This window comes from Rana temporaria, chromosome 3 (genome assembly GCF_905171775.1).
Source record: "Rana temporaria chromosome 3, aRanTem1.1, whole genome shotgun sequence".
In the NCBI taxonomy this organism is placed as follows: domain Eukaryota; kingdom Metazoa; phylum Chordata; class Amphibia; order Anura; family Ranidae; genus Rana; species Rana temporaria.
The window spans coordinates 495,268,265-495,412,443 of NC_053491.1; the positions used below are offsets into that span (position 1 = coordinate 495,268,265).

Below are 144,179 nucleotides of genomic sequence, written 5' to 3' on the forward strand. Positions count from 1 at the left end.
TCATGGACCACTGGTAGGCAATGGGCACAGTGGCAACAATTAAAGGGCACAGTGACATGCACAGTGGCATCAATGGGCACAGTGGTGACAATGGGCACAGTGGCAACAATTAAAGGGCACAGTGACATGCACAGTGGCAACAATGGGCACAGTGGCGACATCTAAAGGGCACAGTGGTGACAATTGGCACAGTGGCGACAATTGAGGGACACAGTGGCTGCGTTTGATGGCATGGCACAGTGGTGACAATTGATGGCACAGTGGCTGTGTTTGATGGCATGGCACAGTGACTGTGTTTGATGGCATGGCACAGTGGTGCGTATTGATGGCATAGTGACTGCATTTGATGGCATGGCACAGTGGTGCGTATTGATGGCACAGTGACTGCATTTGATGGCATGGCACAGTGGTGATAATTGATGGCACAGTGGCTGCATTTGATGTCATGGCACAGTGGTGCGTATTGATGGCATAGTGACTGCATTTGATGGCATGGCACAGTTGTGATCATTGATGGCACAGTGGCTGCATTTGATGGCATGGCACAGTGGTGATAATTGATGGCACAGTGGCTGCATTTGATGGCATGGCACAGTGGTGCGTATTGATGGCATAGTGACTGCATTTGATGGCATGGCACAGTGGTGACAATTGATGGCACAGTGGCTGCGTTTGATGGCATGGCACAGTGGTGATAATTGATGGCACAGTGGCTGCATTTGATGGCATGGCACAGTGGTGCGTATTGATGGCATAGTGACTGCATTTGATGGCATGGCACAGTGGTGACAATTGATGGCACAGTGGCTGCGTTTGATGGCATGGCACATTGGTGACAATTGATGGCACAGTGGCTGCGTTTGATGGCATGGCACAGTGGTGACAATTGATGGCACAGTAGCTGCATTTGATGTCATGGCACAGTGGTGCGTATTGATGGCATAGTGACTGCATTTGATGGCATGGCACAGTTGTGATCATTGATGGCACAGTGGCTGCATTTGATGGCATGGCACAGTGGTGATAATTGATGGCACAGTGGCTGCATTTGATGGCATGGCACAGTGGTGCGTATTGATGGCATAGTGACTGCATTTGATGGCATGGCACAGTGGTGACAATTGATGGCACAGTGGCTGCGTTTGATGGCATGGCACATTGGTGACAATTGATGGCACAGTGGCTGCGTTTGATGGCATGGCACAGTGGTGACAATTGATGGCACAGTAGCTGCATTTGATGGGCACAGTGAGGCTGCAATTTTTTTTCCGTTTGCGCCCCCCCCCAAAAATGTTGAGCACCAGCCACTCTCTAGTTAGGTAGGAGCTAGAGTGAGGATTTTTCTGGCACAGTAGGAACATTTAGGCAGGCCTAGCTGGTGGCAGGGCCTGTTTGTTTTCATTCTGGGCTGGGAGTGGCTCAAGGTAGCAGCTGGTGACTCACAGGTAGCATTACTGTCTTCTCCCTCTTCTTTCTAGAAGGTGCTGGAAGGAAAGGAGGAGAGGAGAGGTGGAGTTGCCTGGAGTATCTTGAAGAGCCTTGACCAATCCCCAACTTGGATTGGCAGGGGGCAGGCCTCCTTGAAATACCTGGGGTCAGCCCAGCTGGGGAGGAGTTGTTGGGTGGAAAGCAGAAGTGAGAGAGTGTGGAGGCTGTCAGGGCCCATGGGGAGCTACCCAGTCACGGGTAGCATCACTGTCTCCTCCCTCTTCTTTCTAGAAGGTGCTGAAAGGAAAGGAGGAAAGGAGAAGTGGAGTTTCGTGGGGTATCTTGAGCCTTGACCAATCCCCAACTTGGATTGGCAGGTGGAAAGCTAGAGTGAGAGAGGTGTAGAGCCTGTTGGGGCCCACGGGGAGCCCCCCAGTCTGAGGGGGTGAGCCTGAGCTGGGGTTCGGGTACATCCAGGAGGAGTGAAAAGATCCTGGAGGGAGAGGCACATGAGAGAGCGGAGAGAGGACAGCGGGAGAGAACACTTCTAAGAGTCTCCAGGGAGGACAACTGGTCACAGCCAGGAAGGCTGGTGAGTGGAGCACAGTCAGGAGGATTGGGGAGGCTCTTCTTTCTAGAAGGTGCTGGAAGAAAAGACGGAGAGGAGAGGTGGAGTTGCCTGGAGTATCTTGAGGTGCCTTGACCAATCCCCAACTTGGATTGGCACGGGGCAAGCCTTCTTGAAATACCTGGGGTCAGCCCAGCTGGGGAGGAGTTGTCGGGTGGAAAGCTGGAGTGAGGTGTGGAGGCTGTTGGGGCTCACGGGGAGCTCCCCAGTCTGCAGGGGGGTGACCGTGGGTGGGCTGGGGCTCGGGTGCATCCAGGAGGAGTGAAAAGATCTTGGAGGGAGACGCACATGAGAGAGCGGAGAGAGGACATCGGGAGAGAACACTTCTGAGAGTCTCCAGGGAGGACAACTGGTCGCAGTCAGGAGGGCTGGTGAGTGAGCACAGTCGGGAGGACTGGGGGGCACGCCTGAGAGAATTGGGAGATTGCAGTTGGAGATGGGTACAGAACCAGAAGAGAGGGCAGTGGAAATAGGTCATTGCAGCCAGGCTGGTTGGCAGGACCTGAAGAGAGCTATCTGGTATTTGTAGCTGAATATAGGATAGCACCTGCACTATTCTACACCACAGGGGCCCGAGGTCCCTGCCTGCAAAAGGCAGTTCACTGAGGCCGGGCTGGAGAGAAGACTGGAGAGTATATAGAAGTTCCAAGCAAGTTGCACTGAATTTCCTGGGCATCCCATAATTTCCCATCCAAGTTTAATCCCCTCAATAAAATGTGTCCGATAGATGGATGTCTGGCTGGGCAGGGTGACAGGTGAACCACAACATTCAGCAACCCCTACGGGTTGGGGGGGGGGTGGGCATGGCTACAGGACTTAATGTGTAGTAACTTAAATAAGGGGGACACTGTGATCCGGGACATCAGCACCACCGGGACTGAAATCCAAGATGGCCGACTGTCCCGGCAAATCTGTGGCTGTAAGCTGTAAATTGTTGTGCAGTGATTGAAGCCTCAGACTCCTTGTGTGAATGCCAGAGGTTATTATTATTAATAAAGGTCACATTTTATTGTTGGGTGTGATTATTCTTGAAGTGTGACAAGAATATAAGCCGATTACATGTGAGATTCATGGGCTGAAACTTTTGTTGCCAAAATAGAAGAAAACAAACTGACATACCGGTTCAAATCCCGGACAAAGCACAAGACTCTTCTACACCATGGATACCCAACATGGTGATATACAGTATCTCACAAAAGTTAGCACACCCCTCACATTTGTGTAAATATTTTCTATCTTTTCATGTGACAACACTGAAGAAAATACACTTTGCTACAATGTAAAGTAGGGAGTGTACAGCTTGTATAATTGGTAGATCGGTGCTTTAAAATGCCCCCACCGCCACATCGGTCACTCCCGACTTTCCCCGTGTCCTCCTCCAATCCTCCCTCTCTCCAGGATCCTTCTCCCTCTCTCCAGTGTCCACCTCCCTCTCTCCGGCTCCCCAGGTCCTCCTCCCTCTCAGCGGTGTTCTCCTCCCTCTCTCCAGCTCCTCAGGTCCTCTTCCCTCTTAGCGATGTCCTCCTCCCTCTCTCCAGTGTCCTCCTCCCTCTCTCCGGCTCCCCAGGTTCTCCTCCCTCTCTCCAGTGTCCTCCTCCCTCTCTCCGGCTCCCCAGGTCCTCCTCCCTCTTAGCGATGTCCTCCTCCCTCTCTCCGGTGTCCTCCTCCCTCTCTCCGGCTCCTCAGGTCCTCTTCCCTCTTAGCGATGTCCTCCTCCCTCTCTCCGGTGTCCTCCTCCCTCTCTCCGGCTCCCCAGGTCCTCCTCCCTCTTAGCGATGTCCTCCTCCCTCTCTCCGGTGTCCTCCTCCCTCTCTCCGGCTCCCCAGGTCCTCCTCCCTCTTAGCGATGTCCTCCTCTCTCTCTCCGGTGTCCTCCTCCCTCTCTCCGGCTCCCCAGGTCCTCCTCCCTCTTAGCGATGTCCTCCTCTCTCTCTCCGGAGTCCTCCTCCCTCTCTGCGGCTCCCTAGGTCCTCTTCCCTCTCTCCAGTGTCCTCCTCCCTCTCAGCGATGTCCTCCTCCCTCTCTCCGGCTCCCTAGGTCCTCTTCCCTCTCTCCAGTGTCCTCCTCCCTCTCAGCGATGTCCTCCTCCCTCTCTCCGGCTCCCTAGGTCCTCTTCCCTCTCTCCAGTGTCCTCCTCCCTCTCAGCGATGTCCTCCTCCCTCTCTCCGGCTCCCTAGGTCCTCTTCCCTCACTCCATTGTCCTCCTCCCTCTCAGCGGTGTTCTCCTCCCTCTCTCCGGCTCCCCAGTGTCCTGCTCCCTCTTAGCGGTGTCCTCCTCCCTCTCTCCAGTGTCCTCCTCCCTTTCAGCGGTGTTCTCCTCCCTCTCTCCGGCTCTCCAGTGTCCTCCTCCCTCTCAGCGGTGTTCTCCTCCCTCTCTCCGGCTCTCCAGTGTCCTCCTCCCTCTCAGCGGTGTTCTCCTCCTTCTCTCCGGCTCCCCAGGTCCTCCTCCCTCTTAGCGGTGTCCTCCTCCCTCTCTCTGGCTCCCTAGGTCCTCTTCCCTCTCTCCAGTGTCCTCCTCCCTCTCAGCGGTGTTCTCCTCCCTCTCTCCGGCTCCCCAGGTCCTCCTCCCTCTTAGCGATGTCCTCCTCCCTCTCTCCAGTGTCCTCCTCCCTCTCAGCGGTGTTCTCCTCCCTCTCTCCGGCTCTCCAGTGTCCTCCTCCCTCTCAGCGGTGTTCTCCTCCCTCTCTCCGGCTCTCCAGTGTCCTCCTCCCTCTCAGCGGTGTTCTCCTCCTTCTCTCCGGCTCCCCAGGTCCTCCTCCCTCTTAGCGGTGTCCTCCTCCCTCTCTCCGGCTCCCTAGGTCCTCTTCCCTCTCTCCAGTGTCCTCCTCCCTCTCAGCGATGTCCTCCTGCCTCTCTCTGGCTCCCTAGGTCCTCTTCCCTCTCTCCAGTGTACTCCTCCCTCTTAGCGCTGTCCTCCTCCCTCTTTCCAGTGTCCTCCTCCCTCTCAGCGGTGTTCTCCTCCCTCTCTCTTGCTCCCTAGGTCCTCTTCCCTCTCTCCAGTGTCCTCCTCCCTCTCAGCGGTGTTCTCCTCCCTCTCTCTGGCTCCCTAGGTCCTCTTCCCTCTCTCCAGTGTCCTCCTCCCTCTCAGCGATGTCCTCCTCCCTCTCTCCGGCTCCCTAGGTCCTCCTCCCTCTCTCCAGTGTACTCCTCCCTCTTAGCGGTGTCCTCCTCCCTCTCTCCAGTGTCCTCCTCCCTCTCAGTGGTGTTCTCCTCCCTCTCTCCGGCTCCCCAGGTCCTCCTCCCTCTCTCCAGTGAGAGCTCTGTTTGTGGGAAAAAAAGGACGCAAATTTTGTTTGGGTACAAAGTCGCACGACCGCACAATTGTCAGTAAAAGCGACGCAGTGCCGAATCCCAAAAAGTGGCCTTGTCATTTGGCAGCCAAATGGTCCGGGGGCTGAAGTGGTTAATATCTATGGTGGTTCCAAGAAAGTCTGCATTGCCGCAACTAAATTTTTTACTATTAGAGAAAATAGGATAATTTTTCTATGTGACTGTGCAGATGTTTGTCCCATGGAATGGTCTATACATAGACCCCTAGAATGACCCCCCATAGACCCCTAGGATGACCCCCATAGACCCCTAGGATGACCCCCCATAGACCCCTACGATGACTCCCATAGAACCCTACGATGAGCCCCCATAGACCCCTACGATGACCCCCCATAGTACCCTAAGATGACCCCCCATCAGGGCCGGACCTACCATCGGGTTTGACTGGGCTCAAGCCCATGGGCCCTGCCCAATAGGGGGCCCCGGGCTTAATCGCGGCAACCCCCCATTCACAGCAATCGAGGCAACCCCCTCCCGCAATTTTCTGTCAATCACGGCAACCCCCTCCTCAAATTTTGCGGCAATTTCTGCACCGCCCCCGCTCAACAACTTCGGCGGATGGATGTAATGTAGTTCCCAGCAGCTGCCCCCCGTTCAACAACTTCGATAGGTCGGCAGTGGTGGATCCAGCAACCCCCCTCAACAAGTATGATCGGTCAGCGCACTGCCCCCCCCACTCAACAACTTTGATAGGTCAGCTGCGGATCCAGCCCCCCCTCAACAACTATGATCGGTTGGCGGTAACAACCCCCCCCCCCGCTTCTCTGCTCCAGGGGGCCCCTTCGATTATTAAGCCCACCACCCTAAGTCCTGCCCTGCCCCCCATAGATCCCTAGGATGACCCCCCATAGACCCCGAAGATGACCCCCCCATAGACCCCAAAGATGACCCCCATAGACCCCGAAGATGACCCCCCATAGACCCCGAAGCTGACCCCCCCATAGACCCCGAAGATGACCCCCCATAGACCCCGAAGATGACCCCCCATAGACCCCGAAGATGACCCCCCCATAGACCCCGAAGATGACCCCCCATAGACCCCGAAGATGACCCCCCATAGACCCCGAAGATGACCCCCCCATAGACCCCGAAGATGACCCCCCATAGACCCCGAAGATGACCCCCCAATAGACCCCGAAGATGACCCCCCATAGACCCCGAAGATGACCCCCCCATAGACCCCGAAGATGACCCCCCCATAGATCCCGAAGATGACCCCCCCATAGACCCCGAAGATGACCCCCCCATAGACCCCGAAGATGACCCCCCCATAGACCCCGAAGATGACCCCCCCATAGACCCCGAAGATGACCCCCCATAGATCCCGAAGATGACCCCCCATAGACCCCAAAGATGACCCCCCCATAGACCCCGAAGATGACCCCCCCATAGACCCCGAAGATGACCCCCCATAGATCCCGAAGATGACCCCCCATAGACCCCAAAGATGACCCCCCATAGACCCCGAAGATGACTTTGGAAGATCACTCGTATATATTATGTAGCTGGAAGAGAAGTTCCTTTTTTACAGAAACGAAACTTGGAACTTTCTGCTTCCTGGAATGCAGGTCACGTGATGACATCATCAATAATCCGCCGAACAGCAGAAAGAGAAGGTGAGAGCTCAGAAGGGAGTGTCAGCCCTCCGGCCAGCAGGGAAAGGTCTTCTAAAAATATATACGTCCGTCATGCTGGGTGTGCGGCATACCGATCACCGCCAAAACCTTCACTCCTCCCGATTATAAAATTTAAGTGTGTGCCCGCTGGATAAATAAACTGAATACGTGTCAGACAACAAGGTGTGAAGAGACAAAGGGAAACAACGACTTCATTATTGTACTTACAGCGCCTTGAAAAAGTATTCATACCCCTTGAAATTTTCCACTTTTTCCAATCCCAATCCCAATAAAATACATTTACGTTTTTTGGTTGTAACGTGAGCAAATGTTGGAAATTTCAAGGGGTATGAATACTTTTTCCAGGCACTGTAATTCTCTTCTATATGGACAGAGAAGGGGGCTGTGAGTCTGTCCCCCTCCTGCAGGGTGACATGGAAAATAGGGGGGCTTTGAGTCTCTTTGATAAGCGTTTGTAGCCCAGCAGACAGAAGCCAGTAAGGTGATATGAGAGAAGATCGCCCCCCTCTGGGTGAACTGAGAGTTTCCTGGGGGAACAGGACAGGTTTTCAGGATTGGCCCCACAGTAAAGGCATCATCCCTGGCTGAGATGACCAGTGAGCTCTTCTGGTGTGAGGTGTATATGATCCCCCCATGTAACTTTCTTGGTGCTTTAAAGCGTCTCCAAAGCCTCCATAGAAGTCTATGACAACCACTCACTAAAAGCACCGGATTCTTTTGAAAGGCTTTTATTCAGAGTTTGCTTTGTTTTGTTTTGGAGGCATTGCGGGTATGAGATATCTCAGGATGCACTGGGAAACCAACTGGGAAACACTGGGAAACCAACTGGCAAACACTGGGAAACCAACTGGGAAACCAACTGGGAAACACTGGGAAACCAACTGGGAAACACTGGGAAACCAACTGGGAAACACTGGGAAAACAACTGGAAAACCAACTGGGAAACACTGGGAAACCAACTGGGAAACACTGGGAAACCAACTGGGCATTGCGGGTATGAGATATTTCAGGATGCACTGGGAAACACTGGGAAACCAACTGTAAAACACTGGGAAACACTGGGAAACCAACTGTAAAACACTGGGAAACCAACTGTAAAACACTGGGAAACCAACTGGGAAACACTGGGAAACACTGGGAAACCAACTAGGAAACCAACTGAGAAACCAACTGGGAAACACTTGGAAACCAACTGGGAAACACTGGGAAACCAACTGTAAAACACTGGGAAACCAACTGGGAAACACTGGGAAACCAACTGTAAAACAATGGGAAACCAACTGTAAAACACTGGGAAACCAACTGTAAAACACTGGGAAACCAACTGTAAAACACTGGGAAACCAACTGGGAAACCAACTGGGAAACACTGGGAAACCAACTGGGAAACCAACTGGGAAACACTGGGAAACACTGGGAAAGCAACTGGGAAACAATGGGAAACCAACTGGGAAACCAACTGGGAACCACTGGGAAACCAACTGGGAACCACTGGGAAACCAACTGGGAAACACTGGGAAACCAACTGGGAAACACTGGGAAACCAACTGGGAAACACTGGGAAACCAACTGGGGAAACACTGGGAAACCAACTGGGAAACACTGGGAAGCCAACTGGAAAACACTGGGAAACCAACTGGGAATCACTGGAAAACCAACTGGGAAACACTGGGAAACCAACTAGGAAACACTGGGAAACCAACTGGGAAACACTAGGAAACCAACTGGGAAACACTGGGAAACCAACTGGGAAACACTGGGAAGCCAACTGGAAAACACTGGGAAACCAACTGGGAATCACTGGAAAACCAACTGGGAAACACTGGGAAACCAACTAGGAAACACTGGGAAACCAACTGGGAAACACTAGGAAACCAACTGGGAAACACTGGGGAAACACTGGGAAACCAACTGGGAAACACTGGGAAGCCAACTGGAAAACACTGGGAAACCAACTGGGAATCACTGGAAAACCAACTGGGAAACACTGGGAAACCAACTGGGAAACCAACTGGGAAACACTGGGAAACCAACTGGTAAACCAACTGGGAAACACTGGGAAACCAACTGGGAAACACTGGGAAACCAACTAGGAAACACTGGGAAACCAACTGGGAAACACTGGGAAACCAACTGGGAAACACTGGGAAACCAACTGGGAAACACTGGGAAACCAACTGGGAAACACTGGGAAACCAACTGGGAAACACTGGGATACACTGGGAAACCAACTGGGAAACACTGGGAAACCAACTGGGAAACCAACTGGGAAACACTGGCAATCCAACTGGGAAACCAACTGGGAAACACTGGGAAACCAACTGGGAAACACTGGGAAACCAACTGGGAAACCAACTGGGAAACACTGGGAAACCAACTGGGAAACACTGGGAAACCAACTGGGAAACCAACTGGGAAACACTGGGAAACAAACTGGGAAACACTGGGAAACCAACTGGGAAACACTGGGAAACCAACTGGGAAACACTGGGAAACCAACTGGGGAAACACTGGGAAACCAACTGGGAAACACTGGGAAGCCAACTGGAAAACACTGGGAAACCAACTGGGAAACACTGGGAAACCAACTGGGAAACCAACTGGGAAACACTGGGAAGCCAACTGGGAAACCAACTGGGAAACACTGGGAAACCAACTGGGAAACACTGGGAAACCAACTGGGAAACACTGGGAAACCAACTGGGAAACCAACTGGGAAACCAACTGGGAAACACTGGGAAACCAACAAGTGAACCAGAAAGACATCATCAGCAGTAACTTCCAGGTTCATGTGTATATATTTTGGGGGTGTCTGGTGCAGACGTCACATCTGGCACGCAGCGCGGAGCAGCAGGAAGGTAAACGGGGTCCAAACCAGAGCGGAGCAACTAGCAGACAGCACACGTGGTGTGCAACATGGGAACACTATAGGGAAAGGTGATTGGGAACTGGAGAGATAAGACTCTGTGTGACAGAGGATCAGCAGAGCTGGGGGACCGGAGCAGGAGAAACTAGCATATGTCACACATGGTGAGCAGTATTGGAACAATACAATGGGAAGATGAGTGGTGACCAGAGAGAGAGGAGGCTCAGAAAAACAGAGGATCAGCAGAGCTGGGGGTTGCTACTGAATGGGGGATTAGCAGAGATGGAGGTTACTACTAAGCGGGTAACGGGCAGAGATGGAGATTGCTACTGATTGGGGGATTAGCAGAGCTTGGGGTTACTACGCAGCAGGGGATCAGCAGAGTTAGGGGGTTACTACTGAGTGGGGGATCAGCAGAGCTAGGGGTTACTACGCAGTAGGGTATCAGCAGAGTTAGGCAGTTACTACTGAGTGGGGGATTAGCAGAGCTGGAGGTTACTACTGAGTGGGTGATCAGCAGGGCTGGGGATTACTACTGCGTGGGGAATGCTGTGCCCACCCTGCCCCCCCCCCCCTGTACTGTCCCCTTCAGATCCCAGTATTGTACCCTCCTGACCCCCCTGTACTGTGTCCTCCTGATCCCAGTATTGTTCCCACCCCACCCAGCCCCCTGTACTGTGCCCTTCTGATCCCTGTATTGTGCCCTCCTGACCCCCCTGTACTATGTCCTCCTGACCCCAGTATTGTTCCCACCCCACACAGCCCCCTGTACTGTGCCCTTCTGATCCCTGTATTGTGCCCTCCTGACCCCCCTGTACTGTGTCCTCCTGATCCCAGTATTGTTCCCACCCCACCCAGCCCCCTGTACTGTGCCCTTCTGATCCCTGTATTGTGCCCTCCTGACCCCCCTGTACTGTGTCCTCCTGATCCCAGTATTGTTCCCACCCCACCCAGCCCCCTGTACTGTGCCCTTCTGATCCCTGTATTGTGCCCTCCTGACCCCCCTGTACTATGTCCTCCTGACCCCAGTATTGTGCCCTCCTGACCCCCCTGTACTATGCCCTCCTGACCCCAGTATTGTGCCCTCCTGACCCCCCTGTACTATGCCCTCCTGACCCCAGTATTTTGCCCTCCCGGCCCCTCCTGTACTGTGCCCTTTTGATCCAAGTAGAGGAGAGCCGATCGGCTGCTCTTCTAACAGGGGGGGTATACGCTAATTGTTTATCAGCGCAGCCCCCCCTCGGATCACTGCACAGGACCACCAGGGATGGGCATCCACACTAGACCACCAGGGAATGACAATCTGTGCCAAGGCAGCTGCCAATCAATGCCCATTCATAATCCCTGCCAGTGCCACCAGGGATACCCATCAGTGCTGAATATCAGTGCAATATGTCAGTGCCCATCAGTGCCATGTATTGATGCCCATCAGTGCTGCCTATCAGTGCCCAGGCAGCTGCCAACCAGTGCCCATTCAAAATCCCTGCCAGTGCCACCAGGGATACCCATCAGTGCTGAATATCAGTGCTGCATGTCAGTGCCTATCAGTGCCATGTATCCATGCCCACCAGTGATGCCTACCAGTGCCCAGCAGTGCCGCCTATCAATGCCACCCATAAGTACCCACCATTGCAGCCTTTCAGTGCCCATCAGTGTCGCCTATCAGTGCCAATTAGTGGCCACCAGTGCCACCCATGAGTGCCCATCAGTGCCGCCTATCAATGCCCATCAGTGCTGCATATCAGTGCCACCCAACAATGCCCATCAGTGCCACACATCAGTACCCATCGTCAGTGCCACCTCATTGGCACCACCTCATCAGTGCCGCCTTATCAGTGCCCGTCAGTGAAGGAGAAAACGTACTTATTTACAACATTTTATAACAAAAAAAAATTAAAACTATTTTTTTTCAAAATTTTCGATCTTTTTTTATTTGTATAGCAAAAAATAAAAACCCCGCAGAGGCGATCGAATACCACCAGAATAAATCTCTATTTGTGGGGGGGAAATGATAAAAATTCTGTTTGGGTACAGCGTCGCACGACCGCGCAATTGTCATTCAAACAGCGACAGCGCAGAAAGCTGAACATTGGCCTGGGCAGGAAGGGGGGTAAGTGCCCCCCGGTATGGAAGGGGTTAAAGAATGAATACTATACAAGTCAGAAAATATGGGGGTAGATTCAGTAAGATATGCGCTTTTTTTTACGTAGGCGCAGCGCACCGTTTTTGCCCTGCGCCCCCGCGAATTTTCTGCGCTGCCCGCGATTCACGGAGCAGTAGCTCCGTAAATTGCGTGTGCGCTCCGACAAAATGCCGGCGTAAGCGCCGCAATTTAAATGATCCCGTCATTTAAATTAGGCGCGTTCCCGCGCCGAACGTAGTGCGCATGCTCCGGCGGGAAACTTTCCCAACGTGCATTGCGGCAAATGACGTCACAAGGACGTCATTTGCTTCAACGTGAACGTAAATGGCGTCCAGCGCCATTCACGGTTCACTTACGCAAACAACGTAATTTTTAAAAATCTCGACGCGGGAACGACGGGTATACTTGGCATTGGCTGCCCCTGCTAATAGCAGGAGCAGCCTTACGCGGAACCCGACGAACGCAAACAACGTAAAATGCGAACGCAGGGCGCGCGTAGGGTTGTGAATCGGTGTTAGTATGCAATTTGCATACTCTACGCTGACCACTACGGGAGCGCCCCCTAGCGACCATCGTAAGAATGCAGCCTAAGATATGACGGCATAAGAGCCTTATGCCACGCATATCTTAGGCTGCAGTCGGCGTAACGAGGTTCCTGAATCAGGAGCATTCGATACGCCGGCGCAACTAAGCAATTGCGCTGCGTAACTATGGATACACAGACACAATTGCTTACTGAATCTACCCCCCTGTGTATTCCGGGACAAATAAACAAAACAAAAGGGAAGTGTGTACAATGTGCCGACTCTAAACTAAAATCACCACCGCCATCTAGTGGCAGAAAAGCAAATCGCACCTTCTAAAAAACGACAGCCAAATATTGCAGCTTACAGTTTAGATACGGCGACTGCATTTGTTTTCTTTTTTCTTTTTCCTTTGTTTTCACCTGGTGACGTTGGCCAGGAAACACACCTCCTCTATTAAAGCACCTCCACTCCGGAGGAAGGAGCACAGGGGGCACCTCAAACATAGGAGAAAGCCTAAAAGAAAAAGAAAAGGAATGCAGCCGTCACATGTAGTGATCAGGAAAGCTGCGATCTGTAAGACGTCTTGGTGATCCCCAGAGGGGCCGCGTGGCTGTACATTGTTCGGATTATTTCATCACTCTGCAACTGTTTTTACCCATTTATTTGGACATTCATACGTTTCTGGGGTTCTGTTGCTGATTGCCCCTCATATTGGGACTACTTAACAATTGATGTGTACGCACTTTCAACGGACTAACAAAGTTTTTCTTAATGCTTAACCACTTAAGCCCCGGACCAATATGCAGCCTAAAGACCCAAGGTGTTTTTACAGTTCGGGACTGCGTCGCTTTAACAGACAATTGCGCGGTCGTGCGACGTGGCTCCCAAACAAAATTGGCGTCCTTTTTTCCCCACAAATAGAGCTTTCTTTTGGTGGTATTTGATCACATCTGCGGTTTTTAGTTTTTGCGCTATAAACAAAAATAGAGCGACAATTTTGAAAAAAATGCAATATTTTTTACTTTTTGCTATAATAAATATCCCCCAAAAACATATATAAAAACATTTTTTTCCCTCAGTTTAGGCCGATACGTATTCTTCTACCTATTTTTGGTAAAAAAAATCGCAATAAGCGTTTATCGATTGGTTTGCGCAAAATTTATAGCGTTTACAAAATAGGGGATAGTTTTATTGCATTTTTATTATTTTTTTTTTTTTTACTACTAATGGCGGCGATCAGCAATTTTTTTCGTGACTGCGACATTATGGCGGACACTTTGGACAATTTTGACACATTTTTGGGACCATTGTCATTTTCACAGCAAAAAATGCATTTAAATTGCATTCTTTATTGTGAAAATGACAGTTGCAGTTTGGGAGTTAACCACAGGGGGCGCTGTAGGAGTTAGGGTGCACCTAGTATGTGTTTACAACTGTTTGGGGGTGTGGCTGTAGGAATGACGTCATCGATCGTGTCTTCCCTATAAAGGGAATGACGCGATCGATGCGCCGACACAGTGAAGCATGGGGAAGCCGTGTTTACATACGGCTCTCCCCGTTCTTCAGCTCCGGGGAGCGATCGCGACGGAGCGGCTATAAACAAATAGCCGCGCCGTGGTCCCGGATCGCTCCCCGAGCGGACCCGACCTCCGCATGTACCGGGTGGGGGGTCCCGATCGGACCCCCCACCCGCTAATAGGCGAGGACGTACATGTACGCCCATGTGCCTGTACGTGCCATATTGTGGACGTATATGTACATGCGGGGGTCGGGAACTGGTTAATGTCCAAAGTAGTGGTTTACTCCGAAAGGTCGTTTCATAATATTTGGGCATCATTTTGTTTTGTTATTTATGTATTTACATATTTTTTTCACTTATTATTATTATTTTCACATTAAGTTGTGATCTCTAGCGCCACTCATCTTTTTTTTCTTTTTATCTTTTGCGTGTATATCACATGTTTAGAGTTGCTGCTGGAATTACTCAATATTCATTCACATATATTTATATATTCAATTAATTTAATTATTCATTTGTTCACTCATTCACTAAAATAATTTTTTTAGCGCGAGGAAAACACCCCCCCCCCCTTTCTTTTTTATCAGCGTGAGGAGAGGATTGATGACAAATCCTGTTTACACTGCGATCAGCTGTGATTGGCTCTTTACCCCGATCTGTGATCAGCAGTGACACAATTAGAATCCCCGTTACATCAGGGTCTCTCCTTACTCCAGGTTCCCATTGGAGTCTCTCCTTACATCAGGGTCCCCATCAGAGTCCCCCCCCACTTACATCAGGGTCCCCATCAGAGTCCCCCCCCACTTACATCAGGGTCCCCATCAGAGTCCCCCCCCACTTACATCAGGGTCCCCATCAGAGTCCCCCCCCACTTACATCAGGGTCCCCATCAGAGTCCCCCCCCACTTACATCAGGGTCCCCATCAGAGTCCCCCCCCACTTACATCAGGGTCCCCATCAAAGTCCCCCCTTACATTAGGGTCCCCATCAGAGTCTCCCTTTATATTAGGGTCCCCATCAGAGTCCCCCTTTATATTAGGGTCCCCATCACAGTCCCCCCTTATATTAGGGTCCCCATCAGAGTCCCCCCTTATATTAGGGTCCCCATCAGAGTCCCCCTTTATATTAGGGTCCCCATCACAGTCCCCCCTTATATTAGGGTCCCCATCACATCCCCCCCTTACATTAGGGTCCCCATCAGAGTCCCCCCTTACATTAGGGTCCCCATCAGAGTCCCCCCTTACATTAGGGTCCCCATCAGAGTCTCCCCTTATATTAGGGTCCCCATCACATCCCCCCCTTACATTAGGGTCCCCATAAGAGTCCCCAGTCACATCAAGGTCCCCATCAGAGTATGCCCCTACCTCTGAGTCCTTACCAGAGTTCCAATCAAAGACCACCCTTACATCAAGGTCTGCATCAGAGTCCCCCCTTACATCAGAGTCCCCATTAGAGTCCCTCCTTATATCAGGGTCCCCTTTAGAGTCCCCTCTTACATTAGGGTCCCCATCACATTCCCCCCTTATATTAGGGTCCCCATCACATTCGCCCCTTATATGAGGGTCCCCATCAGAGCCCCCCTTACATCAGGGTCCACATCAGAGTCCCCTCTTACATTAGGGTCCCCATCACATTTGCCCCTTATATTAGGGTCCCCATCAGAGTCCCCCCTTATATTAGGGTCCCCATCAGAGTTCCCCCTTACATTAGGGTCCCCATCAGAGTATGCCCCTTTACATTTGGGTCCCCATCAGAGTCCCCCCTTACATTAGGGTCCCCATCAGAGTCCCCCCTTACATTAGGGTCCCCATCACAGCCCCCCCTTACATTAGGGTCCCCATCAGAGTCTCCCCTTACATTAGGGTCCCCATCAGAGTCCCCCCTTACATTAGGGTCCCCATCACATTCCCCCCTTATATTAGGGTCCCCATCACATTCCCCCCTTATATTAGGGTCCCCATCAAAGTTCCCCCTTACATTAGGGTCCCCATCAGAGTCCCCCCTTACGTCAGGGTCCCCATCAAAGTTCCCCCTTACATCAGGGTCCCCATCACATTCCCCCCTTATATTAGGGTCCCCATCAGAGTCCCCCCTTACATTAGGGTCCCCATCAGAGCCCCCCTTACATCAGGGTCCCCATCAGAGTCCCCTCTTACATTAGGGTCCCCATCACATTTGCCCCTTATATTAGGGTCCCCATCAGAGTCCCCCCTTATATTAGGGTCCCCATCAGAGTTCCCCCTTATATTAGGGTCCCCATCAGAGTCCCCCCCTTACATTAGGGTCCCCATCAGAGTCTCCCCTTACATTAGGGTCCCCATCAGAGTCCCCCTTTATATTAGGGTCCCCATCACAGTCCCCCCTTATATTAGGGTCCCCATCACATCCCCCCCTTACATTAGGGTCCCCATCAGAGTCCCCCTTTATATTAGGGTCCCCATCAGAGTCCCCCCCCACTTACATCAGGGTCCCCATCAGAGTCCCCCTTTATATTAGGGTCCTCATCAGAGTCCCCAGTCACATCAAGGTCCCCATCAGAGTATGCCCCTACCTCTGAGTCCTTACCAGAGTTCCAATCAAAGACCACCCTTACATCAAGGTCTGCATCAGAGTCCCCCCTTACATCAGAGTCCCCATTAGAGTCCCTCCTTATATCAGGGTCCCCTTTAGAGTCCCCTCTTACATTAGGGTCCCCATCACATTCCCCCCTTATATTAGGGTCCCCATCACATTCGCCCCTTATATGAGGGTCCCCATCAGAGTCCCCCCTTACATTAGGGTCCCCATCAGAGTCTCCCCTTATATTAGGGTCCCCATCACATCCCCCCCTTACATTAGGGTCCCCATCAGAGTCCCCCTTTATATTAGGGTCCCCATCAGAGTCCCCCTTTATATTAGGGTCCCCATCACAGTCCCCCCTTATATTAGGGTCCCCATCAGAGTCTCCCCTTACATTAGGGTCCCCATCAGAGTCCCCCCTTATATTAGGGTCCCCATAAGAGTCCCCAGTCACATCAAGGTCCCCATCAGAGTATGCCCCTACCTCTGAGTCCTTACCAGAGTTCCAATCAAAGACCACCCTTACATCAAGGTCTGCATCAGAGTCCCCCCTTACATCAGAGTCCCCATTAGAGTCCCTCCTTATATCAGGGTCCCCTTTAGAGTCCCCTCTTACATTAGGGTCCCCATCACATTCCCCCCTTATATTAGGGTCCCCATCACATTCGCCCCTTATATGAGGGTCCCCATCAGAGCCCCCCTTACATCAGGGTCCACATCAGAGTCCCCTCTTACATTAGGGTCCCCATCACATTTGCCCCTTATATTAGGGTCCCCATCAGAGTCCCCCCTTATATTAGGGTCCCCATCAGAGTTCCCCCTTACATTAGGGTCCCCATCAGAGTATGCCCCTTTACATTTGGGTCCCCATCAGAGTCCCCCCTTACATTAGGGTCCCCATCACAGTCCCCCCTTACATTAGGGTCCCCATCACAGCCCCCCCTTACATTAGGGTCCCCATCAGAGTCTCCCCTTACATTAGGGTCCCCATCAGAGTCCCCCCTTACATTAGGGTCCCCATCAGAGTCCCCCCTTACATTAGGGTCCCCATCACATTCCCCCCTTACATTAGGGTCCCCATCAAAGTTCCCCCTTACATTAGGGTCCCCATCAGAGTCCCCCCTTACGTCAGGGTCCCCATCAAAGTTCCCCCTTACATCAGGGTCCCCATCACATTCCCCCCTTATATTAGGGTCCCCATCAGAGTCCCCCCTTACATTAGGGTCCCCATCAGAGTCCCCCCTTACATTAGGGTCCCCATCAGAGTCCCCCCTTACATTAGGGTCCCCATCAGAGTCTCCCCTTATATTAGGGTCCCCATCACATCCCCCCCTTACATTAGGGTCCCCATCAGAGTCCCCCTTATATTAGGGTCCCCATCAGAGTCTCCCCTTACATTAGGGTCCCCATCAGAGTCTCCCCTTATATTAGGGTCCCCATCACATCCCCCCCTTACATTAGGGTCCCCATCAGAGTCCCCCTTATATTAGGGTCCCCATCAGAGTCTCCCCTTACATTAGGGTCCCCATAAGAGTCCCCAGTCACATCAAGGTCCCCATCAGAGTATGCCCCTACCTCTGAGTCCTTACCAGAGTTCCAATCAAAGACCACCCTTACATCAAGGTCTGCATCAGAGTCCCCCCTTACATCAGAGTCCCCATTAGAGTCCCTCCTTATATCAGGGTCCCCTTTAGAGTCCCCTCTTACATTAGGGTCCCCATCACATTCCCCCCTTATATTAGGGTCCCCATCACATTCGCCCCTTATATGAGGGTCCCCATCAGAGCCCCCCTTACATCAGGGTCCCCATCAGAGTCCCCTCTTACATTAGGGTCCCCATCACATTTGCCCCTTATATTAAGGTCCCCATCAGAGCCCCCCTTACATCAGGGTCCCCATCAGAGTCCCCTCTTACATTAGGGTCCCCATCACATTTGCCCCTTATATTAGGGTCCCCATCAGAGTCCCCCCTTATATTAGGGTCCCCATCACAGTTCCCCCTTATATTAGGGTCCCCATCAGAGTCCCCCCTTACATTAGGGTCCCCATCAAAGTTCCCCCTTACATTAGGGTCCCCATCACAGTCCCCCCTTACATTAGGGTCCCCATCACAGCCCCCCCTTACATTAGGGTCCCCATCAGAGTCTCCCCTTACATTAGGGTCCCCATCAGAGTCCCCCTTACATTAGGGTCCCCATCACATCCCCCCTTATATTAGGGTCCCCATCACATTCCCCCCTTATATTAGGGTCCCCATCACATCCCCCCCTTATATTAGGGTCCCCATCAGAGTCTCCCCTTACATTAGGGTCCCCATCAAAGTTCCCCCTTACATCAGGGTCCCCATCACATTCCCCCCTTACATTAGGGTCCCCATCAAAGTCCCCCCTTATATTAGGGTCCCCATCAGAGTCCCCCCTTACATTAGGGTCCCCATCAGAGTCCCCCCTTACATTAGGGTCCCCATCAGAGTCTCCCCTTACATTAGGGTCCCCATCACATCCCCCCCTTACATTAGGGTCCCCATCAGAGTCCCCCCTTACATTAGGGTCCCCATCAGAGTCCCCCCTTACATTGGAGTCCCCCTTACATCAGAACCCCTCTCAGAGTCCCCCATCAAAGTCCATTTTTACTTCTGAGGGCCAGATGAAGTCTTGCAGGAGGCCGGCGTTGGCCCACACAGGTTGGAATTTGGGGTCCCCCCGTCCCTGATGATAATATTATATACTGCAATAAGGGCAATTATTAACCCTCCCCCAACATTCAATAGGGTTAGGGTCCCCATCAGAGTCCCCCCTTACATCAGGGTCCCCATCAGAGTCCCCCCTTACATCAGGGTCCACATCAGAGTCCCCCTTTATAGTCCCCCCGATAATTATCAGAGGACTTCCCTTCTCCACCGAATGTATGAAACCAAAATAATTCTTATCTCATGGAAGAACCGGAACACAAAACATCCGTCCCAGCCAATCTGTGCCCCCCCCCCATCCCCCCACATGGGGGGAGGAAACAGGGGGGGGGGGCGATGGAGCAGGTCATGGGAAGACCTCGGGACAGATAGAAAAATAGAAGAGAAGAAGATTCTGATATCATAACCTCCGAGAACCGTCCACCGAGCCCGAGGAGTCCTCCGAGACACAAGAAGGTAAGAAGGAGAGAAGAGATTCAGAGGGGGGAACTGGGAGAGAAAGAGATCCTGTACCAACGCAAAAGAGATTAAAACCCCCACAAATTTACCCTCCTAGAAAAATTCTTATGCCCTGCTGCCCCCCCCCCCCCAAATTCCCGCTCCCAACACAAATCCCCCTCCCCTCCCAATCACCTTGAGGTGCCCTCCCGCCTGTCATTTAGTGGCAGTAAAGTCAGACAGGAATCTGTCATTTAGTGGCAGTAAAGCCAGGCAGGGATCTGTCATTTAGTGGCAGTAAAGTCAGGCAGGGATCTGTTATTTAGTGGCAGTAAAGCCAGGCAGGGATCTGTCATTTAGTGGCAGTAAAGTCAGGCAGGGATCTGTCATTTAGTGGCAGTAAAGTCAGGCAGGGATCTGTCATTTAGTGGCAGTAAAGTTAGACAGGGATCTGTCATTTAGTGGCAGTAATCTCAGGCAGGGATCTGTCATTTAGTGGCAGTAAAGTCAGGCAGGGATCTGTCATTTAGTGGCAGTAAAGTCAGGCAGGGATCTGTCATTTAGTGGCAGTAATCTCAGGCAGGGATCTGTCATTTAGTGTCAGTAAAGTCAGGCAGGGATCTGTCATTTAGTGGCAGTAATCTCAGGCAGGGATCTGTCATTTAGTGTCAGTAAAGTCAGGCAGGGATCTGTCATTTAGTGGCAGTAAAGTCAGGCAGGGATCTGTCATTTAGTGGCAGTAAAGTCAGGCAGGGATCTTTCATTTAGTGGCAGTAAAGTCAGGCAGGGATCTGTCATTTAGTGGCAGTAATCTCAGGCAGGGATCTGTCATTTAGTGGCAGTAAAGTCAGGCAGGGATCTGTCATTTAGTGGCAGTAAAGTCAGGCAGAGATCTGTTATATAGTGGCAGTAAAGTCAGGCAGGGATCTGTCATTTAGTGGCAGTAAATTCAGGCAGGGATCCGTCATTTAGTGGCAGTAAAGTCAGGCAGGGATCTGTCATTTAGTGGCAGTAAAGTCAGGCAGGGATCTGTCATTTAGTGGCAGTAAAGTCAGGCAGGGATCTGTCATTTAGTGGCAGTCAAGTCAGGCAGGAATTTGTCATTTAGTGGCAGTAAAGTCAGGCAGGGATCTGTCATTTAGTGGCAGTAAAGTCAGGCAGGGATCTGTCATTTAGTGGCAGTAAAGTCAGGCAGGGATCTGTCATTTAGTGGCAGTCAAGTCAGGCAGGGGTCTGTCATTTAGTGGCAGTAAAGTCAGGCAGGAATTTGTCATTTAGTGGCAGTAAAGTCAGGCAGGGATCTGTCATTTAGTGGCAGTAAAGTCAGGCAGGGATCTGTCATTTAGTGGCAGTAAAGTCAGGCAGGGATCTGTCATTTAGTGGCAGTAAAGTCAGGCAGGAATTTGTCATTTAGTGGCAGTAAAGCCAAGCAGGGGTCTGTCATTTAGTGACTAGGGATGAGCTTCCAGTTCGACTCGAACATTGCCTGTTCGCCTGTTCGGCGAACAACGAACAATTAGGGGTGTTCGCGGCAAATTCGAAAAGCCGCGGAACACCCTGTTAAAGTCTATGGGAGAAATCTAAAGTGTTGATTTTAAAGGCTAATATGCAAGTTATTGTCCTAAAAAGTGTTTGGGGACCCGGGTCCTGTCCCAGGGAACATGTATCAATGCAAAAAAAAGTTTTAAAAATGGACGTTTTTTCAGGAGCAGTGAATTTAATAATGCTAAAAGTGAAACAATAAAAGTGTAATATTACTTTAAATTTCGTACCTAGGGGGGGGGTGTAAAGTCAGCATGTGAAAAAGCGCGTGTTTCCCGTACATAGAACTGTCTCTGCACAAAGCGTAATTTCTGAAAGAAAAAAAGCCATTTAAAACCGGCTTTGCGGCTCTAATGAATTGTCGGCGCAATTACAGAGATGATTCATTCATAAAAAATAAAAATAAAAAAGCGTGGGGGTCCCCCTAAATTCCATTAACAGGCCCTTCAGGTCTGGTGTGGATTTTAAGGGGAACTCCACCCCAAATTTAAAAATGAAAAAAAAATGGCGTGGAGTTCCCCCAAAAATCCACACCAGACCCTTATCCGAGCACGTTAACCTGGCCGGCCGCAGAAAAGAGGGGGGGACAGAGTGCGGCCCCCCTTCTCCTGAACCGCACCAGGCCACATGCCCTCAACACGGGGAGGATGTCCCCATGTTGATGGGGACAAGGGACTCATCCCCACAACCCTTGCCCGGTGGTTGTGGGTTTCTGCGGGCGGGGGGCTTATCAGAATCTGGAAGACCCCTTTAACAAAGGGGACCCCCAGATCCTGCCCCCCCCTATGTGAATTGGTAATGGGGTACACTGTACCTCTACCATTTCACGAAGGAAGTGTAAATAGTTAAAAAAAAACACACAGACACCGTAGAATAAAATCCTCCAGCGGTGATAATCCACTCGTTCCCGGCTTCCTGCTCCAACGTTGTCCTGATCCAGCGATGAGAAGATCCAGTGACGGGTGATCTCCGCTCCAGCGATGAGAAGTTCCATCCGGAGCGCAGCATCGCCGACCTCCTCTCTCTGCTGGACACAGCCCAGCGAATGACGAGCTGGAGCTGTGACATTTCTTATATAGGGGAGGCGGGGCCACCCGTCACGTGACCTCGCACACCCTCTGACGTACCCTCTGCTACGTCACTGGGGAAGCCCAGGAAGAGGGAAGACTCTGGGCTTCCCCAGTGACGTAGCAGAGGGTACGTCAGAGGGTGTGCGAGGTCACGTGACGGGTGGCCCTGCCTCCCCTATATAAGTAATGTCACAGCTCCAGCGCGTCATTCCGCTGGGCTGTGTCCAGTGGAGAGAGGAGCTCGCCTGCTGCGCTCTGGATCTTCTCATCGCTGGACCGGACCGCTGATCACCCGTCGCTGGAGAAGTCAACGTTGGAGCGGGGGGCCGGGCCGAGAGTGGATTCACATCGCTGGATTTTTTTTTTTTTATTAATAAAGGATTTTTTTCTACGGTGTGTGTGTGTTTTGTTTTTTAACTATTTACACTTCCTTCGTGAAATGGTAGAGGTACAGTGTACCCCATTACCAATTCACATAGGGGGGGCCAGGATCTGGGGGTCCTCTTTGTTAAAGGGGTCTTCCAGATTCTGATAAGCCCCCCGCCCGCAGACCCCCACAACCACCGGGCAAGGGTTGTGGGGATGAGGCCCTTGTCCCCATCAACATGGGGACATCCTCCCCATGTTGAGGGCATGTGGCCTGGTACGGTTCAGGAGAGGGGGGGGCGCACTCTGTCCCCCCCTCTTTTCTGCGGCCGGCCAGGTTAACGTGCTTGGATAAGGGTCTGGTGTGGATTTTTGGGGGGACTCCACGCCATTTTTTTTAAATTTGGGGTGGCGTTCCCCTTAAAATCCACACCAGACCTGAAGGGTCTGGTATGAATATTTGGGGGGAACCCCACGTCATTTTTTTTTTAAATTGACGGCGGTGTTCCCCTTAATATCCATATCAGACCTGAAGGGCCTGTTATTGGAATTTGGGGGGACCCCCAGCTTTTTTATTTTTATTTTTTATGAATGAATCATCTCTGAATTGCCAGAGCCGACAATTCATTAGAGCCGCAAAGCCGTTTTTAAATGCCTTTTTTTCTTTCAGAAATGACACTTTGTGCAGGGACAGTTCTATGTACGGGAAACATGCGACATTTCACATGCTGACTTTACACCCCCCCCCTAGGTATGAAATTTAAAGCAATATTACACTTTTATTGTTTCACTTTTAGCATTAAAACGAAGTATCATAAATAAAGAACCGTTGTTCAAATGATAAAAACAGCGCTATAAGAATGGTTTTAAAGTGATTAGCCCCAGAGCGGAGCTTAAAGGAAGAGACAGGGGTGATGTGTTTGGTGATCAGAAAACAAGGCGTTAGTGCACCCTATACCTTATTCAAGGTTCACCAATAGGAGTGATAGTGCTCCCTTATGGGGTGCTAGCTTACCACTACCAGCAAGAGAAAATTAATATCCCCTTAGGCACATCTTCCACTGTTCTTACTGTCTGCGGCGGTCATTCTCATTGAAGATGCATGTAAGCAAAAAAAAAACACTCAATAGTGAAGTATTGCTAAAACGAAGGTAACTACAATGTATACAGGGGAACAATCCCCATATGTAAATGCCCGTACAGAAAATATGTAAAGAATGAACGAAAAAATAGCAAGCCTGTGATTCCAGTCGTCACCGACGTCCTATGGGCACCAGGGGCCGCACGAGTGCTTGTAACGCTGATGTAGTAATAGGTGGTTATGGAACGAAAGCAGGCTCCTGTGTTGCGCTGTTGTAGCCACGCCCTGACGCGTTTCGTCACTTCCGACTTCGACAGAGGGCGTGGCTACTCAGCGCTGTCACTATCCCTTTGTACCCCATCGGCTACGGCTATTGGATGTGAGCGATCCGCCCTGACGGTCACGATTGGTGCAAACCGGACCGGAAGGAGGGGCGGACGTCAGCTGTGCCGTTTGGGGCTGGCAGGGAAACGTAGACATATGTACTGCTGCACTTTTAATCGAGAATTACATCTCCGAGGAACATAAATAAAAACTGGATGCATAGGCCATCACATAGCGGGGGAAATGTTTGTAAACACTTCCAGCAATCCAGGATATGTTATTAAGTGGCGTGTAAACAAGGGATAAAAACTTAGACATAACTAGGGCATTCGATGTAGCAGCCAATCACGTTGGACCTGGGCGGGTAATATGTAAATTAATCCATGGGCCGTGTGATACACATCTAGAGACTATGCATCCTGCGGCCAATCATTGTAGACTAGGGCGGGAGTTATTCCAAAACGGAGCATAGGCTCGGGCTATAGATATTTATAAAGAAAACACTGACCCGACGCTACAGGTATAGGGATGTGCTATTATTAGTAATAGTAAGAGGGCTAATTCATGAGTGGCTCAAAATATCTAAGGAGGAGGACATTTGTGAGCATGCACTGGAAAAAGGTATATTGGATAAAAGCTTTTTATATATATAGTAAAAAGCATACACATATATAAAGTACATATACATATAAAAAAAATATATATGTATATATACATATATAAGAAAGGGGTCAAAGCCCGGTGACCAACTTCAATGTACACATTATATATGGGGATAAGTCCAGGCATTCAGTGTATACACATATACACATTGTCATGCAAATGGACCATTAACCAAATGGTTACATATTATGAAGCACTTGTCAGCGTATATATATGAGTAATAGCAGACAAGTAGACATGGATTCTTATGTGCTGTGTGTCTGGATGTATTACTCCCCAGACAGCATACCCATGAAAGACAACAGCTTTATATGTGTATATACAGATGATAACGGAGATATCATAAGGGAGTACACATTTGTATTTTTAGTAACCTTGAACACCATTTGTCATCATTATAGAACCCCTATTCTCATGATATTGGGTGGAAAAGAGTATATCAAATCCTATGTCATTATTTATGGAATGGTGTATATGTATATATTGAGTCACCCAATAAGGATCGAGGGTGATATATGGGTTAATGCATGTCTGTCATACAAAGAATCGAAAAACGAGTAAATCTGGTTGAATCAGGTATGATGGATTCAACGTGGTACACAAGAGGAGAGGAGGTAAGGCAGTAAAGGTATGCTGCAATACTGTCTCACAAAGGACCAAAATATATATAAATGTGTACATAAATATATGTGAACTTAAAAAAAGGATACCAATGGTATCAATAATAAATAGGTAATCAATAGTAGGGACGTTAAGTGTCCTCATAGATGAGACCAAAAGAGGGAAGGGATATGGAGGACCCAATAAAAAATGATAAAGTGACCTTAAAATATTAAAATATTAAAATATTAAAATATTAATATATTAAAAGACGTGCCGAGGTAGGAAAACTGGGTAAGGAAGCCATCTAAAAGAAGAGGGATTAAAAGTCACTAATAAAGCAATTTATATCCAGCTCCACATTCAGGCCTTTTGGCAACAGCGTATCGACAGTATAGATCCACTCAGTTTCACGCTTTGAAAGTTCTCTGACCATGTTAGAACCTCTCCATGCTGGTTTGATATGATCAACTCCCCAAAACTTGAGGCCAGCCGGATTCTGATTATGATGCTGTTTAAAGTGGAGTGATACACTGTGGTCTTTATATCCAGACTTGATATTTGCCACATGCTCGGCTATTCTGATTTTCATGGCACGTTTAGTTCTCCCAATGTACATCAATTTGCACGGGCATTCTAACATGTAGACCACATGTGTGGTGTTACAGGTGATGAAATCCTTTACACTGAATGTTAGTCCATTAGATGTGGAAACAAAAGTTTCTACAGGACCTCTCGACCTGTCTGCCTCTCTGCAAGGGAGACATTTTCTACATGGGAAAAAACAGTCCTTATCCCAAAATGAGGGAGGTTTCTTTGGGACATCAAGTACCTTCTTCACGATCTTATCTCCAATACTTGCAGCCTTTCTGTAAATAAAACCAGGTTTAGGAGGAAGTACTGTATTTAGTATACGATCCAAAAACAGAACATGCCAGTGTGTTTTGAAAATTCTTTCCACTTCTTTGTACTGGCTATGGTACCCTGAAATAAAGCTCCATTCGTGTATGTTTCTGGTGTTTGTGAGCTTGGACGTAAGGAGGCAGTCTGCTCTTGGTATCAGAGATAGATCTCTGATAGTTTTTTTCAAGTGAGCATCTTTATATCCCTTTTCCACAAACTTATCTTTTAAAATCAAGGCCTGTGAAATAAAATCAGTATCGTTAGTACAGTTCCGTTTGACCCTCATAAGTTGACCTTTCGGTATATTCCTAAGCCACATCGGATGGTGTCCACTGTGTGTTGGGAGGTAGCTATTTGAATCAGTGGGTTTAAAGTAGACTTTTGTTCCCAATTTATTACCGTTCCTGAAAATATTCAAGTCCAAAAAGTGAATACTCTGTCGATTATATTCACTCGTTAAAACTATGTTGCAGGTATTGGTATTAAGATCACTTAAAAATTTCTCCAACGTTAAAAGCGAGCCCACCCATATAAAAAACAGGTCATCGATATATCTACGGTAAAATAGTAGCTCCTTGGGTCTCGCATTAAAAATAGTCTTGTCCTCCCACTCTGCCATGAATAGGTTGGCTATACTGGGGGCAAACTTAGCCCCCATGGCAACACCATTCTTCTGGGAATAAAAGCATCCATCATACCAGAAATAGTTGTGGCTTAGGCAGAAATCAAGGCAATTCCGTAAAAAAATCTTCAGGGTGTGTGTAATATCGTCTCTTACGCATAGTGCCCAATTAAGTGCTAAAAGAGCGTCATCGTGTTGTATCACCGTGTAAAGTGAAGACACATCCGCTGTAACTAAAAATACGTCATCTTGTCCAGGGATATCTATACCCTCCAATTGGATGAGTAGATCCTTAGTGTCTTTAAGGTATGCTTTTGTGACCGTAACACTCTTTTGTAGGTAGTGATCGAGAAATTGGCCCAAGCGTGATGTTATGGAACCAATCCCATTTACTATGGGCCTTCCAGGAGGATTTTTTATGTCCTTGTGTATCTTGGGTAACGTATAAATAGTTGGTATCCTGCTACTGCTAGGTAGCAGGTATTTCCTTTCTTTATTTGAGATAGCGTGGGAACGAAACCCTGCCTGTACCAAAATCTGAAGGTTATTTTCATATTGTGTTGTGGGGTCACATTTCAATTTTGTATAGGTCTCAATATCTAGCAGCATACCCATCATTTGATTGTGGTAGAACTCTTTAGTTAAAATAACCACACCTCCCCCTTTGTCTGCTGGCTTTATTATAATGTCATTGTTCTTCTCCAGCAGTTCAATACCATCTCTCACATATCTCGGGTTCACGTTCTTTTTTGGTTTTATGGGTTCTAGATCACGTAAAAGTAACCCTTTAAAAACCTCAAGTGGTTGGTTCGAGCTGAGTAGAGGATTAAAAAGTGATTTATTTCTTAGGCCACTATCCGTTGGAGGTGCTGGTGTTCTGCTGTTACTATTTAGATTCCTATTTAGGAAATATTTTTTAATATTAAGTTTCCTGATATATTTGTGGATATCGATGAAGACATTAAATTTGTTTATTGGTCGATTTAGTCCACACTTCAGGCCTAGGTTTAAAACATTGGTCTCTTTATCCGTTAAAATTGTGTCTGTAAGGTTAAAAATGCCCCCTACTCGTAATCCCTGACTCTTCTTCTCTTGTTTCCTCTTGGTCCGTTTTCCTCCTCTACAGCCTCTTGATCTCTTCTCCAATGTCCCGTTTGAGGTGCCCTCTCTTGGTCCTGATAAGGTAGGTCTCTCCATTGAGGGTCCCTGTAAGGTGGACCATGTTGGGGATCTCTGTATTGGATATTCTGTGGAGGGTATACTGGGGTTCTCCCCCTGTTCCCCCCTGTCCCTCTGCCCCTTTTCTGTCCTCCCCGGCCTCTCCCTAAAAAAGGACGGGGTGACTGGTATCTCATTCTGTTTTCTTCTTCTTGTAAAGATTCGTACCTGTTGTGGACTGGAATAGGGTAATATCCACTAGTGGTTGTTGGTCGTTGATTATAGTTGTTTGGTGCCTGGTTTCTGCTCCTTCCCCTTGTTGGGTAAGACTCACTTGTTCTCACCGGGGTGGAAATATTGGGTGGTATATAGGATTGTCCCGGATTTCTACCGTTCACTGGTTGGTGATTAGCACTGGTTGTTGGTTGTGATCCATCAGTGGTGGTGGATTGTTGGGTTTCCATAATATCAACATCACTTGCCCTTATTTCCATGTTATTGGTTTGCTGCCATAGGTAAATGGAATTAGACCTAAAGTCGCCCAAATCCCGGTGGAACTTCTTTATTTTCGTTTTTTGTGTGTCTTTATCAACTTTTTCAAGTCTTTTCTTGATCTTGTTATTAAAGTCAATGACCTGTTGTGAATCTTTGATGGGGTCGAGCAAGACTTGTAATTCTTTGATTTTTGCCTCTAGTTTTGTCATTTTGCGTTTCTTTCTTCTTAGTATAAGGTCTTGGAGTTTCAGGCCTACTCCGTTGAAGAAATCCAACCATTCAGTGGTGGAATCCCTGTCATCAAGACCATCTTGGGGGACTACTTCCCACCTAAGACTTCTGATGATGATGTCTTCCTTCTGATATTGCTCTAAAGTGCAAATATCCCACCAAGTGCGTACTTGTTTCTCAAGTGTGTTGCCCAAGGTGGTGAGGGTAGTGTTATAATTAATTTGTGCAGGCGTGAGTTCGTTCACAGTGAATAAAGTGTTCACATCTAAATTTCTGTCACTCAGGAAGCGTAATGCGTCCATGGCAGCCGTGGAAAAGAAATATACTTATAGGAACAAGGATATACAGAAACAATAAATTTAAGGTGCATAAACCAGACAAACGGAACCTAAAAATGCACTTCCGGCGCCAAAGACTGGATAAAACAACTGATCCCGAGTGAAGAAATAGATGTAAAAGGGATGTGGTGGAAATATCAATAATAATTAAAATTGATAAAAATCCAAGAAGCAGCTATTTTAAAAAAATGGGAAAAGCCCCACTAAAGGACATAAAACGAAGTATCATAAATAAAGAACCGTTGTTCAAATGATAAAAACAGCGCTATAAGAATGGTTTTAAAGTGATTAGCCCCAGAGCGGAGCTTAAAGGAAGAGACAGGGGTGATGTGTTTGGTGATCAGAAAACAAGGCGTTAGTGCACCCTATACCTTATTCAAGGTTCACCAATAGGAGTGATAGTGCTCCCTTATGGGGTGCTAGCTTACCACTACCAGCAAGAGAAAATTAATATCCCCTTAGGCACATCTTCCACTGTTCTTACTGTCTGCGGCGGTCATTCTCATTGAAGATGCATGTAAGCAAAAAAAAAACACTCAATAGTGAAGTATTGCTAAAACGAAGGTAACCAATAAACAAATTTAATGTCTTCATCGATATCCACAAATATATCAGGAAACTTAATATTAAAAAATATTTCCTAAATAGGAATCTAAATAGTAACAGCAGAACACCAGCACCTCCAACGGATAGTGGCCTAAGAAATAAATCACTTTTTAATCCTCTACTCAGCTCGAACCAACCACTTGAGGTTTTTAAAGGGTTACTTTTACGTGATCTAGAACCCATAAAACCAAAAAAGAACGTGAACCCGAGATATGTGAGAGATGGTATTGAACTGCTGGAGAAGAACAATGACATTATAATAAAGCCAGCAGACAAAGGGGGAGGTGTGGTTATTTTAACTAAAGAGTTCTACCACAATCAAATGATGGGTATGCTGCTAGATATTGAGACCTATACAAAATTGAAATGTGACCCCACAACACAATATGAAAATAACCTTCAGATTTTGGTACAGGCAGGGTTTCGTTCCCACGCTATCTCAAATAAAGAAAGGAAATACCTGCTACCTAGCAGTAGCAGGATACCAACTATTTATACGTTACCCAAGATACACAAGGACATAAAAAATCCTCCTGGAAGGCCCATAGTAAATGGGATTGGTTCCATAACATCACGCTTGGGCCAATTTCTCGATCACTACCTACAAAAGAGTGTTACGGTCACAAAAGCATACCTTAAAGACACTAAGGATCTACTCATCCAATTGGAGGGTATAGATATCCCTGGACAAGATGACGTATTTTTAGTTACAGCGGATGTGTCTTCACTTTACACGGTGATACAACACGATGACGCTCTTTTAGCACTTAATTGGGCACTATGCGTAAGAGACGATATTACACACACCCTGAAGATTTTTTTACGGAATTGCCTTGATTTCTGCCTAAGCCACAACTATTTCTGGTATGATGGATGCTTTTATTCCCAGAAGAATGGTGTTGCCATGGGGGCTAAGTTTGCCCCCAGTATAGCCAACCTATTCATGGCAGAGTGGGAGGACAAGACTATTTTTAATGCGAGACCCAAGGAGCTACTATTTTACCGTAGATATATCGATGACCTGTTTTTTATATGGGTGGGCTCGCTTTTAACGTTGGAGAAATTTTTAAGTGATCTTAATACCAATACCTGCAACATAGTTTTAACGAGTGAATATAATCGACAGAGTATTCACTTTTTGGACTTGAATATTTTCAGGAACGGTAATAAATTGGGAACAAAAGTCTACTTTAAACCCACTGATTCAAATAGCTACCTCCCAACACACAGTGGACACCATCCGATGTGGCTTAGGAATATACCGAAAGGTCAACTTATGAGGGTCAAACGGAACTGTACTAACGATACTGATTTTATTTCACAGGCCTTGATTTTAAAAGATAAGTTTGTGGAAAAGGGATATAAAGATGCTCACTTGAAAAAAACTATCAGAGATCTATCTCTGATACCAAGAGCAGACTGCCTCCTTACGTCCAAGCTCACAAACACCAGAAACACACACGAATGGAGCTTTATTTCAGGGTACCATAGCCAGTACAAAGAAGTGGAAAGAATTTTCAAAACACACTGGCATGTTCTGTTTTTGGATCGTATACTAAATACAGTACTTCCTCCTAAACCTGGTTTTATTTACAGAAAGGCTGCAAGTATTGGAGATAAGATCGTGAAGAAGGTACTTGATGTCCCAAAGAAACCTCCCTCATTTTGGGATAAGGACTGTTTTTTCCCATGTAGAAAATGTCTCCCTTGCAGAGAGGCAGACAGGTCGAGAGGTCCTGTAGAAACTTTTGTTTCCACATCTAATGGACTAACATTCAGTGTAAAGGATTTCATCACCTGTAACACCACACATGTGGTCTACATGTTAGAATGCCCGTGCAAATTGATGTACATTGGGAGAACTAAACGTGCCATGAAAATCAGAATAGCCGAGCATGTGGCAAATATCAAGTCTGGATATAAAGACCACAGTGTATCACTCCACTTTAAACAGCATCATAATCAGAATCCGGCTGGCCTCAAGTTTTGGGGAGTTGATCATATCAAACCAGCATGGAGAGGTTCTAACATGGTCAGAGAACTTTCAAAGCGTGAAACTGAGTGGATCTATACTGTCGATACGCTGTTGCCAAAAGGCCTGAATGTGGAGCTGGATATAAATTGCTTTATTAGTGACTTTTAATCCCTCTTCTTTTAGATGGCTTCCTTACCCAGTTTTCCTACCTCGGCACGTCTTTTAATATATTAATATTTTAATATTTTAATATTTTAATATTTTAAGGTCACTTTATCATTTTTTATTGGGTCCTCCATATCCCTTCCCTCTTTTGGTCTCATCTATGAGGACACTTAACGTCCCTACTATTGATTACCTATTTATTATTGATACCATTGGTATCCTTTTTTTAAGTTCACATATATTTATGTACACATTTATATATATTTTGGTCCTTTGTGAGACAGTATTGCAGCATACCTTTACTGCCTTACCTCCTCTCCTCTTGTGTACCACGTTGAATCCATCATACCTGATTCAACCAGATTTACTCGTTTTTCGATTCTTTGTATGACAGACATGCATTAACCCATATATCACCCTCGATCCTTATTGGGTGACTCAATATATACATATACACCATTCCATAAATAATGACATAGGATTTGATATACTCTTTTCCACCCAATATCATGAGAATAGGGGTTCTATAATGATGACAAATGGTGTTCAAGGTTACTAAAAATACAAATGTGTACTCCCTTATGATATCTCCGTTATCATCTGTATATACACATATAAAGCTGTTGTCTTTCATGGGTATGCTGTCTGGGGAGTAATACATCCAGACACACAGCACATAAGAATCCATGTCTACTTGTCTGCTATTACTCATATATATACGCTGACAAGTGCTTCATAATATGTAACCATTTGGTTAATGGTCCATTTGCATGACAATGTGTATATGTGTATACACTGAATGCCTGGACTTATCCCCATATATAATGTGTACATTGAAGTTGGTCACCGGGCTTTGACCCCTTTCTTATATATGTATATATACATATATATTTTTTTTATATGTATATGTACTTTATATATGTGTATGCTTTTTACTATATATATAAAAAGCTTTTATCCAATATACCTTTTTCCAGTGCATGCTCACAAATGTCCTCCTCCTTAGATATTTTGAGCCACTCATGAATTAGCCCTCTTACTATTACTAATAATAGCACATCCCTATACCTGTAGCGTCGGGTCAGTGTTTTCTTTATAAATATCTATAGCCCGAGCCTATGCTCCGTTTTGGAATAACTCCCGCCCTAGTCTACAATGATTGGCCGCAGGATGCATAGTCTCTAGATGTGTATCACACGGCCCATGGATTAATTTACATATTACCCGCCCAGGTCCAACGTGATTGGCTGCTACATCGAATGCCCTAGTTATGTCTAAGTTTTTATCCCTTGTTTACACGCCACTTAATAACATATCCTGGATTGCTGGAAGTGTTTACAAACATTTCCCCCGCTATGTGATGGCCTATGCATCCAGTTTTTATTTATGTTCCTCGGAGATGTAATTCTCGATTAAAAGTGCAGCAGTACATATGTCTACGTTTCCCTGCCAGCCCCAAACGGCACAGCTGACGTCCGCCCCTCCTTCCGGTCCGGTTTGCACCAATCGTGACCGTCAGGGCGGATCGCTCACATCCAATAGCCGTAGCCGATGGGGTACAAAGGGATAGTGACAGCGCTGAGTAGCCACGCCCTCTGTCGAAGTCGGAAGTGACGAAACGCGTCAGGGCGTGGCTACAACAGCGCAACACAGGAGCCTGCTTTCGTTCCATAACCACCTATTACTACATCAGCGTTACAAGCACTCGTGCGGCCCCTGGTGCCCATAGGACGTCGGTGACGACTGGAATCACAGGCTTGCTATTTTTTCGTTCATTCTTTACATATTTTCTGTACGGGCATTTACATATGGGGATTGTTCCCCTGTATACATTGTAGTTACCTTCGTTTTAGCAATACTTCACTATTGAGTGTTTTTTTTTTGCTTACATGCATCTTCAATGAGAATGACCGCCGCAGACAGTAAGAACAGTGGAAGATGTGCCTAAGGGGATATTAATTTTCTCTTGCTGGTAGTGGTAAGCTAGCACCCCATAAGGGAGCACTATCACTCCTATTGGTGAACCTTGAATAAGGTATAGGGTGCACTAACGCCTTGTTTTCTGATCACCAAACACATCACCCCTGTCTCTTCCTTTAAGCTCCGCTCTGGGGCTAATCACTTTAAAACCATTCTTATAGCGCTGTTTTTATCATTTGAACAACGGTTCTTTATTTATGATACTTCGTTTTATGTCCTTTAGTGGGGCTTTTCCCATTTTTTTAAAATAGCTGCTTCTTGGATTTTTATCAATTTTAATTATTATTGATATTTCCACCACATCCCTTTTACATCTATTTCTTCACTCGGGATCAGTTGTTTTATCCAGTCTTTGGCGCCGGAAGTGCATTTTTAGGTTCCGTTTGTCTGGTTTATGCACCTTAAATTTATCACTTTTAGCATTATTAAATTCTCTGCTCCTGAAAAAACTGCCGTTTTTTTAACTTTTTTTGCATTGATACATGTCCCTTGGGGCAGGACCCAAGTCCCCAAACACTTTTTATGACAATAACTTGCATATTAGCCTTTAAAAATGAGCACTTTAGATTTCAAATGTTCGAGTCCCATAGACTTTAACGGGGTTCTAAAGTTCACACGAACATTTGGTGTGTTCGCAAGTTCTGATGCGAACCGAACAGGGGGGTGTTCGGCTCATCCTTATTAGTGACAGTAAAGTCAGGCAGGGATCTGTCATTTAGTGGCAGTAAAGTCAGGCAGGGATCTGTCATTTAGTGGCAGTAAAGTCAGGCAGGGATCTGTTATATAGTGGCAGTAAAGTCAGGCAGGGATCTGTTATATAGTGGCAGTAAAGTCAGGCAGGGATCTGTCATTTAGTGACAGTAAAGTCAGGCAGGGATCTGTCATTTAGTGGCAGTAAAGTCAGGCAGGGGTCTGTCATTTAGTGGCAGTAAAGTCAGGCATGGATCTGTCATTTAGTGGCAGTAAAGTCAGGCAGGGATCTGTTATATAGTGGCAGTAAAGTCAGGCAGGGATCTGTCATTTAGTGGCAGTAAAGTCAGGCAGGGATCTGTCATTTAGTGGCAGTAAAGTCAGGCAGGGATCTGTTATATAGTGGCAGTAAAGTCAGGCAGGGATCTGTCATTTAGTGGCAGTAAAGTCAGGCAGGGATCTGTCATTTAGTGGCAGTAAAGTCAGGAAGGGATCTGTCATTTAGTGGCAGTAAAGTCAGGCAGGGATCTGTCATTTAGTGGCAGTAAAGTCAGGCAGGGATCTGTCATTTAGTGGCAGTAAAGTCAGGCAGGGATCTGTCATTTAGTGGCAGTAAAGTCAGGCAGGGATCTGTCATTTAGTGGCAGTAAAGTCAGGCAGGGATCTGTCATTTAGTGGCAGTAAAGTCAGGCAGGGATCTGTTATATAGTGGCAGTAAAGTCAGGCAGGGATCTGTTATATAGTGGCAATAAAGTCAGGCAGGGATCTGTTATATAGTGGCAGTAAAGTCAGGCAGGGATCTGTTATATAGTGGCAGTAAAGTCAGGCAGGGATCTGTCATTTAGTGACAGTAAAGTCAGGCAGGGATCTGTTATATAGTGACAGTAAAGTCAGGCAGGGATCTGTCATTTAGTGGTAGTAAAGTCAGGCAGGGATCTGTCATTTAGTGGCAGTAAAGTCAGGCAGGGATCTGTTATATAGTGGCAGTAAAGTCAGGCAGGGATCTGTCATTTAGTGGCAGTAAAGTCAGGCAGGGATCTGTCATTTAGTGGCAGTAAAGTCAGGCAGGGATCTGTTATATAGTGGCAGTAAAGTCAGGCAGGGATCTGTCATTTAGTGGCAGTAAAGTCAGGCAGGGATCTGTCATTTAGTGGCAGTAAAGTCAGGAAGGGATCTGTCATTTAGTGGCAGTAAAGTCAGGCATGGATCTGTCATTTAGTGGCAGTAAAGTCAGGAAGGGATCTGTCATTTAGTGGCAGTAAAGTCAGGCAGGGATCTGTCATTTAGTGGCAGTAAAGTCAGGCAGGGATCTGTCATTTAGTGGCAGTAAAGTCAGGCAGGGATCTGTCATTTAGTGGCAGTAAAGTCAGGAAGGGATCTGTCATTTAGTGGCAGTAAAGTCAGGCAGGGATCTGTCATTTAGTGGCAGTAAAGTCAGGCAGGGATCTGTCATTTAGTGGCAGTAAAGTCAGGCAGGGATCTGTCATTTAGTGGCAGTAAAGTCAGGCAGGGATCTGTTATATAGTGGCAGTAAAGTCAGGCAGGGATCTGTTATATAGTGGCAATAAAGTCAGGCAGGGATCTGTTATATAGTGGCAGTAAAGTCAGGCAGGGATCTGTTATATAGTGGCAGTAAAGTCAGGCAGGGATCTGTCATTTAGTGACAGTAAAGTCAGGCAGGGATCTGTTATATAGTGACAGTAAAGTCAGGCAGGGATCTGTCATTTAGTGGCAGTAAAGTCAGGCAGGGATCTGTCATTTAGTGGCAGTAAAGTCAGGCAGGGATCTGTTATATAGTGGCAGTAAAGTCAGGCAGGGATCTGTCATTTAGTGGCAGTAAAGTCAGGCAGGGATCTGTCATTTAGTGGCAGTAAAGTCAGGCAGGGATCTGTTATATAGTGGCAGTAAAGTCAGGCAGGGATCTGTCATTTAGTGGCAGTAAAGTCAGGCAGGGATCTGTCATTTAGTGGCAGTAAAGTCAGGAAGGGATCTGTCATTTAGTGGCAGTAAAGTCAGGCAGGGATCTGTCATTTAGTGGCAGTAAAGTCAGGCAGGGATCTGTCATTTAGTGGCAGTAAAGTCAGGCAGGGATCTGTCATTTAGTGGCAGTAAAGTCAGGCAGGGATCTGTTATATAGTGGCAATAAAGTCAGGCAGGGATCTGTTATATAGTGGCAGTAAAGTCAGGCAGGGATCTGTTATATAGTGGCAGTAAAGTCAGGCAGGGATCTGTCATTTAGTGACAGTAAAGTCAGGCAGGGATCTGTTATATAGTGACAGTAAAGTCAGGCAGGGATCTGTCATTTAGTGGCAGTAAAGTCAGGCAGGGATCTGTCATTTAGTGGCAGTAAAGTCAGGCAGGGATCTGTTATATAGTGGCAGTAAAGTCAGGCAGGGATCTGTCATTTAGTGGCAGTAAAGTCAGGCAGGGATCTGTCATTTAGTGGCAGTAAAGTCAGGCAGGGATCTGTTATATAGTGGCAGTAAAGTCAGGCAGGGATCTGTCATTTAGTGGCAGTAAAGTCAGGCAGGGATCTGTTATATAGTGGCAGTAAAGTCAGGCAGGGATCTGTCATTTAGTGGCAGTAAAGTCAGGCAGGGATCTGTTATATAGTGGCAGTAAAGTCAGGCAGGGATCTGTTATATAGTGGCAGTAAAGTCAGGCAGGGATCTGTTATATAGTGGCAGTAAAGTCAGGCAGGGATCTGTTATATAGTGGCAGTAAAGTCAGGCAGGGATCTGTCATTTAGTGACAGTAAAGTCAGGCAGGGATCTGTCATTTAGTGGCAGTAAAGTCAGGCAGGGGTCTGTCATTTAGTGGCAGTAAAGCCAGGCAGGGGTCTGTCATTTAGTGGCAGTAAAGTCAGGCATGGATCTGTCATTTAGTGGCAGTAAAGTCAGGCAGGGATCTGTCATTTAGTGGCAGTAAAGTCAGGCAGGGATCTGTCATTTAGTGGCAGTAAAGTCAGGAAGGGATCTGTCATTTAGTGGCAGTAAAGCCAGGCAGGGGTCTGTCATTTAGTGGCAGTAAAGTCAGGCAGGGATCTGTCATTTAGTGGCAGTAAAGTCAGGCAGGGATCTGTCATTTAGTGGCAGTAAAGTCAGGCAGGGATCTGTCATTTAGTGGCAGTAAAGTCAGGAAGGGATCTGTCATTTAGTGGCAGTAAAGCCAGGCAGGGGTCTGTCATTTAGTGGCAGTAAAGTCAGGCATGGATCTGTCATTTAGTGGCAGTAAAGTCAGGCAGGGATCTGTCATTTAGTGGCAGTAAAGTCAGGCAGGGATCTGTCATTTAGTGGCAGTAAAGTCAGGAAGGGATCTGTCATTTAGTGGCAGTAAAGTCAGGCAGGGATCTGTCATTTAGTGGCAGTAAAGTCAGGCAGGGATCTGTCATTTAGTGGCAGTAAAGTCAGGCAGGGATCTGTCATTTAGTGGCAGTAAAGTCAGGCAGGGATCTGTTATATAGTGGCAGTAAAGTCAGGCAGGGATCTGTTATATAGTGGCAGTAAAGTCAGGCAGGGATCTGTTATATAGTGGCAGTAAAGTCAGGCAGGGATCTGTTATATAGTGGCAGTAAAGTCAGGCAGGGATCTGTCATTTAGTGATAGTAAAGTCAGGCAGGGATCTGTTATATAGTGACAGTAAAGTCAGGCAGGGATCTGTCATTTAGTGGCAGTAAAGTCAGGCAGGGATCTGTCATTTAGTGGCAGTAAAGTCAGGCAGGGATCTGTTATATAGTGGCAGTAAAGTCAGGCAGGGATCTGTTATATAGTGGCAGTAAAGTCAGGCAGGGATCTGTCATTTAGTGGCAGTAAAGTCAGGCAGGGATCTGTTATATAGTGGCAGTAAAGTCAGGCAGGGATCTGTCATTTAGTGGCAGTAAAGTCAGGCAGGGATCTGTTATATAGTGGCAGTAAAGTCAGGCAGGGATCTGTTATATAGTGGCAGTAAAGTCAGGCAGGGATCTGTCATTTAGTGACAGTAAAGTCAGGCAGGGATCTGTCATTTAGTGGCAGTAAAGTCAGGCAGGGGTCTGTCATTTAGTGGCAGTAAAGCCAGGCAGGGGTCTGTCATTTAGTGGCAGTAAAGTCAGGCAGGGATCTGTCATTTAGTGGCAGTAAAGTCAGGCAGGGATCTGTCATTTAGTGGCAGTAAAGTCAGGCAGGGATCTGTTATATAGTGGCAGTAAAGTCAGGCAGGGATCTGTCATTTAGTGACAGTAAAGTCAGGCAGGGATCTGTCATTTAGTGGCAGTAAAGCCAGGCAGGGGTCTGTCATTTAGTGGCAGTAAAGCCAGGCAGGGGTCTGTCATTTAGTGGCAGTAAAGTCAGGCATGGATCTGTCATTTAGTGGCAGTAAAGTCAGGCAGGGATCTGTCATTTAGTGGCAGTAAAGTCAGGCAGGGATCTGTCATTTAGTGGCAGTAAAGTCAGGCAGGGATCTGTCATTTAGTGGCAGTAAAGTCAGGCAGGGATCTGTCATTTAGTGGCAGTAAAGTCAGGCAGGGATCTGTCATTTAGTGGCAGTAAAGTCAGGCAGGGATCTGTCATTTAGTGGCAGTAAAGTCAGGCAGGGATCTGTTATATAGTGGCAGTAAAGTCAGGCAGGGATCTGTTATATAGTGGCAGTAAAGTCAGGCAGGGATCTGTTATATAGTGGCAGTAAAGTCAGGCAGGGATCTGTTATATAGTGGCAGTAAAGTCAGGCAGGGATCTGTCATTTAGTGACAGTAAAGTCAGGCAGGGATCTGTTATATAGTGACAGTAAAGTCAGGCAGGGATCTGTCATTTAGTGGCAGTAAAGTCAGGCAGGGATCTGTCATTTAGTGGCAGTAAAGTCAGGCAGGGATCTGTTATATAGTGGCAGTAAAGTCAGGCAGGGATCTGTCATTTAGTGGCAGTAAAGTCAGGCAGGGATCTGTTATATAGTGGCAGTAAAGTCAGGCAGGGATCTGTCATTTAGTGGCAGTAAAGTCAGGCAGGGATCTGTTATATAGTGGCAGTAAAGTCAGGCATGGATCTGTCATTTAGTGGCAGTAAAGTCAGGCAGGGATCTGTCATTTAGTGGCAGTAAAGTCAGGCAGGGATCTGTTATATAGTGGCAGTAAAGTCAGGCAGGGATCTGTCATTTAGTGGCAGTAAAGTCAGGCAGGGATCTGTTATATAGTGGCAGTAAAGTCAGGCAGGGATCTGTCATTTAGTGGCAGTAAAGTCAGGCAGGGATCTGTTATATAGTGGCAGTAAAGTCAGGCAGGGATCTGTCATTTAGTGGCAGTAAAGTCAGGCAGGGATCTGTCATTTAGTGGCAGTAAAGTCAGGCAGGGATCTGTTATATAGTGGCAGTAAAGTCAGGCAGGGATCTGTTATATAGTGGCAGTAAAGTCAGGCAGGGATCTGTCATTTAGTGGCAGTAAAGTCAGGCAGTGATCTGTCATTTAGTGGCAGTAAAGTCAAGCAAGGATCTGTCATTTAGTGGCAGTAAAGTCAGGCAGGGATCTGTCATTTAGTGGCAGTAAAGTCAGGCAGGGATCTGTCATTTAGTGGCAGTAAAGTCAGGCAGGGATCTGTTATATAGTGGCAGTAAAGTCAGGCAGGGATCTGTTATATAGTGGCAGTAAAGTCAGGCAGGGGTCTGTCATTTAGTGGCAGTAAAGTCAGGCAGGGATCTGTCATTTAGTGGCAGTAAAGTCAGGCAGGGATCTGTCATTTAGTGGCAGTAAAGTCAGGCAGGGATCTGTCATTTAGTGGCAGTAAAGTCAGGCAGGGATCTGTTATATAGTGGCAGTAAAGTCAGGCAGGGATCTGTCATTTAGTGGCAGTAAAGTCAGGCAGGGATCTGTCATTTAGTGGCAGTAAAGTCAGGCAGGGATCTGTCATTTAGTGGCAGTAAAGTCAGGCAGGGATCTGTCATTTAGTGGCAGTAAAGTCAGGCAGGGATCTGTTATATAGTGGCAGTAAAGTCAGGCAGGGATCTGTTATATAGTGGCAATAAAGTCAGGCAGGAATCTGTCATTTAGTGGCAGTAAAGTCAGGCAGGGATCTGTTATATAGTGGCAGTAAAGTCAGGCAGGGATCTGTTATATAGTGGCAGTAAAGTCAGGCAGGGATCTGTCATTTAGTGACAGTAAAGTCAGGCAGGGATCTGTTATATAGTGACAGTAAAGTCAGGCAGGGATCTGTCATTTAGTGGCAGTAAAGTCAGGCAGGGATCTGTCATTTAGTGGCAGTAAAGTCAGGCAGGGATCTGTTATATAGTGGCAGTAAAGTCAGGCAGGGATCTGTTATATAGTGGCAGTCAGGCAGGGATCTGTCATTTAGTGGCAGTAAAGTCAGGCAGGGATCTGTTATATAGTGGCAGTAAAGTCAGGCAGGGATCTGTCATTTAGTGGCAGTAAAGTCAGGCAGGGATCTGTTATATAGTGGCAGTAAAGTCAGGCAGGGATCTGTTATATAGTGGCAGTAAAGTCAGGCAGGGATCTGTCATTTAGTGGCAGTAAAGTCAGGCAGGGATCTGTTATATAGTGGCAGTAAAGTCAGGCAGGGATCTGTCATTTAGTGGCAGTAAAGTCAGGCAGGGATCTGTTATATAGTGGCAGTAAAGTCAGGCAGGGATCTGTTATATAGTGGCAGTAAAGTCAGGCAGGGATCTGTTATATAGTGGCAGTAAAGTCAGGCAGGGATCTGTTATATAGTGGCAGTAAAGTCAGGCAGGGATCTGTTATATAGTGGCAGTAAAGTCAGGCAGGGATCTGTTATATAGTGGCAGTAAAGTCAGGCAGGGATCTGTCATTTAGTGACAGTAAAGTCAGGCAGGGATCTGTCATTTAGTGGCAGTAAAGCCAGGCAGGGGTCTGTCATTTAGTGGCAGTAAAGTCAGGCATGGATCTGTCATTTAGTGGCAGTAAAGTCAGGCAGGGATCTGTCATTTAGTGGCAGTAAAGTCAGGCAGGGATCTGTCATTTAGTGGCAGTAAAGTCAGGAAGGGATCTGTCATTTAGTGGCAGTAAAGCCAGGCAGGGGTCTGTCATTTAGTGGCAGTAAAGTCAGGCAGGGATCTGTCATTTAGTGGCAGTAAAGTCAGGCAGGGATCTGTCATTTAGTGGCAGTAAAGTCAGGCAGGGATCTGTCATTTAGTGGCAGTAAAGTCAGGAAGGGATCTGTCATTTAGTGGCAGTAAAGCCAGGCAGGGGTCTGTCATTTAGTGGCAGTAAAGTCAGGCATGGATCTGTCATTTAGTGGCAGTAAAGTCAGGCAGGGATCTGTCATTTAGTGGCAGTAAAGTCAGGCAGGGATCTGTCATTTAGTGGCAGTAAAGTCAGGCAGGGATCTGTCATTTAGTGGCAGTAAAGTCAGGCAGGGATCTGTCATTTAGTGGCAGTAAAGTCAGGCAGGGATCTGTCATTTAGTGGCAGTAAAGTCAGGCAGGGATCTGTCATTTAGTGGCAGTAAAGTCAGGAAGGGATCTGTCATTTAGTGGCAGTAAAGTCAGGCAGGGATCTGTCATTTAGTGGCAGTAAAGTCAGGCAGGGATCTGTCATTTAGTGGCAGTAAAGTCAGGCAGGGATCTGTCATTTAGTGGCAGTAAAGTCAGGCAGGGATCTGTTATATAGTGGCAGTAAAGTCAGGCAGGGATCTGTTATATAGTGGCAGTAAAGTCAGGCAGGGATCTGTTATATAGTGGCAGTAAAGTCAGGCAGGGATCTGTTATATAGTGGCAGTAAAGTCAGGCAGGGATCTGTCATTTAGTGACAGTAAAGTCAGGCAGGGATCTGTTATATAGTGACAGTAAAGTCAGGCAGGGATCTGTCATTTAGTGGCAGTAAAGTCAGGCAGGGATCTGTCATTTAGTGGCAGTAAAGTCAGGCAGGGATCTGTTATATAGTGGCAGTAAAGTCAGGCAGGGATCTGTTATATAGTGGCAGTAAAGTCAGGCAGGGATCTGTCATTTAGTGGCAGTAAAGTCAGGCAGGGATCTGTTATATAGTGGCAGTAAAGTCAGGCAGGGATCTGTCATTTAGTGGCAGTAAAGTCAGGCAGGGATCTGTTATATAGTGGCAGTAAAGTCAGGCAGGGATCTGTTATATAGTGGCAGTAAAGTCAGGCAGGGATCTGTCATTTAGTGACAGTAAAGTCAGGCAGGGATCTGTCATTTAGTGGCAGTAAAGTCAGGCAGGGGTCTGTCATTTAGTGGCAGTAAAGCCAGGCAGGGGTCTGTCATTTAGTGGCAGTAAAGTCAGGCAGGGATCTGTCATTTAGTGGCAGTAAAGTCAGGCAGGGATCTGTCATTTAGTGGCAGTAAAGTCAGGCAGGGATCTGTTATATAGTGGCAGTAAAGTCAGGCAGGGATCTGTCATTTAGTGGCAGTAAAGCCAGGCAGGGGTCTGTCATTTAGTGGCAGTAAAGCCAGGCAGGGGTCTGTCATTTAGTGGCAGTAAAGTCAGGCATGGATCTGTCATTTAGTGGCAGTAAAGTCAGGCAGGGATCTGTCATTTAGTGGCAGTAAAGTCAGGCAGGGATCTGTCATTTAGTGGCAGTAAAGTCAGGAAGGGATCTGTCATTTAGTGGCAGTAAAGTCAGGCAGGGATCTGTCATTTAGTGGCAGTAAAGTCAGGCAGGGATCTGTCATTTAGTGGCAGTAAAGTCAGGCAGGGATCTGTCATTTAGTGGCAGTAAAGTCAGGCAGGGATCTGTTATATAGTGGCAGTAAAGTCAGGCAGGGATCTGTTATATAGTGGCAGTAAAGTCAGGCAGGGATCTGTTATATAGTGGCAGTAAAGTCAGGCAGGGATCTGTTATATAGTGGCAGTAAAGTCAGGCAGGGATCTGTCATTTAGTGACAGTAAAGTCAGGCAGGGATCTGTTATATAGTGACAGTAAAGTCAGGCAGGGATCTGTCATTTAGTGGCAGTAAAGTCAGGCAGGGATCTGTCATTTAGTGGCAGTAAAGTCAGGCAGGGATCTGTTATATAGTGGCAGTAAAGTCAGGCAGGGATCTGTCATTTAGTGGCAGTAAAGTCAGGCAGGGATCTGTTATATAGTGGCAGTAAAGTCAGGCAGGGATCTGTCATTTAGTGGCAGTAAAGTCAGGCAGGGATCTGTTATATAGTGGCAGTAAAGTCAGGCATGGATCTGTCATTTAGTGGCAGTAAAGTCAGGCAGGGATCTGTCATTTAGTGGCAGTAAAGTCAGGCAGGGATCTGTTATATAGTGGCAGTAAAGTCAGGCAGGGATCTGTCATTTAGTGGCAGTAAAGTCAGGCAGGGATCTGTTATATAGTGGCAGTAAAGTCAGGCAGGGATCTGTCATTTAGTGGCAGTAAAGTCAGGCAGTGATCTGTCATTTAGTGGCAGTAAAGTCAAGCAAGGATCTGTCATTTAGTGGCAGTAAAGTCAGGCAGGGATCTGTCATTTAGTGGCAGTAAAGTCAGGCAGGGATCTGTCATTTAGTGGCAGTAAAGTCAGGCAGGGATCTGTTATATAGTGGCAGTAAAGTCAGGCAGGGATCTGTCATTTAGTGGCAGTAAAGTCAGGCAGGGATCTGTTATATAGTGGCAGTAAAGTCAGGCAGGGATCTGTCATTTAGTGGCAGTAAAGTCAGGCAGGGATCTGTCATTTAGTGACAGTAAAGTCCTACTACAGAAGGTGTCACTTTGAGAGGAAGTAAGGGAAAATCTCGCCAACGGGGACACAGAGAACAATGCATATTCTATCTCTCTATCGATCATCCATTTTTCTTGCAGATCATGTCAGTAACCCTTAAGGACTACACGAGGCTTCATGATCACATGATACTCATTGACCACCCTACAGAAAACCCTCAGACCACCAAAGGTAGGAATACCGAGAATTACCCCCGACACACAGGAAGTAGAGTCCATACATAGAGAATAAGAAGAGATACCGAGAATTAGAAGAGGAACGATACTCCCCTGTGTCTGCTGTAGTACGGCGGGGTCAGTGGAGGAATCTTCCCGGATTTCCTGCAGATTATTATATGAAGAGTCATTTGTAGTAAACAGGAATTGTGGAGAATCCTCATTGTAATCGTCTCTTTCTCTTATTATCAGTGACATTCGGGGGGAAGAGATGGACCTCCCGCCCCTCCTCCGGCCTGATCTGCTCCCTGTGGGCTCTCTGCATCGCACTTCTCTTCCTCGTCATCGTCGTCCTCATTGTCACTGTCACAGGTGTGTTCACCTTTATTGCCTCTTACCACACTCATTGGATTATTATAATTATTATTACTGGTTTTATCCCTTTCATGACTGAGCCTATTTCTGACATTTGGTGTTTACAAGTTAAAATCCGTATTTATTTATTATTTTTTGCGAGAAAATTACTTAGAATCCCCAAACATTATTGGGGTAGGGAGTCGCAAAGGATTGGAGTGGTTCTGGACAGATTGGGGTAGGGAGTCTCAGAGGCTGGGAGAGGCTCTGGACAGATTGGAGTAGGGAGTCTCAGAGGCTGAGAGAGGCTCTGGGCAGATTGGGGTAGGGGGTCTCGGAGGCTGGGAGAGGCTCTGCACAGATTGGGGTAGGGAGTCTCAGAGGCTGGGAGAGGCTCTGGACAGATTGGGGTAGGGGGTCTCAGAGGCTGGGAGAGGCTCTGGACAGATTGCAGTAAGAAGTCCCAGAGCATGTGAAAGACTCTTGACAGATTGGGGTAGGGAGTCTCAGAGGCTGCAGAGGCTCTGGACAGATTGGAGTAGGGCGTCTCAGAGGCTTGGAGAGGCTCTGGACAGATTGGAGTAGGGAGTCTCAGAGGCTGGGAGAGGCTCTGGACAGAATGGAGTAGGGGGTTCCAGAAGATGGAAGAGGCTCTGGACAGATTGGGGTAGGGAGTCTCAGAGGCTGGGAGAGGCTCTGGTCAGATTGGAGTTGGAAATCTCAAAGGATGGAGGAGGCTCTAGACAGATTGAAGTAGGGAGTCTGAGAGGCTGGGAGAGGCTCTGGTCAGATTGGGGTAGGATGTGCCACAGGATGGGAGAGGCTCTGGACAGATTGCAGTAAGAAGTCCCAGAGGATGTGAAAGACTCTTGACAGATTGGGGTAGGGAGTCTCAGAGGCTGGGAGAGGCTCTGGACAGATTGGAGTAGGGGGTCTCAGAGGCTGGGAGAGACTCTGGAAAGATTGGGGTAGGGAGTCTCAGAGGCTGGGAGAGGCTCTGGACAGATTGGAGTAGGGGGTCACAGAGGCTGGGAGAGGCTCTGGGCAGATTGGGGTAGGGAGTCTCAGAGGCTGAGAGAGGCTCTAGACAGATTGGGGTAGGAAGTATCAGAGGCTGGGAGAGGCTCTGGACAGATTGGGGTAGGGAGTCTCAAAGGATGGTATAGGCTCTGGACAGTTGGGGTAGGGGGTCTCAGAGGCTGGGAGAGGCTCTAGACAGATTGGGGTAGGGAGTCTCAGAGGATGGAAGAGGCTCTGGACAGATTGGGGTAGGGAGTCTCAAAGGATGGAATAGGCTCTGGACAGATTAGGGTAGTGAGTCTCAGAGGCTCTGAAAATATTGGGGTACACTCTAGTAAAGCCAAAAATGTAAGCAGTCTGACCAGGACCTCCTAGTTAGGCTGCTTATGCTTTTGGCTTCACCAGAGTGAGTTGACTCGTGAATTGATTGCTTTTGTCTTTCCGTAGTACATAGTGATTGGGTTGTGCTGTGTGTGGCCCGCTTTAGACGATGACTTAGGAAGTTGATGTGAGGAGGCGGAGCCTCATTGATTTTTGGTCTCCTGTAGGTCAGACGGAGCAGAACATCGAGGGGAGACTCAGCAATCTGAGTTTGGGGATGGACTCCAGGGTGGAACGCTTGTCCCAGGACGGTAAGAGGGCCCTCTGGTGGCTGTGGGGGGAAGTTGGGTGTCGGGAGTCCTGCAGGATCAGCCGCTGAATGTTCTTCCCTCTCCCCAGATCACAGGACGTTGGAGAAACTCACTGCCATTGAAACCTCCATGGGGGACCTTAAAGGTGAGATGAGGGCGGGGCTGCAGGGAAAAATGAAAGCGTGACAGAGAGATGAGCTCATCACCGTGCTGCTTCTCCTTTCACTGTCCAGTCACAAGCTTAAAGCATGCTCATAAGAGGAGAAAGCAGAATAACAGAGAGATGAGCTCACCACCGTGCTGCTTCTTCATTCACTGTCCAGTCACAGGCTTAAGCATGCTCAAAAGAGGATGAGTGACAGAGAGATGAGCTCATCGCTGTGCTGCTTCTTCATTCACTGTCAAGTCACAGGCTTAAAGCATGCTCAAAAGAGGAGACAGCAGAATCACAGAGAGATGAGCTCACCACTGTGCTGCTTCTTCATTCACTGTCCAGTCACAGGTTTAAAGCATGCTCAAAAGAGTTCTCCAGAGAGATGAGCTCACCACTGTGCTGCTTCTACATTTACTATCCAGTCACAGGCTTAAGCATGCTCAAAAGAGGATGAGTGACAGAGAGATGAGCTCACCACCGTGCTGCTTCTTCATTCACTGTCCAGCCACAGGCTTAAAGCATGCTCAAAATAGGAGAAAGCAAAGTGACAGAGATAAGCTCATCACCGTGCTGCTTCTTCTTTCACTGTCCAGTCACAAGCTTAAAGCATGCTCAAAAGAGGAGACAGCAGAATCACAGAGAGATGAGCTCACCACCGTGCTGCTTCTTCATTCACTGTCCAGTCACAGGCTTAAGCATGCTCAAAAGAAGAAACAGCAGAATCACAGAGAGATGAGCTCACCACTGTGCTGCTTCTTCATTCACTGTCCAGTCACAGGCTTAAAGCATGCTCAAAAGAAGAAACAGCAGAATCACAGAGAGATGAGCTCACCACCGTGCTGCTTCTCCTTTCACTGTCCAGTCACAAGCTTAAAGCATGCTCATAAGAGGAGACAGCAGAATCACAGAGAGATGAGCTCACCACTGTGCTGCTTCTTCATTCACTGTCCAGTCACAGGTTTAAAGCATGCTCAAAAGAGTTCTCCAGAGAGATGAGCTCACCACTGTGCTGCTTCTTCATTTACTGTCCAGTCACAGGCTTCAATCATGCTCAAAATTGGAGAAAGCAGAGTGACAGAGAGATGAGCTCATCACTGTGCTGCTTCTTCCTTCACTGTCCAGTCACAGGCTTAAGCATGTTTAAAAGAGGATGAGTGACAGAGAGATGAGCTCATCACTGTGCTGCTTCTTCATTCACTGTCCAGTCACAAGCTTAAGCATGCTCAAAAGAGGAGAAAGCAGAGTGACAGAGAGATGAGCTCATCACTGTGCTGCTTTTTCATTCACTGTCCAGTCACAGGCTTAAGCATGCTCAAAAGAGGATGAGTGACAGAGAGATGAGCTCACCACCATGCTGCTTCTTCATTCACTGTCCAGTCACAGGTTTAAAGCATGCTCAAAAGAGTTCTCCAGAGAGATGAGCTCACCACCGTGCTGCTTCTTCATTTACTGTCCAGTCACAGGCTTGAAACTTGCTCAAAAGAGGATGAGTGACAGAGAGATGAGCTCATCGCCGTGCTGCTTCTTCCTTCACTGTCCAGCTTAAGCATGCTCAAAAGAGGATGAGTGACAGAGAGATGAGCTCATCACTGTGCTGCTTCTTCATTCACTGTCCAGTCACAGGCTTCAATCATGCTCAAAAGAGGAGAAAGCAGAGTGACAGAGATGAGCTCATCACCATGCTGCTTCTTCATTCACTGTCCAGTCACAGGCTTAAGCATGCTCAAAAGAGGATGAGTGACAGAGAGATGAGCTCATCACCGTGCTGCTTCTTCATTCACTGTCCAGTCACAGGTTTAAAGCATGCTCAAAAGAGTTCTCCAGAGAGATGAGCTCACCACCATGCTGCTTCTTCATTCACTGTCCAGTCACAGGTTTAAAGCATGCTCAAAAGAGTTCTCCAGAGAGATGAGCTCACCACTGTGCTGCTTCTTCATTTACTGTCCAGTCACATGCTTCAATCATGCTCAAAATTGGAGAAAGCAGAGTGACAGAGAGATGAGCTCATCACTGTGCTGCTTCTTCCTTCACTGTCCAGTCACAGGCTTAAGCATGTTTAAAAGAGGATGAGTGACAGAGAGATGAGCTCATCACTGTGCTGCTTCTTCATTCACTGTCCAGTCACAAGCTTAAGCATGCTCAAAAGAGGAGAAAGCAGAGTGACAGAGAGATGAGCTCATCACTGTGCTGCTTTTTCATTCACTGTCCAGTCACAGGCTTAAGCATGCTCAAAAGAGGATGAGTGACAGAGAGATGAGCTCACCACCATGCTGCTTCTTCATTCACTGTCCAGTCACAGGTTTAAAGCATGCTCAAAAGAGTTCTCCAGAGAGATGAGCTCACCACCGTGCTGCTTCTTCATTTACTGTCCAGTCACAGGCTTGAAACTTGCTCAAAAGAGGATGAGTGACAGAGAGATGAGCTCATCGCCGTGCTGCTTCTTCCTTCACTGTCCAGCTTAAGCATGCTCAAAAGAGGATGAGTGACAGAGAGATGAGCTCATCACTGTGCTGCTTCTTCATTCACTGTCCAGTCACAGGCTTCAATCATGCTCAAAAGAGGAGAAAGCAGAGTGACAGAGATGAGCTCATCACCATGCTGCTTCTTCATTCACTGTCCAGTCACAGGCTTAAGCATGCTCAAAAGAGGATGAGTGACAGAGAGATGAGCTCATCACCGTGCTGCTTCTTCATTCACTGTCCAGTCTCAGGCTTCAATAATGCTCAAATAGGAGAAAGCAGAGTGACAGAGAGATGAGCTCATCATGGTGCTGCTTCTTAATTCGCTGTCCAGTCACAGGCTTAAGCATGCTCAAAAGAGGATGAGTGACAGAGAGATAAGCTCATCACTGTGCTGCTTCTTCATTTGCTGTCCAGTCGCAGGCTTCAATCATGCTCAAAAGAGGAGAAAGCAGAGTGACAGAGAGATGAGCTCATCACCGTGCTGCTTCTTCATTCACTGTCCAGTCACAGGTTTAAAGCATGCTCAAAAGAGTTCTCCAGAGAGATGAGCTCACCACCGTGCTGCTTCTTCATTCACTGTCCAGTCACAGGTTTAAGCATGCTCAAAAGAGGAGAAAGCAGAGTGACAGAGAGATGAGCTCACCACCGTGCTGCTTCTTAATTCACTGTCCAGTCACATGCTTAAAGCATGCTCAAAAGAGGAGAAAGCAGAGTGACAGAGAGATGAGCTCTTCACCATGCTGCTTCTTCATTCGCTGTCCAGTCACAGGCTTAATCATGCTCAAAAGAGGATGAGTGACAGAGAGATGAGCTCACCACCGTGCTGCTTCTTAATTCACTGTCCAGTCACATGCTTAAAGCATGCTCATAAGAGGAGACAGCAGAATCACAGAGAGATGAGCTCACCACTGTGCTGCTTCTTCATTCACTGTCCAGTCACAGGTTTAAAGCATGCTCAAAAGAGTTCTCCAGAGAGATGAGCTCACCACCGTGCTGCTTCTTCATTCACTGTCCAGTCACAGGCTTAAGCATGCTCAAAAGAGGAGAAAGCAGAGTGACAGAGAGATGAGCTCACCACCGTGCTGCTTCTTAATTCACTGTCCAGTCACATGCTTAAAGCATGCTCAAAAGAGGAGAAAGCAGAGTGACAGAGAGATGAGCTCTTCACCATGCTGCTTCTTCATTCGCTGTCCAGTCACAGGCTTAATCATGCTCAAAAGAGGATGAGTGACAGAGAGATGAGCTCACCACCGTGCTGCTTCTTAATTCACTGTCCAGTCACATGCTTAAAGCATGCTCAAAAGAGGAGAAAGCAGAGTGACAGAGAGATGAGCTCTTCACCATGCTGCTTCTTCATTCACTGTCCAGTCACAGGCTTAAGCATGCTCAAAAGAGGATGAGTGACAGAGAGCTGAGCTCATCACCGTGCTGCTCCTTCATTCACTGTCCAGTCACAGCCTGGGGGTGGGGTGAGCCTAGGATGTCCTGGGTTTAGAGGAAGTGTGTTGATAACGGGCGAGGACATCTAGTGGTAGAAATAAGTACTGCAGGAGAATTTCTTGGGTTGACGGTGAATATTTCAGCAAACGTTGGCCTCATTTTATCTTTTATTGGTCTATTTGTTTTTATCTTGTTGATTTTTATGGCTGCAGTTCTGCTTTTAGGATAAAATGAATTCCTACCCAGTTCATCATGAGCTCTATAATGATTTGGGTGACGCGGTTTTCCTCTCTCTCTGCAGATTCCAAAGGTAAGAGTGAAGAGACGGGACACCGGGGAATGGGGTATTGTCACATGATGAGGTAAGTTTGGATTCAGGGAACAACACAAACTGGGGGGGGGGGGGGGGGGATCAAGCGATCCCGCCGCTTGATCGTACTTATAGGCAGCGGGAGGGGACGTCCCCCCCTCCCGCCGCCATCCGGTGCTTCTCCGGGCTCTCCTGTGCCATCGGGGGCCCGGGGAGCGAATCGGTTGACGCTGGCTGGAAAGCATAGAGATGACTGGTGACCAGATGGTCACCAGTCATCTCTATGACCATCGGAGGCCCGGGCGCGACGTGATGACGTCACGCCCGGGTACCCGGAAGTAAACAAAGACGCAATCGCGGCTGTCGGCATGTGATCGGTGATTTTTAAAAATCACAGATTTCATGCTTGTAAGCCTGAAGGAGAGATGTGAGGTCTTATTGACCCCGCCTCTCTCCATAAAGAGGACCTGTCACAGTGATTCTTATTACAGGGGATGTTTACATTCCTTGTAATAGGAATAAAAGCGATCCAAAAAAAAAAAGTTAAAAAAAAAATAAGTAAAATAATTTTTTTTTTTTTTTCAAAACGCCCCTTTATCTCGCGCGCAGAAGCGAACACGCATGCAGGTCCCGCCCACATATGTAAACGCCGTTCAAACCCCACATGTGAGGTATCGTCGCGTGCGTTAGAGCGAGAGCAACAATTCTAGCACTAGACCTCCTCTGTAACTGGAAAATAGTAACCTGTAAAAAAATGTTAAAGCGTCGCCTATGGAGATTTTTAAGTACCGAAGTTTGGCGCCATTCCACGAGTGTGCGCAATTTTAAAGCGTGACATGTTAGGTATCTATTTACTCGGCGTAACATCATTCACATTATACAAAAAAATTGGGCTAACTTTATTATTTTTTAATTAATGAAACAATTTTTTCCCCCCAAAAAAGGCATTTGAAAAATTATTGCGCAAATACCGTGCGAGAAAAAAAGTTGCAATGACCGCCATTTTATTCCCTAGGGTGTCTGCTAAAAAAATATATATATATAATGTTTGAGGGGTTCTGATTAATTTTCGAGCAAAAAAATTGTGATTTTTACATGAAGGAGAGAAGTGCCAAAATAGGCCCGGTGGTCAAGTGGTTAAGATTGTGCATTTTTTTTTATGTCAAACGTGTAAATATATGTTAAAGGTGTAAGAATATTAATGAACAAAAAGCAAAGCAAAAAAGAAAATTTAATTATTAATAGTGAAAAAATAAAAAAAATCAGCAAGTGAGCAAAAAAAAAAAAACAGCAGGAAAATAATAATTAATAATATTTAAATGAAAAAGGAGAATAATGAGTTACTTAGGGCTAGAATAAATGAAGGGTTAATTAGGGGTTAACAAAGGAAAATGTAAATAAAATAAAAATAAAAAAAAACTTTTTATTTTTTACTCGACGGGTTGCTTTAACCACTTCAGCCCCGGACCATTACGCAGGTAAAGGACCTGGCCACCTTTTTGCGATTCGGCACTGCGTTGCTTTAACTGACAATTGCGCGGTCGTGCGATGTGGCTCCCAAACAAAATTGGCGTCCTTTTTTTCCCACAAATAGAACTTTCTTTTGGTGGTATTTGATCACCTCTGCGGTTTTTATTTTTTGCGCTATAAACAAAAGTAGAGCGACTTTTTTGAAAAAAAAACAATATTTTTTACTTTTTTCTATAATAAATATTCCCCAAAAATATATAAAAACTTTTTGTTCTCCTCAGTTTAGGCCGATACGTATTCTTCTACCTATTTTTGGTAAAAAAAAAATCCCAATAAGCGTTTATCGATCGGTTTGCGCAAAACGTATAGCGTCTACAAAATAGGGGATAGCTTTATGGTATATTTTTCTTTTACTAGTAATGGCGGCGATCAGCGATTTTTTCCGTGACTGCGACATTATGGCGGACACATCGGATGCTTTGGACACATTTTGGGACCATTGTAATTTTTACAGCGATCAGAGCTATAAAAATGCACTGATTACTGTGAAAATGACACTGGCAGTGAATGGGGTTAACCAGGAGGGAGCGCTGTAGGATTTAAGTGTGCCCTAAGGGAGTGATTCCTACTGTAGGGGGGCGTGGCTTGGCGTGTGACGATCAGTGATAGGCTCACTAGGAAGTACGGGGGGGGGGGGGAGTTTGTTTACACTCGCCTCTCCCCGTTCTTCCTCTCTGTGACCGGTCGCGGGACACCGGCGATCAAGCTTTGTAACTGAGCTAGTCTCCTCTGTTTTTTCAGTTACGATATTCGCCTGAAATATCTGATATCTGAAGGTCCAGATTGGGGGAAGCGGAGTACTGACGGATGCACTAAGGCAGAGCGCGACAGGGATTCCTTACAACATTGTTTATAAACATTGATTAGGCAGGAGGTAGAGAGATACAATGCTACTTTGTATCTCTCTCTATCTCCTGTCTGATCAATTTAACATTGTTTATAAACATTGGCCCAGATTCAAGTAGAATTGCGCGATATTTGCGGGGGAGCAGGGCAACGATTTTGCCCTGCGCCCCCGCAAATATTTTGCGCTGCCCTCGATTCACGGAGCAGTAGCTCCGTGAATTGCGAGGGTGCGCTGGCAAATTTGCCCGGCGTAAGCGCGCGCAAGTTAAATGATCCCGCCGGGGGCAGGAATCATTTAAATTAGGCGCGCTCCCGCGCCGAGCGTACAGCGCATGCTCCGTCGGGAAACTTTCCCGATGTGCATTGCGGCAAATGACGTCGCAAGGACGTCATTTGCTTCTAAGTGAACGTGAATGGCGTACAGCGCCATTCACGTTTCACTTACGCAAACGCCGTGAAATTCAAATTTCACGGCGCGGGAAGGCCAACTATACTTTAGCATTGGCTGCCCCTACTATTAGAAAGGGCAGCCTTGCGCTAAAGTTGCCGTTCAGAAACTTCGTACCTGGCTTGCGCGGGGCCCACGCAAGTTTGTGAATCAGTTGGTAGTATGCAATTTGCATACTACACACTGATACACAATGGGAGCGCCCCCTAGCGGCCCACGCAAGAATGCAGCCTAAAATCTGCGAGGCATAAGAGCCTTATGCCGCGCAGATTTTAGCCTGCAGTCGGTGTAACGAGGTTCCTGAATCAGGAGCACTCGTTACACCGGAGCAAGTAAGCAATTGCGCTGCGTAACCTATGGTTGCGCGGGCGCAAGTGCTTCTTGAATCTGGGCCAATGTTTATAAACATTGATCATACAGGAGATAGAAAGTTACAAAGTAACATTGTTTATAAACATTGATCAGACAGGAGATAGAGGGATACAAAGTAACATTGTTTATAAACATTGATCAGACAGGAGATAGAGAGATACAAAGTAACATTGTTTATAAACATTGATCAGACAGGAGATAGAGGGATACAAAGTAACATTGTTTATAAACATTGATCAGACAGGAGATAGAAAGTTACAAAGTAACATTGTTTATAAACATTGATCAGACGGGAGATAGAGAGATACAAAGTAACATTGTTTATAAACATCGATCAGACGGGAGAGAGAGAGATACAAAGTAACATTGTTTATAAACATTGATCAGACAGGAGATGGAGAGATACAAAGTAACATTGTTTATAAACATTGATCAGACGGGAGAGAGAGAGATACAAAGTAACATTGTTTATAAACATTGATCAGACAGGAGATGGAGAGATACAAAGTAACATTGTTTATAAACATTGATCAGACGGGAGATGGAGAGATACAAAGTAACATTGTTTATAAACATTGATCAGACGGGAGATGGAGAGATACAAAGTAACATTGTTTATAAACATTGATCAGACAGGAGATAGAGAGATACAAAGTAACATTGTTCAGCTGTGTGATAATTCCATTTCAGATTCTCAATAACTAACCACACGCTCTCAGATTTCCCACCAGCACCGCCTCCTCCTCCCAAGACTTCTCCTGTGCTGCACCTTTACCCCGGAAAGCCTGACACTTGAGTTTGGGCAGCGAAAGGCCGGCTCCATAGCCGACTGAAATAAACGTATTCTTCTTTTTTTTTTCTATTTTTTAAGATTCACTTTCCAGGGACACCCGGAAGATTCTGGGAGAGATGGACAGACTGGCCGAGGAGATCCGGAAAGGAAGAAGTAAGTCTTTCCTGTTTCTTCAACTGTAAAGAGAACTCTGCCGGGTCTGCAAAGAGTCATTGGAATCAAACTGGAGCTGTGGAGCCCGGTGGAGGCTGGGGGGGGAAATAAACGAAAAAATAAAACATCAATTGCAGCCTCACTGTGCCCATCAATTGCCGCCTCACTGTGCCCATCAATTGCCGCCTCACTGTGCCCATCAAACGCAGCCACTATGTCCATCAATTGTCGCCACTGTGTCCATCAATTGTCACCACTGTGTCCATCAATTGTCGCCACTGTGCCCATCAATTGTCGCCACTGTGCCATCAATTGTCCCCACTGTGCCCATCAATTGTCTCCACTGTGCCCATCAATTGTCGCCACTGTGCCCATCAATTGTCGCCACTGTGCCCATCAATTGTCGCCACTGAGTCCATCAATTGTCCCCACTGTGTCCATCAATTGTCTCCACTGTGCCATGCCATTGTCGCCACTGTGCCCATCAATTGTCCTCACTGTGCCATGCCATTGTCGCCACTGTGCCCATCAATTATCATCACTGTGCCATGCCAAACGCAGCCACTGAGTCCATCAATTGTCCCCACTGTGCCCATCAATTGTCGCCACTGTGTCCATCAATTGTCGCCACTGTGCCATGCCATTGTCGCCACTGTGCCCATCAATTGTCGCCAGTGTGTCCATCAATTGTCACCACTGTGCCATGCAATTGTCCCCACTGTGCCCATCAATTTTCCCCACTGTGCCCATCAATTGTCGCCACTGTGTCCATCAATTGTCGCCACTGTGCCATGCCATTGTCGCCACTGTGCCCATCAATTGTCGCCAGTGTGTCCATCAATTGTCGCCACTGTGCCATGCCATTGTCGCCACTGTGCCCATCAATTGTCATCACTGTGCCATGCCAAACGCAGCCACTGTGTCCATCAATTGTCCCCACTGTGCCCATCAATTGTCCCCACTGTGCCCATCAACTGTCCCCACTGTGCCATGCCATTGTCGCCACTGTGCCCATCAATTTTCGCCACTGTGCCCATCAATTGTCGCCACTGTGCCCATCAATTGCCGCCAGATTGCCCCAAAATTCCACCAGATTGACCCCCCCACCCTTGCCCGGCACTTACCTTTCTCGGCCAGTCATCCTCCTCCACAATCCCTCAAAGCAGTCCCGCCCTCGATGTCGCTTCAGCCAATCAGGTTACTGGTAACCAGATCCGCTGAACCTGATTGGCTGAGATGCGTGTCAGTGTTAACCAGGGTATGCACCCCCCATGCGTCCCCCTGGTTAACTGTTTGGAGGCCAATTACAGCCCTCAGGCCGCTGGCTCTGATAGGCACTTCCACAGCCAACCAGCTGCCGTTATTCAGATAGTTGGCGCTCACCAGGGGGCCGGCCATCTGAATAGTGGGCGGCAGCAGCAGCACCAGCGACAATACATAGATTCATGCAATGCATGAATCTATGTATTGTTTTCAGTGGCGGTGCAGGAGAGAGAGGGGGCGCCACTGGTGGACGCACCGCCACTGGTGGAGCCACCGCTTCATAAAGTGCTATTTTCGGCTGGTTTATGTCCGGTACCCTAAGAGTTGGAACTTGTCATGTTTTGTCACAGTGGGTGACGGCGATGCAGACAACTCGCAATGTAGATGTTTAGTGACTCCATCAGAAGGATCATATGATGGAGGGAGGAGGGCTCAGGAATGTGAGTAGAGCAGCACTTCTAGGATATGAAGAAGGACCTCTAGTGGTAGGAAGGGTGATATGACAACTCATGATGTGAATATTCTTCATCTCCAGATTCTGGGATGACAGAGAAGCTTTCCGCCATTGAAACCTTAATGAAGAACCTCAAAGGTAAGCCGAGGGATGTGATCACATGTGAGGAAGGGATGGAGGAGAACAAAAATTAAGAATAAAAAAAGTCAATAAATTTTCTATAAAATGTAATTGGTGATTGATGTTGGCATTTATTTGGTTGTTGATGGGGACAAGGGCCTCATCCCCACAACCCTTGCCCAGTGGTTGTGGGGGGGTCTGCGGACAGGGGGCTTATCGAAATCTGGAAGCCCCTTTTAACAAGAGGGACCCCCAGATGCCGCCCCCCCCATGTGCATTGGTAACGGGTTACATTTTACCCCTACCATTTCACCGAAAAAGTGTCAGAAATGGTAAAAAACACACAGACACAGTTTATTTAAAAAAGAAAAAAAAATTACAGCGATGTAATCCTTATTCGAGCTGAGATATGGAAAAACACGCCGCACCATTCCAATTCCGCCTCCATGGGAGGCGCCTGCCGAATGACGCTAGACCTGCCGTGACAGCTCTTAACCACTTAACCCCCGGACCATTTTGCTGGTCAAAGACCAGAGTACTTTTTGCGTTTCGGCACTGTGTCGACAATTGCGAGGTCGTGTGACGTGGCTCCCAAACAAAATTGGCGTCCTTTGTTCCCCACAAATAGAGCTTTCTTTTGGTGGTATTTGATCACCTCTGCGGTTTTTAGTTTTTGCGCTATAAACAAAAATAGAGCGACAATTTCGAAAAAAATTAATATTTTTTTACTTTTTGCTGTAATAAATACCCCCCAAAAAGATATAAAAAAACATTTTTTTTCCTCAGGCCGATACGTATTCTTCTACATATTTTTCGTAAAAAAAAAATCGCAATAAGCGTTTATTGATTGCTTTGCACAAAAGTTATAGCGTCTACAAAATAGGGGGTAGTTTTATGGCATTTTCATAATTTTTTTTTTTTTACTAGTAATGGCGGCGATCAGCGTTTTTTTTTTTTTTTTTTTTTTTGGTACTGCGACATTATGGCGGACCCTTCGGACACTTTTGACACATTTTTGGGACTATTGGCATTTTTTATAGCGATCAGTGCTATAAAAATGCATTGATAACTATAAAAATGCCACTGGCAGGGAAGAGGTTAACACTAGGGGGCGGGGAAGGGGTGTGTTCTAACTGTAGGGGAGGTGGACTCACTTGGGGAAATGACTGATCGCTGTTCATACATTGTATGAACAGACGGTCAGGCATTTCCCCCCCTGACAGGACCGGGAGCTGTGTGTTTACACACACAGCACCCGGTTCTCGCTCTGTAACGAGCGATCGCGCGCGCCCCTAGTGGCCGCTTCACGAGGCGATGTAGAGCTATGGGCTCTCGCGCAGGGGAGCCGACCTGCCGCTGTAGAACTGCGGCGGCTGGTCGGCAAGTAGTTAAATAGCTGAGGGCAGGGACACCCGTGACGTTCATGGGTGACCCCTCCCCCTCTGACACAACGGGGGTTTCCAGCGGTTTCCCTGTGGCGTCACGGGTGACCCCGCCCCCTCTGATGCCATGGGAAACCTCTGTTGCATCAGAGGGGGGCAGGTACACCCGTACATGTCACTAGGTAACCCCGTGGCATTTCCCCCTTGCGGCAGAGGTTGGTGGGGTCACCTATGCATGTCACAGGTGCCCCCCCCCCCCCTTAGCTATTTAAGAGCTGTCACACGGGTCTAGTGTCATTCGGCAGGCGCTTCCCATGGAGGTGGAATCAGATCGGGGTGGCGTGTTTTTCCATATCCCGGGTCGAAGAAGGATTACATCGCTTTTTTTTTTCTTTTTTAATAAAGGACTTGTCCCAGGCTGTGTCTTGTGTTTTTAACCATTTTTTTTACACTTTATCTGTGAAATGGTAGGGGTATAATGTACCCCGTTACCAATTCACATGGGGGGGGGGGTCGGGATCTGGGGGGTCCCCTTGGGATTTATGATTTCTCCAATCACAAGCAGGGGGGGCGGGGATTGTGCTCCTCCAGGCAGGGATGGACTGGCCATAGGGACTACAGGGAGTTTCCCGGTGGGCCGATGGCTCAGTGGGCCGTTTTTTAAAACAGAGATGCTGCTTGGAGGACTTTTTCTAACGCCCTGGCAGCATCCCAGTGTGAAAGCACTCAGGCTTTCACACTGGGACTGCAGCGGAAGCGTTTTTCAGTCACTTTACATGCGCTATTTTTAGCCCAAAAGTGCCTAAAAAATGCCTCGGTGTAAAAAGGGGTCCTACACTCACCCCCCTCTCTTTTACACTTACTCTCTTTTTCTTACACTCACCCCCCTCTCTCACCCACCCCCTTTCACCCCCTTTCCCTCAACCCTCCCTCTCTCTCTCATTCCCCTCTCTCTCACCCTCTCATGATATACAATAATGGATGTAGGGGCCTTTCTGGTGGGCGTGATTTTTCGGGGGGGTGGGGGCAGCATTTTATTGAATTAAAGTGGGCCAGTCTGGATGAAGTCCAGGGCCAAATTTTTGTCCCAGTCCAGCCCTGCCTCCAGGCATTCCCAGCCAGGACAAGTACTGTCATTGAGTAAAGCTGTGATGCGGCTGCATTTTTTTGTGGGCATCAGATTGGTCCAGGGGGTGGCTGTGTCAGTTTCATTCCCGGGGACACTGTATTGTCCTGGAATGAAGGTGCCCGAGACAGAAATGGAAAATGCGGGACTGTCCCGGGCAATCCGGGACACGTGGTCACCCTACCCGGGTCCACAAACACTTTTTATGACAATAACTTGCATATCAACCTAAGAACACCCCAATTTGTTCGCTATTCGGCAAACACCCGATGTTCGAGTCCAACTTACGTTCGACTCGAACATCGAGCTCATCCCTAGATCTGGATGTCATTGGGGAGGATTAACCTCCCTTGCTACTTTATGGAAATAAACATAAGTTCTTTGTCTCAGGTCAACATCTGGATGAGATGAAACAGAACCTGGAAGTGAAGTTTAGAAACCTGAGTATGGAGATGAACTCTGTAATGGACCAACTGACCCAGGATGGTAAGAGGGATCTCCGGGGGGGGGGGAGGATGACAATTTTGTGAAAAGGGTTATTTCTACTCACATTTGTGAATTTTCTCCTTCCTCAGATTCCAAGATTATGCAGAAGCTTTCATCTATGAAAAACTCAATGAAGGATCTCAATGGTAAGTGGAGAGAAGGAAAAAAGCTAAGGGCTTGGAAAAAAAGTCAATGTATTAACCAAAAAATTGTGTTTGGGACTAAGGCCTCATGCCCACGGACGTTTTAAAAAACAGGCTGTAAAGCTAGTACAGATGCCAGGAAAAAAATGGCGATTTACAGTATATAGGCAATGGGGCGTGGTCACCGGGTGATGTCACACGGTGACCCCGCCTCTTATGTCATCACAGTCCCATCGTGCGCTGAGTGGTGATGTCATAAGAACAGGTGGTCACCGGGTGACATCACCCAGTGACCACACCCCATGCCTATATAAATCGTTGCGGACCGCGCACCCAGCATTACAGTGGGAGAGCTTGTTGAGTCAACATCGGAAGAAGAGAAGGGGGAAGAGGACGCCGGGGCAGACCGGGCCGCCGCTAGTAAAAGAGTTGGAAGAAGATAGCGGAGCCCGGCAGAAGGCAGAAAGCACCGGAGAGTGAGAGAAGAACCGGAGAGCGCGGAGAAGGCACCGGAGAGCGGGAGAAGACGCCGGAGAGAGCGGAGAAGTTGGAAGAAGACCCCCGAAGTTAGAAGAAGACCCTCTAAGTTGGAAGAAGACCCCAGGAGCTGCCTAATAAATTATTTTAAAAACCTGTGTAGTTTTTTTTTATGGACGCTTTTTTCCCCAAGGTGAATGGGTAGGGGTACGATGTACCCCATACTCATTCACATAGGGTGGGGGGCTGGGATCTGGGGGCCCCCTTATTAAAGGGGGATTCCAGATTCCGATAAGCCAGAAGACCCCAACAACCAACGGCCAGGGTTGTCGGGAAGAGTCCCTTGTCCCCATCAACATGGGGACAAGGTGCTTTGGGGTGGGGGCGCAGTGCCCCCCTGCTCCAAAGCACCAACCCCCACTATGTTGAGGGCATGTGGCCTGGTCTAGGAGGGGGGGCACTCGCTCGCCCCCCTTCCTGACCTGCTGGGCTGCATGCTCGGATAAGAGTCTGGTATGGATCTTTTGGGGAACCCAGCGCCATTTTTTTTCGGTGTGGGGGATTCCCCTTAAGATCCATACCAGCCCGAAGGGTCTGGTATCATCCTGGGGGGAACCTCACGCACAAAAATTTTATTAAATTTCCGCAGGGTTCCCCTTCAAGATTCTCCGACTTCTGGTGCGACCCCTATTGAAATCAATGGGCTCCCATAGGGAACCATTGATTTTGAATAGACAGAAACGCTGCGTTAAGCCTCGTTAAATTGCATTTGCCAGCGTCTGACGTCTTTACAGCTCTAACGCTGGAGCTTCAGAATGCACTGGACCTGGGGTTTTTTTGCAGCTTAAAAACGACTCAGCCATTTACAGCTCAAAAACAACATGGTGGGCATGAGGCCATAGGCCAGTGATGGCGAACCTTGGCACCCCAGATGTTTTGGAACTACATTTCCCATTATGCACTCTCCAGTGTAGTTGAGCATCATGGGAAATGTAGTTCCAAAACATCTGGGGTGTCAAGGTTCGCCATCACTGCCATAGGCTAACATGGTGAGCCGTTTTTAAGCTGCAAACAACTCTCATAAAGGTGGCTGTAAAAATGTCCGTGGGCATGAGGCCTTATTGTTCCGTGGCCATCATTATTACTGAGAAAAGAAAACTGTACATACAAAGTTGTACTTCTCAAGATAAACAATTTCTCTGAGATGACAGCTAATAAAAAAGGAAAGCTGGGTGTCCATTAGGGATCCAACCTGGATGAGGTTTGGGGGATACTGGGCTTCACTACTAATTGCTTGAAATAAACAGTACTTAACTTGTTTGGTAGGACTTAGAATCAGGCTTTATAGGTACCGGAAAAGGGAATATAAAATTAATAGAAAAAAATATAAATTTTAATGTATACAATTGTGACAATGTAACATTTAAAAACAAGATATTAGGCTCTCTATCAAAGAGCCACACATAAGTATGTGCAAGTCCCTGTTAGTGCTTGGACAAAGCTGGTCAACGTTTCGCTTTCACTTCCTCAGGAAATATTTTTCAACATCAAGCAAAGGGATTTTGGGTCAGTAGAACTCTCACATGTGCCATCCCTGGGTGATCGGAGATCGTACAGTGTCCGAAAAGTAAATCAAAGATTAGGTTGAGGTAGTACTACATGTGGAGATAAATAACCCAATAGGCGTGCATGGGAAAATAGATTGGACTACAAGATAGTTAGCTGGCCATTACTCGAGAAAGGGTTGTCAAGGCACAATAGGTGACCATCAGGGATAAACTAAGTATGAGCATGTACACACAAGATGCTTCCACCAAGGTAATGGACAGCTAACTGTCTTGTAGTCCAATCTATTTTCCCATGCACACCTATTGGGTTATTTATCTCCACATGTAGTACTACCTCAACCTAATCTTTGATTTACTGTTCGGACACTGTACGATCTCCGTTATAATCCTGGCACCCGGGGATGGCATGGGGTACGTCACACATGTGAGAGTTCTGCTGACACAAAATCCCTTTGCTTGATGGTGACAAATAGGTCCTGAGGAAGCGAAAGCGAAACGTTGACCAGCTTTGTCCAAGCACTGACAGGGACCTGCACATACTTATGTGTGGCTTTTTCATAGAGAGCCTAATATTTTGTTTTTACAGTAAATGTTACATTGTGAATTTTTTATAATTGTACACATTAAAATTTATATTTATTATATTCATTTTATATTCCTTTTCCGGTACCTATAAAGTCTGCTTCTGAGGCCTCGTACACACGACCGTTTTCCCTCGACAGAATCCATCAAGAAACTCAGTGGCAGAGCTTTATTGCCGAGGAAAACGGTCGTGTGTATGTTTTTCATCGAGAAAACTGTCCTGGAACTCAATGAGAAAAAAAGAGAACAAGTTTTCTTTTTCCTCGTCGGGAGTCTCAATTTCCTCACTGTGTTCCTCGTCGGGCTGGTTTTCGACGAGAAACACGTCCCTGTGTATGCTTAGAAACCTGCACATGCTCAGAAGGGTGGCGCCAGTGGAATGGAACTTCCCCTTTAACCTCCTGGGACCCGCGCTATAGTCGAATGACGGCTACAGCGCGGATCCCAAAATCCAACAGGACGTCAATAGAGAGCGCCAGAGCGCGCAGCGGGGAAACTCTGTGTTGGCCGTGTCCCTTGGACACAGTCAATTACAGATCGCCACGAACGGCCAATCAGAGTGGCCGTTTGCGATGTGATCTGTGCGGCCAATGAGAGATGATCTCATATGAGATCATCTCTCATTGCCGTTTTACACAGAGACAGCGGTGCTGTCTCTGGAGAGGAGACCAATCTGTGTCTCTTGTACATAGAGACACAGATCGGTCACCTCCCCCAGTCACCCCCCTCCACCTACAGTTAGAACACAATGCAGGGATACATTTAACCCCTTCCTCACCCCCTAGTGTTAACCCCTTCAATGCCAGTCACATTTATACTGTAATTAGTGCATATTTATAGCACTGATCGCAGTATAAATGTGAATGGTCCCAAATTTGTGTCAAAAGTGTCCGATGTGTCCGCCATAACGTCGCAGTCCCAATAAAAATCGCAGATCGCCGCCATTTCTAGTAAAAAAAATAAATAAAAAATAATAATTCTGTCCCCTATTTTGTAGGCGCTATAACTTTTGCGCAAACCAGTCGCTTATTTTTTTTTTTACCAAAAATATGTAGAAGAATACGCATCGGCCTAAACTGAGAAAAAAGTGTTTTTTTTTTAAATTGGGATATTTATTATATTGTATTTTTTTCAAAATTGTCGCTCTTTTTTGTTTATAGCGCAAAAAAATAAAAAACGCCCAGGCGATCAAATAACACCAAAAGAAAGCTCTATTTGTGGGGAAAAAAGGACGTCAATTTTGTTTGGGAGCCACGTCGCACGACCGCGCAATTGTTAGTTAAAGTGACGCAGTGCCGAAAGCTGAAATTTCACCTGGGCAGGAGGGGGGTATATGTGCCCAGTAAGCAAGTGGTTAAAGTGCCGTCTTAAGTATTGTACGTCACCGCGCTTAAGAATGACAAGATTTTGTCTTGACAGTGTGGACGCAAAGAAAGCTTGTCAAGATTCTCGACAAGCCTGACAAGGAACTCGTCGAGGAAAACGATGTTTCATTTACGACGAGTTTCTCGGTCGTGTGTACGAGGCCTCAGTCCTACAAATTTTTTACTTAACTTGTCTCCAGCAGATCAATGGCTACGTGAGATGGAACAGAACATGGCGACGAAGCTCAGGAATCTCAGTATGGAGATAAGCTCCAGAGTTGACCAGCTGCCTCCTCAGGATGGTAAATAGGACCTTCAATGAGAAGAAGGGTAACAATGATTGATGAAGGTTGTGTCAACTCACCCTGTGAATGTTCATTTCAACTCTAGATTTCAGGTTGATGGAGAAGCTGTCTTCTATGGAAACCTTAATGAAGGACCTCAAGGGTAAGTTGAGGGATGTGGTCCAGAGGGAGGGAGACGATACAAGAACTAAGGGTGCCCCTCAAGGCTCCAGCAGGTCCTCATCTGTTGTCGGCCACTAAGAGTGCAGTCAGGGAAAGAGCTCGTCCCAGCTCCGTAAACAACTATGAGATGAAAAGGAAAGTCCCGAAAGCCACACATCATACAAAACCTCTGTGTGTGTAGCGCCCCCCCTACTTTCAGTATGGGCGCTACACTAAAGTTAGTGGGGAATGGGAGAGTTACCTTGCTCCCATTCACTAATTGTTTACATTTCTGGGACTTCTGTCATTCCAGAAATGTCCGCTGGGTCAGTCTGTGGTCCAGGGATGCAATATCATCCCTGACCAGCAGTTGGCGCCAGAGGGATTCTGGCAGAGCAACTTTTCCCCAGCAGCCAATTAGAGAAGTTTCTTCCTCGCAAGGCATGTTGGGGAAGAGTATATCTGTGACAGGTGTCATGTGTTCTAAAATCTTCCCGGGGTCCCGTTCCAGGTGCGGCATCCACCTTCAGGGTGCGCGCATCCATGGACCCCGCTGGCGTGGCCCACCTGGCCGGAGTTGCAGTCTATGAAAACCCTCATCCGGAGGTACAAGGGGACCCCAGTGACTTGCTGGGTTCCCGGTTCTATTGAAGAGATCACAGGCTGAGTGCCGTGCGATTGGGGAGTCGGTTTGAGGAGGACCCGGAGGCAGGTCGTCCAACAGAGCCTGGACAAACCAATTGGGGATCCGGTGACCAGAGTACTGACAGGTATGTTGCTGTCATCTGGCGACCGCGACCGATGCAGAAATCTACTGGGAGGATTGCTTTATTTATTTATCTAGCTCAGTTATTGTCCTTGGCCCGTGAAACAGGCCCGCATCCTCCCAGATATCCTAAGTGACACCCTGGCTGCCAGACTTGTGAAAAAGGAGTCTGTCCGGGGGCACTTTACCCACTCAGATGGAGTGGCGACGTGTTACAAGTTGGTACTATACAGAGCAGTACTGACTGCTCCATTTATTATCCAGGCCTGATACTGCAAAGTTCTCTGCTCTCTTTCTTCATCAACCTTGACCTTCCCAATTGATGTTGATGTTGGCCGTGTTGGGCCTGGAAAATAAAGCATTGGAAAAACCTTTATTCACTGTCTGGACCTTCGCTCACTGCTTTTGCTCTCACTATTGCACCCCTAGACAACGCCAGGGTAACTTAGCAGGCCAGTCCCAACCAAACCAGCGGCTCCTTCGGGGGTGAGCGCTACATGTGTAAAAAGTGGAAGCGGCCTCAGCCTGGACTCCATCCAGGCATATCCACCAACACGTTTCACCCCCATGACTTAGCCCCAGGGGAGGTGTGGCTGGCACGGAGTCTAGTTTGAGGCTGCTTTAACTCTTTATACACAGGGGTTTTGTGTGATGTGTGGCTTTCGGGAGTTTCCTTTTCTTCTCCTTAAGAGAATGAGAGGATAGGAAAAAATACTAATAGAGAAAATAATACATGCATTCACTGACATAATATATTGGTAATTCATCTTGGCCTTTGTGTGGTTGTGTCAGGGAAGAAACCAGGATCAACCCTGTCAGTATCACTGTTTCCCTGCACGGCGGAACAGCGCTTCGGCCCAACAGAACGGCGCAAGCGCATGTGCACTGCCACACGCATAACGTGAGCCCCTTGCTGGCCTATAAAAGCTGCTCAATTCCACAAGCAAATCGCAGGTTTATCTTTCAGCTTCCTGTGTACTTGTTCTTGCTTCCTGCCTTCTGATTACCTGTTGTGACCTGGATTGGCCTTGACCTACTCGAATCTCCCCCTGGACCTGATCATTGGCTCGCTTTATGGACTCTGCCTCTTGCTTTCAGTGTTTGACCCTCAGCCTGTTCCCGGATTTGCCTTCAGTCTCCTGTGTCTTGACCCTCGGTCTGCCTACGGACTTGTCTCCTGTGTGTGACCCTCAGCCTGTTTACGGATTTGCCTTCAGTCTCCTGTGTCTTGACCCTCGGTCTGCCTACGGACTTGTCTCCTGTGTGTGACCCTCAGCCTGTTTACGGATTTGCCTTCAGTCTCCTGTGTCTTGACCCTCGGTCTGCCTACGGACTTGTCTCCTGTGTGTGACCCTCAGCCTGTTTACGGATTTGCCTTCAGTCTCCTGTGCCTTGACCCTCAGCCTGTTCACAGATTTGCTTCTAGTCTCCTGTGTCTTGACCCTCAGCCTGTTCACAGATTTGCTTCTAGTCTCCTGTGTCTTGACCCTCGGCTTGCCTACGGACTGTCTCCTTTGTGTGACCCTCGGCCTGTTCTGGACACTGCTTTCCTGTTACCCCGTTGGGTCCCAGTACCTGCCAGTTCCTGTACGGCTAACAGCCCCTCGGTGACCCTCACGCAAGACCTGCCCAACGTGCTGGTGGCTTGTGCCTCTTTGTGCAATTCACCCTCTGTACCATCTCCAGGGGGTGGAGTGGGCTTAGTGGCAAGAGTGAACCACTCTCTGCATCTCAGCCTCGGTGAGTACCTCTCTGACAGGTTGAAATGATTCAACAGTCACACACCATCAGTACTGACAGGGGAACTCTATACACACAATGTCCAACAACAACTAATGAAAAGCAGATAGTTGACCGGCCATTAGAGGTCCAATATGGATAGAGCTGGAGGAACTGAACTCCCTCAACACTCATGACTACTTAATATCACTGCTTTGCCCCTGGCAGGTCAATGGCTTTATGAGATGGAACAGAACATGGAGTTGCAGCTCAGGAACCTGAGTATGGAGATGCACTCTGTGGTAGGGCAACTGACTCAGAATGGTAAGAGGGACCTCCAGTGGGTGGACAGGAGATGATGGATGGCAGAGATTGTGTTTACTTACACTGTGAATATTCTTCACCATCAGATTCCAATGTGATGGAGAAACTTTCTGACATAGATACCTCAATGAAAAACCTCAATGGTAAGCTGAAGGAGATGGTAAAGAAGAATTAAGTACATCTTTAGGGAATGATCAAATTGGTGACTGAACTTGGCTCGGTGTCTTACCACTAGAAATGTGCACTGCCGAAAAAATTTGTTCGTTTTCATTTTCGTCACATTCGTTTTTTCTGCATTTTTCGAAACTTCGGAATTTCGAAAATTCAAAAATCCAAATTTTCCGATTTTCGAATTCTGAATGTTCGAATTTTCGAATTTTCGAATTTTCAAATTTTCAGATTTCGGAATTTTGAATTTTCTAATCTCCGATTTTCTAATTTCCTAATTTTGGAATTTCGAATTTTCGAAATCTTAAATGACCTAATTTAGATTTTTTTCATTTACAATTTGCGAATTCCGAACTTCCGAAAATTCGGAAATGCAAAAATTTGGAAATGCAAAAATTCGGAAATGCGGAAATGCAAAAATGCGGAAGTTCTAATATTTCGAAAATTTGGAAATCCGAAGATCTAAAAGTTCGGAAATTGAAAAACTTGCAAATTTGAAAAATTTCGTAATAAATGATTTTTGTCAAAATTTGACAAAATTTGTTAAAAAACGAATTCGGAAATAAACAAATGTCTACTTGCCACCCTATACGCAGGGATTCTACCGGGCATGTGCTCCTCCCTATAGGTGGGGGTGTATGTGCACATGCTTTAGGAGCGTGTCCATGTGTTCACACATGCAAACAACAGTAATGGTAGCAAATAACTTTTTGAGTAACATGTAGATTTAAAAGGAACACTGCATATATAAAAGCCATACATTTTATTATAACATTCAATAAAAAAAACCATAAAACAAAACAATAGAATACTGAACTTTAATTTGTAATTGTTTAGATTACACATGATTCGATTGATCGTCTTCAGGAGTACATGTGAATGATCTTTGAAAGATATAACATATATATGGTATTATGGTCTCTAGTAGGTCAATGGCTAAATGGGTTTGAAAAAAATAAGGATGAGCCGAACACCACCACCCCCCCCCCCCAGTTTGGTTCGCACCAGAACTTGCGAACAGGCAAAAAATGTGTTTGAACCCCGTTAAAATCAAAAGTGCTAATTTTAAAGGTTAATATGCAAGTTATTGTCATAAAAAGTGTTTGGGGGACCCGGGTTTTAAAAATAGTAGTTTTTTTCGGGAGCAGTGATTTTAATAATGCTTAAAGTGAAACAATAAAAGTGAAATATTACTTTAAATTTCGTACCTGGGGGGTGTCTATAGTATGCATGTAAAGTGGCGCATGTTTCCCGTGTTTAGAACTGTCCCTGCACAAAGTGACATAAAGGAAAAAAAGTAATTCAAAACTACTCATGGCTGTATGAGAGCTCAGCGAAGCTGGCCCCCCTACAATCAGCACAAATAAAAACTCAAGTGTGTTTCTTTAGTGCTACGTTTGTGCTGTTTTGTGCCGCAAAAATTTACGTTTGTGCTGCTTTTATTTTGAAGATATTAGCAATTGTTTTTTCCAGACTATGACATCACACAGCCCCCCTACAACCCCAAATGACACAAAACTGGTCTCGTTGGTTAGTGCTACGTTTGTGCTGTTTTGTGCTGCTAATATTTCCGTTCTATCTTTTATAGTTTTTGCGTTATTAATGACTTATTAAAGGTCACCAAAGGTCACACAGCCCCCCTACAACCCCAAAATGACACGAAACTGGTCTCGTTGGTTAGTGCTACGTTTGTGCTGTTTTGTGCTGCAAAAAAAATTATTTGTGCTGTTATGGTTTTAAAGTTATAACAGTTTATTTATTTTTTTCAAACCCCACTCACTTTGCCCACCTTACAATCAGCACAAATAAAAACTCAAGTGTGTTTCTTTAGTGCTATGTTTGTGCTGTTTTGTGCTGTTTAAATTTCCTTTCTATCTTTTATCGTTTTTGCGTTATTAATGACTTATTAAAGGTCACCAAAGGTCACACAGCCCCCCTACAACGCCCAAATGACACAAAACTGGTCTCGTTGGTTAGTGCTACGTTTGTGCTGTTTTGTGCTGCTATTATTTCCGTTCTATCTTTTATCTTTTTTGCGTTATTAATGATTTATTAAAGGTCACCAAAGGTCACACAGCCCCCCTACAACGCCCAAATGACACGAAACTGGTCTCGTTGGTTAGTGCTACGTTTGTGCTGTTTTGTGCTGCAATTTTTTTTATTTGTGCTGTTATGGTTTTAAAGTTATAACAGTTTATTTTTTTTTTTCAAACCCCACTCACTTTGCCCACCTTACAATCAGCACAAATAAAAACTCAAGTGTGTTTCTTTAGTGCTATGTTTGTGCTGTTTTGTGCTGTTTAAACTTCCTTTCTATCTTTTATCGTTTTTGCGTTATTAATGATTTATTAAAGGTCACCAAAGGTCACACAGCCCCCCTACAATGCCCAAATGACACAAAACTGGTCTTGTTGGTTAGTTCTACGTTTGTGCTGTTTTGTGCTGTTATTATTTCCGTTCTATCTTTTATCTTTTTTGCGTTATTAATGATTTATTAAAGGTCACCAAAGGTCACACAGCCCCCCTACAACCCCAAAATGACACAAAACTGGTCTCGTTGGTTAGTGCTACATTTGTGCTGTTTTGTGCTGCAATTTTTTTTATTTGTGCTGTTATGGTTTTAAAGTTATAACAGTTTATGTATTTTTTTTAAACCCCACTCACTTTGCCCACCTTACAATCAGCACAAATAAAAACTCAAGTGTGTTTCTTTAGTGCTATGTTTGTGCTGTTTTGTGCTGTTTAAATTTCCTTTCTATCTTTTATCGTTTTGCGTTATTAATGATTTATTAAAGGTCACCAAAGGTCACACAGCCCCCCTACAACGCCCAAATGACACGAAACTGGTCTCGTTGGTTAGTGCTACGTTTGTGCTGTTTTGTGCTGCAATTTTTTTTATTTGTGCTGTTATGGTTTTAAAGTTATAACAGTTTATTTTTTTTTTTCAAACCCCACTCACTTTGCCCACCTTACAATCAGCACAAATAAAAACTCAAGTGTGTTTCTTTAGTGCTATGTTTGTGCTGTTTTGTGCTGTTTAAACTTCCTTTCTATCTTTTATCGTTTTTTGCGTTATTAATGATTTATTAAAGGTCACCAAAGGTCACACAGCCCCCCTACAATGCCCAAATGACACAAAACTGGTCTTGTTGGTTAGTTCTACGTTTGTGCTGTTTTGTGCTGTTATTATTTCCGTTCTATCTTTTATCTTTTTTGCGTTATTAATGATTTATTAAAGGTCACCAAAGGTCACACAGCCCCCCTACAACCCCAAAATGACACAAAACTGGTCTCGTTGGTTAGTGCTACATTTGTGCTGTTTTGTGCTGCAATTTTTTTTATTTGTGCTGTTATGGTTTTAAAGTTATAACAGTTTATGTATTTTTTTTAAACCCCACTCACTTTGCCCACCTTACAATCAGCACAAATAAAAACTCAAGTGTGTTTCTTTAGTGCTATGTTTGTGCTGTTTTGTGCTGTTTAAATTTCCTTTCTATCTTTTATCGTTTTGCGTTATTAATGATTTATTAAAGGTCACCAAAGGTCACACAGCCCCCCTACAACGCCCAAATGACACAAAACTGGTCTTGTTGGTTAGTGCTACACTTGTGCTGGTTTGTGCTGCTAAAAAATGTATTTGTGCTGTTATGGTTTTTAAGTTATAACAGTTTTTTGGTTCTTTTCAAACCCCACTCACTTCCCCCCCCCCCCCCCCGTACAATCTGCACAAATAAAAACTCAAATGTTTTAGTGCTATGTTTGTGCTGCTAATATTTTTATTTGTGCTGCTATGGTTTTTAAGATATAACAGCTTGTTTTTATTTCATAACAACCCACTCACTTTGCACCCCATGTTATTAAATCTTAAAAACAAACATACTATTTGTTAGTGCTACGTTTGTGCTTTTTTGTGCCATAAAAATACAAATTTGTGCTGCTTTTATTTTTAAGATATAAGCAATTAGTTTTTTCCCAGACAATGACACCACCCTGCCCTCCTGTCCCATACCTGGTTAGTGATCTCCTGGTTAGACAGCAGCAATTGGAGCACAGCGAGGTATGGGTGCCTGTGATAAGTCCAGTAGACTGCGTGGTGGCAGCAGAACCGGCTGGTGGCATATAAGCTGGCACTGAGCTTGGCTGGCAGCATACTGTGGGTAAGCAGCTGGAAGCAGGAGACAGGTGAGACCTTGCTGGACTGAAGAGCTGTAGCAGGCTTGATGAGCAGGATGCATAATGGTCCATAATGGTCGGACAGATCAGGCATAGACGGCAGACAACAGGATAGTCAGGTCAGAAGCCAAATCAGCAACGGGAGTTAGATCAGGCAAGAACAGAAGGCAGAATCCAGAGACAAGCCATGGTCAGGGCAGGTAGCAGTCAAACTCCATTTTGTTTGTTTGTTTGTTTTTAAGATTTAATAACATGGGGTGCAAAGTGAATGGGTTGTTATCAAATAAAAACAAGCTGCTATATTTTAAAAACCATAACAGCACAAATAAAAATATTAGCAGCACAAACATAGCACTAAAACATTTGAGTTTTTATTTGTGCAGATTGTACAGGGGGGGGGGGGGGGGCAAAGTGAGTGGGGTTTGAAAAGAACAAAAAAACTGTTATAACTTAAAAACCATAACTAAAAATGTTAGCAGCACAGACCAGCACAAACGTAGCACTAACCAACGAGACCAGTTTTGTGTCCTTTCGGGGTGGTAGGGGGGCTGAGTGACCTTTGGTGACCTTTAATAAATCATTAATAACACAAAAACAATAAAAGATAGAACATAAATTTTAGCAGCACAAAACAGCACAAACGTAGCACTAACCAACGAGACCAGTTTTGTGTCATTTGGGTGTTGTGGGTGGTTGAGTGACCTTTGGTGACCTTAACGATAAAAGATAGAAAGAAAATTTAAACAGCACAAACGCAGCACTAAAGAAACACACTTGAGTTTTTATCTGTGCTGATTGTACGGGTGGACAAAGTGAGTGGGGTTTGAAAAAACAAATAAACTGTTATAACTTAAAAACCATAACAGCACAAATAAAATTGTTAGCAGCACAAACCAGCACAAATGTAGCACTAACCAACAAGACCAGTTTTGCGTCATTTGGGCGTTGTAGGGGGGCTGTGTGACCTTTGGTGACCTTTAATAAATCATTAATAACACAAAACGATAAAAGATAGAACATGAATATTAGCAGCACAAAACAGCACAAACGTAGCACTAACCAACGAGACCAGTTTTGTGTCATTTTGGCATTGTAGGGGGGCTGTTTGACCTTTGGTGACCTTTAATAAATTATTAATAATGCAAAAACGATAAAAGATAGAAAGGAAATTTAAACAGCACAAAACAGCACAAACATAGCACTAAAGAAACACACTTGAGTTTTTATTTGTGCTGATTGTAAGGTGGGCAAAGTGAGTGGGGTTTGAAAAAATAAATAAACTGTTATAACTTTAAAACCATAACAGCACAAATAAAAAAAATTGCAGCACAAAACAGCACAAACATAGCACTAACCAACGAGACCAGTTTTGTGTCATTTTGGGGTTGTAGGGGGGCTGTGTGACCTTAGGTGACCTTTAATAAATCATTAATAACGCAAAAAAGATAAAAGATAGAACGGAAATAATAGCAGCACAAAACAGCACAAACGTAGCACTAACCAACGAGACCAGTTTTGTGTCATTTGGGGTTGTAGGGGGGCTGTGTGACCTTTGTTGACCTTTAATAAATCATTAATAACGCAAAAACGATAAAAGATAGAAAGGAACTTTAAACAGCACAAACATAGCACTAAAGAAACACACTTGAGTTTTTATTTGTGCTGATTGTAAGGTGGGCAAAGTGAGTGGGGTTTGAAAAAAATAAATAAACTGTTATAACTTTAAAACCATAACAGCACAAATAATTTTTTTGCAGCACAAAACAGCACAAACGTAGCACTAACCAACGAGACCAGTTTTGTGTCATTTGGGCGTTGTAGGGGGGCTGTGTGACCTTTGGTGACCTTTAATAAATCATTAATAACGCAAAAACGATAAAAGATAGAACGGAAATAATAGCAGCACAAAACAGCACAAACGTAGCACTAACCAACGAGACCAGTTTTGTGTCATTTTGAGGTTGTAGGGGGGCTGTGTGACCTTTGGTGACCTTTAATAAATCATTAATAACGCAAAAACCATAAAAGATAGAACGGAAATAATAGCAGCACAAAACAGCACAAACGTAGCACTAACCAACGAGACCAGTTTCGTGTCATTTGGGCGTTGTAGGGGGGCTGTGTGACCTTTGGTGACCTTTAATAAGTCATTAATAACGCAAAAACGATAAAAGATAGAACGGAAATAATAGCAGCACAAAACAGCACAAACGTAGCACTAACCAACGAGACCAGTTTTGTGTCATTTGGGGTTGTAGGGGGGCTGTGTGATGTCATAGTCTGGAAAAAACAATTGCTAATATCTTCAAAATAAAAGCAGCACAAACGTAAATTTTTGCGGCACAAAACAGCACAAACGTAGCACTAAAGAAACACAGTTTCTATTTGTGCTGATTGTAGGGGGGCCAGCTTCGCTGAGCTCTGTATGAGTTGTCAGGTCCTGGCAATACAGATAAATCTCATTGAAAAAAATGACATGGGTTCCCCCCCAGTCAATTATCATGCCCTTTGGGTCTGGTATGAATATTAAGGGGAACCCCGAACCAAAATAAAAACCAAAATAAAAAAAATTGCGTGGGGGTCCCCCCAAATTCCATACCAGGCCCTTTGGGTCTGGTTTGGATATTAAGTGGAACATCGCACCAAATTTAAAAAAAATGGCGTAGGGGTCCCCCTCAAAATCCATACCAGACGCTTTAGGTCTGGTATGAATTTAAAGGGGAACCCCACACCAAAATAAAAAAAAATTGGCGGAGGGGTCATCCCTAGAAAAAAAAACATGGAGATCTTGACTTTTTGTGGCTGCCATTGATATTCCATCAAAAACTGCAGTATTTTGTCTCCGGCAGGTCAAAGATTGGATAAGATGGAACAGAACATGGAGGTGCAGCTCAGGAATCTGAGCATGGAGATGCATTCTTTAGCTGGGCAACTATCCCAGGATGGTAAGAGGAACCTCTGGGGGAGGGGAGACCTTGGATGATGGAGGATATGTCTAGTAGTCACAATGTTCATTTCAACTCTAGATTCCAGGATGATGGAGAAGCTGTCAGTCATGGAAACCTCAATAAAGGACCTCAAGGGTAAGTTCAGGGATGTGGTTAACCATTTGCCGACCGGCTCACACCGATATACGTCGGCAGAATGTCACAACTGTGCAGATTACCGTATACATACGTTCCCCTTTAAGACGCAGCATTGTGGGCTCGTGAGCCGCGAGCTCTGTGAGTTTGACTGCGGGTCCCGTGGATTCGATGTCCGCCGGGAGTCCCGCGTTCGTCTCACGGAGAGGAAGAACGGGGAAAAGCTGATGTAAACAAGCATTTCTCCATTCTTTCTAGTGACAAGGACACTGCTCACAGCTCCCTGTAATCGGAAGGCATGATCAGTGTCCTGTCACACGTAGTCCAATTCCCCCTACAGTTAGAACACATCCCTAGGACTCACTTAGCCCCTTCAGCGCCCCCTAGTGGCTAACCCCTTCACTGCCAGTGTCATTTTTACAGTAATCAGTGCACTTAAGGACCAGTGCACACATATACATCGACAGGATGGCACAGAAAGGCAGATGGGCATACAGGTACGTCCCTTTAAATTTGCCGCGACCCTGCCGCGAGCTCCGGGACCGTGTCACAGAGCCGAAGAGCGGGGAGGTATCGGTGTAAACACAACATCTCCCCGTTCTTCCTAGTGACATGTCACTAATTGAATGTTCCCTCTCATCAGGAGCAGCGATCAGTGACGTGTCACTCGTTCCCACGCCCCTTAACAGTTAGAATCAATCCCTAGGACACACTTAACCCCTTCCTAGCCTCCTACTGGTTAACCCATTCACTGCCAGTGTAATTTTTACAGTAATCAGTGCATTTTTATAGCACTGATCGCTGTAAAAATTACAATGGTCCCAAAATGGCACCAAAAGTGTACGATGTGTCCGCCATAATGTCGCAGTCATGATAAAAAATGCAGATCGCCGCCATTACTAGTAAAAAAAATAATAATAAATGCCATAAAACTATCCCCTATTTTGTAGACGCTATAACGTTTGCGCAAACCAATCGATAAACGCTTATTGTCTTTTTTTTTTACCAAAAATTTGTAGAAGAATACGCATCGGCCTAAACTGAGGCAAAAACAATGTTATATATTTTTTGGGGGGATATTTATTATAGCAACAAGTTTAAAATATTGCATTTTTTTTCAAAAATGTCGCTCTATTTTTGTTTATAGTGTTTATAGTGTTTATAGTGTTTATGTCATCAGTAACAAAAAATAATCATGTAAATGCAATGCTGAAATAAATATGCAATAATATACAATCAATTAATATAAACTATATAACTATTGCATCTATGTATTCACTTGCCTAAGCCTATAATTAGCTAGTCTATTAAGACTCTAATAAGCACAATGATATAAAGTTAGCTATGAAAACACACATCAGTTTAGTAAAACAATATCTTTCATTTATTTCCCAAGAAAATAGGAATATACAAACACTAAACAGCAGAATATCAAACATACTTATCACAATACTCTGTACATAGACTCATCGGCTGAGCTCTGAATGGCAAAAGAGGGCTTTGTGGTTCAGACAGCCCTTTTTAAAAAAAACTCAATCACACCTCATCCAAACCCCCCATTCCCAGCCAAACTCGGTTTTTGGATGAATCAAAGTGTTCACGGTACAGTCCTCCTCAATAGATTACATTACTATTCGTTTTGCCATATTGGCCTCTAGGGGCAGTATTGCCCATGTATCTGTTGCTCTTTCGATCTTTGTGATCAATTATCTTGGCAGCCATAGCTCTCTTTGAATCTTGCTTGCAGAGTGGTTAATCAATGATTCCCATCCTCTTTCGGTTAGTCAAATCGGAGTCGGCTTTGTCATACAAAGTCAGAGGCGTAATTGGTTACATTCCAACTTGGGGGCCATCTGCCTGTCCTCCAGGGAGTGAGAATATCAGAAATTATATTAACTCATGTTGCCTTCCTTCTCAAGATATACAGTTACATAGGAGGACAACATAAACAAGGCAGAGACACCTAGTGAGCTGGGTAACTCTTGGGACACCCGAATTTGAGTGCAGTTTGAGGGATTTACCTAACTAATCCTTGCTTGATTTTAGTAAATCTCAGTTTTGTCTGGTAGGTCAATGGCTGGATGAGTTGAGGAAGAACATGAATATGACGATCGAGAAACGGAGTATGGATATACGCTGCAGAGAGGACCACCTGTCCCAGGATGGTAAGAGGGACTACCAGTCAGTGTCATCTTAATAGCATCATGGGCCCCATGGGCAAAGTCAATTGCTGAGGCCCCTACCAGGTCTGCATCAGTACCCCCTTACATCATGTTTCCCTATCACTGTGCCCATATACATCAGGTGTCCCCATACAGCAGGTTCCCCCATCACAGTGTCCCCATACATCAGAGTTGTGCCCCCCTTGTACTCACAGATCACAAAGGCTGTTCCCACCTACAATGAATGCAGCTCCTTCTTCCTATCTCATGTGCTGAGACTGAGGAGAGTTCTCAGTCTCAGTGCTTGCTCTCCTACACCCCCTACAGGAGGAAGGAGAAAGCTGAATCCTCACTCAAGCAGAAGCCAGCCTCTGCTCCTTCTGACAGGAATGACATTGCAGCTACTCCTGTCAAAGAAGGGTGACCCAGGCAGCCAAAAGCCAGTGCATTCACCCAACACAGCACCTGCCCCCCACCTTTTCCATGCCCCGATCATGGGCCCCATGCACCTGGGGCCCCCGGGCAGTGCCCACGTGTGCCCATATATTAAGACAGCCCTGCTACCAGTCAGTTTGAAGGGCAACAGTGTTTGAAAGAGGGCATGTCTACTCACCTTGTGTACGTTCTCTACCCACAGGTTTCAGGATTATGGAGAAGCTGTCTACTATGGAAACTTCAATGAAGGCCCTCACAGGTAATCCAGGGGCAGTGGTAAAGGGGGAAGCAAATGATATTGGCCTTTGACTACTGTGAATCAACATTCTCATATTAGTACACAGTACAGAGAGCAGATGTGTCCAACTTCTCGAGATATATAGTTACTCTTATGCCCCGTACACACGTGCGTGTGCTCCGGTCAACCAACCAAAACCTTCTCCAAATTCCTAAATCCCGCTACAAATCGAAGGGAGAACGCAGATTTTCAGTCCAAGGACCACGGCTCTGGAATGCTCTACCCACTACCATCCGCTTGGTGGAAAACCATCAGGCCTTTAGGAAAAAACTAAAGACCCACCTCTTCTGAAGGACCGGTACGACTCTGGATGCCTTGAGGCGATTAAGTTCGCATTTGTTGGGCTATACAAGTTACTCACTCACTCACTCACACGATCAGGCTTTAGCCCGACCAAACTCACATCAGAATTCCGACTCTGACCTAATTCCTCGGAATATCCAATGGAAAAACTCAGATGGGCATACACACGGTCGGAATTTCCGATGGAAAAAGCCTGAAGGACTTTTTCCATCGGAAATTCTGATCGTGTGTACGAGGCATAAGATGACATCTAAAAAAAAGGAAGAGACAGATGGTGATCTGGGTCATAGTAGGAGTCAAATCTGGATGCAGCTTGAGGAACTCTCCTCCTACTTGCTAGGAATAAACATAAGTTCTTTGTCTGTGGTAGGTCAACGACTGGAGGACGTGCAACAGAACATGGACGTGAAGCTTGGGAATCTGAGTATGGGGGTGCAGTCTTTAGAAAGCATGCTGTCTCAGGATGGTAAGAGGGAACTCATTTGGGGGAGGAGAAGCACAGGGTGGCTGAGGTTATGTCTACTTACTGTGTGAATGCTCTTCACCCCCAGATTCCAAGGTGATGAAGAAACTGTTCGCTCTGGAAACATCAATAATGGAACTCAATGGTACAACATGGGAGAGGGGAGAGTTCATGGAATCAGCTTTCCTCTAAAATGAACATTTAGAATGTGACCTTCCTCATTGCGCTTATACTTGAGCTGACCCTTAAACCTGACACTAGCCTTTTTAAAACCTGAACATAACCTCCAAAACTTGACTCCAACTCTTAAGCTTGGCCCCTTAACCTCTGACTCTTAAGCCTCGTACACACGGTACCATTGTTGGCCAACCGAGCGTCTGATTTTTATCAAAAGGGCGTGTGCCAAGATCTTGTCTTTCATACTAACATGGTCAAGAGGAGTGGACAGATATCAGCATATAATTATAAAAAAATACAGCACCAACATCCCTATGATTAGAAAGACATTTTGTTGGAGAGATGGGACTTTTAGAGGTGTGACATATAGAAATTCAGAGTTGATATAAAAATATATAAAAATATTTGTTAAGACAATATTATAACAAGTAATAAGCCATAGACACGTGCATTCGTTTTCATCCGAATTTCAGGTATTTTCGTTTTAACCACTTAAGGACCTCTTCACGCCGATATACGTCGGCAGAATGGCACGGCTGGGCACAATCACGTACCTGTACGTGATTCTTTAAGCCCAGCCATTGGGTCGCGAGCGCGCCGGCGCGCTCGCGATCCGGTCCGAAGCTCCGTGACCATGCCCGCGGGACCCGTGGACCCGATCGCCATCGGTGTCCCGCAATCGATCACAGGAGCTGAAGAATGGGGAGAGGTGAGTGTAAACACACCTTCCCCATTCTTCACTGTGGCAATGTCATTGATCGTCTGTTCCCTGATATAGGGAGAGACGATCAATGATGTCACACATCCAGCCCCGCCCCCCTACAGTTGGAAACACATATGAGGTCACACCTAACCCCTACAGCGCCTCCCTAGTGTTTAACTCCTAAACTGCAATTGTAATTTTTACACTATCAGTGCATTTTTATAGCACTTTTTGCTGTGAAAATGACAATGGTCCCAAAAATGTGTCAAAAGTGTCCAATGTGTCCGCCATAATGTCGCAGTCATGAAAAAAAATCGCTGATCGCCGCAATTAGTAGTAAAAAAAAAATATTAATAAAAATGCAATAAAACTATCCCCTATTTTGTAAACGCATTAATTTTGCGCAAACCAATCAATTAACGCTTATTGCGATTTTTTTTACCAAAAATAGGCAGAATACGTATCGGCCTGAACTGAGGAAAAAATTTTTTTTTATATATTTTTGGGGGATATTTATTATAGCAACAAGTAAAAAATATTGATTTTTTTTTGAAAATTGTCGCTCTATTTTTGTTTATAGCGCAAAAAATAAAAAACGCAGAGGTGATCAAATACCATCAAAAGAAAGCTCTATTTGTGGGGGAAAAAAAGGATGCCAATTTTGTTTGGGAGCCACGTCGCACGACTGCGCAATTGTCAGTTAAAGCGATGCAGTGCCGAATCGCAAACAGGGGCAAGGTCCTTAACCTGCATAATGGTCCGGGTCTTAAGTGGTTAACAAACGAAAATGAACGCACAGAATACGAAAAACCGAAAGATCCAAAATAAACAAATGCTTTATTTTCGTTTTTTCGTCGGTCGAATGTGCCTAACCTTAACTCTATTAGTCCAAGATTTTTCTACATAGAGAGAAAATATTCGACATTATAGAGAGGAAAGATTCGACATTATAGGGAGAAAATATTCGACATTATAGAGAGAAAAGATTCGACATTATAGAGAGAAAAGATTTGACATTATAGAGAGAAAAGATTCGACATTATAGAGAGAAAATATTCGACATTATAGAGAGAAAAGATTCGACATTATAGAGAGGAAAGATTCGACATTATAGGGAGAAAAGATTTGACATTATAGAGAAAAGATTCAAAATTATAGAGAGAAAAGATTCGACATTATAGAGAAAAGATTTGACATTATAGAGAAAAGATTCAAAATTATAGAGAGAAAAGATTTAACATTATAGAGAGAAAATATTCGACATTATAGAGAGGAAAGATTCGACATTATAGAGAGAAAAGATTCGACCTTATAGAGAGAAAAGATTCGACATTATAGAGAGAAAAGATTCGACATTATAGAAAGAAAAGATTCGACATTATAGAGAGAAAAGATTCGACATTATAGAGAGAAAAGATTCAACATAGAGAGGAAAGATTCGACATTATAGAGAGAAAAGATTTGACATTATAGAGAGGAAAGATTTGACATTATAGAGAGAAAAGATTCGACATTATAGAGAGAAAAGATTTAACATTATAGAGAGAAAAGATTTGACATTATAGAGAAAAGATTCAACATAGAGAGAAAAGATTCGACATTATAGAGAGGCAAGATTCAACATTATAGAGAGAAAATATTCGATATTATAGAGAGAAAAGATTCGACATTATAGAGAGAAAAGATTCAACATAGAGAGGAAAGATTCGACATTATAGAGAGAAGAGATTTGACATTATAGAGAGGAAAGATTCGACATTATAGAGAGAAAAGATTCGACATTATAGAGAGAAAAGATTCGACATTATAGAGAGAAAAGTTTTGACATTATAGAGAGAAAAGTTTTGACATTATAGAGAGAAAAGATTTGACATTATAGAGAGAAAAGATTTGACATTATAGAGAGAAAAGATTCGACATTATAGAGAGAAAAGATTCGACATTATAGAGAGAAAAGTTTTGACATTATAGAGAGAAAAGATCGCTGCTGGAATTGGGTGGGGGAAGTAAAATAAAAATAATGATGATGATAAATGTTTTTGGCTGATTGTAACCAAAGAGGAGGAGCAGTAAAATAGCTAGAACTAACTTGACATTTCAACATGAACGACGAAGATTCGACAAAGCATCGAAAAACGTTGAATCTGTCATTGAAGGCTTATGGTGTCTGTTGAAAGTTCTAAGAAGATTAGACGGAGCAGTGAAACTGTATGACGCCGCAATCGTACATTTCCGGTCAAATGCTCGGTCCATAGGCTATGGAAAAATTCTATTGTTGGTTGACTAGTAATAATAATTAATAAATATAATTATTACTAGTGTCATACAACATTAGAATTCTACTATAGCTTGTAGGCGGAACATTCGACCAGAAAAGTACGATGCATTGTACAGTTTCGCTTCTCCGTCGAATCTTCTTAGAACATTCAACAGACACCATAAGCCTTCAATGACAGATTTGACCTTAATTCATTCGGATTTTCGAACGAATGCAATTTCCAACGAAAAATGAAATGAATAAAAACAAATCATTTTATTTTTTGGACGAAAACGAAAATCCGAAACAAAATATTTCAGTGTGCACATGTCTAATAAGCCATAGGTGTACACACACTACCTACTGTTGACAATGAAATACTGTAATCACATACATATAAGAGTTGCGCCCGAAAATTTCAACATGTTTCGCTGTATAGGCTTCTTCAGGAATGGACGCATGGACACATTTATTGGTTATAGAGGAACATAATTCACTCAACTTTTCATGTGTATATAAAGAGAAAAACAAGAATTTTTTTGTTAGTATATCAAAAATCTTTACAAATTAATAAATTCTTGTGCAAGGTTGTCTTAATAAATATTTTTCTACATTTTTATATCAACTCTGAGTGAATTTCTATATGTCGAACCTCTAAAAGTCCCATCTCTCCAACAAAATTTCTTGCTTTCATACGAACGTTTGTCGTGCCACAAACACGAACGTAGTGACGTACTACGTAGAATTTCAGCTCTTGAGCGCCACCCTTTGGGCCTCTTCTGATAATTTTCGTGCTTGGTGAGCAATAATTAAGAGCATTTGACTTTTGTGGGAAGAATTTGTGTACTGACCATACGAAAATCAGACATGGAGCCGTTGTCCGCCAAATTTTTTTTATCCTGCCATCCAACATTTGTTGGCCGAAAATTGGAAAACAAAGGAGCGTACTAATGGTAAGAATTCAGGACAACAGTCTGTCAACAGACAATCCCCTGCCAACAATCGAACCGTGTGTACAAGGCTTTATACTTACCGTGGCCCATATTCTCTCTAAATGTCCGCGGGCGGCGCGTAAGGCATTTACACTCCGCCGCCCCAAACTACAGGAGCAAGTGCTGTATTCCCCAAACACTTGCTCCGTAGTTTGGGGCGGCGGAGTGTAAATGGCCCGGCGTAGCCACGCGTATCTTCAAGGGGGCGGCTTCTATTCAAATTAAGCGCGCCTCCGATTCTAAGTAACTGTGCATGCGCCGGGCTTAAAAAAGCCCAGTGCGCATGCTCCAGTTCTCGGCGGAAAACGTCAATGATGCCGACGTGTGCGTCATTGACGTAAAGTCGTATTCAAGAACGACTTAGGGAAACGACGTAGCCAACGGAAAAACACGACGCGGACCCGACGCTATCCGTAACATGGCCTACGTGGGACATGCGGAAACTTACTCCTCATATAGCAGGAGTAAGTTTCCGCTTACGCAAACGACGTTAGCGACGGGTACGCAACGCAAAATCGTTCAGGAATAGGCGTAGCAGGCTCATTTGCATAAACAAATGAGACCTTCACGTAAATGCCATCTAGCGGCGGGCGGCGTAATTACATTTAAGATCCGACAGTGTAAGTGACTTACACATGGCGGATCTATGCGAAAATGATTCTAAGAATCAGTCGCATTGATACACGGGCCAAAAAAGAGAGATACGATGGAGTATCCTGAGATACTCCATCGTAACTTCTCTCAGAATATGGCCCCTTATTCCTAACCCAATCCCTAACACAGAATTAACCAAACTGGTTCTCTTTGTATTACAGGGCCTCTTTCCAAGAATGTTCCAACTGTCGTGGGAAACCAAGCAGAGGAGATCCAGAAAATTAAGAGTAAGAGTATTCCTTTACGTTATCCCATTTCATCAAATGTTCTCTAATTTTTTTCTTTTTCAAAGCTCTCCAGCAGTAGTAAATGCTTGATACCTTCAAACTCAATTCTTTATGGGAGCCAAGATATTCCCTTCCACCTTTTACTCTGGCCACGTCCAAAAGTCTGCTACAAGACCGACCGTGGCAGTCAGGACCGGACAGTGAGCTGTCACCATTTAGTGATGCCTGCTGTAAATTTTTTGTAACAGTCTCTTTCCTTCTCAACTCCTCTTTTTACTACTTACCTCTTGTTGCGCATTCACTTTTTGCTGTTCTGATCCCCTAGACCAGCCATTGTCAACCAGAATGCCATAGAACCCTACGGTTCCTTCAAAGGTTGATATGGGTTCCTTGAGCTGTGGGTAACTGACCTCCCATTTGATGGTGTTTGCAGAACTCTAGATCCAACGCCACTTGGTGGAGCCATTAGCCTGACACTAGTGATCTTTTTTGGTTGTTTGTAAGAGTGGCATTCTTCCCACCACTGCCAGGGGCATTCTTCTCACAGCAACCTATATAAGGGGCATTCTTCCCTCAGCAACCTATGTAAGGGGCATTCTTCCCACAGCAACCTATGTAAGGGGCATTCTTCCAACTACAACCTATGTAAGGGGCATTCTTCCAACTACAACCTAGAAAGGGGCATTCTTCCCACTGCAACCTATGTAAGAGGAATTCTTCCCACTGCAACCTATGTAAGGGGTGTTCTTCCCACAGCAACCTATGTAAGGGGCATTCTTCCCACAGCAACCTATATAAGGGGTATTTGTCCCACAGCAACCTATGTAAGGGGTGTCCTTCCCACATCAACCTATGTAAGGGGCATTCTTCCTACTGCAATCTATGTAAGGGGCATTCTTCCCACTACAACCTATGTAAGGGGCATTCTTCCCACATCAACCTATGTAAGGGGCATTCTTCCCACATCAACCTATGTAAGGGGAATTCTTCTCACAGCAACTTATGTAAGGGGCATTCTTCCCACAGCAACTTATGTAAGGGGCGTTCTTCCCACAGCAACTTATGTAAGGGGCATTCTTCCCACAGCAACTTATGTAAGGGGCGTTCTTCCCACAGCAACTTATGTAAGGGGCATTCTTCCCACAGCAACCTATGTAAGGGGCATTCTTCCCACAGCAACCTATGTAAGGGGCATTCTTCCCACAGCAACCTATGTAAGGGGCATTCTTCCCACAGCAACCTATGTAAGGGGCATTCTTCCCACAGCAACCTATGTAAGGGGCATTCTTTCCACAGCAACCTATGTAAGGGGTGTTCTTCCCACAGCAACCTATGTAAGGGGTGTTCTTCCCACAGCAACCTATGTAAGGGGCATTCTTCCTACTGCAATCTATGTAAGGGGCATTCTTCCCACCACTGCCAGGGGCATTCTTCCTACTGCAACCTATGTAAGGGGCATTCTTCCCACAGCAACCTATGTAAGGGGCGTTCTTCCCACAGCAACTTATGTAAGGGGCGTTCTTCCCACAGCAACCTATGTAAGGGGCGTTCTTCCCACAGCAACCTATGTAAGGGGAATTCTTCCCACAGCAACCTATGTCAGGGGCATTCTTTCCACAGCAACCTATGTAAGGGGTGTTCTTCCCATAGCAACCTATGTAAGGGGCATTCTTCCCACAGCAACCTATGTAAGGGGCATTCTTCCAATTGGCCACCAAGGTAGGGGACGTTTTTCACACTGACTTTAAATTATTAGGTTTTACCAGGGGTTCCCAGAGACCTGGAAATTATTTCAAGGGTGTCACGTACCTGGTGGTTGAGCCCATTATGCAGGGAATGGCCTCTCGTATACCTCTGACTCAGGAACCCCTGATAGAGCAGATAGGGGATTGGAAGTGTAAAGGGGCACAAGTGCCTAACAGGATAGCTGATGCAGAGGGCTGGCCCGAACTTCTGATGCAACTGAGAGGAGACTGGCACCAGATAGGAGACTGGAACCGTATGCAGGCAGAAGGCTGGATACAGCAGACAGCAGGGAGGTGTTCTGTAGTTTAGGACACAGGACGGGTCAAGCACAGGCGGGCAGATTAGGTACAGGAACGGAATCCAAAGAGGGGTCAAGGTACAAGGGGTCAAGACAAGCCGGGATCAGAGGCGGGCAGCAAGCAGGAATAGTCAGGGATAAGCCAAGTCAGACAGGAATCAGATAATCAGAGTAACAGATAGCAGGGGTCTCAGGGAACGCTGCAGACCGGACAGCAAAGCAGCAAGGCGTCAGTCTACTTTAAATAGCGCATCTGGCACCAAGCCCTGTCACAAGGTGAACGCGTCCTCGCGCCGTCATTCTGCGCACAGGCATTCTTCTGTCACTCAGATTGCTAGGATAGTTGCTGGAACGCCTTTCTTGACAAAGGGTTCCTCAATAGTAAATAGGTTGGGAAAGGCTGGTATAGACTCTGTAAAGAAAATGAAAGTGAATATAATACAAAATGTAATGATCAGAGCCCTCATGCCTCCTGTTCCCTATTATATGTAAGGTGTATTCACCAGGACTCCCATACCCCATGTTCTCTATAAGATGTAAGCTATAATTGAGACCCTTATTCCTATTGGACCCTATTAAACTATCATTAAATGTGCTCAGTTTTTCAGGTGGGGTGGTGACACTGTTGCATTCTTCAGATGTAAGAATGTTTCTGGCTACGCAATAGAACTCAAAAACGTGACTGTAAGGAGGTCTTCCTACTGTCTCCTGTGGAGGTCTTTTCACTGTCTCCTGTGAAGGAAGTCTCCATACTGGCTCCCGTGAAGGAGGTCTTCTTACTGTCTCCTGTGGAGGTCTTCTTACTGTCTCCTGTGGAGGTCTTCTTACTATCTCCTGTGGAAGTCTTCTTACTGTCTCTTGTGGAGGTCTTCTCACTGTCTCCTGTGAAGGGGGTCTTCTTACCGTCTCTTGTGAAGGAGGTCTTCTTACTGTCTCCTGTGGAGGTCTTTTTACTGTCTCTTGTGGAAGTCTTCTCACTGTCTCCTGTGACGGTGGTCTTCTTACTGTCTCCTGTGTCCGAGGTCTTCTCACTGTCTCTTGTGAAGGAGATGTTCTTACTGTCTTCTGTGAAGGAGGTCTTCTCACTGTCTCCTATTAGGCGTCCAAAAAAGTAAGAAGCGGGCACAACGCTGTGCGTTCCTTCTCACTCAGCTCAATGTTAGCAAAGCCGAAGGAATTCGCTTTGCTAACTTTGACCCGCCTCTTAGCCAATCAGGTTGCTGTCTGTTCCTGGTTGCCTGATTGGCTGAAACGTCAGGCACTGTGATTGGATGGAGAGGAGGAGGGGAGAAGACGCATGGAGGGGAGAAGACACATGGAGGGGATAAGACACCACTCGCCATCACCGGCTGCCCCACCGAGACAAGGTAAGTACCGGGCAGATGGCGAGCCGGCGAGGCAGGGGCGGGGGAGAATCACAGTGGCAGCATTGGGTGGCACAGTGGGAGCATTGGATGGCACAGTGGGAGCATTTGATGGTAATGTGGGAGCATTGGATGGCACAGTGGGAGCATTGGATGGCACAGTGGGAGCATTGGATGGCACGATGGCACAGTGGGAGCATTGGATGGCACAGTGGGAGCATTTGATTGCATAGTGGCAGCATTGGATGGCACAGTGGAAGCATTGGATGGCACAGTGGGAACATTGGATGGCACAGTGGCAGAATTGGATGGCACATTGGCAGCATTGGATGGCACAATGGCAGCATTGGAGAATTTGATGGCACATTGACAGCATTGGATGGCACAGTGGAAGCATTGGGAGTATTTGATGGCACAGTGGGAGCATTGGATGGCACAGTGGGAGCATTGGGAGTATTTGATGGCACAGTGGGAGCATTGGATGACACAGTGGGAGCATTGGGTGTATTTGATGGCACAGTGGCAGCATTGGATGGAACAGTGGAAGCATTGGGAGTATTTGATGGCACAGTGGCAGCATTGGATGGCACACTGGAAGCATTGGGAGTATTTGATGGCACGGTGGGAGCATTGGATGGCACGGTGGGAGCATTGGATGGCACAGTGGCTGCGTTTGATGTCACATTGGCTGCGTTTGATGGACTTTGAGCACCAGTCGCCACTGGAATGTACTGAAGATACTTCACCAAACGTATGTTGTCCTCTATTACAGGTGCTCTTTCCAGTGATATTCAGAAGATTCAGGAAGCTCTGCAGAAACAGACAGTAGAAATCCAGAAAGCAAATCGTAAGTTTATTACACTTCCCTCAATGATGCACTTACCTATCCAACCTTCATTTAACATACATATAGAATGTTTGGTTCAGCTTCTCTCTGCAGTTGAGCATCTATCTAGGGTCTCTCGGTAGTTCGGGGGCTCTCGGTAGTTCGGGGGCTCTCGGTAGTTCGGGGGCTCTCGGTAGTTCGGGGGCTCTAGGTAGTTCAGGGTCTCTTGGTAGTTCAGAGTCTCTAGGTAGTTCGGGGTCTCTCGGTAGTTCGAGGTCTCTAGGTAGTTTGGGGTCTCTCGGTAGTTCGGGGTCTCTAGGTAGTTCAGGGTCTCTTGGTAGTTCGGAGTCTCTAGGTAGTTCGGGTCTCTTGGTAGTTCGGGGTCTCTAGGTAGTTCGGGGTCTCTCGGTAGTTCGGGGTCTCTCGGAAGTTCGGGGTCTCTCGGTAGTTCATTGTCTTTCTGTAGTATAGTATCTTTTTGTAGTTCAGACTCTTTGGGGTTGATTTACTATATTTAAAGAGTACAAAACCTGGTGCAGCTCTGCATAGAAACCAATGAGCTTCGTTTTTTTTTTGTCAAAACTGGATAGAACAAACTGAAGTTAGAAGCTGATTGGTTTCTATGCAGAGCTGCACCAGATTTTGCACTCTCTAGTTTTAGTAAATCAAACCCCTTTGTGTGGTCAGCTCTGCGGATTTACAGATATACTAATCATTTTTTTTCTCTGTCTGCAGCTTCCAGAGTGCTCAGTAAAGTGACGGAGATCGAGTCGTTGGTGAAACGCGTTCTGCCCAATGACGCAATAGGTGACTGCAGACTGATAAGTGTGAAGATACAATATATTGGGGGGCATTGGGTTCCAATTCTGCAAATATCCGAAACATCCATTTCCGGCAGAACGTTTTTAATTCCTAACGACTTTAGCCCCGGACCATTTGGCTGGCCAAAGACTAAAGCACTTTTTGCGATTCGGCACTGCGTCTCTTTAAGTGACAAATGCGCGGTCGTGCGACGTGGCTCCCAAACAAAATTGACATATTTTTTCCCCACAAATAGAGTTTTCTTTTGGTGATATCTGATCACCTCTGTGGTTTTAATTGTTTGCACTTGACTAACCGAAAGAGGATGGGAATCATTGATTAACCACTCCCCTAGAGGCCAATATGGCAAACCGAATAGTAATGTAATCTATTGAGGAGGACTGTCCCGTGGACACTTTGATTCATCCAAAAACCAAGTTGGGCTGGCAATGGGGGGGGGGGGGGGGTTGGATGAGGTATGATTGAGGTTTTTTAAAAAGGGCGGTCTGAACCACAGAGCCCTCATTTACCATCCAGAGCTCAGCCGATGAGTCAATGTATAGAGGATTGTGATAAGTATTTTTGATATTCTGCTGTTTAGTGTTTGTATATTCCTATTTTCTTGGGAAATAAATGAAAGATATTGTTTTACTAAACTGATGTGTGTTTTCATAGCTAACTTTATATCATTGGGCTTATTAGAGTCTTAATAGACTAGCTAATTATAGGCTTAGGCAAGTGAATACATAGATGCAATAGTTATATAGGGCCATATTCTCGAAAAATATCCGCCTGCTGCGCTTAGGGCACTTACACTCCGCTGTCCCAACTTACTGGAGCAGGTGTTGTATTCCCCAAACACTTGCTCCATAAGTTGGGACAGCGGAGTGTAAGTGTCCCGGCGTAGCCTGGCGGATCTCCAAGGGGGCGTCTTCTATTCAAATGAAGCTCGCCCCCGATGCGAAAGAACTGGGCATGCGCCGGGCTGCAAAAAGCCCAGTGCGCATGCTCCAGTTCTCGGCGGAAAACGTCAATGACGCCGACGTGTGCGTCATTGACGTAAAGTCGTATTCAAGAACGACTTACGTAAACGACGTACTCGACGAAAAAACACGACGGGGACCCGACGCCATCCGTAACATGGCCTACGCGAGACTTGCGGAAATTTAATCCTCCATATAGCAGGACTAAATTTCCGCTTACGCAAACGACGTTAGCGACGGTTACGCGACGCGAACTCGTTCGGGAATCGGCGTAGAAGGATCATTTGCATATGCAAATGACTCCTTCACGTAAATGCCATCTAGCGGCGGCCGGCGTCATTGCATTTAAGATCCGCCAGTGTAAGTGACTTACAGATGGCGGATCTTAAGTGTATCTATGCAAAAATGATTCTGAGAATCAGGAGCATAGATACACTGGCCAAAAAAGGGAGTTACGATGGAGTATCTGACTTACTCCATCGTAACTTCACTGAGAATATGGCCCTCAGTTTATATTAATTGATTGTATATTATTACATATTTATTTCAGCATAGCATTTACATGTTTATTTTTTGTTACCAATGACATAAACACTATAAACACTAGCAAACAAAAATAGAGCGACAATTTTGAAAAAAAGCAATATTTTGTTCTATAATAAATAATCCAAAAAATATATAAAAAAACATATTTTTTCCTCAGTTTAGGCTGATACGTATTGTTCTACCTATTTTTGGTAAAAACAATTGCAATAAGCGTTTATTGATTGGTTTACGCAAAAGTTATAGCGTCTACAAAATAGGGGATAGTTTTATGGCATTTTTATTAATATTTTTTTTTTACTAGTAATTGCGGCGATCAGCGTTTTTTTTATTTTTATCGTGACTGCGACATTATGGCGGACACATCGGGCGCTTTTGATGCCATTTTGGGACCATTGTCATTGATACAGCGATCAGTGCTATAAAAATGCATTGATTACTGTAAAAATTACACGGGCAGTGAAGGGGTTAACCACTGGGGGGTAGGAAGGGGTTAAGTGTGTCCTAGGGAGTGATTTTAACTGTTAGGGGGTGTGGCTACGAGTGACATGTCACTGATCGCTGCTCCCGATGAGAGGGAACTGTAACGGAATGCCCCGTGGGACCCAGAGGCTCTTGAAGGGTGTGGGGTACTCCTGTTTCAGCTTCACCAATGACTCTTGTGTCTAGGGTCATCCTATGTCCACTAGCGGCATAGGATGACTGAGAAATAATATCTCGGATTACATGAGATGGGACAGTAATGATAATTCACAATGTATTGCAGGATATCTTGAAATATTACAGGTTGTTGATTCTAAACCCAACCGGTCAATAGAGTGATCCATTCATGTGGGAACATAGACTGTTAAGGTGGTAATTAAGTCTGCTACTGTCATGTAAATTAACCTTAGTCTGGCTTCTAAGACATTTCATTGTGTATGCTAATTGACACTGTATTGTGTGAAGTTCTATTGATGATAAATGTGTTGTGAGCTAGCACAGTCTAAAAGGTCAGATGTCTCATGTGTCAGACCTGGTGCCAGAAAGTCTACCCAAGATGTGTATTGGAGGCTCGTTAGGAAGCATTGTATAATGTTGTGGGTGGAGTTAAATCATTGTTCATATTTGGTTGCTAACTGTATAAGAGCCTGAGTTTACCATTAAACGATCTAATCCTGTTGAACCAGAGAACAGAGCTGTGTCTCGTTTCTGGGGAATCTGTATGGGCCATGTTCGTCTGCTGGATTGTGGAGTGTCGCTAAGCTTGGGTGGAATGGAATATCGTAAACGGCGTTAACCCCTGACCATTACAGGAACATTCGATCGGTGACATGTCACTAGGAAGAACGGGGAGATGTTGTGTTTAAACTGACATCTCCCCGTTTTTCAGCTCTGTAGCACAATCGCGGGAAACCGGCGGGCATCGAGTTAGCGGCAGGGTCGCGCGCTCTACCGCACGGCGGCAAATTTTAAAGGGATGTACCTGTACGCCCATCTGCCTGTCCGTGCCATTCTGACGACATATATGTGTGTGCGCTGGTCCTTAAGTGGTTAAACCCACCTAGAGGAGGAAAATTATGAGAATATAGTTACATGGGTAGTCAGGTTGAAAAAAAATGCATGTTCATCAAATTCAACCAATAAGAATTAAAAGATTGGGTCACTACGCTGAAATATGGAAAATAATAAAACACTGAGATCCATATACAAATACTGTATCTGTATTTAGGATAGCAGGACCAAGGGTTCCGACATTTCTATGGATAGATATCTTAATCTGAGATCTGTATACAAACACTCTATATTAGTGGTCTCCAAACTGTGGCTCGCGGGCCGGATGTGGCCTTCTGCTTGCCTTCATCTGGCCCTTTGGACACTATTCCTCCCACTGGACACCACCAATGAGGGACTATTCCTCCTACTGGACACCACCAACGAGGGACTATTCCTCCTACTGGACATCACCAATGAGGGACTATTCCTCCCACTGGACACCACCAGCGAGGGACTATTCCTCCCACTGGACACCACCAGCGAGGGACTATTTCTCCCACTGGACACCACCAGCGAGGGACTATTCCTCCCACTGGACACCATCAACGAGGGACTATTCCTCCCACTGGACACCACCAACGAGGGACTATTCCTCCTACTGACACCAACGATGGGGCACTTTTCCTCCTACAGACACCAACGATGGAACATTATTGCTCCCACTTACACCAATGGCAAGGGGCAATTCCCCCCCACTGACACCAATGATCAACCACTATTCTTCCCACTGACATCAAAAATGGGCACTATTCCTTCCATTGACACCATTTTCTACTCCCACTGGTCACAGTCTGACCCCCCTAATGTCTGAACTGGCCCTTTGTTTTGAAAGTTTGGAGGCCCCTGCTCTATATGTATGATGGTAGGACCTAGGGTTCAGACATCTCAATCTGAGATCTGTATACAAATACTCTATATGTATGATGGTGGAACCAAAGGTTCCGACATTTCTATGGACAGATATCTCAATCAGAGATCTGTATACTATATGTATGATAGTAGGACCAAGGGTTCGGACATTTCTATGGACAGATATCTCAATCAGAGATCTGTATACAAACACTCTATATGTATGATGTCGGGCCCAAGGGTTCAGACATTTCTCAGGGCAGATATCTGAATCTGAGATCTGTATACATATGATGGTAGAACCAAAGGTTCTGAAATTTCTATGAATATATATATCTGAATCTGAGATCTATATACTGTTTATAAGACAGATGGACCAAGGATTCGGACATAAGGAAGAATAACCAACTCTATATTTGAATAATAACTTTTTGATGGAGAGCTTGTGCAAGATGGATCAGCAGTTTTGGCCATGATAGTTTGGGTCCTGGAGGTATAGGATTTGGTTATTGAGCGTGGGACTTTTTAGGGTACATTTGGCATCATAATCAGTGTGATATTATTTTTTTTATCTATTTAAGCCTAAAAAAGGTTAGGGTGAGACATTTAAGAAGTACATTTTATTTAAAGAAGGAGTATGGCCAAAGCTATTTTGGCTGTACTGCTCCTGTAGGTCACAGGCGTGTAGTTAGTTCTGTACTTCTCTGACCCATTTTCGGTTGACAGCGGGCTTTAGCTTTAGTGATGTCACTTAGCCAGTCCAGGTAAGATCCTGGCTATACAGTCGGGATCCAGACAGAAGCCTGGACCAGCAGCTGGATCAGCATCTCAGCGAGCGCTGGAGGTGCAGAGCAGAGGGCCACTGACTGACAGTTTCCATCTCTCTGCTCGGTCAAGACTGAGACCAGAGTAATCAAATACTGTCGATCACTGCCTGAATCAGCCTCCATCCCTTCTCTTGTGAAATATAGTGGACCAATGTGAAGCATCTAGGACAGAGTGAGGACAATTGAAAGCATCTAGGTCAGGGGAAGACCAGTGTAAACTATCTAGAAAAGAGGATAGCTAATGTCAAGCATCTAGGACAGGGGTGCCCAACCTTTTGAAGAGTGAGGGGCACTTAAGCAACTTGGTAACCAGTCGCGGGCCACAATGAGCGGAGCAGACTGATAACAGATCGCGGCTACTCTATAGGCCCTCCGATCCGCCCAGATGGAAGGGGACAAATGTTTTTAGGATTGGAGGAAGGCAGGCGTAAATAGACATCTGTCGCTCTATAGAGGTGAATTGAGGGTCCCCTTTGGTCGGGGCTGATCACGTGAAAAGGGCTTAGGACTGCTTTCACACTCATGTGTTGCGGTTCACAACCCCAATCGCGATCTGCGATCCACCAACCAAAATCTTCTCCAGATACCCAAAGCCAGATACAAGTCCAAAGGAGAACGAAGATTTGGAATCCAAGGACCCAGACTATGGAACGCTCTACCAACCAGCATCCGGTTGGAGGTGAATCACTCAAAACCCATATTTTCTGAGGGCAAAAGTACAGTAGGGAAAGGATACAGAGCGCCCAGAGGCAATTCAGTTTGCATGTGTTGCGCTATATAAGTTTCTCACTCTCTCACTCACTATACCCATACCGCAGGTGCAGCGATGTCTATCCTGCGGGTTAGCTGAACTTTGCCATAGACTCCGCCTGTGGCAAAAGCCGGTGTTGTAGAGGAAACATCGGCTTATGGGGCTCTCCTACGCAGCCGCTTTCTACCTCTACCACCAGCTTCCTATCACAACACTGATGCTGTGGTATTACGGGTCAGGCAACCTGCGATCTTTGCTTGCCAATCCGCCATTCCAGAGCAGGAGGTTGCGGGCCACATCAGAGGGCTCCGCGGGCCACATGTGACCCCCACTGGTTGGCCACACATGATCTAGGACAAAGGAAGGCCAATGACAAGTATCCAGCACAAAGGAAGGCCAGGGTCAAGCATCCAGGACAAATGAAGGCAATGTCAAGCATCTAGGACAAAGGAAGGCCACTGTCAAGCATCTAAGACAAAGGAAGATCAATGCCAAGTATCTAGGACAAAGAAAGGCCAATGTCAAGCATCTAGGACAAAGAAATGCCAATGTCAAGCATCTAGGACAAAGAAAGGCCAATGTCAAGCATCCAGGACAAAGGAAGGCCAATGTCAAGCATCCAGGACAAAGGAAGGCCAATGTCAAGTATCTAGGACAAAAGAAGGCCAATGTCAAGCATCTAGGACAAAGGAAGGCCAATGTCAAGCATCTAGGACAAAAGAAGGCCAATGTCAAGCATCTAGGACAAAGGAAGGCCAATGTCAAGCATCTAGGACAAAAGAAGGCCAATGTCAAGCATCTAGGACAAAGAAAGGTCACTGTCAAGCATCTAAGACAAAGGAAGATCAATGTCAAGCATCTAGGACAAAAGAAGGCCAATGTCAAGTATCTATGACAAAAGAAGGCCAATGTCAAGTATCTAGGACAAAAGAAGGCCAATGTCAAGCATCTAGGACAAAGGAAGGCCAATGTCAAGCATCTAGGACAAAAGAAGGCCAATGTCAAGCATCTAGGACAAAGGAAGGCCAATGTCAAGCATCTAGGACAAAAGAAGGCCAATGTCAAGCATCTAGGACAAAGAAAGGTCACTGTCAAGCATCTAAGACAAAGGAAGATCAATGTCAAGCATCTAGGACAAAAGAAGGCCAATGTCAAGTATCTATGACAAAAGAAGGCCAATGTCAAGTATCTAGGACAAAATAAGGCCAATGTCAAACATCTAGGACCAAGGAAGACCAATGTCAAGCATCTAGGACAAAGGAAGGCCAATGTCAAGCATCTAGGACAAAGAAAGGTCACTGTCAAGCATCTAAGACAAAGGAAGATCAATGTCAAGCATCTAGGACAAAGGAAGGCCAATGTCAAGTATCTAGGACAAAATAAGGCCAATGTCAAGTATCTAGGACCAAGGAAGGCTAATGTCAAACATCTAGGACAAAGGAAGGCCAATGTCAAGTATCTAAGACAGAGTGTGGACAATTTAGAGCATCTGGAACAGACTACGGCTGATGTGAAGCATCAAGGAAAGATTGGGGTCATTATGATGCATACAAGCAAAGAATTTTTTTTTTCATATACTGTAAGTCATGAAATAAATAATAGATACATGTAACCAAAATACATATACTGTATGCCATTGACCAGAAGCCATTATAGCCCCATGTTGATGTGTACACTCACAGGGGTCCTCATATCTTCTCTGCAGTTGACTGAATATCAGCTTGTGTACTTTATATTACAGGCTCTCTTTCCAGAGATGTCAAGAAGGTTTTGGAATCTGTGAACAAAATGGCAGGAGAGATCCAAAAAGTGCAAAGTAAGTTCAGTCACCAACACTCTTGTAAAACATTTTTTTTCTGGAACCTCTTGATATGATATTACATCATAATGTACCTGCTCTCCTATGTAAAGGTGGGGCTCTAGGAAAGATAAGCAGTGACCACAAATCCATTAATTATCAAGATATGTGATTTTATTTTAAACAACAGTGAGCCCTACAGTGATCGTAGGTCAGTTCCAGCGGCTCCAAGGCATTTTGTGAATTAGGGAAAAGCCTCTGGTGCATGAAATTTCATTGTGTGTAATGGCCCAGAACTTTAGGGTTCACAGCTAAGATTTCCAAACCATGCATACAACAAGTATACATCGGGTTCTGACAGATTGATAACACCTAAGTAAGGTCATTGGTGCATGGGGCCATAACTCTGCTAATACTTAACACAGCAAGTTGTTAGGAGATGGAGAGCTACTCCATGCTATGGTCATTTTATTTTTTTCACATTATTTCCTTAGTTAGATTCTTATAATGACATCTAACAAAGTTTTTACAGGTCAAAATGGAAAACAATCATGACTCTGTGGGGTGTATTTAAAAAATAAAGCATCCATCAAAACTGCTTGGAAATTCATTTTGTGTGAGTGAGGTCAAATCAAATGTTCTCAGGCTATACTATGGGGAAGATACAAATGGGGGGAGGGGGAAACATATTTAATGTATCTTTTTAGAGCAAACTATCCCCCTGAAGAAGACCGCACAGGTCGAAACGTGTTTACACAGTTTGACATTATATAATGCAACACTGTACATATCTGTATTTGCATGCTGTATTGTGGAATATGCATTGTATCTCATGGCCAGAGTTTATATTTTATATCACAATTATAATATGACATTTGATATTTAAGAAAAAATTATTTTATATTATCATTAGTTTTCCCTTTTTGATCCTATTACATTGCTGCCAAAAAGCCCTATTGGGGAAATTTTACCATAATGTTCTCAGGCTATATTCTCTGCAGATAAAAGCCCAGATTCTCGTACATCCGCGTAAAATTGTGCGGGCGTAACGTATCTGATTTACGTTACACCTCCGCAACTTACACGGGCAAGTGCTGTATTCTCAAAGCACTTGTTCCGTAAGTTGCGGCGGCGTATCGTAAATCGGCCGGCGGAAGCCCGCCTAATTCAAATGAGGATGAGGGGGGCGTGTTTTATGTAAATGTACTGTGACCCGACGTTATTGAAGTTTTTCCCAAACGGCGCATGCGCCGTCTGTGGAATTTCCCAGTGTGCATTGCTCCAAAGTACGCCGCAAGGACGTCATTGGTTTTGACGTGAACGTAAATGACGTCCAGCCCCATTCACGGACGACTTACGCAAACGACGTAACTTTTTCAAATTTTGACGCGGAAACGACGGCCATACCTAACATTGTTACGCCGCACTTATGCCACCATATAGCAGGGGCAGGGGCAACTATACGCTGGGAAAAGCCTAACGTAAACGGCGTAACTTTACTGCGCCGGCCGGGCGTATCTACCTAATTTGCATACTCAACGCGGAATTCGACAGAAGCGCCACCTAGCGGCCAGCGTAAATATGCATTTACGATACAACGGTGTAACACAGTTACGCCTGTCAGATCTAAGGGAAATCTATGCGTAACTGATTCTAAGAATCGGGCGCATAGATACGACCGTGCAACTTAGAGATACGACGGCGTATCTGGAGATACGCCGTTGTATCTCGTTTAAGAATCTGGGCCAGAATGTTTAAATTGTTAAAATACTGCATTATGGCCACTAGATGGTGCTGAGTGTCATAGGAAACAAGTATGTTCATTGGCCCCATCTAGTGGCCATAATGCAGATTCAAAAGATGAATAATAATACATTGTTTTTCTCTCCCTCTGTTTTTTTTCTCCTCACCCTCTTTTTTTCTCTCCCTCCCAGGATCTGGTGAACCCTGTTCTACAGGTTGGATAAACTTTGGGGGTAAATGTTATTACTGGTCCTCGAATTCGATTCCATGGAATTCCGCCAAGAAACAATGTGAGGACAGGCAGGCTCACCTGGTGGTCGTTAATGGGAATGACGAGATGGTAAGAAATTCCTGCAAAATGAAGGTGTATATGTAGCACTACCCCCGAAGGAGCTGCTGGTTTGATTTGGGTGGCATGTTACCTCTTGTCTTCCGCCGTCTAGGGTACTGGATGAGAGCTGTAATAAAATCAATGTCCACACGACAGGTGTCTTTTCTGTGCTTTTATTACCCAGCCAGGTGAAAACGTCAAATTGTAGAAGGGTGAAGGGATAGAAGAATTGAGAAATGACGTATTCAGGGTTAACTGGAGTGGAAACAGTCCTGCTTCCAGTGGCGGTGCGTCCAGAGAGGGTGCCGGAGCGCCGCCCCCTCTGGCATTGCATGAATCTATGTATTGCCATCGACTATTCAGATGGCTGGCCCCCTGGTGAGCGCCGGCTATCTAAATAACGGCAGCTGGTTGGTTGGCTGTGGAAGTGCCTATCAGATCCAGCGGCTCTGATGGGCTTTCCGATTACTGCCCTCAGGCTGTAATAGGCTTCCAAATACTTACCCAGGGACGCACGGGGGGGTGCGTTCCTTCGATAAGACTGACAGGCGTCTCAGCCAATCAGGTTCACCGGTTCTGGTTACCGGTAACCTGATTGGCTGAAGCATCATTGAGGGACGGTATTTTACAGGGCACAGTGGCAGCTTTTTACAGGGCACAGTGGCGAAAAATTGATGGGCACAGTGGCGAAAAATGTATGGGCACAGTGGCGACAATTGCTGGATGCAGTGGCGACAATTACGCAAGAAATACATAAATGCTGCTTTGCAGCACAAAAAATATTACTTTGTTAAAAAAAAAAAAGAGAGGAACATCTGTTGCTACATCCACAGAACTGAATTTTACACAAAAATAAGACTTGATGTTCCCATCTGTTACATTGTATTCAGTTGAGTCTTTTGTCTTTCTTCAAGGTTTTTCTACGTGCGTTCTCTCAGAAGAAGTTGTGGTGGATCGGCCTCACAGAGATAGACAATACCTGGCACTGGGTGGACGACACTTCCTTTGAGTTGACTCCAAAGTAAGATAATTCTTATTCATTGATTAATCTGAAAATAACCCCATGTCCCTGGCGGGTGGCACCAAGAGATCCTAAACTTGTACCAAAAGAGAGGCACCACATACAATTAAACCTGAATGTATTCAAAGAAAGAAAAAGCTAGATATGGACTTTTTTAGGCACCCCAAAGATCACAACCAATTCAAAATATAACATCTTTATTTTAGCCATTGATGGCTAAAATAAAGATATTATATCTTTAATTGGTTGTTGTGAAGATAATAGACTATATTCGGTATTTTCTCATAGGTTTCGGTTTGTTTTTTAAGAACCCCTGGACCGATCTGGGTGAAATTTGTATATGTTGGTCCCCCAGATCGGGGCTATCGGGGGATATGTAATGGTAGGGATACCTTGTGTGGATAGGGGGGTTCCAACTTTTGGGAAAATTGTGTGCTCTCTGCCTGGAGATAATTGGTTTATTCCTTAACTGATCTCAATATCTCCCAGGCAGAGAGAGGACGGGTGTACTATAAAAGCTTGCTGTGGTAATGTCATCTGCTACTGTCATGTAAATGAACCTTATTCTGGCTCTCAGGAACCTTTCATGGTGTGATGCTAATTGACACTGTATTGTGTGATTTTCGATTGATGATAAATGTGTATTGTGTAGCAGGTGAGAAGAGCTTATTTTTTGTCACCTAAATGATTAGTAATTAACTCATGTAGATTATCTCAGAGACAGAATGTTTGTCTACTAAAAGATGTGTATTGGAGGCTCGTTAGTACCCATTGTATGATGTTGTGGGTGGAGTGTGTCATTGTCCATCTGATTACTGCAAGTAATCTTTTTGGTGTATATAAGAGCCTGCCTTCTCAATAAAGTGTTTCTACGCCTGGTACCCTCTTCATGAAGTCTTGGCTCATGTTTGGAGGAATATTCTAGCCATTGGAAGAATCATCCTGGAAACTGCATTCATCTCCACTATCCCTCTACCTCCAATGGTAGCGATAATCACTTATGCTCGGCGATTGAGGGATGGAAAGAAGGCCGCAGTACCATAACCACTGCAGGTCTTAACAGACTTCCACACAGACGATCGTTTTTTTCTATCGGTTTTTTATCCATAGGAAAATTTTAAAACACGTTCTATTTTTTTCCCAGATGGAAAAAAAAAATTATGGGGCCCACACACGATCGGTTTGTCCGATGAAAACGGTCCATCGGTCTGTTTTCATCAGACAAACCGATAGTGTGTACAGGGCTTAAAGGGTTAGTAAAGGGAAAAAAAAAAATGTCCTTTAAAATAACAAACATGTTATACTTACCTCGACTGTGCAGTTCGTTTTGCACAGAGTGGCCCCTGATCCACGTCTTCTGGGGTCCCTCTGTGGCTGTCTCCGGTCCTCCCCGCTAGAACTCACTACAGTCATGCGAGAGCGCTCGCATGGTGTGAGTATTTGCAGGCGCACTCCCGTGATACAGCGATCGGCCATAGCCGCTCACTGTATCACTCGGCCCCGCCCCTCGGCGTGCCACGTCACTGGATGTGATTGACAGCAGCGCCAGCCAATGGCTGTGCTGCTCTCAATCCATCCGCTCTAGCCAATCAGCAGCCAGGCTGAGCGGCGAAGAGGATCTCCGGACCGAGCGCGGGACTTTCGAGGGGTTAGGTAAGTAAAACGGGGGCTCAGGGGGGGGGGGGGGGCAACATCAGATGTTGCCTACACGGTTTAGGAGATATTTACAATTCCCCGTACGAGGATTTCTTCTGGGCATGGGCCGATGTATTCGGTGCATGTGCACTTTAGAAGGGTCACGGCGTGCCATTTCCATTAAAGGTCGTGCCGAGACATGGTGGCTCCCATGCGCGAGAGTGACGTCACGTGACTCTGGCCAGTCACAGAGCCAGAGTCCGCAACCCTGGAAGGAAGATGAACGCTTTCCGGCTGGTGAGGAAATTGGAGACATCGCAGGCTTCGGTTTCAGGTAATGGGCTACTACAGTATGCAATGCATAGTAGCCCATTATGCTTTACCTTTGCAGGGTAACAAAGAGGAAGTAAAACCCATCAAGGTTTACTTCCTCTTTAAGCACAAACTAACTCTGATGAAGGAGGGATGGCAACATCACACAGTCACTGGGATCTCATACTTCAGTCTGTACTCACTAATGTCTCTGGATAGTTGGGTGCCTCTTTCCAATATCTGCCAAACATAATTCTTGTGAAGTCTTCAAACCAGATCCCCCAAAGTCTTCTGTCAGCTCCAGAAGAGTTCAGTAGGCTAGCCCTCCCCTAGATAGCACACACCTGAGACCTTGATGAGCAAAACAGCCCTTCAGGCTGAGATCACCTCCTCCTCCTGGACAAAAACCCCTCTGCTCCAGGCATCAGACTATTTATGCTCACTCCTAGCCAGCATCTGGGCACCCCCGGCCCTTCCCCAGGGATTAACTGGGGCAACATAATTATTCATACCATTGATTTGACTGACCCAGCCCACTCCTTCCCAGAACCATCCAGAAACAGGGCAAAGCAACGAACGCACAGGATGCAAAACTTTAGAGCAGACCAGAGCTACCACAGACAGATCCACTGACTACGAGAGAGCTGAGGACTAAATTTACCTAACCTAGCACCTATCTAGAAGGGTGCAACAAGAACAATTTGCTGTTGTCTGGATTCTCCAAATATCTGGTTATGAAATGTGGAGACAGTTATGCCGCGTACAGACGATCGGACATTCTGACCCCAAAACCGTGTTTTTTTTTTCCGACGGAATGTTGGCTCAAACTTGTCTTGCATACACACGGTCACACAAATGTTGTCGGAAATTCCCAACGTCAAGAACGCGGTGACGTACAAGACGTACGACGGCACTAGAAAAGGGAAGTTCAATACCAGTCATGTTAGTAGAAGTTTCATGAGAGACGCTTTTCGCTTTTCAGCCTCGTGCTTTTCAGTCCATTGCAGCGTGACGAAGGTGCTATCTCCATTACGAACGCTAGTTTTACCAAACCAAGCGTTTCCGTCTCGTACTTGATTCAGAGCATGCGTGGAATTTTGTGAGTCAGAATTGTCCACACGCGATTGGAATTTACGAGAACGGAGTTTGTTTTCAGAAAATTTGAGAACCAGCTCTCAAATTTTTGGTTGTCGGAAGTTCCGACAACAAATGTCCGATGGAGCCTACACAAGGTCGGAATTTCCAGCCAAAAGCTCCCATCGAACATTTGTTGTCGGAAATTCTGATTCTCAATTTTTCTGACGGGGAAAGTTCTTGTCGGAAATTCCGATCGTCTGTATGCAATTCCGACGTGCAAAAAAAAACACTCATTCTCTGAATCAATTTGACGCATACTCGGAATCATTGAACTTAAATTTTCTCGGCTCGTTGTAGTGTTGTATGACACTGCATTCATGACGGTCGGAATTTGGTGTGACCGTGTGTATGCAACACAAGTTTGAGCCAACATTCCATCGGGAAAAAAATCCACGTTTTTCTTGTCGGAATTTCCGATCGTGGGTACGCGGCATTTGTATACTTGTTCTACAATGAGGTACCGTATTTATCAGGGTATACTGCGCACCGGCGTATAGCGCGCACCCCAAGCTTAGGAAGGTAAAAAAAAGAAAACTTAAATTTTTGTAACTTACATTCTGCGTCCATCGGCGGCCTTGTCCAGCATCCGTCTGCGGCCTTGCGCGGGGTCCGTCCAGCCCTGTGGGTGTCCGTCTGCGACTTCCTTGCGCAGGGTCCGTCTGCGGCTTTGGAGGTGTCCGTCTGCGGCCTTGCGCGGGGTCTGTCCAGCCCTGTGGGTGTCCGTCTGCGGCTTCCTTGCGCGGGGTCCATCTGCAGTTTTGGAGGTGTCCGTCTGCAGCCTCCATCCAGGTGTCCGTCTCCGTCCAGCATGTCCGTCTGCGGCTTTGGAGGTGTCCGTCTGCGGCCTCCATCCAGGTGTCTGTCTCCGTTCAGCGTGTCCGTCTGCGGCTTTGGAGGTGTCCGTCTGCGGCCCCCATCCAGGTGTCAGTCTCCGTTCAGCGTGTCCGTCTGCGGCTTTGGAGGTGTCCGTCTGCGGCCTCCATCCAGGTGTCTGTCTCCGTCCAGCGTGTCTGGTGTTCGTTTTTGGCGCGAGCCGAGAGGAGACAGATTTCCTGTGTGTTCGGCTCCTCTCGGCTTCTCTCAGCTCCTCTCGCGTGGCTGCGGGTGGAGCCGAACATAGCCGAGTGCAGAGTACACTTGGCTCGGCTCAGCTCAGCTCTAGGCTGCGGCGGGCAGAGCCGAGCCTAGCTGAGTGCGCAGTACACTCGGTTCGGCTCAGCGGGGATCGGCGTATATCGCGCACCCACGAGTTCCCCCTGATTTTAAGGGGAAAAAAGTGCATGGTATACGCCGATAAATACGGTATTTGGAAGTCTGGGGATTGTTCAAGCTGATAAGGCGTTCCGAGATAACAGAAATGAATGTCTCTTTTAATTAATGATTTGCCGCTTCTGAAAAGTTATAAATGACATATTGGGTAAATTATTTATGTTCTGCTTAGCAGTAGGTCAGAATTAAAGGAAAATAGTCCCTGTTTTATATCCAAAAAACAGAACTTTTGAACTAGGGTCTCCACGTGCTTATTCCTTATCAAACGTTGTTTCTTCCCTGCAGGTTCTGGGAGCCTGGGCAACCTGATAACTATGCGAATCGAGCTCTCCAAGGAGGGGAAGACTGTGCTCAGTTGAGGGGTACAAATGGATGGAACGACGCCCACTGTTCCGCAAAGCACTTCTATATCTGTGAGAAGAAAATGCTCTAAAGGGAAGATATGAGGAAACCAATATCTTCCTCTCGTTGTCCATCAACTAACAGAACTCAACAACCACCAGCAAGGAGGGAAATATATGGGCCACTCAAATTACTCTAGGGAAGCCAGAAGACCCCCCAACATTCTTCTGTTCACACACAAAGGGGCGGACTGCCCGAGGGCCCCATGCCACTAGGGGGCCCCATCAGGGTTGCCAGGCTCATTAAAACCAGTGACAGTGGTGTTTTTTTTAGTTCTGTCCCTGATATGTCCAAAACTGACATGCTTTTGATGTGAAAATCCTTCGATTTTAGCTGCCCCGCCTCTGTAATGCATCCTGGCTTGGTGGCCATCTGTAAGCCTGGGGGCCCCATAATCTTCTATTGCCCGGGGGGCCCCATGAGTTGTCAGTCCGCCCCTGCACACACACACGCTTATTGAGTATAGTGCATAAACCTAAATTTATTTTATTGATGATCTGCATTAAACGGGAATTGGATTGGTTGCTCTGGGTGGCTAAGGAAGAGTTAATCAGTTTTCCCTCATTTGGCTTCTCCTGTGCTTCTATTATTGTGTACAGTAAATGGAGTCAATCAATAAAGATGATTGTATACAGCCAATGACTTTCTATGTCACTAGGAATATTTTTTGTTGGTGTCAAAATGGAGTTTCACATCCTGTTTGAATAAAATTGGTTTAACCACTTCCTGACAGCCGTACGACTTTTTACGGCCGCAGTGTGGATCTTAATTTCCGGGAGGCCGTCTATATACGGCCTCCGGCCTCTGGGGGGCGCGCGCGTGCCCGACGCATCATGAGATGCCGATGCGCGTTCCTGGCGGCCGCGATGTCCACCAGGCACCCGCGATCGGGGGTTACAGAGACCAAGGACATGGAGCTCTGTGTGTAATGATGGGGTGTAAACACACAGATCCACGTCCTGTCAGGGAGAGAGGAGACCGATCTGTGTCCCTTGTACATAGGGACACAGATCGGTCACCTACTGTACCCCAGTCACCCCCCTCCCCCACAGTTAGAACCACTATGCAGGGTACACATTTAACCCCTTCCTCACCCCCTAGTGTTAACCCCTTCAATGCCAGTCACATTTATACAGTAATTAGTGCATATTTATAGCACTGATCGCAGTATAAATGTGAATGGTGGCAAAAATGTGTCAAAAGTGTCCGATGTGTCCGCCATAACGTCGCAGTCCCAATAAAAATCGCAGATCGCCGCCATTACTAGTAAAAAAAATAATAAAAAATAATAATTCTGTCCCCTATTTTGTAGGCGCTATAACTTTTGCACAAACCTTATTGCGATTTTTTTTTTTTTTTTTTTTTTTTTACCAAAAATATGTAGAAGAATACGTATCGGCCTTGACTGAGAATTTTTTTTTTTTAATTCGGCTATTTATTATAGCAACAAGTAAAAAATATTGATTTTTTTTTTTTCAAAATTGTCGCTCATTTTTTGTTTATAGCGCAAAAAATAAAAACTGCAGAGGTGATCAAATACCACCAAAAGAAAGCTTTGCTTGTGGGGAAAAAAGGACGCCAATTTTGTTTGGGAGCCACGTCGCACGACCGCGCAATTGTCAGTTAAAGCGACGCAGTGCCGGAAGCTGAAATTTCACCTGGGCAGGAGGGGGGTATATGTACCCAGTAAGCAAGTGGTTAATGCGCACGGAAAAGGTCAAAGTGAGGATCCTTATTCAGTGCCATACTAAAGGGGTTGTAAACCCTCCTGTTGCATCCTATGCATTAAGGTGAATTAACATCTGACTATTACCGCCCCCCCCCCCCCCCGTTTTACTTACCTGAGCCCTAAAAGTCCCGCTGGATCTTGGCTCTTCATTGATTAGATTGATAGCACCGCAGCCAGTGGCTCCAATCAAATACAATGACGTGGGCGCCGAGGGGCGGGGCCGAGTCCTGCATTCTGCAGCTATGCCGAATGCAGTACTCGGGGGTGCGCCCGCAAGGCAACACGAACATGAAAATTCTAAAGTGCTAATTTTAAAGGCTAATATGCAAGTAATTGGCATAAAAAGTGTTTGAGGACCCGGGTCCTGTCCCAGGGGACATGTATCAATGCAAATTTTTTTTATTTTTAAAATGGCCGTTTTTTGGGAGCAGTGATTTTAATAATGCTTAAAGTGAAACAATAAAAGTGAAATATTCCTTTAAATTTCATACCTGGGGGGGGGGGGTGTGTCTATAGTATGCCAGTAAAGTAGCGCATTATTCCCGTGCTTAGAACAGTCCCTGCACAAAATGTCATTTCTAAAGGAAAAAAGTCATTTAAAACTACTCGCGGCTATAATGAATTGTCGGATAACGGCAATATAGATAAAAGTAATTGAAAAATAAAAAAAACGGCAGGGCCCCCCCCCCCGCTCCATTACCAGGCCCTTTTCTGTCTATTGGTGGGTCCCCTCAGCTCCCCAGTCAATGGTATGCAGGCAGTAAGAAGATGATGTGCTGTAACCTTAGTAAATGGTATTGATGCACAGTGACCTCTAGCAACCAATGAGTGAGCGGTAAACATGTAACCTCTAGCAACCAATGAGTGAGCGGTAAGCATGTAACCTCTAGCAACAATCAGTGAGTGGTAAGGATGTGCAGTAACATCTAGCAATCAATCCGTTAGCAGAAAATATGTGCTGTAACCTCTAGCAACTAATCAGTGAGCTGTGTTGATGTGCTGTGACCTCTAGCAACCAATAAGTAAATGGTATTGATGCACAGTAACCTCTAGCAACCAATGAGTGAGCGGTAAACATGTAACTTCTAGCAAACAATGAGTGAGCGGTAAGCATGTAACCTCTAGCAACAATCAGTGAGTGGTAAGGATGTGCAGTAACATCTAGCAATCAATCCGTTAGCAGAAAAGATGTGCTGTAACCTCTAGCAACTAATCGATGAGTCGTAATGTGTGCTGTAACCTCTAGTATCCAGTAAATGAGCATTAATGGTATGCTGTAACCTCTGGCAACCAATTGCTGCCTGACCTGATTTATTTATTGAATAGCGGAGGGGGGGGGGGAAGCTGGGGGGCCCAAAGGAAATGTTTGCCCAGGGTCCAATCAATATTAAAGAAGGCCCCGCTGCTAGTATTAGTAAATAGATACAAAGGTATATCCTATTTACTTGCTTTAAACATTTTTATTTTTTTATTTCTTCAGTTACTTCCTGGTTTCTCGCCTAGGCAAATGATATCATACATCCCCGGAGTCTTCAGGAAGAGAGTAAGGGGGGTTTTTCTCAGCTAAGCACACTGCCTGAGCTAAGGGCAGAAGGATTTCAGGAAGAAGATGTTACATAAATCATTTGCCCTTACTCCGCCGCCGACAAAGACCGACAAAGACCGAGCCGAGTGTACTGGGCACTCGGCTAGGCTCGGCCACGCTCGCAGCCACGCGAGAGGAGCCGAGAGAAGCCGAGAAGAGCCGAACACACCGGAAATCCGGCTATGCACAGGTCAACTGAGGCGCCAAACTCAAACAGACGGACGCCAGACAAGGCCGCCGATGGACGCCGGGCAAGACAGCAGACGGACCCTGACAAGGCTGGACGGACCACGCACAAGGCCGCAGATGGACGTCGGACAAGGCCGCCGATGGAGACGCTGGGCAAGACAGCAGACGGACACCGACAATGCTGGACGAACCCGGCGCAAGGCCGCAGACGGACTCCGGACAAGGACGCTATGCCGGACAAGGCCGCAGACGGACGCCAGACAAGGCCACCGATGGACGCCGGGCAAGACAGCAGACGGACACCGACAAGGCTGGACGGACCCCACGCAAGGCCGCAGATGGACGTCGGACAAGGCCGCCGATGGGGACGCTGGGCAAGACAGCAGATGGACACCGACAATGCTGGACGAACCACGCGCAAGGCCGCAGACGGACGTCGGACAAGGCCGCTATGCCGGACAAGGCCGCAGACGGACGCCTAACAAGGCCGCAGACGGACGCCGGACAAGGACGCTATGCCGGACAAGGCCGCTGATGGACGCCGGCCAAGACATCCAAAATTTACGTTTTTTCCTTAAACTTCCAACTTGGGGTGCGCGTTATACGCCGGCGCTGTATACCCCGATAAATTCGATATATATAATTTTTGGGGTTCTGAGTAATTTTCTAGTAAAAAAAAATGATGATTTTTGAATGTAGGCGAGAAATGCCTGAAGTGATGCTCCTATAGAACTCTGAACCCTATTTCTTCAGAAGAGGCGGAGTTAAAATCTGGGAAGCCTAGACGCAGCCAACCTTAAATGCCATAGGAAAACAATATCTGAATATTGGGGATATCCATTATATGTTGGAATTAAGTTCTATTGGCTAATGGCAGAAATAATTTACACTATCCGTACATCAGATACTTGGCGCCCCCAACAGGTAGAGTGGCAAACGTCCAATTCAAGTATGGCGGAAATGAAGAACAATCCTGCCGCTCCTCAAAACCCAATCTGGGGAGGATCCACTGCAGGCAGGTGAAAAAAAAAAAGAATGCATTGGCAGGGCGCAGGAGTTACTAAATCAAAATCACTTTGCTTTTATTACAATAAAGCACACCTATACAGTTGAACCTCGGATTACAAGTATAATCTGTTCCAGGAGAATGCTCGTAATCCAAAGTACTTGCGTATCAAAGCGAGTTTCCCCATTGAAATCAATGGAAACGAAAATAATTTGTTCCGTATTGACTTCAATGGGATGCAATACCGAATGCGGCCAGAGAGCGGCGAAAACGGCCGAAAAGGCCAGAGGACACTTGGCTCTTTTCTTGCGCCCCCGTACCTCAGGCCAAATTAGGTACTGCAGGCCAATGTTCGGCTTTTGTCGGCTCCTGCACCCCTGTTCCTCAGGTCAAATGAGGTACTGCAGGCCTGTTTTCGGCTCCACTTGGCTTATGCGCCCCCCGTACCTCAGGCCATATTAGATACTGCAGGCCTATTTAGCTTGAGTTCTGCTCGTCTTGTGAGTCAACACTCGCAAACCCCGCTGCAGGCCATCTGTGCACAGGACCACTGGGACCTCCAGCTCTCTGAGTCATCCTTGTACTGAACCTCCAGCACCTCCAGCATCCCTGGCCACCCACCACCTAACCGCAAGTACTCTGATCTGTGCTAATGTACCAAGTATTATTGGAAGCCTTACATGCCTGCTCAGTATCTCGCTCATGCCATTGATCCCTGCCATTCTTACCAAGTATTTGGAACCCTCTTCATGCCTCTTCAGTGGTTTTCACATGCCAGTGGTGTGTGCTAATTTTGCTGAGTCTTGTTTGAAGCCTTACATCTTTGCCAAGTACTGATTATATGTCTAATGCCGGGTACGGACGAGAGGATTGATCCGCGGATACGGTCCGCCGGACCGTATCCGCGCATAAATCCTCTCGAGGATTTCCGCGGATTTGGATCCGATGGAGTGTACTCACCATCGGATTGAAATCCGCGCCGAAATCCCATTGCGATGACGTGTCGCGCCGTCGCCGCGATGATGGCGCGGCGACGTGCGCGACGCTGTCATATAAGGATACCCACGCATGCGTCGAATCATTACGACGCATGCGAGTGAGGGAATCGGACGGATCGATCCGGTGAGTCTGTACAGACCACCGGATCGATCCGCTGAAGCCGATTCCAGCGGATAGATTTCTTAGCATGCTAAGAAATTTTTATCTGCTGGAAATCGGTCGGCCCGAAAAAAATCTGCGGAAAAAGATCCACTGGGATGTACACACCAGCGGATCTATCCGCTGGAACTGATCCGCAGATAAATTCCAGCGGATAGATCCTCTCGTGTGTACGGGGCCTTAGGACTATGTATTACTGCAAGTCTCTCCTATCAGCTCTGTACTAGTCATATAGCTATGAACTGTGTTATCCGGATCAAGCATTACCGCTAGTCTCTCGTACCAGCTCAGTACGGCCCCGTACTCACGACCAAACATGTCTGCTGAAACTGGTCCGCAGACCAGTTTCAGCAGACATGTTTGGCCGTGTGTAGGCCAGAGTGGACCATTTTCGGGCGGATCGGACAGGCCTACCGTACATGTCCGGCCGCCCGCCATCCCTCGCATGCGTCGAATGACTTCGACGCATGCGTGGAAGCATTTTAAAGGCAGGCCGCCCACGTCGCCGCGTCATTGTTGCGGCGACACCGCGTCATCGACGCGGCGACACCGCGGACACGCCCCGCGTATTGTTTACGCGCGGACCTCTGTTCGATGGTGTGTACAGCCATCGAACAGAAGTCCCCGGGCAGACATGTCCGATGAAAACGGTCCGCGGACCGGTTTCATCGGACATGTCTGCTCGTGAGTACTCGGCCTGCTACTTTATGCCAGTGAACTGTGATACCCTGACCTAAGTTTATCCCTAGTGTACAGCTCTAGTACTGCATGCACTTATCATTTCCTCACCTCATATTCTTTGTTCAAGCTTTAACTTAGTGACGCCTATGAAGGAATAAGCGCCATATACCTCTATGAGGCTGTGATGACAGAACCCTAACTCTCAACATTGACTGAGAGTGAAACCTGGGTTCGAACCTGAGAAGCCTCCGCAGTTGTGATCCACGTATTTAAACCTCAGATTGGCGTACCGTTACAATCATTACTGTCCCATCTCATGTAATCCAAGATATCAGTTCTCAGTCATCCTATGCCCCTAGTGGACATAGGATGACTTTAGACACAAGAGTCATTGGTGAAGCTGAAACAGGAGTACCCCACACCCTTCAAGAGCCTCTGGGTCCCACGGGCCAAACCGTTACACTCGCAAATCAAAACGCTCTCAAACCAAGTTACTCTTAAACCGAGGGTCCAGTGTATCGAAATTGCACATAATCCAGCCTGGAGAGCACGATTTTTGCAGCGTAACATCACCTTTCACATTAAACCAAAAAATTGGGCTAATTTTACTGTTTTTTATTTTTTTATTCATTGAAGTGTTTTTTTTCCCCCCAAAAATTGCGTTTGAAAGACCACTGTGCAAATACAATGTGGCATAAAATATTGCAACAATCGCCATTTTATTCCCTAGGGTCTCTGCTAAAAAAAAAAATATTTATAATGTTTGGGGGTTTCAAGTAATTTTCTAGAAAAAATATTGATTTTAACTCTGTAAGAAACAAGTGTCAGAAAAAGGTTTAGACTTTAACCACTTGACCAGCGGGACTATTCTGGCACTTCTCTCCTTCATGTAAAAATCACAATTTTTTTGACAGAAAATTACTCAGAACCTCCAAACATTATATATATATTTTTTTTAGAAGACACCCTAGGGAATAAAATGGCGGTCATTGCAACTTTTTTTCTCGCACGGTATTTGCGCAATCATTTTTCAAACGCCTTTTTTGGGGGAAAAAAATGGTTTCAAGAATTAAAAATAACAAAACAGTAAAGTTAGCCCAGTTTTTTTGTTTAATGTGAAAGATGACGTTACGCCGAGTAAGTAGATACTTAACATGTCACGCTTTAAAATTGCGCACAGTCATGGAATGGCGGCAAACTTTGGTACTTAAAAATCTCCATAGGTGTCGCTTTAATTTTTTTTACAGGTTACTATTTTCAAGTTTCAGAGGAGGTTTAGTGCTAGAATTGTTGCACACGCTCTAACGCACGTGACGATACCTCACATGTGGGGTTTGAACGGCGTTTACATATGTGGGCGGGACTTGAATGCGTGTTTGCTTCTGCTCGCGAGATAACGGGCACAGGGGCGTTTTGAAAAAAAAAAAAAAAACAATATTTTTATTTTACTTATTGTTTTTTATTTTTACACTTTTTTAAAAAAAAAAATTTTGATCACTTTTATTCCTATTACATGGAATGTAAACATCCCTTGTAATAGGAATCAGTGTGACAGGTCCTCTTTATGGAGAATTGTGGGGTCAATAAGACTCCACATCTCTCCTCCAGGCTGGAAAGCATGAAATCGGTGAATAAAATCACTGATCACATGCCAACAGCCGCGATTGCAGCTTTGTTTACTTCCGGGTACCGGGCATGATGTCATAACGCCGCGCCCGGGCCTCCGACAGTCATAGAGATGACTGGTGACCATCTGGTCACCAGTCATCTCTATGCTTTCCAGGCAGCGCCGACCGATTCGCTCTCCCGGCCCCCGATGGCACGGGAGAGCCCAGAGAAGCACCGGATGGCAGCGGGAGGGGGGGGCGTCCCCCTCCCGCTGCCTATAAGAACGATCAACCGCCAATTTAATCATTCTTATCGTGCACAGAAACGGCGGCTGAAGACGGCGATATCTGAATGCCTGTAGCTGCACCCATCATTCAGATATCACCGCACAAAGTGGAGGACGTCATATGACGTCCACCCGTGGACAAGTGGTTAAGTGTTTATACTTCCTGTATTTCCACACAGAAGTTTTATCTCTTTGATCTAAACACCATGGGCCAGATTCACGTAGCGCAGCGGATCTATAGATCCGCTCGATCTACGTGATTTAAGATCCGCTCCCGCAAGTTTGAGAGGCAAGTGGCTAATTCACAAAATTTAAATTTAAATCGCGTTCCCGCGCCAATTTAAATGCGCATGCGCCGTCCGGGGAATTTCTCGGTGTGCATTGCTCCCACTGACGTCGCTAGGACGTCAGTGGTTTCGACGCTTACGTAAACGACGTCCATCCGTATTCTAGAACGACTTACGCAAACGACGTTAAAAAATTCAAATTCGATGCGGGAACGTCGGCTATACTTAACATTGGCTGCGCCTGATAAAAGCAGGGGTAAGTATACGACAGGTACGCCGCTACGGAAACGTCGTAAGAAGACTGCGTCGGGTCCGCGTACGTTCGTGAATTTGCGTATCTCGCTGATTTACATATTATTCAGTGTAAATCAGCGGGAACGCCCCGGCGCCATTTTTTAATTGAAAAAAAGATCCGACAGTGTAACACAGTGTAACACTGTCGATTTTAGCCCTATCTATGCGTAACTGATTCTATGAATCAGGCGCATAGATAGGACCAGTGTAAGTCAGAGATACGATGGTGTATCTGTAGATAATACACCGTCGTATCTCTTTGTGAATCTGGCCCGTAGTGTTACAATGTTTATACTTATCTACTAGTACAGACAATGTTGTTAAAAACTTGGCAGACTGCCATAGTGAGCAGAGAAGTCTCTACACTTGTTACATGAAAGAATCGAGAAACTGTTCAATAGAGATCGTGAGGGGGTGTTGAATGGAGATCACAATTTTGATTAATTGTGCAGCTCTAGTAGTTGGTACAGCAAATTTCGGAGAACATCAGGATTGGCCAATCCTGGAGACTGTAAATGATAAAGTCGGACCTGCTATCCTGTAGCTTTCATTGTGTGTGAGGGAACAGCATCACAGGTGTGGGGGGTGGGTGCTACGTGTTTCAGGGGGCACCCCCTCTTCCTCAAGCAAACCCACAAGCTGGCTAAAAGTGATTGGGAAGAAGGGAGAAGAAGGCACAACAGCTCCTGGATGGAACAGCAGCGGACCTCACGTGTCAGCAGACAGAACACAAGCAAAACAAAATTTGTGTGCCTCACCTGATGCTGGAAATGGGAGTAGGCACCTCTACTATAGGGATTGCCAATTGCGTCCAGGTCCCATGCAGCTGCCCTGTTGGAGAGTGAACAAAGGGGGTTGCTTGCTCTGTATGGGTGCCTTTCAGAGAACACCTAGTATTTTGTCAATGAATGCATACGCATCGAGGCCCATGGGTAAGGCTGTGTTTATCCACTTCCATACCAGGCACTTACGCACCTTCCTGCCCAAGCCAATTTTCAGCTTTCAGCACTGTCGCACTTTGAATGACAATTGCGCGGTCGTGCTACACTGTACCCAAACAATTTTTTTTATCATTTTGTTCCTACAAATAGAGCTTTCTTTTGGTGGTATTTGTAAATAAGTACGTTTTCTTTTTCAATTACAGGCACTGATATGGCGGAACTGATGGGCACTGATGAAGTGGCACTGATGGGCACCGATGAGGTAGCTCTGATGGGCACCAATGAGGCGGCACTGATGGGCACTCATAGGCGGCGCTGGTATGCGGCACTGATGGGCGCTCATAGGCGGTACTGATGGGCACTCATAGACGGCACTGATGGGAACTCATAGGCGGCACTGGACACTCATAGGCAGCACTGATGGGCACTCATAGGCGGCACTGATGGGCACTCATGGACGGCACTTATGGGTGGCACTAATGGGTACTTATGGGTGGCACAGATGGGCACTGATAGGTGGGAACTGGGCATAGATGGGCACTGAGAGGTGGCACTGATGGACACTGAGGGGTGGCACTGATGGCATAGCTGGGCATCACTCCAGTCAGTGCCCATTTTGCCAGTCAGTGCCCATTTGTCCTCAAGTACCCAACTCCAGGGAGTAGAAAGGAATCATTGTTGCTCCTATGATTGAGGTACAAACAAAGTTCATAACACCCCATTCTGTGTTCTTTGTATTGAGCCACCCATCACCCAGTTTGAAAAGTATAAACCAAGAACAGCACTGCACTTCTTTTTACTGCATTCTACAAGCTCAGTTGCTCGTGGGTTGTCCTATTTGTCGTCTAATCAGAAATCAGTAAGTGGGAGGCGTTTTCGCAACTTCAGGAAAAAAAAATTGCAGTGGTCTCCAGACACAAGAATCATACCACGGTTGTTGGAGATCCTGCCTTCTTCTCATAATTTTTAAGACTGACCCTAGGGGGGGTTCTTTAGTTCTTCGATGAGTTGACACTGCAGTCTGGGTTCGGACGCTCTGAGATATTCCCAGTCTAGAGGAACTTCAAATTCCAGCATATCCTGCAGCCTTATTTTTGCAGTAGTAGATTCTACAGTATATGGCTGTAGCATGATGGAGAAGGAGGAAAGGTAGAAAGACATATCAGGTGTCCTCTGATGCTAATTAGTCCATATCATAATATCTTCTTCTCACAGATGTACTTGTATCTCCGAGAACAGTGATCATCGTTCCACTCATGCCCACCCCTTAGCTCAACGCAGTCTTCCCCTCCTCCGAGACCATGACCCGTCCAATCATCAGGCTGATTTGACTCCCAGAATCTAAAGGACAGAAGAGATAATGATGATTACAAGACAGACACTGAGCAGAACTGGGACCTCTGAGGGTAGAGGGCATGGTCTTCAAGAATCGTTCCAATGGTATTTTGCAAGCGAATAGGTCCTCAATCATGTAAAAGGGCATTCAGAATAATAGTATTTAGGGAGAAGTATAGGGCATTAGCCATCGGGGTGACCCCCAAAGCACCTTGTCCCCATGTTGATGGGGACAAGGGCCTCTTCCCGACAACCCTAGCCAGTGGTTGCTGGGGTCTGCAGGCTTATCGGAATCTGGAAGCCCCTTTTACATTACATTATACCCCTACCCATTCACTAAAAAAAGTGACAAAAAGTAAAAACCACAACAGACAGATTTTGACAATTCCTTTATTAAAAAAAAAAAAAAAAGTGTCCCGCGATGTCCATCCATCTTAAATCACACCTTCCGATGGACCCAAAAAATAGAAAAATAAATGTAAAAAGTGCCCCTCCATGGGAGGCCTCCTGAGGACTGCTGTCTCTTGGCTTTGACAGCTGTAATATAGGTAAGGACAAGGCCGCCCAGTTACGTAACTAAGTGACATCGCCCCTTTTGACATCATGAGAAGTCAGAGGGGGTGGAGTCATCCGGTTACCTCAGCGGGTGGCCCTGCCCTTGCCTATGTAAGAACTGTCAAAGCGAAAAAAGACAGCAGTCAGCGGGAGGCCTCCAATGGAGGTGAAGATATTTTCATTTTTTCTATTTCTTGGGTCCGTCGGGCAGCGTGATTGATGGTGGGTGTACATCGCGGGGCACTTTTTAAATTTTTTTAATAAATGAATTGTTAAAAAAGTCTTGTGGTTTTTATTTTTTTACACTTTGTTTGGTGAATGGGTAGGGGTACAACGCACCCCCTACCCATTCACATATGGGGGGTCTGGGATCTTAGGGCCCCCTTGTTAAAGGGGGCTTCCAAATTCTCGATAAGCATCCCCGCCCGCAGACCCCAAAAACCACAGCCCAGGGTTGTCAGGAGGGGGCCCTTATCCCCCATGTTCGATCCCCAATGTGGCATGGTATTGTTCACTCGCTTGCTCCCCCCCTCATCGTGACTTTGCCAGGCTGCATGCTCAGATAAGGGTCTGGTATGGATTTTGGGGGAACTTTGTATACATTTTGGCATGGAATTCCCCTTAAAATCCATACCAGACCTGAAGGGCCTGGTATGGACTGGGGGGGACCCCGCCTCTTTTTTTCATAGATTTTTCATCCTTTACTGATGGGCACTTATGGGTACTGATAGGCTGCACTAATGGGCGCTGATGAGGTGGCACTTATGGGCACTGATGAGGCAGCACTTATGGGCACTGATTAGGTGGCACTGATGTGTGGCACTGATAGGTGGCACTGATTTGTGGCACTGGGCACAGATAGGCGGTACTGGTGGGCACAGATAGGCAGCACTGGTGAGCACAGCTAGGCAGCACTGGTGGGCACAGCTAGGCAGCACTGCCATGGATAGGCATCATTGATGGGTGGCACTGATGGGAAAAGATGGGCATTGATGGGTGGCATTGATGGGCAGCAGTGATGGGCATTGATGGCAGCATTAATAGCCAGCAATGACCGGAAACACGTGTGGGCACTGATTGCTGGCACTTGAGGGCACAGATTGGTGGCAATTGTGGGCACTGGTTGGCGCTGATTGCTGGCAGTGGTGGGCAATCATTGCTGGTACTGGTGGGCACTTAATTGTAATCAGGGCACTGATGATAAGTGCCCTGATTACATACCTAGCTGTCCCCTGTGAGGAGATGCCGCTGATCGGCTCTCCTTTCATCACACTCTGTCAGTGAGAGGAGAGCCGATTACCGGCATTGGTCACATCTGCGGCTCTTTACATGGATCGGGGTCGCGCCATGTCCTAGCAACGCGGTGCGGCTGCGAACGTTGCGTTGCATGCTCAATTCGGACCTGAAACAGTAAATGGAGCCTGCTGTGAGCCCGCTGCGTGCTCATACGTGAACCCCGCCTTACATGGGATCTCATTGTCTTACTTTGGAGTTAGGCCATAAGGGGTTCCATCCACCCATTTCCAGGTTCCATCCACATCCGTTAGACCGATCCACAAGTTGTTGACTTTTGAAATCCCACGAAGAAAATTCTTCAGAAAGACAAAATATAGAACATGTTACTAAGATGAACACTGTGAATCTTCAGCATACACCTTGCTATAGACATGTACTATGGGCAAATTGGTGACAAGTCAGTCAAGCTACAGGCTACGTATTATAACATTATAATAATTATAATAATGTAATATATTATAATAGCTGCCCCTTTTACCCTGTGTTAAAGATGGCCCTGGGTGGTGGCTGTTGTGTGTGCAAAGGGTGAACTGCTCATCTAGACAGCCTCGTGATGAACACTCTCCATCTTGAGAGTTCACCCTGGAGTGGTGAACTTCCACATCTCAATCTTTTAGAGTTTGGATTGTTTTTGGTGCTTAGTAGACATGTGCACTGCTGAAAAATGTGTTAGTTTTCGTTACATTCTTTTTTTGCATAATTTGAAAATTCAGAATTCGAAAAATCAGAAATTTAAAAATTTGGAAATTCAAAAATCCAAATGTTCCGATTTACGAATTCTAAGTTTTCAAATTTTCGAAATTTAAATATCCCAAAATTCGAATTCTGGAATATGGAATTTTCGAATTTCCAATTTTCTAATTTCCAAATCCAAATTTTCAAATTTTCGAATTTCCAATGTTCATATTTCCGAACTTTCGAATTTCCAAAATTTAAATATTCAGAGATTTTTGAATTCTGAAATATGTAATTTACGAATTTCTGATTTTCTAATCTCCGATTTTCGAGTTTTGGAATTTCGAAATTTTGAGTTTCCTAATTTCGAATTTACGAAATTTAAATATTCCGAAATTCCAATTTCCGAAATTCTGAAATTTTGAATTTCCCAGTATGTCCAATCAGCCTCTACCCTGTCCACCTTTAGGAGATCCCTGAAAACTCATTTATTCAGGGAAGCCTATCCCACACCCACCCAACAACTGTCCCTGAGCCACCCCCATCAAATCATTCTCTGCAGCCATTACCTTTGTACCACCTCCCCTCTATTTAGAATGTAAGCTCTACGAGCCAGGCTTCTGTATTGTATTGTAATTGTGCTGTCCCCCCTATACATTGTAAAGCACTGCGTAAACTGTTGGCGCTATATAAGTCGTGTATAATAATAATAATTCATTAATATAAATTTCGAATTTTCACATTTCCGAAATTCCGAATTTTCGAATACCTGAAAATTCATAAATTCGTAAATCTTGTAAATTCGAAATTTTGCAAATTCGAAATTTCGGAAAATTAAAATTTGGGAAAATATAAATTTGGGTAAATTTAAATTTCGGAAATTCTAAAATTCGGAATTTGAAAAATTCTGAAATTTGGAAATTTGAAATATCGGAAATCCGTAAATTAGGAAAATTTAAAAATTCTGAAATTTAAAAATTCTGAAATTTAAAAATTCTGAAATTTAAAAATTCTGAAATTTAAAAATTCTGAAATTTAAAAATTCTGAAATTTAAAAATTCTGAAATTTAAAAATTCTGAAATTTTAAAATTCTGAAATTTTAAAATTCTGAATTTTAAAATGTCGGAAATCCAAAAATTTGGAAATATAAAAAATTGAAAATGGAAAAATTCGGAAATTCGGAAATTTGGGAATTAACAAATTTGTCCAAATTCGTTAAAAAACAAATTCGGAACAAAACTAATTTCACATGTCTAGTGCTTAGAATGTTTTCCTGCAAGATAGAAAATTTCAGCTCACGGTTAGGCTGAGAGCATAATTGTCACATTCTGGTGTCATAGTAGGAAGTGTCTATCTGTTCACCATCCATACCATCTCCTGCTGGTCATTAATGACTACCAGGTGGGCCTTCTGGTCCTCGCAGTCTTTCTTGGAGACGCTCCATGGTTGTGAGTTTGAAGATACATAGTAACAGCTTTGCCCATATTGTGTCCATCCCATGCTACATGTTGGATCAGTCAACCCTGAGGGAGCAAGAAAAAAGGATTATGAGGGTCATGCCGGATTGTCTTGGTTATATACACAAATGATTGTGCCCGTGTCTCCGAGAGTCATAGAGACTGAAGGGGGACCAACTGGTCCTCAGTTTCCTCTATGACTAACTCTGGTTCTGGCGTATTCCTTCTCCAAAACGTTGATTACACGGGGCAAGCCGGTAGAAGCACCGTAGGGTGGTGGGACCTCCTGTAAAAACGATCAAGCCGATATGATTATTCTTATGGTTAAGGGAATCACCGGCTGCAGGCATCATTCAGATATCACCACAGAAAGCCCAGGACGTTATATGACGTTCTGTCGTATGGAAAGCCCAGGATGTCATATGACGTTCTGCCATATGGAAAGCCCAGGGCATCATCCGATGTTCTGCAGTATGGAAAGCCCGGGACGTCATACGATGTTCTGCCGTATGGAAAGCTCAGGACATCATACGATGTTCTGCCGTATGGAAAGCCCAGGGTGTCATACGACGTTCTGCCGTATGGAAAGCCCGGGACGTCATACGATGTTCTGCCGTATGGAAAGCCCAGGATGTCATATGACGTTCTGCCGTATGGAAAGCCCAGGGCGTCATACGATGTTCTGCCATATGAAAAGCCTAGGACTTCATACGATGTTCTGCCGTATGGAAAGCCCAGGACGTTATACGATGTTCTGCCGTATGGAAAGCCCAGGACGTCATACGATTTTCTGCTGTATGGAAAGCCCAGGACGTCATAGGATGTTCTGCCGTATGGATAGCCCAGGAGGACGTCATATGATGTTCTGCCGTATGGAAAGCCCAGGACGTCATACGATGTTCTGTCATATGGAAAGCCCAGGACGTCATATGATTTTCTGCCGTATGGAAAGCCCAGGGCGTCATACGACGTTCTGCCGTATGGAAAGCCCAGAGCGTCATACGACGTTCTGCCGTATGAAAAGCCCAGGGCGTCATACGACGTTCTGCCGTATGGAAAGCCCGGGACGTCATACGATGTTCTGCCATATGGAAAGCCCAGGACGTCATACGATGTTCTGCCGTATAGAAAGCCCAGGACGTCATACGATGTTCTGCCGTATGGAAAGCCCAGGACGTCATACGATGTTCTGCCGTATGGAAAGCCCAGGACGTCATACGATTTTCTGCCATATGGAAAGCCCAGAACGTCATACGATGTTCTTCTGTATGGAAAGCCCAGGACATCATACGATGTTGTGCCGTATGGAAAGCCCAGGACATCATATGACGTTCTGCCATATGGAAAGCCCAGGACGTCATACGATGTTCTGCCGTATAGAAAGCCCAGGACGTCATACGATTTTCTGCCGTATGGAAAGCCCAGGACGTCATACGATTTTCTGCCGTATGGAAAGCCCAGGACGTCATACGATGTTCTGCCGTATGGAAAGCCCAGGACATCATACGATGTTGTGCCGTATGGAAAGCCCAGGACATCATATGACGTTCTGCCATATGGAAAGCCCAGGACGTCATACGATGTTCTGCCGTATAGAAAGCCCAGGACGTCATACGATTTTCTGCCGTATGGAAAGCCCAGGACGTCATACGATGTTCTGCCGTATGGAAAGCCCAGGACGTCATGCGATTTTCTGCCATATGGAAAGCCCAGGACGTCATATGACGTTCTGCCGTATGGAAAGCCCAGGACCTCATATGACGTTCTGCTGTATGGAAAGCCCAGGACGTTGTATGATGTTCTGCCGTATGAAAAAGTCCAGGACGTCATATGATGTTCTGCCGTATGGAAAGTCCAGGACGTCATATGATGTTCTGCCGTATGGAAAGCCCAGGACGTCATATGATGTTCTGCCGTATGAAAAAGCCCAGGACGTCATATGATGTTCTGCCGTATGGAAAGCCCACGACGTCGTATGACGTTCTGCCGTATGGAAAGCCCAGGACGTTGTATGACGTTCTGCCGTATGAAAAAGCCCAGGACGTCATATGATGTTCTGCCGTATGGAAAGCCCACAACGTCGTATGACGTTCTACCGTATGGAAGTGGTTAATAAAGATCTTTGCACTCTATGACTTTTCCTGTTTCAGGATGCTTGGTATGGAGTATTATGCGTAAGGAGATTGGGGATCACTGATTTCTGCTCGGAGTACCCTACATCGATGTTGTTTTTGACCATCTTAGTAACATTAGATGTCAATACATTAGGTTATGTTATGTACCTGACAGGAGGCTGAAGTGACGAGAGGGCTCCCCTTGCTGCTGAGTGTAGATTGCCCCTGAGGGTGATAACAGAGGGTACTGCACCCAAAGAAGCATAGGTAGCCAGTGATGTAGCTGCCTGGTGGTTCCAGATTAGAATACACCTGAGAGCAGGGAAGTCACACAGGGCAGGTGACTCTCTGGAAGAGCCGGTGGATCTTGACAGCAGGGCTGAGCAGGAAGCAAAGCCAGAAGCCAAAGCCAGGGGCAATCAAATGCAGGAGTAGGGTTGGCACCTTTTCTTCAAGCCAAATCCGAACACTTTAGCAGCACAGGTCACATTTTTTCCCGTAGTATACACTATAGAGTTAGAAAAGACCTGGGACACCTGGAACAGTGGGTGTGGCCAAACTGCTCCTTCTGACATCATCACCCCCCCCCCCAGAGATGCTGGACCTCTCCCCAGACAGCAGCCTGCAGCTCCCAGATGGGAACAAAGTTGTGTGTAACTATCTCAGTTACTTGGGGAGCCACAGCCCAGTCTGAATAATATATTCGGGTTTTAGACAGCCATAAACCCGGACACATGATTCAAAACCCAGACTGTCTGGGTGAATCCTGGACAGGTGGCAACCCTACATGGGAGGTCAATCAGGAAAAAAGACAGAAGCGTGGTCAAGATCAAGCCATGGTCATACACAGGAAAGCATGCAGAAGCGAGCCGGGGTCAGAACCAGAAGAGAAGCTGGGTTTATATTGGGTAATCCAAGCTGAAACTCCATCACAGGAACACAGGGTCAGGGCCGTCTTAATAGCATCATGGGCCCCACCAAAGTAATGCACTGGGGCCCCACCAGCTTGCCCCAATTTACACACCTACTCTCAAGAACTAAAGTATAAATAGTTGATAGAATTAAATATATATTCATTAGTACTACCAATAAAATTTACATTCGATACATTCATACAATTTTACAAAAGGAAAACATTCCATAAATCAAAGCCTAGTCAACACAAAGGGCACAGTACAGGGGGGAATGCAGAAGGGCATAGTACGGGGGGGGGGGTGGGTTCAGGAGGGCACAGTATAGGTTCTGGGACGTTTCCTGGGACACAACCATATCGGGACAGTTTAGTAAAAAGCATGACTGTCCCAGCAAATATGGGATAGTTGGCAAGTGTGATGTAATGCAAGATTATTGTGGGAGCCCCCCGTGTACCTGGGCCCCCTGGGCAGTGCCCAGGAGTGCCCTTGAATTAAGATGGCCCTGCACAGGGTACAAAGGATTATGACAATCCAGCAACTGATGATCAAAACTGCAGTCTTTATGAAGGCCACTGGGCAACAGCAACTATCGTAACTTTGCGTGCGCCATCATGTGCGCAGATGTGCCAATTCGTGCCGCACACCAGTGTACACAGTTGCGTTCATGCGCATATTTTTGCGCAAATTAGTGCCGTCATACTAGGACAGGGGTAGGCAACCTGTGGCGCTTCAGCTATCGTGGAACTACATTTTCCATGAGGCATTGCAAGGTTGGCAGTTACAATTACTCCCAGAGGCATGATGGGACGTGTAGTTCTGCAACAGCTGGAGTTCCACAGGTTGCCTACCCCTGTACTAGGAATTGACTTATTTGCCAGGTCGTCTACGAAATTCTTCCCTGGCAAGGTGTTAAGGCAAGAGTGGTCCCAGCTCTCCTAGGAATATATGGGAACGGTCTTGATGACATTTTGATTCATGCCCAAAATTTATACCATATTGTGGGATTTCAATACTTTGCTTCTATCCACGTCCAGTTGCCTGCGGCCCGTATTTGATGTGTGAGAGACTCTTCACTATTGGAGGTCCTCGTGGGTCGCATTGTCCTTCCTTGCGGCTTTCCTGGATTCCAGGATGAGGATCGTTTTATTGGCTGACAACCTGTACTGTTTCCACATATTTATAAGAAAAATGTTCCTGCCCCCGAGGAAGAGTTTGAAATGTGTCAATCTTCTCCCAAACATGTTGAGTGTCGGTACATGTTGTTTACGAACCATTAACGACTTTTAAACCATCTGATCAAACCAATTATGGTCCAAGATGCTATCACAAGGGATATTGTTTATCCCTGATAGCAATAAAGTTAATAAAAAGAATAAAAATTACCGTATTTATCGGGGTATTGCGCGCTCCGGCGTATAGCGTGCACCCCTAATGTAGACCCGAAATTCCTGTAAAAAAAACATTTTATTATTTACAGTTTTGGTGTCTTGGCCGGCGTACATTGGCGGTCTTGTCTGGCCCGGCGTCCGTCTGCGGCCTCGGTGGTGTCCTCCCAGCTTCTCCCGCGCTGTCTCCGAGTCGAATCCCTGCTTCCCGCGCTCAGTTTGAACGCCTCCGCCGACATATACCGAGCGCAGTACACTCGGGCATGCATCAAAGTCACAGAGCGTGACCACGAGCGAAGCCGAGCCTGGCCGAATGTACCCGGGTGTACTGCGCTCGGTATATGTCGGCGGAGGCGTTCAAACTGAGCGCGGGAAGCGGGTATCGGCGTATATCGCACACCCACGATTTTCCCCTTATTTTAAGGGGAAAAAAGTGCGCGGTATACGCCGATAAATACGGTAATAAAAGGACGATGTAATTTTTTTAAAATAAAACAAATTATAAAATGTAAAAAAAAAGTTAAGTAAAGTGCCCTCCATCCCCCTGTGCTCATGCGCAAATGTCATCGCATACGTAAGTCCCACACACATATGTAAATGATGATCACATGTGAGGTATCCCCACGAATGTCAGAGCAAGAGCAATAATTCTAGCACCAGACTTCCTGTGGAACTCTAAACTGGTTATCTGTAAAGGCTTTTAAAGCATCACCTATCAAGTATTTTAGCTACCGTAGTTCCATTCCATGGACGTGAGCAGTTTTAAAGTGTGACATGTTTGGTATCTATTTACTCAGCGTAGAATCTTATTTTTTTTTTTATTTTACCCAAAAAATTGGGTATTATATTGTGTATATGTGCACTAAAATTCATTAAAGTCTATTTTTTATTAAAAAGAATTGTTTTAAAAATGGCTGCACAACTTGCAACATCCAATATTTTAACCACTTCAATACCGGGCTTTTATACACACATCCATACCAGGCCTATTCTGGCACTTCTCTCCTACATGTACAAATTATCATTTTGTTGCTAGAAAATGACTCAGGACCCCCAAACATTATATATGTTTTTTTAGCAGACACCCTAGGGAATAAAACGACGGTCATTGAAACGTTTTATCTTGCACGGTATTTGCGCAATAATTTTTCAATCGCCTTTTTTTTGGAAAAAAATTGTTTCATGAATTAAAAAAATAACAAAACAGTAAAGTTAGCCCAATTTTTTTGTAAAATATGAAAGATTATGTTATACCGAGTAAATAGATACCTAACATGTCACGCTTTAAAATTGCGCACACTCATGGAATGGCGCCAAACTTCGGTACTTACAAATCTCCATAGGCAACTGTTTGAAATGTTTTACAGGTTACCAGTTTAGATTTACAGAGGAGATCTAGTGCTAGAATTGTTGCTGGCACTCTAACGCACGCGGCGATACCTCACATATGTGGTTTAAACGACGTTTACATATGTCGGCGGGACTTGCGTGTGTGTTCGCTTCTGCGCGCGAGCTACCGGGGACAGGGGCGTTAAATTTTTTTTTTTTATTATTATTTTTTTTTTACATATTTATTTATTTTTTAACACTTTTTTTTTATTTAATTTTTTTTATTATAACTTTTATTCCTATTACAAGGAATGTAAACATCCCTTGTAATAGGAATGTGTGTGACAGGTCCTCTTTATGGAGAGGGGCGGGGTGGTCAATAAGACCCCACATCTCTCCTCCAGGCTGGAAAGCATGAAATCGGTGAAAAAAAATTCACCGATCTCATGATTACTGTTGCTTAGCAGCCGCAATTGCGGCTTTGTTTACTTACGGGAACCCGGGCGTGACGTCATCACATCGCGCCCGGGTCCTCCGACGGTCATAGAGATGACTGGTGACCATCTGGTCACCAGTCATCTCTATGCTTCCTGCCAGCGCCGGACGATTCGTTCTCCGGGCCCCTGATGGCACGGAGAGCCCGGAGAAGCACCGGATGGCGGCGGGAGGGGGGGGGATGTCCCCTCCCGCCGCCTGTAAGAATGATCAAGCGGCAAAATCGCCGGCAGAAGAGAAGGATATCTGAATGATGCCTCTAGCTGCAGGCATCATTCAGATATCCCCTCACAAAGCCCAGGACGTCATATGACGTCCACCCGGGATGGTAGATGTCCTTTGTGAACGTCATATGACAATGGGCTGGTATTGAAGTGGTTAAAGGGGTTGTAAAGGTACAATTGTTTTTTCCTTAAATATCTTCCTTTACCTTAGTGCAGTCCTCCTTCACTTACCTCATCCTTCCATTTTGCTTTTAAATGTCCTCACTTCCTGTTCTTCTGTCTGTAACTACACACCGTAATGCAAGGCTTTCTCCCTGGTGTGGAGTGTCGTGCTCTCCCCCTCCCTTGGACTACAGGAAAGTCGGGACGGCCACTAACACCCAGCTCCTTTCTCTATCTGCTTTAAAATATATATATATATATATATATATATATATATATATATATATATATGTGTGTGTTTGGGGGCTCTAAGTCATTTTCTAGGAAACAATTCAGTATTTGAGAAGTGTCAGGGTTGGTCCGGGTGTCAAGTGGTTAAATGTAAACCTCCTTTGTCTCTATAACATGTTGGATTATATTGTAAGATCAGCTCTACCACTACAAATAATAAGGTCTCGGCCCAGAAGTATTTTTGGTAATTGACTGTTTTACATTGTAAAACAAAATCCAAAATGCAAATTTGTTCCACAATTTTGTATTTATTTAAATCCAACACAACATACTTAACGGTGGGGCCTGTGGAGTAAAATGGAGGGAAGAGCGATCTGTGTTCTGGCCTCCTGATTTATAATAATAAAGGATGTGGAATATTCAAGAACGTTCACCTTTCTTTTTTATCTTGTTCAGGTCGTCCAATATGTTGGCAACTGCAAGGAGAAAACACAAAGATGAAGTTATGTGAAGGCCAGTGGAGGGATTGGCAGAAAGGGGTCAATGGAGGCCAGTCAGTGTTGCCAACCGTCCGTATTTTTACAGATAGTCCGTAAAACTGACAATTTTTCCCCCCGTTCGTAAATGTCCGTGGTTGCAGGAATGTGGCAGTAAAAAAAACAAGATCGGTTCGGCTTGGAACTGCGCATGGAGATTAGAGGCAGGGGGTGATTGGAGGCAGGGGGTGTTGGTGGCACCGCAGAGGGGGGTGGTGGCATCGCAGAGGGTGGGGATGGAGACAGGGGTTGTTGGTGGCACCGCAGAGGGGGATGGAGGCAGGGGACGATGGAGGCAGGGGGCCTGAGGGAGATTGGAGGCAGGGGGAGATTGTGGCACCACAGAGGGGGGTGAAGGCAGGGGGTGTTGGTGGCAGAGGTGGGTGGCAGAGGGGGAAGGAGGCAGGGGGTGATGTGACTAAATAATTTGCCCTTATTATATCGAAAATAACAAAAATTTGTTTTTTTACCTTAATATCTACCTTAAATCACATTGCTATTTGCCCAGCGTACTTGTTTGTAACCTAAATACTGAAATTTTCACCTAAAAAGGTAGTTTAGTAACTTTTGTGAAATGCCAGTAAAAACGTGGCTGTGCCAGTAAATTTTGGGTGTCGTGTCAGTAAATTTCAATCTGGTAGGTTCGCAACACTGAGACCAGTGGAGGGATTGGCAGAGAGGGGTGGATGACACTGACTATAGACCAGTGGAGGGATTGGCAGAGAGGGGTGGGTGACACTGAATGGAGGCCAGTGGTGGGATTGGCAAAGAGGGGTGGATGACACTGAATATAGACCAGTGGAGGGAATGGCAGAGAGGGGTGGAGGACACCGAATGGAGGCCAGTGGTGGGATTGGCAGAGAGGGGTGGATGACACTGAATACAGACCAGTGGAGGGATTGGCAGAGAGGGGTGGATGACACTGAATGGAGGTCAGTGGTTTGATTGGCAAAGAGGGGTGGATGACCAGTGGAGGGAATGGCAGAGAGGGGTGGAGGACACCAAATGGAGGCCAGTGGTGGGATTGGCAGAGAGGGATGGATGACACTGAATAGAGACAAGTGGCAGGATTGGCGGAGAGAGGGGTGGGGGACACTGAATGGAGACCAGTAGGTGGATTGGCAGAGAGGAGTGGAGGACACCGAATGCAGGCCAGTGGAGGGATTGGCAGAAAGGGGTGGATGGAGGCCAGTGGAGGAATTGGCAGAGAGGGCTTGAAGGACACTGAATGGAGGCCAGTGGAGCGATTGGCAGAGAGGGCAGAGGACATTGAATGCAGGCCCGTGGAGGTATTGGCAGAAAGGGGTGGATGGGGGACAGTGAAGGGATTGGCAGAGAGGGCTTGAAGGACACTGAATGGAGGCTAGTGGAGGGATTGGCAGAAAGGGGTGGATGGAGGACAGTGGAGGGATTGGCAGAGAGGGTTGGAGAACACTGAATGTAGGCCAGTGGAGGGATTGGCAGAAAGGGGTGGATGGAAGCCAGGGAAGGGATTGGCAGAGAGAGGTGGAGGACACTGAATGCAGGCCAGTGGAGGGATTGGCAGGGAGGGCTTGAAGGACACTGAATGCAGGCTGGTGGAGGGATTGGCAGAAAGGGTGGAGAACACTAAATGCAGGCCAGTGGAGGTATTGGCAGAAAGGGGTGGATGGAGGCCAGTGGAGGAATTGGCAGAAAAGGGTCGATGGAGGCCATTGGAGGGATTGGCAGAAAGAGGTGGAGGACACTAAATGCAGGCTGGTGGAGGAATTGGCAGAGAGGTGTGGAGGACACTGAATACAGGCCAGTGGAGGGATTGGCAGAAAAGGTTGGATGGAGGCCAGTGGAGGGATTGGCAAAGAGGGTCGGAGGACACTGAATGGAGACCAGTGGAGGGATTGGCAGAAAGGGGTGTAGGACACTGAATGCAGGCCAGTGGAGGGATTGGCAGAAAGGGGTCAATGAAGGCCAGTCAGCCATGAATAAGCACTAAGTCAGTGCGAAACGTCGGTTATCCTCCTGTTTCTGTTGCTGTGATCTGGTATGTTTTTGCTGTTCGTTTAAATAAAGACAACCTGTTTGGTTTGGAGTGCGGCCATCCATCCTTCATTTTACGCCAATGCTTGCCTAGTGCACTGCCAGCACCCTTGGAATCCTACACCTGTGTATGACCCTATAGCAGACCCACCTTGAGCGGTGATTTTCCTTCTTCGAAGGCCAGTCAGTGTTGCCAACCATCCGTATTTCTACGGATAGTCCATAAAATCTGATACTTCTTCCCCCCATTCGTAAATGTCTGTGGTTGCGGGAATGTGCCAGTAAAAAAAACAAGATCGGTTCTGCTTGGAAGTGTGCATAGAGATTGGAGGCAGGGGGTGATTGGAGGCAGGGGGTGTTGGTGGCACAGCAGAGGGGGGTGGTGGCATCGCAGAGGGTGGGGATGGAGACAGGGGTTGTTGGTGGCACCGCAGAGGGGGATAGAGGCAGGGGGTGATTGGAGGCAGGGGCCTGGGGGAGATTGGAGGCAGGGGGAGATTGTGGCACCACAGAGGGAGGTAAAGGCAGGGGGTGTTGGTGGCAGAGGGGGAAGGAGGCAGGTGGTGATGTGACTAAATAATTTGCCCTTATTATATTGAAAATAACAAAAATATGTTTTTTACCTTAATATCTACCCTAAATCACATTGCTATTTGCCTAGCGTACTATGACACTGAATATAGACCAGTGGAGGGAATGGCAAAGAGGGGTGGAGGACACTGAATAGAGATCAGTAGGTGGATTGGCAGAGAAGGGTGGATGACACTGAATATAGACCAATGGAGGGATTGGCAGAGAGGGGTGGATGACACTGAATATAGACCAATGGAGGGATTGGCAGAGAGGGGAGGATGACACTGAATGGAGATCAGTAGGTGGATTGGCAGAGAAGGGTGGAGGACATTGAATGGAGATCAGTGGAGGGATTGGTAGAGAGGGGTGGAGGACACTGAATGGAGATCAGTAGGTGGATTGGCAGAGAAGGGTGGAGGACATTGAATGGAGATCAGTGGAGGGATTGGTAGAGAGGGGTGGAGGACACTGAATGGAGATCAGTAGGTGGATTGGCAGAGAAGGGTGGAGGACATTGAATGGAGATCAGTGGAGGGATTGGTAGAGAGGGGTGGAGGACACTGAATATAGACCAGCAGAGGGATTGGCAGAGAGAAGTGGAGGACACCGAATGGAGGCCAGTGGAGGGATTGGCAGAAAGGGGTGGAGGACACTGAATGGAGGCCAGTGGAGGGATTGGCAGAAAGGGGTGGAGGACACTGAATGGAGGCCAGTGGAGGGATTGGCAGAAAGGGGTGGAGGACACTGAATGGAGGCCAGTGGAGGGATTGGCAGAAAGGGGTGGAGGACACTGATTGGAGGATAGAAGAAGAAGGTAGCTGTGAGGAAAAATATTTGAAGAGCCCACTGGCTCCGGTTAGGATCCTCCAATGCCTCAACAGGACAGACAAAAAAAACATGCACAAATGGAAGGAACACCAGACCAAAAGATAAGAGAATCCAAATTCATTGATCCGCTTCTAATAAAAAATAACCAACGCATTTCGGCTGTCAGAAAATTCTGTGCAGGGAAGCTAACTGCTGGATCAGGAGAGTTTCTGGCAGCAGTATCTAGTGTTCTGTTCCCACATGAAGGCGAATGAAGGTATAACTGATAATAGCTGTGTGACTTCTTACCTTCGTATCCAAGCAGTGGGGCAGACAGGACCGGCAGATGTTCAGGTTAGATGGATCCAGACTCAGACATGAAGATGAAATCAGCGTGGGTTTATTCAATCCAGATAAGACAACAAACGGTGATACAATACTGTTCTGTAGTAGTGGTATCAATGCTGACTTGTTAGAATATGTCCTGAGGCTAGCTGCTGTGGCTGCAGAGCTGCTGCTGAGCTGCTGCTAACTACTGCTGACTTCTGCTGACTTCTGCGTGGTCAAAAACTGATGCCTTCTCTCGAGCCCAAAAATGTGGAGTGTCTAGTCACACAGCCATGAGGGGATACTGAAAATGGCTGCTCCCAGTGAAGAGACCTGCCCAGCAAGAGTCCACGCCTCCGAATAGAAAAACTTTACTAACAAGAACAGGGACGTGTGGCATGCAAATTCTGGCCAGCAGATGGCAGCAGTGAAAGAAATGCATGAAAACAAACATGTAGAAATAAAGATTAATAATGTAATGTACAAATAACTATAAGGAGAACAGCACACTCCCCGTCTGAAATTTACGTAAGGAGATTTCACTATGACGAATGTCCATAAAAATATAATACAACCTGTAACAAAGAACATGTGAAATGCAATAAACATGACATAGTGGGTTGGCTGACCCATAGCGGGTAAAGCTGTGAAGTTCGAGTTCAGTCCTTTTTCATCCTTCAGGAACGTTCTCGATGGGTAATATTAGAATGAGTTCGTTAATCGGCCTTGCAAAAGTTTTAAGCTCACCCTTCCTGAAGATCTTCAGCTCCACCTTTCGGACCTTGCCATCCTTGCTAGGAAGAACCTTTGTAATTAGTCCCATAGGCCAGGTGATCCTTTCGGTTTGTTGCTCCTTCATTAATACGAGGTCTCCTTCTTTCAAGTTTGGTTTTTGATGTTGCCATTTCCTCCTTCCTTGAAGAATATTGAGATACTCTTTACGCCATCTGTTCCAGAAGTAATCTGCCAGGTGTTGTACACGTTTCCAGTGTTTTTGGTAGATATTCCCATGGGTAAATTCTCCACTAGGCGTGAGCATATTGTCCGTTTTTTGGGTAAGTAGAATAGCCGGAGACAGTATGGCTGGTGTTTCAGGATCCATAGATACTGGCACAAGGGGTCTTGAATTGATGATAGCTGAAACTTCAGCGAGAAGAGTGACGAGAGTCTCGTGCGTAAGTCTTGAAGAGTTTACATCCATCAACATAGAATTTAAGATGTTGCGTGAGATCCCGATCATTCTCTCCCAGGAACCCCCCATGTGGGAACTATGAGGAGGATTAAAAATCCAGGTGCAACCTTTCTCCGCCAACTGATCTTGGATAGGCTTAGTGTCGATGTTCAGTTCTCTACAGGCGCCGATGAAGTTACTTCCCTGGTCTGACCTCAACTGTTTCACTGGTCCTCTGATGGCGAAGAACCGTCTTAAGGCATTAATGAGGCTGGATGTGTCCATAGATTCTATCACCTCTATATGAACGGCTCGCACACTCATGCAAGTAAATAGCACGGCCCAACGTTTACTGTTTGCGTGACCACCACGGGTTCTACGTGCGGACACCATCCATGGTCCAAAGACGTCTAGGCCAGTGTAGGTGAAGGGCGGCTCTGTGCATAGTCTATCCGCGGGCAAGTCGGCCATTTGTTGATGTAGCTGTTTTCCTCTGGCTTTACGACAGTGCACACAGTCATGCAGTAGTTGGGCTACACGTTTCTTCATACCTATAATCCAAAGACCCGCAGACCTTAACTTGCCCTCAGTGATTTGTCTGCCCTGGTGTTCAGTCTTTTTGTGGTAATGTCGGATCAGCAACGTGGTGATATGATGTTTGCTGGGAATAATGACAGGATTTTGCTCCGCAACTCCTAGGTGGGCTTGATTCAAACGACCACCAACTCTGAGCAGGCCAAAAGTGTCCATAATTGGATTTAAGTTAGCAAGAGGTCTTTTTATAGGAATCTGCTGACTGTTGTTCAAACACTTCCATTCTACGTTAAATTCCTGCTGCTGGACATGACGTATTATGAGAGACTCGCTATGAGAAATGTCCTCAGCAGAGAATGGTTTATGACAGATGTGCCAACCGTGACAATCTTTATCTTCTTGAGTGTTGTGATAACATCTGGCGATGTGCACTAACCTTGCAATGGTTCTGACAAGTCTCATCCAACTGGAGAAATGTTCAAAACGATGACAGTCGAGCCTGGAGGTCTGCTTTGTTTCAGTGACTAATGCGCTAACTTCGGCGCGGATTTCTGGATCATTATCCGGATCCTGGATGCTGTAAACTTCCTGTTCACATTTGTCTGCCCGTCCTAGCAGAAACTCTGGGCCTGTAAGCCAAGTAGATTTAGCAAAGGAACCCACAGACGTAGGCCTGGTGGCGTGATCTGCTGGATTAAGTTCGAATGGTACAACGATGTGTTCTCTCGTCTCAGGCTTGCTGTCCATGGTGCGCTGAAGAGAGTTAAATCTGGATCGCGCTTGCTCCTGATTGTCCGGGAGACTTACCCTGGTGGTTCGGAAGGGTAATGGAGAAACACAGTGATTGGTTTCGTCTTTAAAGAACTCTCTGTCTTCTACTGATAAGGATACCTTATTGTCATCCTTGGTTGTGTTGAAGACTGATCTCCCCGAGTCGTCAGCAAAGAGGGGAGAAATTATGTCAGGTGGTTGTACGAGGTCTGGAGACTTCTCTTTCACTTCATAGTGATGAGGACACGGCTTAATGCAAGTTGTGCGTCCGTCTCCACGCACGTACGTTTTGAAGGAGTCGATTTCTGGTTGATCCAGGCATACGTTTCCTATGACTACCCATCCCAGGTCCAGCCTCTGGGCATATGGTGCGTAGTCGGGACCATTACACTGTTGGCGCACCTTGTGCACCCTTAGATTGTCTCTGCCAAGCAGGAGTAGAATCTCAGCATTGTTGTCCATAGGTGGGATAACGTTGGCTAGGTGCCTTAGGTGCGGTTGGTGAAACGCAGCTTCTGGGGTAGGAATCTCATCCCTATGGTTGGGTATTTGATCGCATTCAATCAGTGTTGGTAGGGGTATTTCGGTATTCCCACTGATGGGGGAAGCAATGAATCCTTGCGCCCTCCTGCCGCTAGTCTCAATGCGGCCTGAGCAGGTGTTTAAGATGTAGGGTTCTGATGGTCCCTTTATCCCGAAGGCTTCAAAGAATTTAGGTCCTGCTAGGGACCGGTTGCTTTGGTCATCGATGATGGCATACATTTTTACTGCCTTTTCTGGTAGTCCCTCTGGATAGACCTTGATTAGGCATATTCGGGCACAACATTTCTCACCCTGGCCCTCGCCACATACTTCCAAACATGAGCAGGAAACAGCGGCGGCTGCGTTAGCGTGGTTCTGGGGCTCCCCGCCATGACTTGGAGCGGGACTGGTGGCGACGGCAGCTGGTGAGTCTCTGTGCAGTGGAACTGGGTGCATAGCCGAGGCATGTCTTTCACTATGACACTCCTCACACTTGATGATGGATTTACAGTCCTTAGCCATGTGCTCCAATGAAGCGCAGCATCTGAAACATACCCCAAGCTCGTTGAGGAACTTCTTGCGCTCCTGTATGGGTTTGGATCTAAACCCTCTGCATTTGTTCAGTGAGTGTGGTTTTTTATGAATGGGACATTCACGATTGAAGGACTTGTCTCCTGATGAGGTATTGTACTGTTTACCCGTGGGTGCTGCATAAGATGGTAGGTTAGTCTTTCTAACACTCACGCTGCTCTTAAAGTCTCTGTGTTTATGCATGGCACTCTCATACCTTGGTGATGGTGTCGCTGGAGCTGTAGTGTTGAACTCCAGGAAATCGAGGCTGGGGTCATTCCTCATCTGGGACTGTTCTTCAATGAATCTGCAGAAATGAATAAATGGGGGAAAGGTGATGTCATGCACCCTTTTGTACCTTGAGACGGATGCCGCCCACTTTTCTTGCAGGCTGTATGGTAATTTCACGACAATTGGGTTCACTCCATGGGCTGTATCCAGGTAGCATAGCCCGATCAGACGAGGGTCTCTTTTGGCAAGCTCTAGTTCCATGAGCAGGTCACTCAAATCCTGAAGCTTATGGACGTCCTTAAGATTGATCTTTGGAATGTTCTGCAATCTCTTAAATAGGGCCTTCTCTATAGCTTCTGCACTGCCAAAGGTACGTTCGAGTCTCTGCCAGGCGGCAGCGAGACCTGCTTCTGCTTGTCCCACATAGACAGTTCTGAGGCTCTTGATGCGATTTGTGGAGCTTGGACCCAGCCATGAGATCATGAGGTTGAGCTCCTTCTCTGCGTCTAGTTTGAGGTTGGCAATGGTGGCCTTGAAAGTTGCCTTCCAAGCTCTGTAGCTCTCTGCACGGTCATCAAATTTTGAGAGACTTGTGTTAATTAGCTCTCTGCTCGCCATAATCCTGGCCAACTCAGACATATCTGATTTCTCACTGCTTGTTGCCACGACAACCTGTGGTGCCGCCGGGGCGTGTAGGCTTTGCGGCGTGAAAGGGTGAGATGCATCCAGGTAGAATGATGCTGCTGCAGGGTTGAGCTGTGATCTAGTCTCTGTAGATCGTGAGGACTGCTGCTTGAGCTGTGGAGGTAGGCCAGGAAACGCCTGATGGCCCTTTTTGTAGTTTCGTAATAACTGTCCTTGAGAGGGCACATCTGGGTGAACACCATCAGATTTCTCGGGTGCTGTAAGTGACACTGGCACTGTAGGTGGAGATGACTTTGAGGTTTCGGCGTTGTCAGCTTGGACGGTACTGCATACTGGGGGTGATGCAGATAATTGTTTCAGTACATAGTCGCTGGTGCGGTAAGCTGAATCTTCTACCTCCTGTGGTAGCGAGCAGACTGGATCAAGACCTTGGCTTAATGCTTGCTCAAGTAGTCTTACTTTAGCTAATGCAACTTCCTCTTCCATCTCTGATTCGAGAATCTTTATTCGAGCCTCTGCTTCTGCGTCTGCCCTCTTGGCCTCTGCTTCTGCCCTCTTGGCCTCTGCTTCTGCGTCTGCCCTCTTGGCCTCTGCTTCTGCGTCTGCCCTCTTGGCCTCTGCTCTTGCCAGAGCTTCTTTTTCAGTGAAGGAACGTCTGACTTTGGATTGCTCTGCATTTATGCGGGCCTCTAGTAGTCTGTCGCTTAGGGTTGAGCTTCTTGAGCACGATGATCTGTATGACCGAGAGGAATGTTTGGATGAATTTGATCTGTGTGATCTAGTTTCTTGCAAATGGGAGATGCGGAGTTCCGCTTTATCTTTAGCAAGCAGCACCATGGTGTCTCTTTGAATGTCTATAGATTCTGCCTTGCTCAATTCTGAAAGGGCTTCATCATTATTAACGTTTTTTAGAAAGGTTATATACCTTGTAAACAGTCTCTTGTATCCTTCATGAGCTGTGTTCAGCCGCCTGATGCCAACTTGTAAGCTTGATGTATCACCAGAGGATTTAAGTCCTGACATGAGGGAGGAAACTCGCTCCCATAGCTCTTCCAGGTTATCGCATAGCTCATCTTTTGTGGTTTGATAGTTTTCCCTGACCTTTATTGTCGGTTTGAGGGAGCGTCTTGGTCGCACGACTTGGTCTGCTGGAAGTGTGGGTTCTGCTTCCTGTACTTCTTGGTGATCAGTATCAGGCTGCATTAGCTCTGTTTCATCACTGGGGAACTGTGCAAGGTCCTTTTTGTCCATTTTGATTTAAGGTGCGCTGTCTCTTTAAGAAAATAAACTTTTGAATTGGGGGCTGAAAATTGCAGTGTGGCTGCGCTGGGGCACTCTGGCAAGGTTCCTCAGGTGTTTTAAGTGATTTGCGGGGGTTTAGGTTAGAGTGGGACCCCGTGTGCGTTAACAGTTCTGCTATGCGAGCAAAGATTGATATGGGATATAGGAAACGGCTTGATGAGTTGTGGAGGGCTTTCAGGCAACAGTAAAGATACTGTGGACATGCGGTGCTTGCCCTGAGACTTGTGGAACATGCACTGTAGCTGGGCAGATTCGCTGCAGATAGGCCTGTTGCAGGGCGATTCCTTAGTGTGGTAACTCTGAGGGAATCTGTGACTGGGGTGTGGACATTAAGGCAGTTTTTGACTGTTCTGTTCCCACATGAAGGCGAATGAAGGTATAACTGATAATAGCTGTGTGACTTCTTACCTTCGTATCCAAGCAGTGGGGCAGACAGGACCGGCAGATGTTCAGGTTAGATGGATCCAGACTCAGACATGAAGATGAAATCAGCGTGGGTTTATTCAATCCAGATAAGACAACAAACGGTGATACAATACTGTTCTGTAGTAGTGGTATCAATGCTGACTTGTTAGAATATGTCCTGAGGCTAGCTGCTGTGGCTGCAGAGCTGCTGCTGAGCTGCTGCTAACTACTGCTGACTTCTGCTGACTTCTGCGTGGTCAAAAACTGATGCCTTCTCTCGAGCCCAAAAATGTGGAGTGTCTAGTCACACAGCCATGAGGGGATACTGAAAATGGCTGCTCCCAGTGAAGAGACCTGCCCAGCAAGAGTCCACGCCTCCGAATAGAAAAACTTTACTAACAAGAACAGGGACGTGTGGCATGCAAATTCTGGCCAGCAGATGGCAGCAGTGAAAGAAATGCATGAAAACAAACATGTAGAAATAAAGATTAATAATGTAATGTACAAATAACTATAAGGAGAACAGCACATCTAGTGAGCGATCAAGATACGATCCCCTGCACAGATTCACGGTCCTTTCCTTGGCCGGAGGACATCCAGCATTATGTCGCGTTTTCCTCCCCAGCCTGACTGTCCCCGCCCCCTTCATGTATGTGATTTTAGCGTTGCGTTGCGCTGCTTAAAAAAATGGTCTTGAGTCAAGATTGTCTCCTCCCTCCTGAATAACCCCAATATTTTATATTTCTCATCAATTTCTGTCCCAGTGACGAAGGTCATCAGGACAAATAGAGACATAAATTAAATATATTTCTAAATAAATAAGTAAACATTGGTTCCAATCTTTCCATTTTATGCTCCAAAGTAAAAAGGTTTTGGGCTCTGCATACACTTTAATATTTTTACTACAATCACCTGATTCCTGCAGATCGGACAGATCCTTTTTCAACCCAGAATCTAGATAAAAAATGTAAAATGGGCACAGTGAGGCACAGTGAGGCTGAAAATGTACACAGTGAGGCTGCAGATGGGCACAGTGAGGCTGAAAATGGGCATAGTAAGGCACAGTGAGGCTGCAAATTGGCAGAGTGAGGCTTTAAATGGGCACGATGAGGCTGCAGATGGGAAAAATGAGGCACAGTGAGGCTGCAAATGGGAATAGTAAGGCACAGTGAGGCTGCAGATGGGCACAGTGAAGCTGCAAATGCACAGTGAGGCATACAGATGGACACCCTAGGCTTATACTCAAGTCAATGGGCCAGATTCAGGTAGATCCGCGCAATATTTGCGTGGGCAAAGGGCAACGATTTTTGCTCTGCGCCCACGCAAATATTTTGATATGCCGCGATTCACGGAGCAGTAGCTCCGTAAATTGCGCGGGCGCTATGCTAAATAGCCCGGCGTAAGGGCGCCTAATGTAAATGATCCCGCCGGGGGCGGGAATCATTTAAATTAGGCGCGCTCCTGCGCCGAGCGAACAGCGCATGCTCCGTCTGGAAACTTTCCCGACGTGCATTGCGGCAAATGACGTCGCAAGGATGTCATTTGCTTCTAAGTGAACGTGAATGGCGTCCAGCGCCATTCACGAATCACTTACGTAAACGACGTGAAATTTAAATTTCACGAGCGGGAATGGCGGCTATACTTTAGCATTGGCTGCCCCTGCTACAGCAGGAGCAACCTTGCGCTAAAGTCGCCGTACGGAAACTCCGTACCTTGCGTGCGCAGGGCCCGCGCAACTTTTGTGAATCGGTGGTAGTATGCAATTTGCATACTATACGCCGATCACAATGGCCGCGCCCCCTAGCGGACAACGCAAGAATGCAGCCTGAGATATGAAGGCATAAGGAGGCTTATGCCTGTCATATCCTAGGCTGCAGTCGGTGTAACGATGTTCCTGAATCAGGGGCATTCGCTACGCGGGAGCAAAACAGCTATTGCGCCGCGCAACCTATGGTTGCGCGAGCGCAATAGCTTCTTGAATCTGGGCCAATACGTTTTCCCAGTTTTTTATGGTAAAATTAGGTGCATCGGCTTATACTCGAGTATATACAGTAATCTTTCCCTAGTTAATCCAAAGCAAAAATAAAATGGGTATTTATGCAGTTTAAGAAAACAAAGCAAATAAAAAATAAAACAGAAGCCCCAAAAACATTCAATCGTTTCTGTTCATAAAATGTATCCAGCAAAGGTTTACAACCTATCAATGTGAATACAATCCAAAATGGCCGTGAAAGTGTGGGAATGTGGACACATAACGGACCACAACAGACCGTCGGGATCCAACCTACTAACACACGGAAACCTGAACTAACACGACATTCCTTCACCTCCATGACAGATAGTGCTGCTCCTCTAATGCCTCGTACACACGGGCGGGACTTTCCGAGAAAAAAGTCCGACTGGCTTTTTTATTTAGGAAGTCCGGCCGTGTGTAGCCTCCATCGGACTTTTTTTTGTCAGAAGTCCGACTGACCTTAGATAGAGAACCTGTTCTCTTTATTTCCGACGGACTCACGGCGGACTTTTGCAAAAGCAAAAGTCCGACTGTGTGTACAAGGCATCAGAACAATTATTTTGAAATAAAATTGAACATTCCTGAGATCAATTTATTAGGTGACTCAACTGAAGGCAAATTTCTAATATTTACATATATCTGACTTACTTGTTTCTTCCTTATATTTTCTTAGTTGTAAAGTGAATTGTCTGACTGCAAATAAATACATAAAAAAATAAATAAAAAAAATAATATATACAGAAATAATAAATACTTGAATAAATACATAAATTAAGTAATATATTAAATAAACACTTTGGGCTAGATTCACGTACCTGGGCGCATCTTTTGGCCGGCGTAGCGCATCCCATTTGCGCTACGCCGACGTAACATAGAGAGGCAAGGCCAGTATTTACAAAGCACTTGCTCCATAAGTTACGTCGGCGCAGCGAAAATGGGCCGGCGTAAGCCCGCCTAATTCAAATTAGGCAGGTAGTGGGCGTACTACATGTAAATTAACCGTGACCCCATGTAAATGAAGGGCCGTTGGTACGGCGCATGGGCGCGCATGCTCAGAATCACGTCGCAAATACTCCCTACGATACGACGGCTCAATGCGTACGACGTGAACCGAACTTACGCACAGCCCCATTCACGTACGACTTACGTAAACTACGTAAAATTTGACGGCAGTTCCGACGTCCATACCTTGCATGGGCTGCGCCACCTATAGAGGTGTTTTATCTTTACGCCGGCGTATGTCTTACGTAAACTGCGTAGCTTACTGCGACGGGCGCAAGTACGTTCGTGAATCGGCGTATCTTGCTCATTTACATATTCAACGCGTAAATCAACGTAAGCGCCCCTAGCGGCCAGCGTAAATATGCACCCAAGATACGGCGGCGTAGGAGACTTACGTCGGTCGTATCTTGGCAACATTCAGGCGTAGCTCATTTTAAGAATGAGCGCATAGATACGACGGCACATTTTCAGACTTACGACGGCGTATCTACTGAATCTGGCCCATAATATTTATATATATATATACAGAAATAATACATAATGTAATACTATATCTATCTATATACAGTAGCTCACAAAAGTGAGTACATTTCAGCAGTACTACTTGAAGCACTGGGCCCTCAGCTCTATGGCTAGTAAAAAAAATACAAACATGTAGGCGGCACGGCGAGTTTCTCAATCACTTACTATTGTGCTTCAGACGTACTACCTCCCCTGTGAAGTTCTTATCTAGGGAGAAAAGAGAATAAAATAAGCAGGGCTGCCATCAGGGGGGTACAGGCATTACACCTGTAAGGGGCCCGATGGTCCCCCGTTTTTTTTTTTGTCTGACCCCCCACCCTTTAGAAACTTTTTTTTCATTTAATTTTCCGTATGACACCCCCCACCTTTAGAAACTCATGGCAAGGGCCCGCCCCTCCATTTTTTTTTATTTTTTATAATTTTCTTTATTTTTTTCATCTGACCCTCCACCTTTAGCAACTCGCGGCAGCTAATAATTATTTTTTTTCATCTGACCCCCCACCTTTAGCAACTTTTTTTTAGGATGACTCGCGGCAGGAGAGAGAAGAGAAGACTTGACTTTGCTTTGTTCGTTTTGTGGCAGGAGAGACGAGGCCCCCCCCCCCCCCCCGGTTCTCTTCTTTAGGCAGGGGGGGGGCCATCGAACATTTGTTGTCGGAAATTTCGATCGTGTGTACGCGGCATTACAGCTGTTAAGGCACAGAGATGGTCCATTTTTGGATGCTGGATAGGGATGAGCTTCGAGTTCGAGTCAAATTCATGTTCGACTCGAACATTGCCTGTTCACCAGTTCGCTGAACAGCGAACAATTTGGGGTGTTCGCAGCAACATCCTGGAAAAGTCTATGGGAGAAATCTAAAGTGTTAATTTTAAAGGCTAATATGCAAGATATTGTCCTAAAAAGTGTTTGGGGACCCGGGTCCTGTCCCAGGGGACATGTATCAATGCAAAAAAAGTTTTGAAAACATAGGCCGCGATTCAGATACATTGTTGTATCTTTGAGCGGGCGTAGCGCATCTCATATGCGCTACGCCGACGTAACATTGAGAGGCAAGTACTGTATTCAGAAAGCACTTGCTCCCAAAGTTACGTCGGCGTATCGTAAATGGGCCGGCGTAAGCCCGCCTAATTCAAAGTAGGCTGGTAGTGGGCGTGTTGTATTGTAATGAAGCGTGACCCCATGTAAATGCATGTCCGATCGAACGGCGCATGCGTGCGCATGCTCAGAATCACGTCGCAAATACTCCCTAAGATACGTCGGCTCAATGCTTTTGACGTGAACGTAACTTACGCCCAGCCCCATTCACATATGACTTACGCAAACAACGTAAAATACAACGCTGTTCCGACGTTTCCGACGTCCATACCTTAACATGACTTGCCCCTGCTTTATGAGGGGTAAACTTACGCAGGACATACGCCTTACGTAAACGGCGTAGCTAAATCTGACGGGCGCAAGTACGTTCGTGAATCGGCGTATCTAGGTCATTTGCATATTCGACGCGTAAATCTATGGAAACGCCCCTTACGGCCAGCGTAAATATGCACCCAAGATACGATGGCGTAGGGAGACTTATGTCGGTCGTTTCTTTCAAAATTCAGGCGTATCTCAGTTCCTGAATAAGCGCATAGATACGACGGCGTGCATTTGGACTTACAACGGCGTATCTGGAGATACGCCGTAGTAAGTCCTTTCTGAATCCGGGCCAAAGTTTTTTTCGGGAGCAGTGATTTTAATAATGCTTAGGCCTCGTACAGACGGCCAGACCGTTGTACACACCATCAGACACAAATCCGCACGTACACGATACGCAGTGACGAGGCCACGCCGTTGCCGCGACGTGCGCGGCCCTGGAAGTTCAATGCTTCCACGCATGCCTCTAAGTGATTCGACGCATGCGAGGGATGGCAGCCGATCGGACATGTACGGTGAGTCTGTACAGACGACCGAACATGTCCAACGGACAGACTTCCAGCGGACATGTTTCTTAGCATGCTAAGAAACATTTGTCCGCTGCAAAACAGTCGGCTGGACAAATGTCCGCTGGAAACCTGTCTGGTCGGCCATACACACGACCGAACATGTCTGCAGACATGTTCGGTCGTGTGTACAGGGCCTTAAAGTGAAACAATAAAAGTGAAAATGTTGTACCTGGGGCTGTGTATAGTATGCCTGTAAAGTAGCGCATGTTTCCCGAGGAAAAAATGTCATTTAAAATCACTCGCGGCTATAATAAATTGTCAGCTCTCGGCAATACAGAGAAAAGTCATTGAAAGTCAATGATAAAAAAAAAATGCGTGGGGTCCCCCCCAAATTCAATCACCAGGCAATTCAGGTCTCGTATGGATATTAAGGGGAACCCTGCATCAAATAAAAAAAAAATGACGTGGGGTTCCCCCCAAATATCCATTCCAGACCCTTTAACTAAGCACGCAACCTGGAAGGCTGCAGGAAAACCGTACCAGACCACATGCCCTAAACATGGGGAGGATGCTTTGGGGGTCTGTGACCCCTCAAAGCACCATGTCCCCATGTTGATGGGGACAATGGCCTCATCCCCACAACCCTTGCCCGGTGGTTGTGGGGGTCTGCGGGCGGGGGGCTTATCGGAATCTGGAAGACCCCTTTAACAAAGGGGACCCCCAGATCCCGCCCCCCATATGTGAATTGGTACATTGTACCCCTACCATTTCACAAAGAAAATGTAAAAAATAAAAAAATAAAAACACACAGACACCGTTGGGATAAATCCTTTATTAAAAATAAAAATATCCTGCGATGGATGATCTCCTCTCCAGGCTCCAGTGATGGATGATCTCCTCTCCATCCAGGTCCAGGCTCCAGCGATGGATGATCTCCTCTCCATTCAGGTCCAGGCTCCAGCGATGGATGATCTCCTCTCCATTCAGGTCCAGGCTCCAGCGATGGATGATCTCCTCTCCATTCAGGTCCAGGCTCCAGCGATGGATGATCTCCTCTCCATCCAGGTCCAGGCTCCAGCGATGGATGATCTCCTCTCCATCCAGGTCCAGGCTCCAGCGATGGATGATCTCCTCTCCATCCAGGTCCAGGCTCCAGCGATGGATGATCTCCTCTCCATCCAGGTCCAGGCTCCAGCGATGGATGATCTCCTCTCCATCCAGGTCCAGGCTCCAGCGATGGATGATCTCCTCTCCATCCAGGTCCAGGCTCCAGCGATGGATGATCTCCTCTCCATTCAGGTCCAGGCTCCAGCGAAGGATGATCTCCTCTCCATCCAGGTCCAGGCTCCAGCGATGGATGATCTCCTCTCCATCCAGGTCCAGGCTCCAGCGATGGATGATCTCCTCTCCATTCAGGTCCAGGCTCCAGCGATGGATGATCTCCTCTCCATCCAGGTCCAGGCTCCAGCGATGGATGATCTCCTCTCCATCCAGGTCCAGGCTCCAGCGATGAGATGTCCAGCACAGCGAGGAACAGCATCCTGTCTCCACCGGAGACACCCCGGGAATGATGTCGCGGCAGCCTGACAGGTCTTATGTAGCTGAGGACGCGGCCACCCGTCACGTGACCCCGTCCCCTTCTGACGCAGGGGGAAACCTGGGCTTTCCCAGTGACGTGACAGGTGACCCCGCCCCCTTCTGATGTAACGCAGGTTTCCCGTAGGATTTTCTTTTACTTTCACTTTTAATGATAATGGTAAACAGGACAAATAGAGACAGCGATAATAACTAATAGGGGTTCAAATTAGAGGTAGACCGATATGGGTTTTTCTCTGGCCGATGCCGATATTTAGAAATCGGGGCAGCCGATGGCCGATATATGATGCCGATTTATGCGGCCGATATTTTAGGCCGATTTTTTTTTTGGTGGCACTGGCTCGTGGCACTGGATGCCACTAATTGGCACTGGAAGATGGCACCAGCAGAAGGCACTGATTGGCAGGTGGCACTTATTGGCACTGGCAGGTTGCACTGGATGGCACTGAAAGATGGTACTAGCAGATGGCACTGATTGGCAGGTGGCACTAATTGACACTGGCAGGTGGCACTGATTGGCAGATGGCACTGGTTGACACTGGCAGATGGCACGTGGCACTGACACTAACAGGTGACACTGGCAAGTGGCACTGGTTGGCACTGACTGGCAGGTGGCACTAATTGGCACTGGATGGCAATAGTTAGCACTGGCAGGTGGCACTGGTTGGCATTGGCAGGTGACACTGATGGCTTTAGTTGGCACTGGCAGGTGGCACTGGATGGAAGGTGGCACTGGTATTGGCACTGGATGGTGGTATTGGCACTGGTATTGGCACTGGATGGTGGCACTGGTATTGGCACTGGATAGAAGTTGGCACTGGATAGAAGGTGGCACTGGTATTGGCACTGGATGGTGGCATTGGATGGTGGCACTGGTATTGGCACTGGTATTGGCACTGGATAGAAGGTGGCACTGGTATTGGCACTGGTATTGGCACTGGATAGAAGGTGGCACTAATTGGCACTGGATAGAAGGTGGCACTAATTGGCACTGGATAGAAGGTGGCACTAATTGGCACTGGATAGTGGCACTGGATAGAAGGTGGCACTGGTATTGGCACTGGATGGTGGCACTGGTATTGGCAGATGGAACTGGACGGCAAGTGGCACTTATTGGCACTGTCAGGGGCACTGGTGCAAAAAAAATATAGTGTCACCACCCTCAGTACAACAGACCCCCTCCCTTCAGGATAGACACCCACCCCCCTCCTCAGTACAGACCCCCCCCCCCGTAGTACAGACACCAGAGAGCGGTGTCTGTCCCACGAGCGTGGGCCCCTCCTCCTCTGTGGGTGTAAACAGAGAGGAGGGCCGCCGCGCTGGGTGTATAAAGATGGCCGCGGCTCCGGAGCTAGGCCGAAGCCGCGGCCTTTCCTGATGCTTTGACCGCGTC

At 46.2% G+C, this 144,179-nt stretch overlaps 1 protein-coding gene across 2 annotated transcripts; it reads left to right on the plus strand.

Moving 5' to 3' along the window:
• Positions 1-19,680: 19,680 nt before the first annotated feature.
• Positions 19,681-103,628, plus strand: LOC120933854 (C-type lectin domain family 4 member F-like). Of its 2 annotated transcripts, none has more exons than XM_040347269.1 (27): positions 19,681-19,780; positions 44,307-44,397; positions 44,634-44,753; positions 46,304-46,387; positions 46,476-46,532; positions 50,745-50,753; positions 54,821-54,895; positions 56,694-56,750; positions 59,631-59,726; positions 59,816-59,872; positions 64,061-64,162; positions 64,251-64,307; positions 67,020-67,115; positions 67,202-67,258; positions 74,306-74,401; positions 74,483-74,539; positions 76,609-76,704; positions 77,339-77,395; positions 78,108-78,203; positions 78,289-78,345; positions 83,145-83,210; positions 87,391-87,465; positions 88,180-88,251; positions 95,476-95,550; positions 97,467-97,615; positions 98,521-98,627; positions 103,266-103,628. In XM_040347269.1, exons 2-27 carry the CDS (start codon positions 44,310-44,312, stop codon positions 103,411-103,413), a joined length of 2,106 nt encoding a protein of 701 aa, XP_040203203.1. In that variant the 5' UTR covers positions 19,681-19,780; positions 44,307-44,309; the 3' UTR covers positions 103,414-103,628. The 2 variants fall into 2 exon arrangements, with proteins under 2 accessions (XP_040203203.1, XP_040203204.1); XM_040347270.1 differs by having other exon boundaries at positions 64,064-64,162.
• Positions 103,629-144,179: the final 40,551 nt, after the last annotated feature.

Bases quoted from the DNA above. Each gene is read 5' to 3' on its own strand.
- LOC120933854 (XM_040347269.1), top strand. From the start codon at position 44,310: ATGTCAGTAACCCTTAAGGACTACACGAGGCTTCATGATCACATGATA. The intron at 44,754-46,303 runs GTGTGTTCACCT...GGTCTCCTGTAG, and splicing joins CCTCATTGTCACTGTCACAG to GTCAGACGGAGCAGAACATC. The intron at 78,346-83,144 runs GTACAACATGGG...TTTGTATTACAG, and splicing joins ATCAATAATGGAACTCAATG to GGCCTCTTTCCAAGAATGTT.